We start from the raw sequence: 137,104 nt of genomic DNA, 5'->3' as shown, positions 1-137,104 counted from the left end.
GAAGGAGGAGGCCACTTAGTTGCTGAGGGCAAAGAGAAGAGCACATGAATGGTTTTTTCACACAGTCCTCATCCCAGCTCCCCGTTTCCATCTGACTTCCCATCTGCAGAGTCTAGTGAATTTTTATATAATCCTTTGATTTTCTGCACGTACACGTGTGTCAATATGTGTGTATGTATGTGAGTGTGTGGGGCAACACTGAGAAAAATGAATTCTCTAATTATTCTTCTAAAACTTTTTTTTTTTTTGAGACTTTGGCTTTTAAACCCCAAAGTCAAAAACTGAATAAATGATAATCTGCATTCTACTCTATTTCCTTTCCTGAGATACTAAAGGCAGGACCTTTGTTTTTGTGATGGGAGTAGGGATACACATAACAGAAAATATGACAATAGGGTCATGTATTTAAAATCTTCCATCTCCGGGATCTAAGTCAATGGCAAGAGGCTTGGAAAAGAGAACAGTGGTGGTGACCCAACCCAGCTCCCACAAGCTGTGCATCCTGCTGTTTTCTCCTTCATCTTCTTTGAGCCATCACCTGGGCTTCAGTGACCTCTGAATGCAGCAAAATGCAGCCAAGACATTTTTGAGTCTCAGCCATATGCCTGGAAATGTTTTTTGTACTTTCATGTACCTTACCTCATTTTTTCCTTGAATCAATCCTTCAAGGTACAGTTACCAAACCAAACTTAGGTCCATTTGCCCAAAGCACAGCAAAGTCAATCTACCGACTCGGGGTTGTGATGAAGGAAAGGACAGCATTTGTTGCAAGACTCCAAGCAAGAAGTATGGACAGCTCATGCTCAAAAAATCAGACTTTCCCTTGGCTTTCAAGGAAGGGCTTTTAAAGGCAAGGGGAGGAAGAGGGTTGTGGGGTGCATGATCAGCTTGTGTACAGTCCTCTGACTGGTCAGTGGTAAGGTAACAGGGTCAACTTTCAAGAATCTCAAACATCAACCTTCTGGTTCCAACTGTTCTGGGATCTATGCGCTGGTGGTCAGTGAACAGTTAACTTCTGCCTGGTGGGGCTTTAGTATCTGCAAAACAACTCAAGAGTATGGCTCAGGATAGGATTTATAGCTCCTGAAGAGGAACTAAATGTCCTTGCTGTTGTATTACGGATAAAGTTTTTATTACCTTGTCTTACTCTACTGCTTTCCTTTGTTTCTGCTTTTTTTTTTTTTTTTTTTTTAAATTTCTCTGATGAAATCTGCTGTCTGAGATTTGGGGAAGGTCTAGGACACGACTGAGCGACTTCACTTTCACTTTTCATTTTCATGCATTGGAGAAGGAAATGGCAACCCACTCCAGTGTTCTTGCCTGGAGAATCCCAGGGATGGGGGAGCCTGGTGGGTTGCCGTCTATGGGTCGCACAGAGTTGGACACAACTGAAGCGACTTAGCAGCAGCAGCAGCAGGATGAACAATGAGGCCTGGTGTGCTGTGGTTCATGGGGTCGCCAAGAGTCAAACACAACTGAGCGACTGAACTGAACTGAACTGAACTAGGAGGTTAAGCCTTTTTTTTTTCCCCCATTTATTTATTTTTTAATATTTTATTATATTTTATTTTAAATTTACAATATTGTATTGGTTTTGCCATATATCAAAATGAATCCGCCACAGGTATACATATGTTCCCCATCCTGAACCCTCCTCCCTCCTCCCTCCTCCCTCCCCATACCATCCCTCTGGGTCGTCCCAGTGCATCAGCCCCAAGAGGCAAGGGACACAGGGAGAGGTAGGGGGTGGTATATCCCCAGGAAGGCCCTCCAGGGTCCTGCTTGGTTTCAGTAGATATTACTAGTCTTACTGTGCTCAGCCTGAAAGATGTTGAATAACTTCTCCAGAGCATCACAGCTTTGAGGTGGGGAAGGAAGTGGGGATTCAAACCCCATCCTCTGTGACGACAGACCTCACCATTCTTTCCCTACATTAGGGTGCCTCTTCAGAGAATGGGCTGACACCACATGGGGAGAACTCCATAGAGAGGAGTAATTTCTTCCTTGCAGAACTTCTTTTAAATTTTACTTTCATTTATTTTTTATGGCCGTGCTGGGTCCTCGTTGCTGCGTGTGGGCTACTCTTTTGTTGTGGGGCTCGGGCTTCTCGTTGCAGAGCGTGAGCTCCAGGGTGCACGGGCTTCGGCAGCTGAGGCACGTGGGTTCTAGAGCTCGGGCTCAGTAGTTTTGACCCACGGGCTTCGTTGCCTTGTGGCATGTGGAATCCTCCTGGACCAGGGATGGAACCTGTGTCCCCTGCATTGGCAGGCACATTCTCAACCACTGGACCACCAGAGAAGTCCAAAACTTTATTTTTCAAACAAGCATAAAAGTGAGTTTATTTAATCTGATTGTAAACTAAAGGGATCAGATTTCAGCTCCTGGAAAAAAAAAATGAGGCCCCAGCTCCCTTGCCATTTGTTAGAAGGAGCTCATACTAGGATGGGTCCAGAAGTCACCCAGCCTGGAGGTACTTTGGGGAGCATTTCCTATTCTTCTCTTCAAACTTAGGTTTTCGAAGTATATCAGTAAAGAAAACAGTCCTTATTACAGATTTTTAAAAACTCTAACATGTATGTTTCCTCCAGACCAGCACATGATTTTAACTGCCTTGTAGGTTTCGCTCTTTTCAAGTGCAGTCTCAATGCTGTCAGACCTTACTGGTCTGGAGAGGAAGTCTCTCAAACATCAAGAACTCAAAGTTCCTCTTTTGGTTCAGTTTTGGTTTTCTGTTGATATATACCAAACTGTCCCAAAACATGATGCCTTAAAACAGTGACCATTTGATTGCTTCTCACAATTCAGTGGGTCAGGAGTTCTGGCGGGTCACAGGTCCCCTGCCATCCCTGTGGTGTCCATGGGGCTGGAAGGTCCATCAGGGCATCTCCCTCCTGCGCTCAGAGTCTCAGCTCGAAGGCTTCAGTGGCCGGGGGTGACTGGAACCGCCCGCCTGTGGTCACACCTCTGAGGCCTCAGTCCTCAGTGCCTTGTTGTGACCTCATCATGCAGTCGCTCCAACAGGGTAGACAGGCTTTTTACCTGGAGACCCAAAGCTCCCAGAACAGGGACTTCCCTGATGGTTCAATGGCTAAGACTCTGTGCTCCCAATGCAGGGGGCCCAGGTTTGAAGCTTGCTCAGGAAACTAGATCCCATGTGCTGCAACTGACTCCTGACGCAGCCAAATAAATAAATAGCAACGTTCCCAGAAGAGGAAAAATAGTAACTGCTGGGTTTCTTAAGGCTTAGGCTCAGAACTGGCACACAGCCAAGGCCACGGTGCTCTATTAAATCAGGTGGCAGGACCAGCACAGGCCAGCACTGTGCTCTGTGAAATCGAGGAGAGGGGCCATCGTGAGGTCGTGAATGCTGGGAGGCGTCCACTGGGGGTCACTGATGTCGCAGGCCTCCACCCGCATCAGCCAGTCCTGCAGACCAGTCTTCCCCTGACATCTCCGGATGAGCCCACAAGAGGCCTCATTCGTGTCCATAAACATCAGCTGTGGCCACCATGAAGTACCTACTGTGTTCTTCCTCTTCCATTCTGCGTCTCTGCCCACAGTTCTCAGAGCCACTCAAGGAAGTTTTGTTTTCTGGTCCTCATATCATACTAACATCCATTCCCACTGGAAGTAAAGTCTCTACTATAATTGATTTATGCAATGCATTCTTTAGAATTCTGGTTGATGAGCTAGCCAATGCCTTTCTCCCTTCACTTGGGAAGAAAAATAATTCACTTGAACAGTAGTGCCTCGGGGTTTTACTGAGAGTCCTTCTATTTATCATAAATCTTGAAGGCTGATCTGGGTGACATAAAGTTCCCTAAAGCTTCTACTTTGTTGCATACATGGATGATTTGTTTCTTTGCGCTCTTTCTCAAGGCTCCTCACAGGAAGACAGCATCCAGTTTGCTAAAGCACTCAGCCCTAAAAGACTAGAAAGTTACCAAAGAAAAAGTGCAGTTTGCCCAAATCTGGATTCAGTATCTGGGCGTCTGCTCTTAGAACCAGGACTACACCTAGATCCAAATAGACTTCATGGTCTCCTAAGTTTCCCCAAACCCAAAACTAAGTGCCTACTGTTTTTCTCTGGATAGCTGGTTATTGTCAAAATTGGATTTCAATTTCTCTTATGGCCAAACCTCTGTAAGTTTTACTCAACAATAATGACCCCAACCCAATTTTATGGAAACAACTGGAGGACATAGATTTAAGACTTTAAAAGGGAGTCTGATGAACCCACAGGCCATTAGGTATCCCAATTATCGGATTCCCTTTCTCCTTTTTGTATATGAAAACTAAAGAATGCCCTTGGAGTATTCACCCCAAAACAGGGGGACCACTGTTGACCCAGAGGGTATTACAGCCAGCAACTGACCACCTTGCCCTAGAGCCATTATGGTCAATGCCCTTTTAGTCAAAGCCACTGAGAAAATGATTATGAATCTCCTTTAACCTCATGCAATAGAAACCCTCCTGAATTCTCATTACACTGAACTTTTCTCGGCCAGACACCTCACCTCCTATGAAGTCCTTCTGTTACCTGATCTCATGTAACCCATTTATGTTATAGTCATCTTAACCCTGTCACCGACAGAATCCCTCGTGATTGCTTAATGCTGATGGATCACCTCCTGATTCCTCTTGGTGATCTTGAAATTCCTCTGGGTAACACTAATTTCTTATGGTTTACTGATGGTTTTTGTTCAAAAGGTGACAACCATAAATATAATGCTGGGCTGCTCTCACAGTTCCTTTTGATGTTGAGGCAGCATGTTTACCTATGGCCAACAGGCTGAATTATATAGTTTTACATGGGCTTGTTCTTCACACAAGGACAATATTTATATGGATAGTTGATATGTTTTCAGAGTAGTTCATGATTTTAGAATGCTGTGGAAGCAATGTGGCTTCCTTACTTCAGAGGAAATAAATTTTTAAATGGCTTCTATGTTCAGAAATTATTAGGTCCAGTACTTTTACCTGCTGCTTTAGCTATTGGTAAGATTCTAGGGTATTCTGAACTTGACCCTTTGGAAGTTAAGGGAAATCACCTTACTGATATTTCCACAAGAAATACTGCCCTTAAAGGGACTACCAGCTACTAAACTTCTGTCATAATCCAAAGGAATATTTCTCCCAAATGATAACTTAGAAACACTGGCTAGAGAAGTCCAACCAACTGGCCTCAGATAAGGAAAAACAAGATTTGGAATTCAAAAATTGTTGATTTGATTCTGAAATTCCCACTCCTCACTACAATACATGGATTAACCCATTGATTTACTGACAAAATGATAGCATTCATGACTCAATATTGGTGATGAAGCGTTAACAACACCACAGAAAGTGCCCACCTCACTTACCCCATTTGTCAGAAGTATAACCCAGAGAAGTCTATTCAACTATTCCTACATTTGAACTGCCTAATGGACCGTTCAAATTCTGGCAAATGGATTTCATACAACTTCCTCCATCTTCTGGATACACGTTTCGGTCGTGGTCTGTATGTTTTCATGTTGGACCAGGGCCTTGCCTTGCAGATGGGCTACTGCCTCTTTTGTGGCTGAAGTCTTTTTGGAAAAGATTATCCCTACTTAGGGCCTCCTCTCAAACTTCATTAGTGATCAAGGAACCCACTTTATTGGCCAGATACTTCAACAACTCGCCTGCACTTTGGCCAGTTCTACAGCAATTTCACTGTGGTTACCACCCTCAATTCTCTGGTTTAGTCAGATGCGCTAATGGCATCATTAAGATTCAACTGGCAAAATTTGTAGAGTCCCTCCAAATACCTTGGAAAGACCCTCCAAAGCATCGTCATTGGTCCTTCCAAGCCTCAGATCCGCCACTTTCGGAACTCATAAGTGCTCACCCTTTGAGACAGTTTCAGGATGCCCAATGCACTTGGCTTCTGCTTCTTTTGACCCACAACTGATCAAAGGAGAGGCATTCCAGGATTGCAAAGGCCTAACTGCTTCTATTAAAAATAACTGTGCTTTGGTAGAGCAATCTTTCCACAGTTTGTTTTCAAAAGAGGAAAACCTTATGCATCACACCTTGCAATCTGGAGATTTTCTCTCTTGAAAAAGACAGCCTTCAGAGGAAGGCTCTTCAACGTTGCTGGAAAGGCTTTTATCAGGTTTTTCTAACCAAACTTTGTCCTGCAAGACTCTGAGGAATTGGCCTTTGGATTTACCTGGAATACGTAAAGAAAGTACTGAGCCCTGACCGGGCCTGCCCGTCACTTGGCGACCCGAACTGACGCAGATGAGATCCAACAAAACGGTTTTCCCAAAATATCTGGACGAGGACTGTTGAAAACTTTTCACCAAACCTTTTTGATGACATAATACCTCAGAAGATTTCCAGTGTCTACGATCTTGATAACATATGGACTTGTGATAAAAGGTACATTTCTCTCTCCTGACCCTCCTCATTGCTTGAATGAGATCTTGATAGGCTTTCAATCTGTGCATTTTCCCTCTCACATAAGACACTACACCCAGGAAAGGTACTTTCTGATATTGAGAGACAAAAAGCTGTTGAAGTTAGAAAATCTGTTCCTTGATCACAGTGCTTTCAGAGAATGACCTTGATCAAAAGGGAGAAATGGTAAAAAAAAAAAAATTAATAAATAGAAAGTGAAAGTGAAGTCGCTCTTTGTGCCCCATGGACTGTAGCCTACCAGGCTCCCCCATCCATGGGATTTTCCAGGCAAGAGTACTGGAGTAGAAACCTCAATTAAATAGTCAGGAGACCAGCAGGGGGAGCTCTCACATGCTGCAACAATGCTGCTGCTGCTGCTAAGTCGCTTCAGTCGTGTCCGACTCTGTGCGACCTCATAGACGTCGGCCCACCAGGCTCCCCCTTCCCTGGGATTCTCCAGGCAAGAACACTGGAGTGGGTTGCCATTTCCTTCTCCAATATGCATGAGAGTGAAAAGTGAAAGTGAAGTCGCTCAGTTGTGTCCAACTCCTAGCGACCCCATGGACTGCAGCCCGCCAGGCTCCTCTGTCCATGGGATTTTCCAGGCAAGAGTACTGGAGTGGGGTGCCATCGCCTTCTCTGACAATAGCAGTCTACCAGGAAGAAGAAAGACTCCTCTTCCTTCCTGGCAAGGCGTCGGTCAATGAAAACTCATAGATTCTCTGTTTTTTATAGCTGTCCCAACTTCCTTTTCTGCTCTATAGGAGAGTTCCAAGATGTGTGTTTTTCATTTTCCCAAAGGTTTCCATAGCATTAAGCCTCAGTTACAGTTAGCCTTACAGCTGTTTTCTCTTCCCTGTCTCACTTTCCTACTCCTCTATGCTTCCAGTGAGTACTTCCACTTGAATACTTGGTTTTAGGGTCTCTTTTGGGAGAACTGAAACCAAGACATTCATGTTAAATTTGAAAAGCCCCACTCAAAGAGAAGAGATTGCCTAATCAGCTTTTTAGTGTCCCATTCTTAAATATAGGCAGATAGCCAAGGATCATCAGAAGTTTTAAGAAAAATCTCTAACTTGAAATACAGAGATTAGTCAAAACAAGAATAAGAGACTGCCTCAGAGGCGCGCGTTCATGCTCACTTGCTCTGGCATGTCCACCTCTTTGTGGCCCTATGGACTGTAGACTGCCAGGTTCCTCTGTCCATGGGATTTTCCAGGCAAGAATTCTGGAGTGGGTTGCCATTTCCTCCTCCAAGGCATCTTCCTGACCCAGGGGTGGAACCATGTCTCCTGTGTCACCTGCATTGGTGGGCAGATTCTTTACCACTGAGCCACCTGGGAAGCCCCTACCTCAGAGGAAACAGAGACTAAAAATAGATACTTGCCAAAGTATCTATTATGAATTTCTTCAAGAGAGTCAAGAAATTATAAATTTATGAAACAATCACAGAATACTATAAAAAATAATACTCAAAGAACACAGCAGAGCTCTTGAAAATAAAATATATGATAGTAGAAATGAAAAACACAGAGACTTGGAGTTGCTGAAGTCTCTCAGAAAGTAGAGAAAAGAAAAACAGTATGAAAAATGAGGAGTGGGAGAAAGGACTTAAAATATTTAGGAAATCAGTCCAAGAAATCCAGTATCTGCTTCTGGGAGTTATATAAAGAGAAAATAAAGAAAACAGCTGTGGCTTCCCAGGTGATCCAGTGGTTGAGAATCTGCCTGCCAATGGAGGGGACATGGATTTGGTCCCCGGTCCAGGAAGATCTCACATGTCACCAGGCAACAAGGCCCGTGTGTCCCCAACTACTAAAACCCGCACACTCTAGAGCCCATGCTCCTCAACAAGAGACGAGACCACAATGAGAAGCCTGCACATCTCGACTAGAGAGCAGCCCTTGCTCACCGCAGCTAAAGAAAGCTCTCGTGCAGCAATGAAGACCTTCAGTTCAGTCCAGTCACTCAGTCGTGTCCAGCTCTTTGCGAGCCCCATGGACTGCTGCACACCGAGCTTCCCTGTCCATCACCAACTCCCAGAGCTTGCTCAAACTCATGTCCATCGAGTTGGTGATGCCATCCGACCATCTCATCCTCTGTCGTCCCCTTCTCCTTCTGCCTTCAATCTTTCCCAGCATCAGGGTCTTTTCCAGTGACTCAGTTCTAGAGCTGATAAAAGTAAATAATTTTTTAAAAAGAAAAGAAAACATTTGGAAGGATATAACCAAAGAAATAATTTAAGAAAATTTCCAGAACTGGTGGATGAGTTTCTAGAAAGACGAGGCCCAGTACATTAAACAAAATTAGTTCTAGAGTTATATTGGGCTTCCCAGGTGGTGCTAGTGGTGAAGTACCTGTTGCCAATGCAGAAGACATAAGAAAAGTGGGTGCGATCCCTGGGTTGGGAAGATCCCTTGAAGGAGGGGATAGCGACCCACTCCAGTATTCTTGCCTGGAGAATTCCAGGGACAGGGGAGCCTGGTGGGCTACAGTCCATGTGGTTGCAAACAGCTGGACATGACTGAAGCTACTTAGCATGCATGCAGAGCTAGATCATTTTGAATTCACCACTGTGAAAAAAGAGACCTTATCAACTTCTAGAGAGGCTAAAACAGTTTTATTTTTTGTTTTTTTTTGGCTGCGCCACTCAGCATGCGGGATTCTAGTTTCCCTGCTGCTGCTGCTAAGTTGCTTCAGTCATGTCCAACTCTGTGCGACCCCGTAGACGGCAGCCTACCAGGCTCCCCTGTCCATGGGATTTTCCAGGCAAGAGTACTGGAGTGGGGTGCCATTGCCTTCTCTAGTTTCCCTGCTGCTGCTAAGTCGCTTCAGTCGTGTCCGACTCTGTGCGACCCCATAGACGGCAGCCCACCAGGCTCCCCTGTCCCTGGGAGTCTCAGGCAAGAACACTGGAGTGGGTTGCCATTTCCTTCTCCAATGCATGAAAGTGAAAAGTGAAAGTGAAGTCGCTCAGCCGTGTCTGACTCTTAGGGACCCCATGGACTGCAGCCCACCAGGCTCCTCTGTCCAAGGGATTTTCCAGGCAAGAGTACTGGAGTGGGGTGCCATCCCTACCAGGGATCAAACCTGCATCTGCAGTGGGAACACAAGGTCTCAACCACTGGACCGCCAGGCAAGTTCCCTAAAACAGGTTTTACACAAAGTATCAAGAGCAAGAATTCCATCCATTGAAATAAAAAACATAGCGGAACAACGCCTCCAAATTTTCTAGGAAATTTTTTCCAATCTAAGATTCAATACCAAACCAAACTATTAATTGGTTCATGAGGAGGATAGGTACACTTCCAGATGTACAAAGTCTCAAAGCATTTGCTTCTCACGTATCTCTGCTCTGGAAACTTACAGGATGTGCTCTACCACAACTAGGAGACAAACAAAAAAGAATTCTTGATATGCGTGAAGCAGGAGATGGAACACAAGAGAAGACGAAGAGGATTCCCAGAAAGACAGTGAATGGAGACTCCAAAGACCACAGCTGTTCAGCAGGCCTGGAGGGCAGCCAGTTCCCATAGGAGACGGTCAGAGGCTTCAAGAGGAAATTTCACTCAGAAAATGTGATAGATGACTTGATGTGTTTGAACAAATGGAAGAGAAATACATACTAGGAGATATGTGGAAGTTGAATTAATGGTAAGAATATAGAAACAATACACACAAAGGCAATTCTTAGGTCGAGGGGAAGGAGAGTTTATTTAGTGAGTAACCGGATGCCATGATCTTCGTTTTCTGAATGTTGAGCTTTAAGCCAACTTTTTCACTCTCCACTTTCACTTTCATCAAGAGGCTTCTGAGTTCCTCTTTACTTTCTGCCATAAGGGTGGTGTCATCTACATATCTGAGGTTATTGATATTTCTCCCGGCAATCTTGATTCCAGCTTGTGTTTCTTCCAGTCCAGCGTTTCTCATGATGTACACTGCATAGAAGTTAAATAAGCAGGGTGACAATATACAGCCTTGACGTACTCCTTTTCCTATTTGGAACCAGTCTGTTGTTCCATGTCCAGTTCTAACTGTTGCTTCCTGACCTGCACACAGATTTCTCAAGAGGCAGGTCAGGTGGTCTGGTATTCCCATCTCTTTCACTTCATGGGAAATAAATGGGGAAACAGTGTCAGACTTTATTTTGGGGGGCTCCAAAATCACTGCAGATGGTGACTGCAGCCATGAAATTAAAAGACGTTTACTCCTTGGAAGGAAAGTTATGTCCAACCTAGATAGCATGTTCAAAAGCTGAGACATTACTTTGCCAACAAAGGTCCGTCTAGTCAAAGCTATGGTTTTTCCTGTGGTCATGTATGGATGTGAGAGTTGGACTGTGAAGAAGGCTGAGCGCTAAAGAATTGATGCTTTTGAACTGTGGTGTTGGAGAAGACTCTTGAGAGTCCCTTGGACTGCAAGGAGATCCAACCAGTCCATTCTGAAGGAGATCAGCCCTGGGATTTCTTTGGAAGGAATGATGCTAAAGCTGAAACTCCAGTACTGTGGCCACCTCATGCGAAGAGTTGACTCATTGGAAAAGAGTCTGATGCTGGGAGGGATTGGGGGCAGGAGGAGAAGGGGACGACAGAGGATGAGATGGCTGGATGGCATCACTGACTGGATGGACGTGAGTCTGAGTGAACTCCGGGAGTTGGTGGTGGACAGGGAGGCCTGGCGTGCTGCAATTCATGGGGTCGCAAAGAGTTGGACACGACTGAGCGACTGAACTGAACTGAACTGAACACTTGTGCACTCATAATGTGTTAATGATGAATATCCATTTAAGCAAAATGAACTATATAGTACTAACTCTGTGTGATGACAAGTGGTAATTAGACTTATGGTAATCATTTCGTAATATAAAAAATATCAAATCACTATGTTCTATGCCTGAAACCAATATAATATATTGTATGTCAATTATAATTCAATAAATAGTTTTTTAAAATGAGCTATGTTGCACTGGAGAAGTGGATAGATGGGTGGGAGTAAGCGTTTGAATCCTAACCATTTGAATCTTTAGACTAAGTACATGAATAATTGATTAAAAATGACAATGTTGATTAAAAATATAAAAGTATGAAATTAATACCAAAATAAACAGCTAAGCGAAATAAGATTGGGACTTCTAAACCGAAAATGAGGTACCAGTAGGGATCAGCAGTCTACTGATTTTTTTAAAAAGTCTCATAAAATTATATGACATTGTTTTTCAGTTTCTTCACTGAAATTTTTTAAAAATTATTTATTTTTGGCTGTGCCACCCAGCATGTTGGATTCTGGTTCCCTGACCAGGGGTCAAACCTGCACCCTTTGCAGTGGAACCATGGAGTCTTAACCACTGGACCGCCAGGGATGTCCCTGAAATTTTTTATTGAAGTATAACATGCCTACCCAAAGTGTACAAGTCATAAATATACAACTTGTTTTTTATTTTTACACCTATTTTTATATTGGTCTATTGTTGTCAAGATGTATTGTGAATATTTTCTGTTACTTTATGAGTTACCTAATTTACTTTTAACTATGTTACACAAATAAAAACAAGACCAAAATTATATGTTTTGTACAAGAAACACATCAAATACAAAGCTATATTTAGGTTAAGGATGCAAAAAGATACACTATGAAACTCTAATCAAAAGAAAGCAGAGGGGCTACATTAATATGTGACAAATAGAGTTCACAGTAAGGAATGTTACCTGGGATAAAGAGGAATCAACTCATGAAGAACATAACAGTCCTAAATATTCATGCATTGAACACAGCTCCAGAATATGAATAGTAAAACTTACAGAACTGAAAATCAAAATAGACAAACCCACAATTATAGCTGGAGGTTTCAACACTCCTGTCTCAGGAATCAATGAAACAAGTAGACCAAAACTCAGCAAAGATAAAAAGACCTGAACACCCTAAACAAACTTGACCTAATTGACATTTATAGAACTTTCCACCAAACAGAAAAACAACATTCTTTCCAAGAGCACATGAAGGGTTCAGCAAGATCAATCATAGTCTGGGCCATAAAACAGCCTCAACAAATTTTAAACAACTAAAATCATAAAAAGTATGTTCTCTGACCACAACTGAATTAAATTAGAACAATATCTGGAAAATCTTTCAAATATTTGTAAGTTAAACAACACACTTCTAAATATTAACCCATGTGTCAAAGAGGAAGTCACAAGGGAAAGTAGAAAATATTTTGAATTGAATAAAAATAGAAACACAATATATCAAAATGTGTGGGGTATAGCCAAAGTGGTGCCTAAATGGAAATTTAAATATTAAACTAGAAAATAAGAAAAGTTTCAAATTATTAATCTATGTCCCTTAAGAGGCCAAAAAAAAAAAAAAGAGAGCAAATTAAATTCAAAGTGAACTGAAGAAGTAGGAAATAAGGAAGATTGGAGAGGAAATCAGTAAAACTGAGAACAGAAACAACAAATGAGAAAAATCAGTGATACCAAAAGCAATTTATTTGAAAAGACCATTAAAATCATATAAACCTATAAATAGACACATCAAGAAAAACTATGTTTAAAAATCTGTAGGAGCAGAAATCAAATCAGTGCTGGCCCCTGGCTTCACGTTAGGGGAGGGGACTGAGTGCAAAGGAGCGGGAGGCAGTTCTGAGGGGTCTGGAGATGTGCCACGTGTTGGTCGTGGTGGTTCTGTGATTGTACTCATTTATCAAGATACATGGAACTGTACACATAACAAGGGTGATTTTACTGTATGTAAATCATATCTCAGTGAACCTGAAGTAAAAGAAAATACAAGAGTGCGTTTTAGTATTTTATGTAGAAGGAGAATTTCATGAAATTTTTGCTTTGGATGCATGTGTGTTCTGGATTGCAGTAAGAAAATGCTTTTTATCCGATAAAATTGGAGTTAGAAAAAGCAAGTCATTGTCTGAGAATGTGCCAAGGTCCTCCCTATCCTGGGACTTGACACGAGTCGGTCCCTCTGCCTGAATCACTGAGATAGTTCGTTCTCCAACTTCAAGTCACCTCAGGGAGCCTTTTCCAGGCCACGCTGTCACGAAACCCAATGCCTCCCCACCCTCTGAAGCAATAATTCTCTCATGCTCTTTATTTCCTTTATATCATTTACTAAAATCTATGCTTATTATTTCTATAGCAGTACACTGAGTCTGTGGGCTTAGAGGTTGTAATCAGATAACAGCTTTATCCTTTGCCGCCACTTTCCCGAGAACCTGCCCTGTGGAGCTACTCCTTTCTCTGCCTCTGAACAACTCAGGAAGGCCACAGAACATATCTACCCACTATCTCTATAAAAAGCCCTTTACACTTCATCTTAAATTACATTTCATCTCTAGGCCAGCTATCACTGGCTTTGAGACAGGCGATACGTGGACCCCTGGGCTGGACAGCTGGTGTTTGTCAAGTAGAGTAAAATTCAAGCTTTGTTCTCACCCAGACACTCCGAGGACAAAGCTAGTGGCAGAAGCTGAGCTCTGCAGAAGTAACGAGATTAGGTGCCCTCCCTTGAGGTCAAGGAAAACCCTGTCTGCACACGGACAGGAAGGCTTCTTGCGAGTCAAAAAGGGGGGGCCCAACTCCATAATAGGTGTGGACATGCACCCACATGCCACTGTGGTAGAATCCATCTTAGCGGAAAATTGCACGCCCCTCTTGCGGAGGGTCCAAGGACCAGTCAGTTGTGAAAACAGAAACATGTAAAATTGGCCACATGTGAACAAAGACCACAGCTTCCCAGGGGCTCAGTGGTAAAGAATTTGCCTGCCGATGCAGGAGACAAAAGAGACGGGGGTTCAATCCCGGGGTGGGGAAGATCCCCTGGAGGAGGGCATGGCAACCCTCTCCAGTACTCTTGCCTCGAAAATGCCATGGACAGAGGAGCCTGGTGGGCTACAGTCCATAGAGTCGCCAAGAGTCAGACGTGACTGAGCAGCCGTGCAACGCATGCTCGCAAAGACCTGGAAAGACTACCCTGCATAAGAGATTTAAATTACCTCTTTGCTGTGCTCCTCATTCAGGACACCTCCACTCCTCTCTGGGTGTGTATTTCTGCCTTGCTTCTGTCTTAAATAAACAAACAGTTTCTCTCTGTGCTTTCCCACATGTTATTATGCTGTCTCTCTAATAATAAACTTAGTTTCTAATAATAAACTTTTCCCTGTTTTCACAGTTTTTGCCTCCTTGAAACATTCTTACTTTCAAAAGGAGGCAGGGGTAGGGGTGGGGTGGGGGAGCCTAAGGAGGAAGCCAGGATGACTTTGCTCCTATCCTCAAGCCCTGGTGGTCCAGTGGCTAGGATTCTTGGTTTTCATCCAGGCTACCCAGGTTTAAGGGGCTTCCCAGCTGGCTCAGAGGTAAAGAATTCGCCTGCCAATGCAGGAGACACAAGAGACACCGGTTTGATCCCTGGGTCAGGAAGATCCTCTGGAGGAGGAAATGGCAACCCACTGAAGAATTGATGCTTTTGAACTGTGGTGCTGGAGAAGACTCTTGAGAGTCCCTTGGACTGTAAGGAGAGCCAACCAGTCCATCCTAAAGGAAATCAACACTGAATATTCATTGGAAGGACGGATGCCGAAGCTGAAGCTCCAGTACTTTGGCCACCTGATGTAAAGAGCTGTCTCATTGACCCTGATGCTGGGAAAGATTGAAGGCAAAAGGAGAAGGGGGCAGCAGAGGATGAGATGGTTGGATAGCATCACTGATTCAATGGACATGAATTTGAGCAAACTCCGAGAGAGTGGAGGACAGAGAAGCGTAGTGTGCTGTAGTCCATGAGGTTGCAAGGAGTCAGACATGACTTAGCAACTGAACAACAGCAAGAACAACCCAATTCCTGGGCAGGGAACTGAGATGTCTCTTCAGAACTGCTCACTGCTCTCTCTCCCAGATAAGCTTGACTTGGAAAATTGTGCTGAGGAACAAAGACAGCGCAGCTGGCGTCTTTGTGTGTTTCTTTCCAGCCTCACTCAGCATCCCACCGTACCCATCAAAGCCAGAGGCAGGGAAGCAAGGGGAGGAAACGCTTCACTTAATAACCAGCTCAGACCAGCAGTGGTTTTGGTTTCCTCTGGCTGTGGCAGATGTTCGGATTGACTTTTGCTCTGTGGGATGTTTGTGGGTTTGTATAGCCCCGTGATTGCTAGCTACCTCCTACCTACACTCTATATCCCAAGCTTTGAATTTACATAGGTGTTGAATTGGCTGCAGTTCTCCTCACTTCCTATTTTCTGGGCCCTTTGCAACATGCTCTTGGCAGCTACTCCATCAAAAGGTGGAGCTTTCTTGCCACACTCCTGCAATCTGGATTGGCCTTATAACTGGCTTTGGTCAATAAAACGAGGTGGAAGCAACCTTATGCCAGCTCTGAGCCAAGGCCTCAGAAAGCTCTGTACACTTCTGCTGTCAATCCTAAAACACACTCAGGCTAGTCTTCTGGATCACTGGCCCTGTGGCCCCGGCACCTCTTATCAGTGCATCCACGCCCAGGCAACCTTCAGAAGCAGAGCTGTCCAGGAGTGAGCTTTGCTGAGATTACAAGAATTTCATGCAGGAGCCCAGCTCATACTGCTGACTCACAGAAGGGTGACCTAACTGTATGGTTGTTTCAAGACACTAAATTTTGGGGTAGTTAGATACACAGTGTTAAATAAAACAAAGTGGACTGAGAAAATTTGAAGATCTAATTGGCGTTATTCAATGATTCATGAAATGGACAGCACCCTATCTAACAAAGAGGAGTGTGCTCAGGGAATTCCCTGGTGGTCCAGGGGTTAAGGGGGCTTCCCTGGTGGTGCTAGTGGTAAAGAATCTGCCTGCCAAAAAAATGCAGGAAACACGAGAGTCGTGAGTTTGATCCCTGGGTCAGGAAGATTCCCTGGAGTAAGACCCTGCACTTTCACCGCCATGGGCCCCGGTTTGACCCCTGGTCGGGAAACTAAGATCCCACAAGTCCCACAGCATGCCCACCCCAAACAGACAAACAAAGAGAAGTGTGCTCTGAGGAGATGCACAAGATGCAAAGATTTTACAGGCAGAAGGAGGCCGAAGGAGGGTGAGACAAGGAGGTTAAAAGTGAATTTTCCAGGGATGATCCCCTTGCCTTATGGGAAGGCAGTGGGTCTTATCAAGCTGATTGCTTCACAAGGGTTGCTCAGGTAATTTCAGAGTAATTGGTTTAAAAGTCCACTCTAGGGAGAAGCTGAAACTGCTATATCATCTCACGGAAAAATCTGAACAAAGTTTTTAGCCATCCCAATACTAAGTCTTGGTGGGACTTAGCATTCACTGTGCTAAGTCGTGTCCGACTTAGTCAGTCGTGTCCGACTCTTTGCAACCCCATGGACTGTAGCCCGCCAGGATCCTCTGTCCATGGGAATTCTCCAGGCAAGAATACTGGAGTGGGTCACCATGCCCTCCTCCAGGGGATCTTCCCCACCCAGGGATCAAACCCAGGTCTCCTGCATTGCAGGCGAATTCTTTACTGTCTGAGCCACCAGGGAAGCCTATGAATACTGGAGTGGGTAGCCTATCCCTTCTCCAGGGGATCTTCCCAACCCAGGAAATGAACCAGGGTCTCCTGCCTTGCAGGCGGATTCTTCACCAGCTGAGCAACCAGGGAGGTCCAGGACTTAGCATAAGTGACTCCATTTGAGGCTTGGGGTTTTTTGGTTTTTTTTTTTTGAAAACAGCAATTAGCTAACTGATACAGTCTGTTAAGAAGTTATCTGTGCCAGGTGGATTCTAGTTAAAAATTTGCATGGCATACTCTTATCTTGCTTTAATTTGTGTGTGTGTGTCCTTTTGAGTCTTTCTTTTTAAACTTTATTTATTTATGGCTGTGCTGAGTCTTCGTTGCTGTACTTGGGCTTTCTCTAATTGTGGCAAGTGGGGGCTGCTCTTTAGTTGCGGTGCGTGGGCAATGCATGCAGTGCAGTGCATTGCAACGGCCTCTCTTGTTGGGGTGCACGGGCTTCATTAGCTGTGACATGTGGGCTCAGCAGTTACAGCATGCAGGCTCCAGAGGGTGGGCCCAGTACTTCGGCACACGGGCTCAGTTCCTCCACAGCAAGTGGAATCTTCCAGGACCAGGGATCAAAGCAGAGTCCCCTGCATTGCAAGGCGGATTCTTAACCACTGGACCACTAGGAAAGCTCCTTATGATTCTTTTCTTAAAAAAATCCAAATAACAGGATGAGAATTATTGTTTATTTTGGTTTTCCAAGCCAACTTTTCTTGGCATAGGCTCTTTGACTCCCATCTTGTGAAGCAGAGATTATTATCTACTTTATGAATAGCTAATTGAGTCCATGAAACTTAAAAGATGAGTCCAAAGTTACTTAGCAAGATGTAGAGCTAGAATATGAACCTAGGCAGTCTGGCTCCAGAGCTGATGCTATTAAACATCATCTACTCTGTTCCCTGTCACACTGAGAAGCATTTCCTGGTGTGTGTGTAAACCAGTTTGAGAAGCACGGGCTTAAAATAATCTTTATCTGTACACTGTGACCTCTAGCCTTCACTTTCCCAAAGTTATTTCTAAATTACAGGCAGCACTCCCCAAAACATAAACATCTCTTTCAAATCAATAAGAAAAATATTGACAACCAATAGAAAAACGGGCAAAGGATATAGATTATTTATGGAAAAGGAAATTCAAATGGTTTTTAATTTGATTGAAATCAAAATAGTTAATTTCACTCTTAACTTTAAAAATAACCGTTGATCTATTTAATTTATTTCGGCTGCACTAGATCTTGTTGCTGCGCCCGGGCTGTCTCTGGCTGCAGCGAGCAGGGCTACTCTTTGTTGTGGTATGCAGGCTTCCCGTCGCAGCGGCTTCTCTTGCTGCAGACGATGGGTTCTGGGTGTGCACAAGCTTTAGCGGTTGTGACACACGGGCTTAGTTGCCCCGGGGCACATGGGATCTTCCCGGACTAGGGATAGAACCCACATCCCCTGCACTGGCAGGTGGACTCTTAACCACCCTTGTAGGGACCACAAGGGAAGTCTCTACTCCCAACTTTTAAAATGTAAATTAAAATAACAGTGACACACTTTTTTGCCATCAGATAGACACAGGTAAAGAAGCTTGATAACAAGCTCAGTTGGCAGGAGCCAGGGAAGGAAATTAGTACCGTTCATACTGTCCACACATTGTTGGTTTTTTTTCCTTGTCCATTCCAGCCGGCAATGAAAGCAAAGAGTCTTAACTACTGGCCCTCTTAACTACTGGAATTTCCTGTCCACCTATTGTTGATGGAAGGGTACAATGCAACCTCTATAGATGGCAATCTTAAAATATCCGTTATTTAATATGAAATTAAATATCCTGGTAGCTCAGATGGTAAAGCGTCTGCCTACAATGCAGGAGACCTGGGTTCAATCCCTGGGTCGAGAAGATCCCCTAGAGAAGGAAATGGCAACCCACTTCAGTATTCTTGCCTGGAGAATTCCATGGACCAAGGAGCCTGATAGGCTACAGTCCATGGGGTCGCAAAGAGTCGGACATGGCTGAATGACTTCACTCACATATTCTTTGACCAAGCAATTCTGCTTCAAAGAATATACATCTACGCTGGACTTTTTGACACTCAAAGGGAGTGCTATTACAAGCAAGAACTACCCCAGATATCTGCAGGTACAGTCACCCTGACCATGAATTACACACAAGGACCTTCATTGCAGCACCGTGTGTGTTGGTAAAATACTAGAAATAACTCAATTATGTCTCAATAGATGAACTGTTAAATAAAAGGACCCTTATCCCTACAATAGAATGTAACACAATGGTTAAAAATGAGACAACTCTGTAAATATTGATTTCAAGATATGAAATGTAAAAAACAAAGGCAAAGAACACTGAGCATGATATACTAGTATTTATGTAATTTATACAGAATATATGTAAATCCACAGTTGTATGAGAAGGCAGACAGACCCAGGAAGCTGACAGACCCAGGTCTGGGGGCTCTGAAATTGTACAATTCTGGTGGCCCTTTCTAAGAAAAAGAATGCCAAAAGCACAAATATAAAATTAGGTACAATGGCTGGGAAGGGCCCAAGCAAGCAAGAGACCCTGGTGTGTTAGTCGCTCAGATGTGTGCAACTCTCTGCAGCTCCGTGGACTGAAGCCCGCCAGGCTCCTCTGTCCTTGGAATTCTCCAGGCAAGAATACTGGAGTGGGTTGCCATTCCCTTCTCCAGTCTCCTGGAGACTGAAGAACCCCGGTCTCCTGCATTGCAGGTGGATTCTTTACCACTGAACCACCAGGGAAGCCCAGGAAGGGACTCTGATGCCGAAACATAATTAGCTTCACAGTCAGTTCAGTTCAGTTCAGTTGCTCAGTCGTGTCCAACTCTTTGCGATCCCATGGACTGCACATCTGCAGCACACCAGGCTTCCCTGTCCATCACCAACTTCCAGAGCTTGCTCAAACTCATGTCCATCAAGTTGGTGATGCCATCCAACCATCTCGTCCTCTGTCGTCCCCTTCTCCTCCCACCTTCAATCATTCCCAGCACCAGGGTCTTTTCCAATGAATCAGCTCGTCACATCAGGTGGCCAAAGTATTGGAGCTTCAGCTTCAGCATCAGTTCTTTCAATGAATATCCAGGACTGATTTCCTTTAGGATGGACTGGCTTGATCTTCTTGCAGTCCAAGGGACTCTCAGGCGTCTTCTCCAACACCACAGTTTGAAAGCATCAAGTCTTCAGTGCTCAGCCTTCTTTATGGTTTAAGTGTCACATCCATGCATGACTACTGGAAAAACCATAGGTTTTACTAGACAAACCATTCTTGGCAAAGTAATGTCTCTGCTTTTTAATATGCTGTCTGGGTTGGTCATAGCTTTTCTTCCAAGGAGCAAGTGTCTCTTAATTTTATGGCTGCAGTTACCATCTCCAGTAATTTTGGAGCCCAGAAAAATAAAGTTTGTTACTGTTTCCAATAAATTGCCTGTATTCAGAAAGAGGGCTTCCCTGACAGCTCAGTTGGTAAAGAATCTGCCTGCAATGGAGGAGACCCCAGTTCGATTCCTGGGTAGGAAAGATCCCTTGGAGAAGGGAAAGGCTACCCACTCCAGTATTCTGGCCTGGAGAATCCCATGGGGTTGTAAAGAGTCAGACAGGACTGAGCAACTTTCACTTTCACTTTCACTTTCATCTGGGAAGATGCAAAAGAAACCAGTAAAAGATTTTGGCTCCTGAGAGGTGAACTGGTACAGAACAGAAAAAAACAAAACAAAACAAAACAAAACAGGGGATGTGCCTTTCCTCCTTTGGGATTTTGCACATATGCTCTGTATTCAATAGGAAGAGTTCTTTTGTAAATATTTGCAGTGTCAAATCAATACAATTCCTAAATAATTAAAACATAATAATTTCTCAGTGTAGTTGCTCAGTCGTGTCCAACTCTTTGCTATACTCCATGGACTGTAGCCCACCAGGCTCCTCTGTCCATGGGATTCTCCAGGCAAGAATACTGGAGTTGGTTGCCATTCCCTTCTCCAGGGGATCTTCCCGACCCAGGGATTTAATCCAGGTCTCCTGTATTGCAGGCAGATTCTTTACCATCTGAGCCACCAAGGAAACCCTGGTGTTTTATAGGTACCAACACAACAGTTGTTTACAATGAGAAAGCTCTATATTTAATAATTTATTAGTTTCTCTAATTTTAAAAGGATCCATCATTTGGCCACCGAGTAAGAACAGGATAAGACCTCTTCTAGGCCTAATATAAACAAACACACACACAATAGAGCAACCTAGTAAGACCGTGTGGGACATTTATATCTCAGAGACACAGAGAAGTCACCTTCCCCCTAGAAGGCCGTACTTAAGGTTTAACAAGACAGCTTTTAATTTTTAACTGCATATGCCTTAAAGAGCCTCCTCAATACTTAGGGCGAAATTCAATTTCTCCAGTTAACTAGGTACTCACAAGAATTTCTCAGAGAAAGAATTTCTTGGAGAAAGGTACATTTCTTTCTTTAGAGATTTCAGTCATTTTCAAGACAAAAAAGAAGGTACATACTTTTGTTGGATGGTTGAGCTAAGGATAATGACTATTGTTTTTTTAACAAAAAAGAAGGTACATACTTTTGTTGGTTGCTTGAGCTAAGGATAATGACAATTGTTTTTTAAATGCCAGTAGCTTCTTTCCATCATAAGAAGTAATCAAATCTAGATCTTAAAATTGGACTTAAGGTTTTATTTCTCATATACTATTGATCATCTTACTGTACCTTCTTGCTAATTTTTTTTTTTTACAGCATCCTGTTTTTCTTTCATAGATACTCTAGCTTATCTATGAGGAAGTTTATTATAATTTATGAGGCGTTTCCCTCTTCTCTGTTTCCTCCGTGTTGTTTTTTTTCCCAGCCACAGACAGAGCCCAGACTTTCATAGATCTCTGCCTGTCTCGTGTGTCCATCCACACACGTATCTGTATATCTCTGGTGCCTCAGGTGGTAAAGAATCTGTCCACAGTGTGGGAGACCCAAGTTTGATCCCTGGGTTGGGAAGATCCCCTGGAGAAGGATATGGCAACCCACTCCAGTATTCTTGCCTGGGAAATCCCAAGGACAGAGGAGCCTGGTGGGCTACAGTCTATGAGGTCACAAAGAGTTGGACACGACTGAGTGAGTAAAGACAACATCTCAATGGAAGGAGAAAGGCAAAAGGTGTGTGTGTGGCGGGGGGGTATCTCTCATGCAAAAAGTCCAAAATACAGTTCTACCTGAAGTGGTCAGTCCGAGTGTGGCTGTGAAGTGCCAAGCAAGAGATGGCACACAGGAGTGGCCCTTGATGCTGACTGGGGGCCATGGCAGACCAGTTACCAGGCTCCTGAGACCAGCCCTGCATTGGGAGGGGTGGGGAAGGGCACAGGCCGGCCCTCCTCCCAGTTAGCAGGGACATGGTGGGATCCCCTCCGTGGTCTTCCCCCTGGGAGAAGCAGGAGCCCTCCTTTATTTCGAAGTGCACTGGAAGGTTGCTGGCCGTCACAGAGCCTGGGGCCTGCAGGAGCTGCTTCCCGGAGTCAGGGCTACTGTTCTCTGGCTCCAGAGGCCTGGGGGCTTGCGGGCCAGGCTGCTGCCCGGGTCAGGCAGGCTCCTGTCGGGCACTGTCACCGAGGGGCAGAACAGATCCAGGAGGGTGCTGGTGTCCACGTGGAAGCCGTGCCTAGTCTGCCTGGTCTTCAGGTCATCCAGGTTGGAGTCTGTGGATCCAAGTGGTCCTTGAGCTCGGTCCCTGACTGGACTCGGTAATGCAGACAGCAGGAGGGGCTGGGGAAGAGACGGGCGCCCCCAGGCCTCTTCGGGGAGTGAGCCAAACTGTCCAGGTGGTTTAGGCTGAGGCACCTGATGGGGGACGGGGGCGGGGCTGGGAGGGGCAGGGACTGTGGGGAGGGCGCTCCCCCCAACCCCCCATCTGTAAAGGGTGTGGTTGATGTGGCCTGGGCGGCAGGCTCAGATTCTCCCACAGAATGGTGTCCAAAATCACTGCAGCTGGTGACTCAGCCGTGAAATTGAAAGACGCTTGCTCCTTGGAAGAATGTGACCAATTTCAGCCGTGAAATTAAAAGACGCTTGCTCCTTGGAAGAATGTGACCAACCTGGACAGCACATTAAAAAGCAGAGACATTACCAACAAAGGTCTGTCTAGTCAAACCTATGGCTTTTCCAGTAGTCGTGTATGGATGTGAGAGTTGGACTATAAAGAAAGCTGAGCACCGAAGATTTGATGCTTTCAAACTGTGGTGTTGGAGAAGACTCTTGAGAGTTCCTTGGACCGCAGGGAGATTCAACCAATCCATCCTAAAGGAAATCATCCTGAATATTCATTGGAAGGCCTGGTGCTGAAGCTGAAACTCCAATACTTTGGCCACCTGATGCGAAGAACAGACTCATTGGAAAAGACCCTGATGCAGGGAATGATTGAAGGTGGGAAGAGAAGGGGACGACAGAGGATGAGATGGTTGGATAGCATCAGGGAGGCGATGGACATGAGTTTGAGTAGGCTCTGGGAGGTGGTGATGGACAGGGAGGCCTGGCATGCTGCAGTTGGACACGAATGAGTGACTGAACTGAACTGGAGACAAGGGAGTCCCCATCACAGAGGACTGGAATCCTTGGCCCAGGGACTCTGAGGTGACCTGGGGGGTGGGGAGGGCTCCTTCTTGATTTCAACCAAGGGCCTGCTGGACAGGGGACTCTCTTTGCCAAGGGGCTGCTGGGGGCAGCTCAGTGATGTCACAGATGATGGGTCGAGAGCTGGCAACAGCATCTGGGGAGGCCAGGCGGGAGCCTCATAGGGGCTGTAGTGGACCTGCTCCAGGGAGTGTTGCCAGCCATTCTGGGGCTTGGGATGTGCCGAGCCGCCGTCTTCAGCATCACCGGGATCGTTCTCATCACCTGCAGGATCCGGCTGGACGCGCCAACTGGATGAGAACGTGGACGAGCCTGTCGACCGCCTTCTGCGGCCTGGCTTGCTTCTGCTGCAGGCCGGCCACGTCCCGCCACGGGGCCTCGTCCTCTGCCTCATGCGGGGCGGGTTGGGGTCCGTGCTCTCCTGCTTCCCCTTCATCCACGGAAAGGCGGTCAGCAGCCTGGTGATACTGTCCTGGCGAAGCTTTATGTCCTCACTCCTCGGTGGACGCACGGTCACTTCCCTCCTGATTGTTCTCCAGGAGCTACTCCTGGCCGCGCAGGAAGCGCGGTGCTGGCACTCGGGGTCATCGACTCTGGCCTGACCCGGCTGCCGGTCTCGATGAGGACCACCTTCCGGAAGCCACAGGGGTCGAGCAGCCGCACGAGGCTGGCCGCGCCTTGCTCGGGGACTCAGGCAGCCAGCCAGCCTGGTCGAGCACGTGGACACAGCTCCACGTGTCTGTCAGGGGTCGCTCAGGAGGGTCCACGGCTTGACCAGAAAGGCCGGATCGTTGCTGGGCCCGCTTGAGCCAGGGACCGTCGGTGAGATGGAGATCCGTCTGACCGGAGGCAGCGCAGCCGCTGCCGGTAGCGGCCCCGCGACCGGCGGGGACCGCGTGGCCGCCACCATCTTGCAACAGGCGCGCTCCCACCAGCTCCGCCGGCTCTCCTCCTTGTTGCTTTTTATTTTAATTTTTTTGTTCCTGTCCAAAATCTCCCTTAAATGTCTAGTGATCTTGACCTGAAAACTCCTGCTTAAAAGCAAGCCACCGGCAAGCTGGTGGGCCACTGTGGTATCCAGGTGGGAACTAGTAGCCTTACTGTGAGTTATTGAGAGACAATCCAGACTTTAAAAGTTTTGAATCAGGGGCTTCCCTGGCTGTCCAGTAAAGACTACCTTCTGATGCAGGGTGGAGGAGGGATCCGAGGTGCTAAGATTCTACCTGCGTTGTGGCCAAAAAACCAAAACGTAAAACAGAAACAATATAATAACACATTCAGTAAAAACTTTTAAAAGATTTTTATTTGAATCACATTCAAACGTCTGTATCTGTGGGTATTTTCCCTTGAGGGAGGCAGTTGCCTCCAAGCGTCAGACTCCTGGGTGATTGAAAGTGGATTGCCGGTCTTCTGGGACCCAGCTGGGGAAAGGAGGCTGCGGGTTCACTGCTTGGGATATAGGCCTCCCATCAATAAAAGTCTCTGTATTCAGTATGGAGCCTCCTCTGCTCTCCATTGGGTTTGAGGTCCCCAAGGCCAGATTTGTGTGGTTTGGCCCTGTTTTGCAGAAAGTTTGCACCTTCATCTCAGGCTCAAAGGATTTGTTAACAAAATAAGCCACTCATTTTATACAGATAAATAATACAGATATTTATTAGAGAATTATCTAACTTACTTTCAACATACTAATATTAAAAGAAAAGAGAACTAGAAAGAGCAGAGACTATATAACCAAATTGAGTTCTGACCAACATCCAGATTTAAACAGTCCTGTGTCACAGCACATCTGGAGTCCCAATTGGGAAAGGGTCCCAGGCAGCGTGTCCCGCTCCATGGGTGAGCCTTCAAAGATTGCCATTTAGGGTTCCCACTTATAATCCCAGGATGGATGCAAACTGATATCATCATCAATCTGTGACCAAGTTGCAAGCTTGGTTTCAAGTTAATGATGTTGGTTTTGCCATGTAAAACTTTGAACGTTGCTAAGCCCTGACCTGCCTCTTGAGAAACCTATATGCAGGTCAGGAAGCAACAGTTAGAACTGGACATGGAACAACAGACTGGTTCCAAATAGGAAAAGGAGTACGTCAAGGCCGTATATTATCACCTTGCTTATTTAACTTATATGCGGAGTACATCATGAGAAACACTGGGCTGGAAGAAGCACAAGCTGGAATCAAGATTGCTGGGAGAAATATCAATAACTTCAGATATGCAGATGACACCACCCTTATGGCAGAAAGTGAAGAGGAACTCAAAAGCCTCTTGATGAAAGTGAAAGAGGAGAGTGAAAAAGTTGGCTTAAAGCTCAACATTCAGAAAACGAAGATCATGGCATCTGGTCCCATCACTTCATGGGAAATAGATGGGGAAACAGTGGAAACAGTGTCAGACTTTAATTTTGGGGCTCCAAAATTACTGCAGATGGTGATTGCAGCCGTGAAATTAAAAGATGCTTACTCTTTGGAAGCAAAGTTATGACCAACCTAGATAGCATATTGAAAAGCAGAGACATTACTTTGCCAACAAAGATCCGTCTAGTCAAGGCTATGGTTTTTCCAGTGGTCATTTATGGATGTGAAAGTTGGACTGTGAAGAAAGCTGAGCACCGAAGAATTGATGCTTTTGAACTGTGGTGTTGGAGAAGTCTGTTGAGAGTCCCTTGGACTGCAAGGAGATCCAACCAGTCCATTCTAAAGGAGATCAGTCCTGCATGTTCTTTGGAAGGACTGATGCTAAAGCTGAAAGTCCAATACTTTGACCACTGCATGTAAAGAGTTGACTCATTGGAAAAGAGTCTGATGCTGGGAGGGATTGGGGGCAGGAGGAGAAGGGGACGACAGAGGATGAGATGGCTGGATGGCATCATCAACTTGATGGACGTGAGTTTGGGTGAACTCCGGAAGATGGACAGGGAAGCTGGTGTGCTGCAATTCATGGGATCACAGAGTCAGACACTACTGAGCACCTGAATTGAACTGAACTGAACTGAAATACAGTGGACTTTCCAGACCTCCTGTTACTAATTTCCCCAGCAGCCGGTGACTGGTACACTTCCACTTTCTTGGGACACTTTCCTTGGCCTCCAAGACCCAACACTTACTGATATCCACCTCTGTAACCACTCGATCTCCACTGCCTTTCTCATCCTGACATTAAATGCTGCAGCTGTCCAAAGCTTGGGCTTGAGCCCTCTTCTCTTCTCACTTTGCTACCTTTGGAAAGCTCCTCCTTAAGAACTGGAAATTTTAGCACTCGCCTTCCTGTCTGGATTGCACCAATAATCCTGAAGTTATTTTTGCATACAACCTTGACTCCTTTATCCCTTCATCCTTTCCCAGCACTCCTGGCAAAAGGTCCTAACTCTGCCTCTCTGCCATTGCTTTCACGTGGCTGAGCATATCTCAAGGGAAAGAAAACTACACAACCATGCTGGCTTTGAATTTCTCACTTTGAATTTATGTTAAGTCTTAAGTAGACTTCATACTGGCTGACAACCATGCTACATGTCCCTAATCCAGTGGTCTTCACCTTGAAGTGTGCAGACTCCAAGGAATACCCAAAGTCCTTACAAGGGACATGAGGACATGACCGGTTATGAAGGTATTCATGTTCACGTTCTCTATTTTTGTATATCCTTCTCCTAAAACTAATTTACCTCAGAACTTTTGTGCATATTTTCTCTCCTCCTTTTTTACCATTTCCCATTTGCCATTCTCCCAAGGTGGAGAAATGTAAAAACATCTGGGTTGCTAAACAAAAGTATAATTTGAAATATTGTTTTGGAAAGTAAACGACTCTAATGATTGAGTAATGAATCCTTTAGCAAGTGAGGTTGTTTTCAATTCTTTGTTTTCAACAAAATTAAAAGAGAATCTAATTGAGTTTTTAGTTTGATATATTAAATTTTAATGTATTTTGCAATACATTTATGATGGCTTATGATGTGATTTTTCACATATAGTTCAGAAGGAGTTCAAAGAAGTGAGTGTTGGGTCTTCCCTGGTTGTCCCTGTTGCTAAGCCTCCAAGTTCTCAAGGCAGAGTGCCCAAGTTCAATCCCTGGTCAGGAATCTAGATTCCCACATGCCACAAATAAGAGTTTGAATGCCCAAGCTGCAACTAAAGATCCTGCATGTCGCAACAGTGATTGATGATCCCACATGCTGCAAATAAGAGCTGGCACAGCCAAATAAATAAATGAGAAGTGAGTGTCATTGCTATGATAAATTTACATTGCAATTCCCATTTTCTTATTTATGTGAACAAGAACTCTCAGCTTTTATTTTTATGGAAAAAAAAATAGAGAATGTTACTGAAAGCTGACTCATTCCATCAATGTGATTTATGATTCAGGGATACATGAACTGTTACCTAAAGCCACTCTGTGTGCCTGAGGCACAGTGCAGTCAAACAATACTGAAAAGTTAAGAGTCTGGAGCAGAGAGAAGTTTACCGCCTGTATGTGCGTGCTTAGTAGTGTCCCGTCTCTTTGCAACTTCATGGACTGTAGCCAGGCGGGCTCCTCTGTCCATGGAATCTTCCAGGCAAGAATACTGGAGTGGGTTGCCATTTCCTACTTCAAGGGACCTTCCCAACCCAAGGATCAAATCTGGGTTTCCTGTGTCTCCTGCATTAGCAGGCAGATTCTTTACCACGGTGCCACCTGGGAAGCCTTAAGGTTTATTGCAGGGCCTGGCAAACCAGAACTCCCCAGGCTTTCAAGCAGAGCTTTGTTTTTTTCTTTTTGGCTGCCCCTCTTGGCAAGGCTATGGTTTTTTTAGTAGTCATGTATGAATGTGAGAGTTGGACTATAAAGAACGCTGAGTGCAGAAGAATTGATGCTTTTGAACTGTGGTGTTGGAGAATACTCTTGAGAGTCCCCTGGACTTCAAGGAGATCCAACCAGTCCATCCTAAAGGAGATCAGTCCTGGGTGTTCATTGGAAGGACTGATGTTGAAGCTGAAACTCCAATACTTTGGCCACCTGATGCAAGAGGTGACTCTTTTGAAAAGACCCTGATGCTGGGAAAGACTAAGGGCAGGAAGAGAAGGGGATGACAGAGAACGAAGATGGTTGGATGGTATCACCGACTCAATGGACATGAGTTTGGGTAAACCCCGAGAGTTGGTGATGGACAGGGGGGCCTTGGCGTGCTGCGGTTCATGGGGTTGCAAAGAGTCGGACACGACTGAGCGACTGAACTGAACTGAACTTGGCATGTAGGATCTTAGTTCACTGGCGAGGGATCCAATCCGTGCCCCGTGCAGTGGGGAATTTCAATCACTGGACTGCCAGGGAAGGCCCAGCAAAGCCCTTTGAAAGGGAAGATGAGGAAGGGGTGTGGTTAGTTGTTGCCAACTTCTTGGCGTGGAATGCCTTGTTCTTACAGCTGTCCACGTAGATCAGGTCACAGTCAGGTCATGATGTTCCTCCAAACCTCAAACAAAACTGATACTAGAATAGTTACCCTGGTCAGGTCAGGGTCAGGGTATCCTGTATACTGGAAGCTATAGGCAACATTCTTTTACAAAAGGTGCAGAGCCAGCATGACTGAGCCTAGGCAACAGAGCACTAAAGTTAAAAGGAACAGATCTAGTATGGAGTCACATCTGTTCTTCCCTATTACAGAACTAGCTAAAAACCCTTTAAAAGATGCATTGTGAATAACATTTTATATTTATATTTAATAAATCTATCAAGCTGTATAATACATCTGTGTAATACATGTGATTTCAATCAATTTGCTTTGTTGCTAACAGTTCAATCCAAAAGTTTAAACATTTAGAGTATTATGATTAAAAGAAATTAAAAAGAACTAACTTTTTGAAAGTATATTTTGTTACAGAGAAATAAAGATCAATACAAGGCTTTCAGATATACATTAAGATAAAATTATGTAGTGGAAATGAATGAAATATGAGTTCAAGGAAGAAGTAAATAATGTACAATGTCCAATTGTTGAAAAAGAGTCTATTCATGATTTTTAAAGGATGATGTTGAATATCAAAAAGCTATGGCATTGGGACACCCTTGGCAGTCCAGTGGTTAAGACTCAGAGCTTCCCCTGCAGGGCACACAGGTTTGGTTCCTGGCTAAAAAACTAAGATCCAGCATGGAGCACTGCACAGCCAAAAGAAAAAAGTTATGGCATTTAGGTTCTATTGGTCACATTTAAAAGAGTATTATAAAGTTTTATTTTTAAATGTCAATATTTGTGATATTAAATATTTTACATTGTTTGTAGTTATTTAAATTTACAAGGAAAGAAATTAGATATGAAGTAAAAAGTGTGCAACAAGTCATAGAGTTTTCCAAAAGGCTTTTAGGGAACATGCAAACAAAAAAATTGAAGACTGAGCCCTATATTTAAGAGGACACGACATGTCAACACACACAAAAACTTTTGAAGGGACATAAGGTATCTGTGTTACTAAGGACTGACACAATTCTGGCTCAGTGTATTAGCTATATAAAAAAGTACCCCCAAAACTAGCGGCTCAAAACAGCACACATTATTTCATGATGTCTGTGGGTCAGAAACCTGCGAGAAGCTTAGCTGGATCCTCTGCTTCAGGGTCTCACAAAGTTGCAATCAAAGTGTTGCCAGTGATCTCATCTGAAGGCTCAGTTGGGAAAAGACCTGCTTCTAAGCCTTTCCCCAAGTTGTTGGCAGGATTCAGTTCCTTAAAGGTTGCTGGACTGAAGTTATCAGTTTCTTGTTGACTACTGCCCAGAGGCCACCCTCAGCGTCTTGCCATGTGGGCCTCTCCAAAATAACAATTTGCTTCATCAAAACCAGCTGTGGAAAGAGTGCCTACAAGACAAAAATCTTGACGTTTAATCTCAGAATTGACACCCCATCACTCTGCCATATTCTATTCATTACGAGCAAGTCACTAGATTCAGCCCACACTCAAGGGAAAGGCGTTACATATGGGCATGGCTGTCAGAAGGTAGAGACCACTCGGGGCCACTTAAGAAGGTTGCCTACTACACACAGCATGACCAAGGCTAAACATCTGCCTTTATAATTAACACTATTCAAGTCACAAGGAATGTGTTTCCAGACCTCTTGTCCTCTGTCATTGAAGCAAAAGGTGATAGTGACCAAATGCTGTGAAGATTCATGGATTGTGACCCTACAGATGGATACTTGTTTGGGATGCAAGAAAAATTTAGCAATGATAGGGATTAAGTAAGAGGAAAGACAAATTAACTAACTTGTCAAACCTTCTCTCTCAGTCAGGAGGAATGCAATCCTTTCTTACATAATGATGTATCCTTTCTCAGAGGGCTACAGTTGTATATGGTGGCTGAGGGATATTTTCCTTGTACTAAATAATTGATATTACTATTCAGGTTGTATATATATATACACATAACAAACATGGCACATGAAGCTACACTGGCAACTAAACAGACATCTAACACTTGAATTACATGTTGTTTTAATTTTATAAAAAATATTTCATAACATTTAATTAAAATTTCAGAAAGTTAAAGTTTCATGTCAGCGTTCTATAAACAATTTTTGTTTATTCAGTATAATTTGCAATTAACCCTCTAATTTTTTAAATTAATCATCACAGATGTCTTATTTATCTATCTATCTATCTGTTTTTGGCGGTGCCGGGTCTTCGTTGCTGTGAGTAGGCTTTCTCTAGCTGTGGCGCACAAAGGCTCCTCTTCACTTCGGCGCTTGGGCTTCTCATCACAATGGCTTCTCTTGTTGCGGGGCACAGGTTGTAGGCACGTGAGCTTCAGTAGATGTGGTGTGAGGGCTCAGTAGTTGAACCGGATTAGTTGTTCCACAGCATGTGGGATCTTCCCAGATCACGGATCAAACCCGTGTCCCCAGCATTGGCCGGTGGATTCTTAACCACAGGACTAGCAGGGAAGCCCCTACGCTTTAATTTTAGTAGACAATTCAAATATTAGAAAAATAACATTTGAAAGCATGAAAATAATTTAAATTTTACATTAACTTCATTTTATGTGTTTATGAAAATATATTCAATATATTTCACAAAGTTTGAAATTAGTTGCATTTACCTTTTAAATTCTTTAGCCCATTACCATTACTAGAACATAGGCTATGTGAAAATCTCAGTGAACACTATAAATAGTGACTTTGCAAAAATGAAGAAAATATAAACAGCTTGAAATATGTATTTACTAGTTTGTAAATAATAAGTCTTTTTAAAATTGAAGCAATATTGGCTACGTTTCATGCGTACAACATTACGTTCCTACTTCTGTATACACTACAGTGGGCTCATCACCAGAAGTTTCGTTTCCATCTATCACCTTGGAGTCGCTACCCTTCCCCCACCTCACCTTCCTCCCATCCATTCCTCTCTGCCCCTGCTTTGTTCTCTGTATTTATGTGTTTCTTTTTATTTAGTCTGGCTTGTTCATTTATTTCGGTTTTTTGTTTGTTCTTTATATTCCCCATATGAGCAAAAATCACACAGTTTATTTGTCCTTCTCCATCTGAGTTATTTCACTTAGTGTAACATCCTTAAGATCCGTATTGTCTCCGATTGCAAGATTTCATCTTTGTACGGCTGGTGGTATTCCACTGAACATGCATGTGCCACATCTTAGTTATCCTTTCATCCACCAATGGGCACTGAGGCTATTTCCACAGCTTGGCTATTGTAAATGATACTGTGATAAACATGTGAGATGCATATATCTCTTAAGTTGGTGTTTTCATATTTGCGGGATAAATACCCAAAAGCAGAATAGCTGGATTATATGGTAATTCTAGTCTTAATTTTTTGAGGAATCTCCATACTGTTCTCAATAATGGCTGTACCAATTTACATTCCTCCAAAAGTATACACAGATTCCATTTCTCCACATCCTCATCAACATTTGTTATTTCTTGCCTTTCTGATAATAGCCATTCTGACAGGCACGGTGATATCTTGTGATTCTGATTTGTATTTTCCTAATAATTAGTGATGTTGAACATCTTTTTCATGTGCCTGTTGGCCATCTGAGTGTCTTCTTTGGAAAAACGTCTATTCAGCACCTCTGCCCATTAAAAAAAAAAAAATTGAGTTGTGTTTTTTCAATGTTGAGTTGTATGAGTTCTTTATATACTTTGAATATCAAGCCCTTATCAGATATACAATTTTAAAATGTCTTCTCCCATTTTGTAGGTTGTCTTTTCATTTCTGTTGATGGTTTCCTTTGCTATGCAAAAGCTTTTTAGTTTGATACAGTTTGATTTATTTTTGCTTTTGTTTCCCTTGCCTGCGGTGACATATCCAGAAAGATAATGCTCCAATCCACGTGAAAGAGAATACCGTATAGTTTTTGTCTAAGAGTTTTATGATTTCAGGTCTTACATTCAAGTCTTTAATCCATTTTGACATTTTGAGTTGACTCTTTGTGAATGGTATGACGTAGTAGTCTAGTCTCTCTCTCTCTCTTTTTTTTTTTTGCATGTGGTTGTCCAGTTTCCCCAACACCACTGATTGATAAGACTATCCTTTCTCTAATAAAGCACATCTTTATTTGGTTACTTGTCCAGCCTTATCTGGTCCACCAAAAGAATACCTAGGTACATGTGATAATAGTTAAATGAGGTCATTTTGATATTGTCTCAGTTGTATTGTCTTATTTTGTTGTTATGAAGGTAGACTTATCAAAGGTAAGAGTAAAGAACATATCTAACAGTTTATTAGTTTGCTGATTAACTTTAAAAATTTAGACTTATTATATATAAGCCTCCATTTTTACTCTAGCTCTGGGGCACCTTCTTTTCTCTCTTCACATCAACTCACTTGTGCCCAACTGATGACATTACTTCCTAGTTCGTGGAACAAAAGGGGCAACAGAAAAGAACTTCTTTCTCCACTTCCCACCTTCTCCTGCATTTCTGGTCTTAGACTCTGTCTCTGTCCAGGCACCACAAGTTTAAGTGTCTATCTAAGGCCACCCTCTCCACTTGCGCACTGAATCTCAGTCCTTCTCAGCCAAGGGCATCACTCCTACCACTGCACTCTCTGGTCCCTGTCCCTCTGTACTTTCTCATTCCTATCAGTATGTGAAAATACTGAGATATTCTTATTTTAAAAATCCTTCCCCTTGAGCCTGCATCTCTTTCTACACTATGCAACATTTCTTTCCTTCCCTTTATGGTAAAATTATTTGAAAGGATTGGTTGTACTCTTGTTCTCTTCCTCATCTACTATTTTGTCTTTAATTCTCTCCATTTCTTTCATTAAGAGATGGGTTTATAGACTCACAGACATACAGAACAGACTTGTGGTTGCTAAAGATTGGGGGACTGGAGGAGGGAAGAATGGGAGTTTGGAATTAGCACATGCAAACTATTATATATAAGATGGATAAACAACACGGTCTTACTGTATAGCACTGGGAGCTATATTCAATATTCTGTGACAAACTATAATGGAAAAGAATATGAAAGAGAATATATGTATGTATAACTGAATCACTCTGTTCTACAGCAGAAATTAACACAATGTAGTAAATCAGATCTATTTCAATAAATTTTTCTAAAAAAGAAGTGGATTGGGAATTCCCTTGGTGGTCCAGTGGCTGACTTCACGCTCCCAACGGAGGGAGCCTGGGTTGGATCCCTGGTCAGGGGACTAGATCCTACATGCTGTGACTAATGATCTTGCATGCTGCAAGTAAGACCCCATGCAGCCTAATTAATTAATTAATTAAAAAAGAGGTGGGTTTGTGAGGTCCATACCTCCCCTCCATGAATCTAAACAGGTTTGTAAGTGTCTTGTAACCAATAGAATGAAACAGAAGTCATGCTGTATCATTTCTGAGGCTAGCTTATAAAAGATGATATAACTTCTGCCTTATTCACTGCAACATGCCTTTGGAGCCATGAGTGCCATGTAAGAATTTTATCTCAAGGTTTCCATGCCATGAAGAAACACAGGCTGCTTGGAGAGGACACATGTAGGTGTTCTAGCCAACAGCCGTAGCAGAGAACCAGCTGACAGCCAGCATCAACTGCCAGATGTGTAAAAGAAAGTTGTTTCAGATGATCCCAGCTCTTATCATTTAAGTCACCCTCAGCCTGTAAGTGTCCTCAGATAAGGACTAAGACATCACTGAGCAAAGACAAGCCACCCTCACCATGTCCTTTCTCATACAGTATTCTGTATCAATTTTGGTGGTGGTATGTTAGGTGGCAAAAGTAATTGGAGTAGTGTATGCGTGCATGTGTGCGTGTGTGTGTACATACATAGTAAATTCATGTATTTCTTAGTTTTATCTGCTGAAAAGGCCTAGAAACAATGGCATCATAGTAGCAACGAGAACATCTGGCACCTAGATCCTGGTTTCCAAATACTGCGCTGTGCTGTGCTTAGTCACTCAGTCATGTCCAATTCTTTGTGACTTCATCAACTATAGCCCACAGGCTCCTCTGTCCATGGGAATTCTCCAGGCAAGAATATTGGAGTGAGTCGCCATGCCCTCCTCCAGGGGATCTTCCCAACCCAAGAATCAAACCCAGGTCTCTCATGTTGCAGGCAGATTTTTTTTACTGACTGAACCACCAGGGAAACCCAAGAATACTGGAGTGGGTAGCCTATCCCTTCTCCAGGGGAATCTTTCCAAACCAGTAATCAAACTGGGGTCTCCTGCATTGCAGATGGATTCTTTACCATCTGAGCTACCTGGGAAGCCCCTTTCAAATACTATCTTTTGTTAAAAGAAGCCAGAGCCACTTGAAGAAATGGTTGATTATTGGGCTAAGTCAGGAAAAGAACAAATTGAGCCTAGATTGCCTTTTGTTCCAGAAAGTAAGGAAAGAGACTGGTCCAAGATGACAGAGTAGAAGGATGTGCACTCGTCTTTTTCTGCCAGAGCACCAAAATCACAACTAGCTTTTGAACAACCATCAACAGGAAGACACTGGAAGCTACCCAAAAAAGATACTCCATATCCAAGGACAAAGAAGAAGCCACAACGAAATGGTAGGAGTGGCACAATCACAATAAAATAAAATCCTACTGAAGAAGGAATTCACAGGGCCTGGACCCCATCTGAGGCCTGTTCGTGCTGATCAGGCTCAGCCACCTCTCCAACAGACTCTGAACTCTGTGCTTAGTGCCTATGGAAACTACAACAGAAGGGTAAGACACTCTCCAGACAGGGGAATCTTGAAGATCACATCCAGGTTACTCATCGACTAAGAGAAAACATACTCTAATCACCCCTGCCTCCGGACAGGTCATAAATTTTTTCTGCATCTATTGGAATGTAGAAAGTGAAAGTGGAGAGTGAAGAAGTTGGCTTAAAGCTCAACATTCAGAAAACGAAGATCATGGCGTCTTGTCCCATCTCTTCATGGGAAATAGATGGGGAAACAGTGGAAACAGTGTCAGACTTTATTTTTTGGGGCTCCAAAATCACTGCAGATGATGACTGCAGCCATGAAATTAAAAGACGCTTACTCCTTGGAAGGAAAGTTATGACCAACCTAGATAGCATATTCAAAAGCAGAGACATTACTTTGCCAACAAAGGTCCGTCTAGTCAAGGCTATGGTTTTTCCTGTGGTCATGTATGGATGTGAGAGTTGGACTGTGAAGAAAGCTGAGCACCAAAGAATTGATGCTTTTGAACTGTGGTGTTGGAGAAGACTCTTGAGAGTCCCTTGGACTGCAAGGAGATCCAACCAGTCCATTCTGAAGGAGATCAGCCCTGGGATTTCTTTGGAAGGAATGATGCTAAAGCTGAAACTCCAGTACTTTGGCCACCTCATGCGACGAGTTGACTCACTGGAAAAGACTCTGATGCTGGGAGGGACTGGGGGCAGGAGGAGAAGGGGACGACAGAGGATGAGATGGCTGGATGGCATCACTGACTCAATGGACGTGAGTGAGTGAACTCCGGGAGTTTGTGATGGACAGGGAGGCCTGGCGTGCTGCAATTCATGGGATCACAGAGTCAGATATGATTGAGCAACTGAACTGACCTGATTGGAATGTAACCACAGGCTTATCAATTATTAACTGGTTGGAATGTAACCGAGGGCTTATTGATCATTAACTGTTTGGAATGTAACCGTGGGCTTATTGATGATTACCTGTTTGAACACATAACACACAAATGATGGGGTTATTGTGATTGTATTTACCCTTTCTTTGTTTATGTAAGTCTCAAGGAATTCGGGGTGGTGGGTTTGGACACGTACACATGGGGTATAAAAGATTTTCACAAATGCTGGTCGGGGTCCTTGGCTAAGAGGAGACTCTGCTTTGGGTGCGCCGGTGTAGTAAACTGCACTCCACCATCTGCATTGTCCTTCTGAGTGAGTTTGTTTCCCGGAACGCGTGGCTATAACACTATACCCACTGAGTGGGTGACCCACAAACCGGAGAACAATAAAACCAAAGAAATCCTCACACTGTCGTGAAGGTTCTAGACCCCACATCAGGCTCCCCAGGTGGGGGATCCAGCCAAGGTATTGGGAATCCCAAGGGAATCTGACTTTGAAGGCCAGTGGGACTTGATTATAGGAGCTCCACAGGACTAGGAGAAACAGACTCCACTCTTGGAGGGCACAAGCAAAACCTGTGTGCACCAGGACCGAGGGGAAAGGAACAGTGACCCCGCAGAAGACTGAGCCAGACTTACCTGTGAGCGTGTGAGGATCTCCTGCAGAGGACTGGGTCAGCACTGGCCTGCCACAGTGGGAGGGGCACTGGCAGCAGCAGTCTTGGTGTTGCCAAAATCTTGGTTCTTTGTGGACCAAGGCCAAACAAATGCAGACAGAGTTATGGAGGAGAAAGAAAGAGCAGGTCTATTACTTTGCCAGGCAAAGGGTGAACACAGTAAGCTAGTGTCTCAAGAACGGGTTTCCCTTCCCTGGTGAGTAAAGTGAAAGTGAAGTCGCTCAGTCGTGTCCAACTCTTTGCGACCCCATGGCCTATAGCCTACCAGGCTCCTCCGTCCACGGGATTTTCCAGGCAATAGTACTGGAGTGGATTGACATTTCCTTCTCCAGGGGATCTTCCCAACCCAGGGCTCCCATATTTTAGACAGACGAAGGTTATATAGTCAGGCAGGAGTATGTGATAAGGATCAAGGCAGTAACAGTCTTGTATTCTTCTTTCTTCTGCAGTTTCCAAAGGTGGGGTTGCTGACAAGATTAGGGTGTGTGCAGGGTCTAAAGAAGAGAAGCGAAAAGCAAAGGAGAAAAGGAAAGATATAAACATCTGAATGCAGACTTCCAAAGAATAGCAAGAAGAGATAAGAAGGCCTTCCTCAGCGATCAATGCAAAAAAACAGAGGAAAAAGGGAACATTTCATGCAAAGATGGGCTCAATAAAGGACAGAAATGGTATGGACCTAACAGAAGCAGAAGATATTAAGAAGAGGTGGCAAGAATACACAGAAGAACTGTACAAAAAAGATCTTCATGACCCAGATAATCACGATGGTGTGATCACTGACCTAGAGCCAGACATCCTGGAATGTGAAGTCAAGTGGGCCTTAGAAAGCATCACTACGAACAAAGCTAGTGGAGGTGATGGAATTCCAGTTGAGCTATTTCAAATCCTGAAAGATGCTGCTGTGAAAGTGCTGCACTCAATATGCCAGCAAATTTGGAAAACTCAGCAGTGGCCACAGGACTGGAAAAGGTCAGTTTTCATTCTAATCCCAAAGAAAGGCAATGCCAAAGAATGCTCAAACTACCACACAATTGCACTCATCTCACACGCTAGTAAAGTAATGTTCAAAATTCTCCAAGCCAGGCTTCAGCAATACGTGAACCGTGAACTTCCAGATGTTCAAGCTGGTTTTAGAAAAGGCAGAGGAACCAGAGATCAAACTGCCAACATCCACTGGATCATGCAAAAAGCGAGAGAGTTCCAGAAAAACATCTATTTCTGCTTTATTGACTGTGCCAAAGCCTTTGACTGTGTGGATCACAATAAACTGTGAACAATTCTGAAAGAGATGGGAATACCAGAGCACCTGACCTGCCTCTTGAGAAACCTATATGCAGGTCAGGAAGCAACAGTTAGAACTGGACATGGAACAAATAGGAAATAGACTGGTTCCAAATAGGAAAAGGCTATATCACTACATAAGGCTGTATATTGTCACCCTGCTTATTTAACTTTTATGCAGAGTACATCATGAAAAACGCTGGGCTGGAAGAAGCACAAGCTGGAATCAAGACTGCTGGGAGAAATATCAATAACCTCAGATATGCAGGTGACACCATCCTTATGGCAGAAAGTGAAGAGGAATTAAAAAGCCTCTTGATGAAAGTGAAAGAGGAGAGTGAAAATGTTGGCTTAAAGCTCAACATTCAGAAAACGAAGATCATGGCATCTGGTCCCATCACTTCATGGCAAATAGATGGGGAAACAGTGAAAACAGCGTCAGACTTTATTTTGGGGGGCTCCAAAATCACTGCAGATGGTGACTGCAGCCATGAAATTAAAAGACGTTTACTCCATGGAAGCAAAGTTATGACCAACCTAGATAGCATATTCAAAAGCAGAGACATTACTTTGCCAACAAAGGTCCATTTAGTCAAAGCTATGGTTTTTCCAGTGGTCATGTATGGATGTGAGAGTTGGACTGTGAAGAAAGCTGAGCACTGGAGAATTGATGCTTTTGAACTGTGGTGTTGGAGAAGACTCTTGAGAGTCCCTTGGACTGCAAGGAGATCCAACCAGTCCATTCTGAAGGAGATCAGACCTGGGTGTTCTTTGGAAGGAATGATGCTAAAGCTGAAACTCCAGTACTTTGGCCACCTCATATGAAGAGTTGACTCATTGGAAAAGAGTCTGATGCTGGGAGGGATTGGGGGCAGGAGGAGAAGGGGACGACAGAGGATGAGATGGCTGGATGGCATCACTGACTCTATGGACGTGAGTCTGAGTGAACTCCGAGTGTTGGTGATGGACAGGGAGGCCTAGCGTGCTGCGATTCATGGGGTCGCAAAGAGTCGGACACAACTGAGCAACCGAACTGAACTGAACTGAACTGAGGGTCCTAGGTGGTCCATCTCTTAATCCTGATGAACCTTTGCCTCAAGTGGTTTTGTTTCTTCTTCCTCTTTGATTAGCAACTGTTCTGCCCTTTGGAACTCAGAGGTCATGAGTTCCAGGCCAGAGTTCTGGCCAGAGTTCCAGTTCAGGCAGGCCAGAGTCCTGCCTACAAGGAATGGGGAACAAAAAGGCCTCTGTGCCCTGGAGTCCCACAGGGCTCTGCTTGGCATCACTGGGAGATGCATCTCAGTGTAAGTCCCCTTGGAGGTCTTTTCCAATAGCCCTACCATAGAGCCTGTAGACTCCAAGACTGGGCCACCTCAGGCCAAACAACCAACAGGGAGGGTGTGCAGCCCCAGCCATCAGCAGACAATTGGATAAAGTTTTACTGAGCAAGGCCCTGTCCACCAGAGCAAGATCCATTTTTTCCCACAACCAGTCCTTCCCATCAAGAAGCTTGATGCAAGCCTCTTATCCTTATCCACTAGAGGGCAAACAGAAAAAATAAGAACTACAAACCAGCAGCCTCCAGAACTAAGACCACAATCACAGAAAACTAACCAAAATGAAAAGAAATAGGAATATGTTCCAGATGAAAGAACAAGATAAATCCCCAGAAAAACAACTAAATGTAGTGGAGATAGGCAACCTCCTATAGAAGAATTCAGAAGAATGATAATGAAGATAACCCAGATCTTGGGAAAAGAATGGAGAAGATGCAAGAAATGTTTACCAAAGACCCAGAAGAACTAAAGAACAAACAAAAAGAGATGAACAATACATTAGAAGGAATCAATAGCAGAATAACTGAGGCAGAAGAACTGATTAGTGACCTGCAAGACAGAATGGTGGAAATCATTGCTGCAAAACAGAATATAGAAAAAAGAATGAAAAGAAGTGAAGACAGCCTAAGAGCCCTCTGGGACAACATTAAATGGCCTAATATTCACATTATAGGGGTCCCAGAAGGAGGAGAGAGAAAGGACCTGAGAAAATATTTAAAGAGATAATTAGCTGAAAACTTCCCCAACATGGGAAAGAAAATAGTCAATGAAGTCCAGGAAGCACTGTGAGTCCCAGGCAGAATAAACCCAAGGAGGAACACACCGAGACACACAAAAATCAAACTGACAAAAATTAAAGACAAAGATACATTATTAAAAGAAACAAGGGGAAAAAAACAAATAACATACAAGGGAAATCCTATAAGGTTATCAGCCAATTTCTCAACAGAAACTCTACAAGCCAGAAGAGAATGGCATGACATATTCCAAGTGACGAAAGGGAAGAACCTACAACCAAGAATACCCAGCAAGACTCTCATTCAGATTTGATAGAGAAATCAAAAGCTTTCTTCACAAATAGTTAAGAGAATTCAGCACCACTAAATCAGTTTTGGAGAAGGAAATGGCAACCCACTCCAGTGTTCTTGCCTGGAGAATCCCAGGGACGGCAGAGCCTGGTGGGCTGCCGTCTATGGGGTCGCACAGAGTTGGATACGACTGAAGTGACTTAGCAGCAGCAAACCAGTTTTACAATAAATGCTAAAGGAACTTTTCAAGGCAAGAAACACAACAGAAGGAAAAGACATAAAAAAAACCCAAAACAATGAACAAAATGGTAATAGAATCATACATATTGATAATTAAGTATAAATGGATTAAATGCACCAACCAAAAGACATAGACTGGCTGGGTGGATACAAAAACAAGTCCTATATATATGTTGTCTACAAGATACCCACCTCAGACACTTACAGGCTGAAAGTAAGGGGATGGGAGATGGTATTTCATGCAAAAGGAAATCATAAGAAAGCTGGGGTAGCAATACTCATATCAGAAAAATAGACTTTAAAACAAAGACTGCTATAAGAGACAAAGAAGTAGACTATATAATGATCAAGTGTTCAATCCAAGAAGAAGTTATAACAATTATAATATATATGCATCCAACATAGGAGCACCTCAATATGTAAGGCAAATATTAACAAACATAAAGGGAAAAATTGACAGTAACACAAAGTGGGGGACTTTAATACTTTAAAATATTTTAAAGTATTTGTTTTAAATACTTTAAAATATTTTAAAGTATTTGTTTTAAATACTTTAAAATATTTTAAAGTATTTGTTTTAAATACTTTAAAATATTTTAAATACTTTAAAAATACTTTAAATATTTAGTACTTTAATACCCCACATTCATCAATGGAGAGATCATCCAGACAGAAAATCAGGCCGTAAATGACACTTTGGACGAGTTGGACTTAATTGATATTTATAGAGCATTCCATCCCAAAGCAGCAGAGTACCTCTTTTTCTCAAGTGCACACAGAACATTCTCCAGGATTGACCATATACTTGGCCACAAGGTGAGCCTTGGTAAATTTAAGAAACTGAAATCATACCAAGCATCTTTTCTGATCACAACACTGTGAGATTAGAAATAAACTATGAGAAAAAAAACTCTAAGAAACACAAATGCGTGATGGCTAAACAATATGCTACTACACAACCACTGGATCACTGAAGAAATCAAAGAATAAATTAAAAAAATACCTAGAGACACATGAAACTGAAAGCATAACGGTCCAAAACTTAGGCAAGCAGCAGAAACTGCTCTAAGATGGAATTTTATAGCAGTATAATCTTACCTCAAGAAACTAGAAAAATTTCAAATAAACAACCTAACCTTATACCTAAAACAACTAGAAAAAGAAGAACAAGCCCAATCTAAAGTTGGTATGAGGAAGAAAATCATAACGATCAGAGCAGAAATGAATGAAATAGAGACAAAGAAGACAATCACAAAGATCAATGAAACTGAAAGCTGGTTATTTGAGATGATAAGCAAAATTGATAAACCTTTAGCCAGACTCATCAAGAAAAAAAGAGAGAGGACTCAAATCAGTAAAATTAGAAATGAAAAAGGAGAAGCTACAACTGACTCCAAAGAAATACCAAGGATCATAAGAGACAACTGTGAACAGCTGTATGCCAGGAAAATGGACAACCTAGAAGAAATGGACAAATTCTTAGAAAGGTACAGTCTCCCTAGACTGAACCAGAAAGACATGGTAAATATGAACAGACCAATCACAAGCACTGAAATTGAAACAATGATTAAAAACCTCCCAACAAACAAAAGTCCAGGACCCAACGGCTTCACAGCTGAATTTTGTCAAATATTTAGAAAAGAGTTAACACCTATCCTTCTGAATCTACTCCAAAAAGTTACAGAGGAAGGAAAACTTCCCAACTCATTTTACAAGGCTACCATCACCCTAATACCAAAATCAGACAAAGATACCACACAAAAAAAGAAACTTACAGGCCAATATCACTGACGAACATAGATACAATAATCCTCAACAAAATACTAGCAATCCATATCCAGCAATACATTAAAAAGACCATATACCATGATCAAGTGGGATTCATCCCAGGAATGCAAGGATTTTTTAACATCTGCAAATAAATCAATGTGATACACCATATCAACAAATTGAAGAATAAAAACCATATGATCCTCTCAAAAGATGCAGAAAACCTTTTGACAAAATTCAGCACCCATTTATGATAAAAACTCTCCAGAAAGTGAGCATAGAGGCTACATACCTCAACATAATAAAGACCATATATGACAAACCTACAGATAGCATCATACTCAGTGGTGAAAAGCTGAAAGCATTCCAGGAACCCTAACATCAGGAACAAGACAAGGATGTCCACTCTCACCACTTTTAGTCAACATAGTTTTGGAAGTCCTAAATGCAGCAATCAGAGAAGAAAAAGAAGTAAAAAGAGTCCAAATTGGAAAAGAAGTTAAATTGTCACTGTTTATGTACATGATACTGTACATAAAAGATCCTGAAGATGCTACCAGAAAACTACTAGAACTCATCAATGAATCTGGTAAGGTTGCAGTTTACAAAATTAATACACAGAAGTCTGCTGCATTTCTATACACTAACAATGAAAGATCAAAAAAGAGAAATTCAAGAAGCAATTCTATTTACTACAGCATCTAAAGAATAAAATACCTAGGTATAAACCTACCTAAGGAGACAAAAGACCTGTACTACAAAAACCATAAGATGCTGATGAAAGAAATCCAAGAAGACATAAACAGATGGGAAAATATACCATGTTCATGGAGTGGAAGAATCAATTTTGTCAAAACGACTATACTACCCAAGGCAACCTACAGATTCAATACAATCCCTATCAAATTACCAATGGCATTTTCCACAGAACTAGAACAAAAAAATCTCAAAAATTTTATAGAGAAACAAAGACCCTGAATAGCAAAGCAATCTTGAAAAAGAAAAACGGACCTGGAGCAATCAGGCACCCTGATTTCAGACTATACTACAAAGCTAAAGTCATCAAAACAGTATGGTATTGGCACAAAAAGAAATATAGACCAATGGAACAGGATAGAAAACTGAGAAATAAGCCCATGCCCTTATAGTCAATTAATCTGTGACAAAGGAGGCAAGACAACACAATGTTGGAAAGACAGCCTCTTCAACAAATGGTGCTGGGAAAACTAGACAACCATGTGTGAAAAAATGAAATGGACTTCCTGGTGGTCCAGTGGCTAAGACTCCTCACTCCCACTGCAGGGGGCCTGGGTCCAATTCCTGGTCAGAGAACTAGGTTCCACGTGCCCCAACTAAGAAATCATATGCTGCTACTAAAATCTGGTGCAGTCAAATAGATAAATAAATTTTAAAAAATGAAATTAGATCATCCCTTAACTCTATATGCAAAAATAACCTCAAAATGGATTAAAGACCTAAATGTGAGACCAGACACTATAAAACTCCTAGAGGAAAACATAGGCAGAACACTCTCTGACATAAATCACAGCAACATCTTTTTTGATCCATCTCTCAGAATAATGGAAATAAAAGCAAAACTAAACAAATGGGGCCTACTGAAATGTAAAAGCTTTTGTAGAGCAAAGTGGAAACAATAAAGACAATCCACAGATTGGGAGAAAATATTTGTAAATGTGACCAATAAGGAATTAGTCTCCAAAATTTACAAACAGCTTATAACACTTACTAACATCAAAACAAACAACCCACTAAAAATATGGGCAGAAGGCCTGAATAGACATTTCTCCAAAGAGGATATACAGATGGTAATTAGGTACATGAAAAGATGTTCAGCATCACTAGTTATGAGAGAAATGCAAGTCAAAACTACAGTGACGTATCACCACACGCTGGTCAGAACGGCTATCATTAAAAAATCCAAAACCAACAAATGCTAGAGAGGGTGTGGAGAGAAGGGAACTCTCCTGCACTGCTGATGGGAATGTAAATTGGTATAACCACTATGGAGAACTTAAAAAACTAAAAATGGAGTATGGAGTTTCCTTAAAAAACTAGAAATAGAGCTACCTACAACCTCACTCCTGGGCATATATCCAGAGAAAAACATGGCCCCAAAAGATCCATGCACCCTAACATTCATTGCAGCACTGTTTACAACAGCCAAGACATGGAAGCAACCCCAGTGTCCACTGACAGAGGAATGGACAAAGAAGATGTGGTATATATATATATACAGTGGAATATTACTCAGCCATTAAAAAGAGTGAGATAAGACCATTTACAGCAACATGGATGGACCTAGAGAGCGTCATACCGAGTGAAGTAAATCAGAGAGAGAAGGAGAAATATATGACATCCCTTATATGTGGAATCGAAAAGGAAATAACAGAAATGCACTTATTTACAAAGCAGAAAGAGAATCACAGACTTAGAAAACAAACACGGTTGCCGGGGGAAAAGGGATAGTTGGGACTTTGGGAAAGTCAGGTATACACTGCTACCTTTAAAATGGGTAACCAACAAAGACCTATTGTATAGCACATGGAACTCTGCTCAATGTTATGCGCCAGCCTGGATGGGAGAGGGGTTTGGGGGAGAATGGATATATGGATGTGTATGGCTGAGTCCCTTCACTGTTCACCTGAAACTATCACAACGTTGTTGATTGGCTGTATCTCAATACAAAATGTTTTTGGGGTTAAAAAAATAATAAAATTTAAGAAAAAAGAAAGTAAGGAAACGATCAAATAATATTGAGGATATTGCAGAAGGACACAGAAGCTAGCTTGGAGGACTTTCCCATTTGCCAAATTAGGATAATTTTTTTTTTAACCTTACTTTCTGTTTAATTCATTTTGCCAAACACACACAGTGAGAACTTTAATCTAACTAACTGTACAGAAAATAGAATCTGTAGCAAACATAACAGGATACACCTAAGTCCCTGGCAAGCTGGATCCTCATCAACAAATCACCAAGATCCCCCTATAAATGGCCTTCTGAGAGGGACGTCCTAGGAGGAAGAAGCAGAGATCTGCCAGTTTCCCAAGAAACTGCTTCGGGGTGGGGGCGAGGTGGTGGGGGAGGCACAAAAAGTAGGAGAACTTACGTTACTTGGATCTCTGATCACCACACTCAGAAGAGCTGTCTCTGATTGCTGGCCAAACTCAAAGTGTTGTCTTCCCAGATCTCTAGTCGTGGGCATCCTGTCTGCATCCGTAGGGGATAAGTTTCAAGTTAAGTAGTTCTGAAGCTTCTGCTTTTCCAGAATGTGCAATATAAACTTGGGGTGTGGGGTGAAAGTGGGGAAAGGTAGATAAAGTCATAATTGCTGGTGTTACCAGTGCAGAGTCTGAGGTCCCAGACTTCAGGACCTGGCTTCAGGAGGCAACAAGAGAGGGTGCCAAGTCACCAGCAAAAGAGTTCAACTGCCTAAGCCTCAGTACTGTCAAACAGTGCCCCAGAGGTATAAGGGAGTTCAATAGCAGTGGCCCGAGGTCTCTTCCAAGCCGACAGGGGTCTGGGAGTCGCAAAGGCCAAAAGGGAACTTGTTCACATTCTGTCACGTTTTGCAAATGACAGCCGTGGGCAGCAAGACTTCCACGATGGCTCAGTAGTAAAGAATCCACTTGCAATGCAAGAGACGCAGGAGATGTGGGTTCAGTCTCTGGGTCAGGAAGATCCCCTAGAGTAGGAAAAGGCAATCTGCTCCAATATTCTTGCCTGAAAAATCCCATAGACAGAGGAGCCTGGCAAGTTACAGTCCAAAGGGTCACAAAGAGTCGGACATGACTGAGCGCACACACACAGCCAATGGCCAGCAGGTGATCCTTCTCGCCGAGCTCTTGAGACAAGGTGAGGATGCTGCCCTTCACATTCTTCATCTTCACCCCTATCAGCACCAGGATGTCTCACTACTTGCCCAGCTTGCACTGGGCTCCTCAGTGGTGCCTGATGACAAGTAGAGGGGTCCAAGCCACTATCAGGGAAATGCTTCCCGCTTCTCTCTCCCTGCACCAGCTAGGAACCCATGGGGCACTGCTGCTGGAGCAGCTCAGATGCCTGTGAACTTCACTTGCACCAGCAGGCCCATGGGCTTCCCATTCTCTCCTGTGGGAGTGATAGGGGCTGGTGAGCATGAATCTTGGAACCTGGAGATGCCCAAATTTGGGATAACTTGTGCATGAAATTAATGATGAGAATAGTAACTGATTACAATTAATGAAACAAAATAGAAATGTATGGGCCCAGATAATATAAATACATATAATAATAATGGATTACAATTCATTGAATAAAATAGGAATCCATGAGTTCATATGATATAAATAAAGAAAGGAGAAAGAAATTTCTCTTCATAGTAGACTGCTTACTGAAAACTGAAGAAAAAATGATGGAATAAAAAAATTACCATTTAATAAACATCATCATGCTTATTCTGATGAGAGTCATTAGTGAATGATGATAAAGCAGAAAGATGGAGACTAGATGAAGTGCCAGATACTTAGGAATCACAAAGGGACAGTCATGGCTTTATGGTAGAGAAACCTGCCAGACTGGTTTGGCAGCATCAAGAGTGAGATGGTTTCATCTCCTGTAACTTCTGATGTGATGCAAGGAGAGGAGCACATTATTTCTCTCTTCCCCTTATATGCACTGAGGTTTGTCTCTGTAAGAGACATCTTACAGAAATGAAAAGCTTGTACTCTTTAAAAGTGATTCATGGAAGACCAGAGAAATACAGAAGTACTGCTCACAAGTACTGTGGAAAATTCTGAAAGAGATGGGAATACCAGAGCACCTGACCTGCCTCTTGAGAAATCTGTATGCAGGTCAGGAAGCAACAGTTAGAACTGGACATGGAACAACAGACTGGTTCCAAATAGGGAAAGGAGTACGTCAAGGCCGTATATTATCACCCTGCTTATTTAACATATGCGGAGTACATCATGAGAAACACTGGGCTGGAAGAAGCACAAGCTGGAATCAAGATTGCTGCAAGAAATATCAATAACCTCAGATATGCAAATGACACCACCCTTATGGCAGAAAGTGAAGAGGAACTAAAAAGCCTCTTCATGAAAGTGAAAGAGGAGAGTGTAAAAGTTGGCTTAAAGCTCAACATTCAGAAAACGAAGATCATGGCATCTGGTCCCATCACTTCATGGCAAACAGCAGCTGCCTTTATTTTTGGGGGTTCCAAAATCACTGCAGATGGTGACTACACCCATGAAATTAAAAGACGCTTACTCCTTGGAAGGAAAATTGTGACCAGCCTAGACAGCATATTCAAAAGCAGAGATATTACTTTGCCAACAAAGGTCCATCTAGTCAAGGCTATGGTTTTTCCAGTGGTCATGTATGGATGTGAGTTGGACTGTGAAGAAAGCTGAGCACCGAAGAATTGATGCTTTTGAACTGTGGTGTTGGAGAAGACTCCTGAGAGTCCCTTGGACTGCAAGGAGATCCAACCAGTCCATCCTAAAGGATGTTCATTGGAAGGACTGATGTTGAAGCTGAAACTCCAATACTTTGGCCACCTGATGCGAAGAGCTGACTCTTTTGAAAAGACCCTGATGCTGAGAAAGATTGAGGGCAGGAGGAGAAGGGGACGACAGAGGATGAGATGGTTGGATGACATCACCAACTCAATGGACATGGGTTTGGGTGGACTCCAGGAGTTGGTGATGGACAGGGAGGCCTGGTGTGCTGTGGTTCATCGGGTCGCAGAGTCGGACACGACTGAGCGACTGAACTGAACAGAACTGAATGCTCATGCTGAAGGAGACTGCAGGTATGTGACAACCAAATGCGATATGTGATCCTAGACCAGAAAAGACAGAGCCATTAATGGGACAGCTGATAAAACCTGAATTGTACCTATGAATTGGATACTCGTATTGATTTCCTGAATAGGATGGTATATAACTTTCCTAGGGCTGCCACAACAAAGTACTGCAAACAGGGTGCTTAAACAGCAGAAATTGATCATCTTACAATTCTGAAGGCTAGAAGTCAGAAAACTAAGTGTCAACAGGATTGGTTCTCTCAGGGCTATGACAGAAAAGTCTATACCATGCCTCTCCCATAACTTTTCACGGTTTGTTGGCAATCTTTGGCATTCCTTGACTCGCAGTAACAGAAACACTATCTCTGCCTTCATGTTCATATGATATTCTCATGATATGCAGGTCTGTGTCTAAATTTCCCTTTATAAGAACATCAGTCATATTGAATTAAGGGTCCACTTACTGTAGTATGATTTCAATTTAATTTAACCAATTACATCTGCAACAACCCTATTTCCAAATAAGATCATATTTGGAGGTACTGGGAGTTAAAGTTTCAATATTTGAATTTTGGAGAAACACAATTCAGCTCATAACAGACAGTTACATTGGGGTTGAGAGAAATAAGCAAACAGAGCCAAATGTTGACAAATGGGGAATTGGGGGGAAAGGACACCAGAGTCCCTGGTACTGTTATTAAATGTTTTCTGTAAGTTCTAAATTGCTTCCAAAAATTTTTTAATTCAATAAAGTGCTGGGTTTATGTATTACACAAGATCCTAGTTTTGAACTTACCATGGGGAAGGAACTATAAGGAGATGATGAAGGTGTTTGGGTGGCATTATTGCAAACTTATCTGAGACATAGTGAGGGTATCAGAAATTAATACATTATATTTACACAGCATTTCATGATTTACCCAAAAGAAAATCTTATTTCATTTGTCCTTCATGACATCAGGTGACTTGTCCAAGATCCTGCTCACATAACTGTTAATGTTAAACTGAAGCATGTTAAAATTTTTAAGTTTATTTGAGCCAAAATGCATGGAATGGTACTGCATCAAACCAGAAGTGGTTATGAACACTCTTCAGACCTGTTGGTATTGTTGTTCAGTCACTAAGTTGTGTCCAGCTCTTTTCGACCTCATGGACTGCAGCACACCAGGCTTCCTCTATACTTCCCTATCTCCCAGAGTTTGCTCAAACTCATGTCCATTGAGTTGGTGATACCATCCAATCATTTCATCTTCTGTTGCCCCCTTCTCCTGCCCTCAATCTTTCCAGCATCAGGGTCTTTCCCAATAAGTCGGCTCTTTGCATCAGGTGGCTAAAATACTGGAGCTTCAGCTTCAGCATCAGTTCTTTCAATGAATATTCAGGGACTGGTTAGATCTCCTTGCTGTTCAAGGGACTCTCAAAAGTCTTCTCCAGCACCACAGTTCGAAAGCATCTATTCTTCAGCGCTCAGCTTTCTTTATGGTCCAACTCTCAAATCCATACAGAACTATTGAAAAAAACGTACCTTTGACTAGACGAACCTTTTTCAGCCAAGTGTTGTCTCTGCTTTTTAATATGCTGTCTAGGTTTGTCATAGCTCTTTTTCCAAGGAGCAAGTGTCTTTTAATTTCATGACTGCGGCCACTGTCTGCAGTGATTTTGGAGCCCAAGAAAATAAAATCTGCCACTGTTTCCATTTTTTCCCCATCTATTTGCCATCAAGTGATGGGATCAGATGCCATGATCTTAGTTTTTTTCATGTTGAGTTTTAAACTAGCTTTTTCACTCTCCTCTTTCACCTTGATCAAGAAGCTCTTTAGTTCCTCTTTGCTTTCTGCCATCAGCGTGGTATCATCTGCATATTTGAGTTTGTTGATATTTATCCCGGCAATCTTGATTCTAGCTTGTGATTCCGCCCAGCATTACACATGATGTACTCTGCACAGAAGTTAAATAAGCAGCATGACAATATACAGCCTTGTCTGACTCCTTTCTCAATTTTCAATCAGTCTGTGAACACTATGAAAAGGCAAAAAGATATAACACTGAAATATGAACTACCCAGGTTGGTAGGTGCCCAATATGCTACTGGAGAAGAGTGGAGAAATAACTCCAGAAAAATGAAGAGACAGAGCCAAAGTGAAACAACACCCAGTTGTGGATGTGACTGGTAATGGAAGTAAAGTCCGATGCTGTAAAGAACAACCTGGGGTGTTAGGTCCATGAAGCAAGGTAAATTGGAAGTGGTGAAACAGGAGATGGCAAGAGTCAACATTTACATTTTAGGAATCAGTGAACTAAAATGGACCGGAATGGGAGAATTTAATTCAGATGACCATTATATTTACTACTGTGGGCAAGAATCCCTTCAAAAATATGGAGTAGCCGTTATAGTCAACAAAAGAGTCTGAAATGCAGTACTTGGGTGCAATCTCAAAAATGACAGAATGATCTCTGTTCATTACCAAAGCAAACCATTCAATATCACAGTAAGCTAAATCTATTCCCTGACCAGTAATGGCGAAGAAGCTAAAGTTGAATGGTTCTATGATGACCCACCTGACTGTCTAGAACTAACGCACAAAAGAGATGTCCTTTTCATCATAGGGGACTGGAATGCAACAGCAGGAAGTCAAGAGATACCTGGAGTAACAAGCAAGTTTGGCCTTGGAGTACAAAATGAAGCAGGGCAAAGGATAACAGAGCTTTGCCAAGAGAACACACTGATTATAGCAAACACCCTCTTCCAACAACACAAGAGAAGACTCTACATATGGAGGTCACCAGATGGTCAATACCGAAATCAGATTGATTATGTTCTCTGCGGCCAAAGATGGAGAAGCTCTATACAGTCAGCAAAAACAAGTCTGGGAGCTGACTGTGGCTCAGATCATGGACTCCTGATTGCAAAATTCAGACTTAAATTGAAGAAAGTTGGAAAACCACTAGGAGAAGGCAATGGCAAGCCACTCCAGTACTATTGCCTGGAAAATCCCATGGACGGAGGATCCTGGTAGGCTGCAGTCCATGGGGTTGCTAGGAGTCAGAAACAGCTGAGCGACTTCACTTTCACTTTTCACTTTCATGCTTTGGAGAAGGAAATGGCAACCCACTCCAGTGTTCTTGCCTGGAGAATCCCAGGGACAGGGGAGCCTGGTGGACTTCCAACTATGGAGTTACACAGAGTTGGACACAACTGAAGCGACTTAGCAGCAGCAACAGCAGCAGGGAAAACCACTAGACCATTCAGGTATGACCTAAATCAAATCCCTTATGATTGCACAGTGAATGTGACAAATAGATTCAAGGGATTAGATCTGATAAAGTGCCTGAAGAACTATGGACAGAGGTTTGTAACACTGTACAGGAGGCAGTGACCAAGACCATCCCCAAGAAAAAGAAATGTGAAAAAGCAAAATCCAAAAAGTCCAAAAAAGGCTTACAAATAGCTGAAAAGAAAAGAGAAACAAAAGGCAATGGAGAAAAGGAAAGATACATCCATCTGAATGCAGAGTTCCAAAGAATAGCAAGGAGAGATAAGAAAGACTTCCTCAGTGGTCAATGCAAAGAAATAGAGGAAAACAATAGAATGGAAAACACTAGAGATCTCTTCAAGAAAATTAGAGATACCAAGGGAACATTTCATACAAAGATGGGCACAACAAAGGACAGAAATGATATGGACCTAACAGAAGCAGAAGATATTAAGAAAAGGTGACAAGAACACACAGAACTATACAAAAAGTCTTAATGACCCAGATAACCACAACAGTGTGATCACTCACCTAGAACCAGACATCCTGGAATGCGAAGTCAGGTGGGGCTTAGGAAGCATCACTAGGAACAAAGCTAGTGGAGGTGATGGCATTCCAGTTGAGCTATTTCAAATCTTAAAAGATGATGCTGTGAAAATGCTGCACTCCATATGCCGATAAAACTCAGCAGTGGCCCCTGGACTGGGAAAGGTCAGTTTTCATCCCAATCCCAAAGAAAGGCAAGGCCAAAGAATGTTCAAACTACGGCACAATTGCACTCATCTCACATGCTAGCAAAGCAATGCTCAAAATTCTCCAAGCGAGGCTTCAACAGTATGTGAACCAAGAAATTCCAGATGATCAAGCTGGATTTAGAAAAGAAAGAAGAACCAGAGATCAAATTGCCAACATTCATTGGATCACAGGAAAAGCAAGAGGATTCCAGAAAAACATCTACTTCTACTTTATTGAATACATTAAAGCTTTTGACTGTGTGGCTCACAACAAACTGTGGAAAGTTCTTCAAGAGATGGGAATACCATACTACCTTACCTGCCTCCGGAGACATCTGTATGCAGGTCAAGACGCAACAGTTAGAACCGAACATGGAACAACAAACTGGTTCCAAATTGAGAAAGGATTCAGATAAGGCTGTATATCGTCACCATGTTTATTTAACTTATATGTAGAGTACATCATGCCAAATGCCGAGCTGTATGAAGCACAAGTTGGAATCAAGATTGCAAGGAGAAATATCAATAACCTCAAATATGCAGATGACACCACCCTTATGGCAGAAATCAAAGAGGAATTAAAGAGCTTCTTGATGAAAGTGAAAGAGGAGAGTGAAAAGGCTGGCTTAAAACTCAGTATTCAGAAAACAAAGATCATGGCATCTGGTCCCATCACTTGATGGCAAATAGATGGGGAAACAATGGAAACAATGAAGAACTTTATTTTTCTGGGCTCCAAAATCACTGCAGATGGTGACTGAAGCCATGAAAGTAAAAGACACTTGCTTGCTCCTTGGAAGAAAAGCTATGACAAGCCTAGTGAAATGAAGTGAAAATTGCTCAGTTGTGTCCGACTCTTTGCGATCCCATGGACTATACAGTCCATGGAATTCTCCAGGCCAGAATACTGGAGTGGGTAGCCTTTCCCTTCTCCAGGGGATCTTCCCAACCCAGGGATCGAACCCAGGTCTCGCACACTGCAGGCAGATTTTTTATCAGCTGAGCTATCAGGGAAGCCCGTGACAAACCTAGACAGCATATTAAAAAGAGAGACATTAATTTGCCAACAAAGGTCTGTCTAGTCAAAGATATGGTTTTTCCAGTGGTCATGTATGGATGTGAGAGTTGGACCATAAAGAAAGCTAAGCACAGAAGAACTCATGCTTTCAAACTGTGGTGTTGGAGAAGACTCTTGAGAATTCCTTGGACTGCAACGAGATCCAACCAGTCAATCCTAAAAGAAAACAGTCCTAAATATTCATTGGAAGGACTGATGCTGAAGCTGAAGCTCCCAATACTTTGGCCACCTGATTCAAAGAACTGACTGATTGGAAAAGACCCTGATGCTGGGAAAGATTGAAGGCAGGAGGAGAAAGGGATGATAGAGGATGAGATGGCTGGATGGCATCACTGACTTCAATACTGATGGCTGGATGGCTGGATGGACATGAATTTGAGGAAGCTCCAGGAGTTGGTGATGGACAGGGAAGCATGGCATGCTGCTGTCCATGGGGTCGCAGAGTCAGACACAACTGAGCAACTGAACTGAATTGTTTTTCCATGTCTGGTTCTATCTGTTGCTTCTTGACCTGCATACAGGTTTCTCAGGAAGCAGGTAAGGTGGTCTGGTATTCCCGTCTCTTGAAGACTTTCCACAGTTTGTTGTAACCCACAGCCGAAAGCTTTAGTGTAATCAATGAAGCAGAAGTAGATGTTTTTCTAGAATCCTCCTGCTTTTCCTGTGATCCAATGGATGTTGGCAATTTGATGTCTGGTTCCTCCACCTTTTCTAAATCCAGCGTGTATATCTGGAAGTACATGGTTCTTGTACCGGCTTGAAGTAGGTTCAGCCTAGCTTGAAGGATTTTCAGCATTACCTTGCTAGCATGTGAAAGGAGCACAACTGCACCGGTAGTTTGAACGTCCTCAGACCTGACCCAGAGGAAAGACTTTAATGTGGAAGCATTAAACGTGGAAGCAAAGAAAGGAAATTATTTGATTGGCTATAGCTTAGTCGATTTGGCTGTGTGTGACTATCTTCCAGTGTTTTTTTTTTTTTGGCGAGTGGGGGGAGCGGGTTTGGGCCTGCGCATGCAGCGTTGGGGACCTTAGTTCACCCACCTCGGTGGGACCTGCAGTGGAAAGTGCAGATTCTTAACCACTCCGGGTAAGTCCCTCCTCTAGCTTCTCTTGAGGCATTTATAGGTTTAGATTTTGGCTTAAGTAGACCACCAGGGCATCAGAGTCACCTCAGTCTAAAGTTCTCCTTGTTTAATTAACACAACTCATAAACGATTAGTATGGGGTTTCCCTGGTGGCTCAGTGGTAAAGAATCCGACCGCCAACGCAGGGGACAGGTTCTGGGGTCAATCCCCAATGGGGAAAACATCCCACATGTTGAGGAGCAATTAAGCCCACTTCCACAACTACTGAGCCTGTGCTCTAGAGCTGAGGGAGCAGCAACTACTGAGCTCAAGTGCTACAACTACTGAAGCCTGTGCGCACCTACAGTACTCGATCGGCAAGACGAGAAGCCACTGCGATAACAAGTCCATGCATAGGCGACTAGAGAGTCGCCCCCGCTTGCCCCAACTAGGAAAAAATGCCCACAGAGCCACAAAGAGCCCGAACAGCCATAAATAAAATTTTTTAAAAAATAAAGCTGTGACTGATTTAAAAATATAAATAATTAGTTCAGACTCCCATCTAGTTTCTTTCTTTCTTTCGACTGGTAATGTGGTTTCCTGTGGTGGCAGCAAACGATAATATGAGTTGATTCTAAGCAAAACTGTGACATCCGTTGTACTATTTTGGGGTAAACAAGGTCTTCCCAAGAAAACAATGTTTTTTTTATCAAGGTCAAAGTGGAGTTTAGCTAAGGGGCCCTGCTGCTGCTGCTGCTAAGTTGTTTCAGTCGTGTCCGACTCTGTGCGACCCCATAGACGGCAGCCCACCAGGCTCCGCTGTCCCTGGGATTCTCCAGGCAAGAACCCACTGGAGGTCTATTACCTCTTGGGCTGTTTCCTCCCTCTGCACTCCACCCACCAACCACAATTTATGGGCAGGTCTCCATATAGACTTTGATTTCCCTCACGAAGCTTCAGGCCAGTGCCTGGGGAAGAGAGTTAAGAAAAGGCCTTCAATCCTAGTCCCAATGTCCTCGTTGACATTTCCCACCAGCAATTCTCAGACCAGGGCCCCTCAAGCACAGCTCACCCTTCCTTATTATTGCCTCAATAGTTAAGTCCCTATCGTTAACCGTCGCTCCGCTGGCCATCCACGGTCTTTCTCTTTTTATAAACCTCCGATTGGGCACCCGCAGTCCAGTTATAATCCTACTGGAAGTCACAAAGACAGCATGCCGGGTTTCGGCGCAGCAAGCTCAGCGACCCCAGACCTGGAGAAAAACTACGCCTGCGCAGACTGGAGCCGCCTCAGCTTCTGCTGCCCCCTGTCCGGCCCCTGCGGCCCGCACATACGACCCCCGCCTCCCCACAGCACCACCCCCCCGCGCCCCGCACTGCCGCCCAACCGCGCCTAGGTTAGATCGTTCCTCCCCATCCCCCCAACCCCACGCAGTGTTGAAGTGCTTGAGTGACCCCGGCTCACAGTAGGTACTAGGTCCTGGGCTGTAGAGGCCCAATGCCTTGAACCTTAATCTTAGAGACCTAGAATGACTTGGGCAGCTGCAGCTGGCATGTCTCTGTTGGGACTTCAGTTTCCGAAACACAAGTTAAAAAGCTGGACGTGGGTGTGTGCGTCCTCAGTGGCTCAGTGGTGTCTGACTCTTTGCAACTCTGGATTATAGGCAGCCTCCTCTGTTCTGGCTCCGGGCAAGAATACTGGAGTGGGTTGCCATTTCCTCCTCCAGGGGATCTTCCGGACCCATGGATCCAACCGGTGTCTCCTGCATTGGCAGGCGGATTCTTTTATCACTGAACCATCTGGGAAGCCCAAAAACTGGACAGAGTTTAGGAATTATTTATTCCAGATTATTCACATTATATTGATCGTTCAAAGACTCAGAGGCCTTCCTCTCCTTTTTTCTTCTTGGTTGGGGGAATTAGGGTCAAGCTGGGCAGGTGCAGGACTTGCCGACATCGTTCCCCTTAATCCTGGCAAGGCTGACTAAGGGCTTTCATCCCAGCCTCCTCGCTCAAGCCAGCGGTCAGACTGTGGGTTAGAATGGCCGAGGAGGAGGGCGATGTGGATGAGGAGGATGTGTTCCTGGCATTTGCCCGACATCCCACTCCTCCCAGGGGTCCCCTGCGGCGGGCCATGGACAAAGCCTTCTTTATCTTCCTGGTCCTCATCGTGACACTGCTGATGCTGGAGGCTGTTTGGAAGCTGCTATGGCTGCTACCTTGGGCAAAGTTTGAGGACTGGCTCCTGAGAACGCCTGAGAAGGAGGAGGAGCTGGAATTGTGACCATCTTTCCTAAACCTCTGCTTGCCCTGCCACAGAGGTGAGAGGGGAGACAGGGTGGAGGGGAATGGCACTGTTGGGGGCTTTGGAGGGACAGTTGGATAGCTGAGAGCAACTGTCTTAAAATTTCTGCACCTATACTTCAGGAAATAATTTTGAAAAAGTTTGTTCTTCTCAAGCACTTCTATGTAAGCATCTAAACTTTATCATCATAAGTTAACATTGTTTCAACGATGTAATTCCTGGGATATACAAAATATTTTAAAATAAATCAATCTTTTGTGTGTCCAGGGGAATTGAAATATCAGAGTGACGGTATCCACTAGCCCTCATTAAAAAATATAATTGGGACTCTTTCCTTTTCTTAACCCATCATTCTCTATTCTCCTAAAACTCCTATTACCATTCGACTTCCCCACAATTTTATGCTTTTATACTTGAAAGTCTTTTATTGACCAGTTTATCACATTTTAAAATATTTTTTTTCTTTGGTTGCACCTATGGGGGAATGTTAATTCCTCTACCAGGGATCTAAGGCCAGCCCCCTGCAATGGAAGCACAGAGTCTTAACCACTGGATGACCAGGGAAGTCCCCTATCACACTTTCTTACATATATATATATTATAATTGAGATGAAAAATATTTTTCTTTCTTGTGACCATAAAACTCTAGGTTTTTAGAAATATTTCTTCTGGGTTATCATTACAATTATTATGAGAGCAGAAGTGATAAAATAGCATAAAGATTGTACACATTTTCATAACTTAATATTCAGTTCAGTTCAGTCGCTCAGTCGTGTCTGACTCTTTGCAACCCCATGAATCACAGCACGCCAGGCCTCCCTGTCCATCACCAACTCCCGGAGTTCACTCAGACTCAGGTCCGTCGAGTCAGTGATGCCATCCAGCCATCTCATCCTCTGTCGTCCCCTTCTCCTGCCCCCAATCCCTCCCAGCATCAGAGTCTTTTCCAATGAGTCAACTCTTCGCATGAGGTGGCCAAAGTACTGGAGTTTCAGCTTTAGCATCATTCCTTCCAAAGAAATCCCAGGGCTGATCTCCTTCAGAATGGATTGGTTGGATCTCCTTGCAGTTCAAGGGACTCTCAAGAGTCTTCTCCAACACCACAGTTCAAAAGCATCAATTCTTTAGCGCTCAGCCTTCTTCACAGTCCAACTCTCACATCCATACATGACCACAGGAAAAACCATAGCCTTGACTAGACGGACCTTAGTTGGCAAAGTAATGTCTCTGCTTTTGAATATGCTATCTAGGTTGATCATAACTTTCCTTCCAAGGAGTGTCTTTTAATTTCATGGCTGCAGTCACCATCTGCAGTGATTTTGGAGCCCCAAAAAATAAAGTCTGATACTGTTTCCACTGTTTCCCCATCTATTTCCCATGAAGTGATGAACTTAATATTAAAAGTACATTTAAAATGAGATAGACAGGATGGTGTTTATGGTGCCTTGAAAGAAATAGGCTACATGTCTTTTTTTTTTAATTAGAGGATAATTATATTACAATATTGTTACATGTCTCTTTATTTAAGACAAGGTAATGAAATCCCTGGTGGTCCATCAGTTAGGACTTGGTGCTTTCATTGCTGTCGCTGGGGGCCAGTTCCATCCCTGGTTGGGGAACTAAGATCCCTGCAAGATTCAGGGCATGTGTCCCAAAACAAACAAACAAAAAACAACCAAGGTAAAACAAGGTAAAGTTATCCTTAGATTTCATGGTTAAGAACTATACCTTTTTTTTTTTTTTTTCCTTTTTAAATAGAGGGGGAGAAAGTCTATTGTAAAAGAGAAAAAGAAGGAGAAGCTCTAGTGCAAACATTTATTCAGGAAAACAAATTTTGGGAAAACTGAGAATCTGGAAATTAATCCTTTATATGTCCCAAATCCGAGTACCCTTAGGCGAGTCTTCATGTCCCCCAATTTGAAGACTACAGGCTTAGACGACTGGAGAAAAGTGGTGTGGGATTCTTTAATGGGAGTGAGGGTTTGAGGTTCTGTAACTCCGAGGGATTGGGGATGTAAGAGACTGTGGTCCTAGAAAGTGGCAAGATGCTCCCCCTCTGTGGAATTCTCAAGGATGTGGGAAACTCTGCGATTGGAACCATATTAACCTTTCCGGTTTCCTCAGAAGTTCACCTTTGGGCCCAGCTTTGCCTCTTCGAGCCCCTCCAGTTTCCCTAAAGTTGGTTTAGGGTGAGGGTGTGGGCGAGGCGGGCGCCAATGTTGGTTTCTTCTCTCTTCCTTCATCAGCTATCCCAGAGGAAGAGGAGGAGACGAGACTCAAGGTATTTTACGAGCCTCGAGCCTCGTTTCTTCTCACAGCTCTTACAGATTCTGCTCAGAGCTCCCTCCCCACATCGCCTGTCCTCAGGCCCTAGAGCTCCTGGACAAAGCACAGCCTCCTTGTCTTCAGCGCCTGCGCCTCGGGAACCCCCTCCAGAAAACGACGGAGAACCAACTAGGTCCCACCTACTTGGTTGGTCATTAGTTCTGTGGTGGAGCTTGGAAAGCACGCCAACAATCGCAATAATAATAACAACACATTTGTATAGCGTGTTGTGCTCGTTTGTATGCATGTGTTATGACTTGATGATTGGGAGATGTAGGCACCTGGATGTAGAAGTAGCTTCTGGGCAGCTGCAAGGGAGCGCGCAGACCATAGAAAGGAAAGACAGGTACAGTCGATTGAGCCGCGGAAACTGGGACCTGGCAGGTAGGAAAGCAGCGCCACAAGGCTTGTCAAAGCCCAGCGGATAGAAAAGGTTTTATTTCCCTTTTAAGAGACTCCTCCTTTCCATGCATCCCTGTTCAGCCTTGGAGGGCCCAATTCCTCACCCCGCGCTGTTCCGTTATTTCCTCCCCCCCTCCCCAACGTAGAAAGGTGGATCAGTCCTCCTCGCACGCGACTAGCGGTGGTTGGGCCGGGATGCGGGAAGTTTCTGATTGGCGGAGTCGCGGAAGCACCGGGTGAAAAGAGCTCCACAGACGGCGCCCCCCGGTCCCGGCGCAGCCAGAGCCGTACGGCAAAATGGCGGCCCTCGGGTATTTAGGACGCCCGGAGGCGACGAATCCGCCCCCTGCAGGCCAGGGTGAAAGGAGCCGCAGACTCTGTGGGCGGCACTGGAGGCTCTAGGAGGGGCGGCCCTACCTTCCTTCCTGCCTGACGGGGGCACTGGATTCCGTGCGACAATATGGCCGCGCCCGGCGCGTGTGGGCGGAAACTCCGCGGCTTCCGGTATGGAGTAGGGCCTGCGGTGGGAGGGGGAAGGAAGACGGAGGGAACCATGCGAGGTTCTGAGATCAGCGGAGAGGGTCGCCTCGAGAGACCGTTTCTGAGGTGGGGGCCGGACGGTGTGGGGAGCGAAGGCGGGGGCAGGAATGTCGAGGGAGAGGTACTGGGGAGTCCCGGGCGCTGAGTCTGACGGGCAGGCTGTGGGATCTTCCTTCCTATCCCTGAAGGGGAGTGGGGCGGCCAGGGGCTGAACTGGGGGAGGGGGACTTGGCGGGAAGCTCATTTAGGGGAAGGACTGGATTCAGGGCTGGAATCTGAGAGGAATCGGGAGAGCCCAGCGTGGAGCTCACGATCGGTTACAGGTCACTAAAAGAGAATGGGGAAAATTAGGGTGGGGTGAGAAGGAGGGGACTTGAGGTGAAATATCTTCAACCTAGCGCTTCGGTTTGAGGAGACCCACCAGAGGGTGGAATATAGAGATAATTTAAGTATAAAAGGGAATGGATTTTTGGGAGGGAACCTCCTTCTCAGAGGGTCTCCGAGTTGGGGTTATCTTTCAGAATGGGGTGAGGGTTTAGATTTGATATGTGTGAGAGAGAGCGAACAGGGAAGACGGTGGTGCCAGCGGGGTTGTGGTGTCTGTTCGAGAGGATGTCAAGGGAACCTGGAGTGCAGCGTGAGAGGTCGTCCAGGGGTTGAGAGGAAGACTCAACTTGCCAACTCTGAGAAATAGTGGGAAAACGATACTGAAAGACCGGATATAGGCGTGGGGGGTAGAGCTGGGGGTGGGACTTCAGGTTTTCAGAAGGTTTGGAACTCCCACAGTAAAGGGCCAGAAAAACATATGGTACTACTGCTTGCTGAAGCTAGGCAATAAGGACACTGTTGGGCATGGCTGGGTGCTTTTGAAACCCAAGAAGACTGGAAAACGTGTGAGCTGAAGGGATGGGGCGATGCTGGAGGGGCTCTGTCTGAGGCCCCATCCCCTTCCAGCAGGAATTACGAAATCCTCAACACTTCCTCCCTCCGGGGGATTTGATCCCCTATGGCCACCGCTAACAGCATCATCGTGCTGGATGATGATGAAGAAGATGAAGCAGCTGCTCAACCAGGGCCCTCCCACCCACCCCCTAATCCGGCCTCACCCAAGGCAGAAGCCCCTGGCTCCTCTCAGCCCCATGGGGCTGGAGGAAGCAGTAGTTCTGGCGGCAAGAAATGCTACAAGTTGGAGAATGAGAAGCTGTTTGAAGAGGTGAGCTTTAGGGGAGAAGACTGTCGTGCCCCAGGGAGGGGGATGGCTGATTGGCTCTCCTGTCCTTTCTCCCCCACTAACCCCACCTCACCTTTCTCTCAACCCTATCCTTTATCTTTTTCCCCTCCCTTTTCCCCCGTGAACCTTCCAGTTCCTTGCACTGTGTAAGACGCAGACGGCGGATCACCCTGAGGTGGTCCCGTTCCTCTATAACCGGCAGCAGCGGGCCCACCCTCTGTTTTTGGCCTCGGCGGAGTTCTGCAACATCCTCTCTCGGGTCCTCTCTCGGGCCCAGAACCGGCCAGCTAAGCTCTATGTCTACATTAATGAGCTCTGCACGGTTCTCAAGGCCCACTCAGCCAAGAAGAAGCTGAACCTGGCCCCTGCTGCCACCACCTCTAGTGAGCCCTCTGGGAATAACCCTCCCACAGACCCCTCCTCGGACCCAAATGCTGAGACCACTGCCTCTGAGGCCCCAAGGACCCATGGTTCCCGGCGGCAGATCCAGCGCTTGGAGCAGCTGCTGGCACTGTATGTGGCAGAGATCCGGCGGCTGCAAGAAAAGGAGTTGGATCTCTCAGAAATGGATGACCCAGACTCCACTTACCTGCAGGAAGCAAGGTTGAAGCGTAAGCTGATCCGTCTCTTTGGACGGCTGTGTGAGCTGAAAGACTGCTCTTCACTGACAGGCCGGGTCATAGAGCAGCGCATCCCCTACCGTGGTACCCGCTACCCAGAGGTCAATAGGCGCATTGAGCGGCTCATCAACAAGCCAGGGCCTGATACCTTCCCTGACTATGGAGATGTACTGCGCGCCGTAGAGAAGGCAGCTGCTCGGCACAGCCTTGGCCTCCCCCGACAGCAGCTCCAGCTCATGGCTCAGGATGCCTTCCGAGATGTGGGCATCAGGTTACAGGAGCGTCGCCACCTGGATCTCATCTACAACTTTGGCTGTCACCTCACAGATGACTATAGGCCAGGTAGGCATTAGTGAGATACTCCTTGGTAACCCTCATTCGTCAGGTGTGTGTGGTGGAGGGGGCATCTCTTTAGTCCCTACTTCTAGAGTTCTGGGTGACTACACTGACTTTATATCTTCCCACACAGGCATTGATCCCGCACTGTCAGATCCTGTCCTGGCCCGGCGCCTGCGGGAGAACCGAAGCTTGGCTATGAGCCGGCTGGATGAGGTCATCTCCAAGTATGCGATGATGCAAGACAGGAATGAGGAGAGTGAGAGACAGAAGAGAAGAGCCCGGCTCCCCCAGGCCACCTCTTCCCACTCTGAAGATACCCCCAAATCCTCGTTGGATTCTGGTGAGGTATGAAAGGAGAGACCTTGTCCTTCCCCTGCACTGGCCAGGAGGGAGTCTGGGGTGACTGATCGTGGCATGTGCAGAAGGAATTCAAGAAGCATTCCTTTGAGAATGGGGCAACAGATTCCTTCAGGAAACTCCTTTGTTCTCTGCAGGGCCCTAGTGGGATGGCATCCCAGGAGTGTCCTACCACTTCCAAGGCTGAGATCGATGATGAAGAAGATGAGGAAAGTGAAGAGGAGGAGGAAGATGAGGAGGAAGACGAGGAGGAAGACGAGGAAGATGAGGAGGAAGAAGATGAGGCCACAGATTCCGAAGAAGAGGAGGATCTGGAACAGATGAAGGAAGGTCAGGGGGACGATGAAGAGGAGGAGGAGGAAGCAGGTATGTCAAGGAAACAGTCTTCTCCTGTGTCAATTCTCTCTACTCTGTTGGGCACGAGCCCCTTTGAGATCCTTTCCTTCTTTCTCTTACTCTTTCCCCCAGTTCTTTTGCTACCAATCTGCTCTTTTTTCTTTTTTTTTTTCCAGAGAAGGATGGAGATAAGAGCCCCGTATCCCCACTACCGATCTCCACTGAAAAGAACCTGGAACCTCATAAAGGGAAAAATGGGTCTTCAGAGGAGCAGCAAAACAAAAGACTCACAGAGTCACCATCTTCACTGGCAGAAGAGCCCCCGGCCCCCTCCAGTGTAGTTGCTGAAAGCAGGGAAGAGCACCTCGAGGAGCTGCCCCTGGAGGAAGAGAGCCCTATGTCTCAGCTCTTTGAGCTAGAGATTGAAGCCTTGCCCCTGGATACGACCCCTTCCCCTGAGGAGAGGGACGTTTCCTCTTCCAAGAAATCAGAGGACCTCCTCAACACTGTGTTGGAGAATGGGGCCGCCATGGTCACCTCCACTTCCTTCAATGGAGGCGTCTCTCCTCACACTTGGGGGGATTCCAGTCCCCCCCGCAAGAAATCTCGGAAAGAGAAGCAAACAGAAGCTGGGCCATTAGGAAAGAGGTAACAGCAACAAGGAGAAAGAGGGAAGCCATGGAGGGACTGAAGGGGCTTTCTGAGAGAAATATTGTAGAAAGGAGTCTGGGGAAAAACTGCACGCTCCCCCTCCAGCCTCAGGCTCCACACACAACCCTCCTCCCATGTATGTTTCTGTCTCTAGCCATGTGGAAATGCAAAGGGCAGTACAGAAGAACGGGCAGAAGACACATACCCTGCCCAGCCCACCTTCCCCCTTGGCTTCTATGGCTCCAGTTGCTGATTCCTCAACAAGGGTGGACTCTCCTAGCCATGGCTTGGTGACCAGCTCCCTCTGTAGCCCACTTCCAACCCGGTTGTCCCACACTCCCCAGTCACAACCCTCCAGGCCTGGTACTTATAAGGTAAGAGGGGGTGGCTGTGTTTCCTAACTTCATTCTCTTTCATCATTCATTTGGGGTTCTCTGAATGTTATACCCATTACCTCCTCCCTCTCTCTTTTTTCCCACCCTAAGTTTTGATCTCTGATAAAGTCCTTCCCTGGCTTCACTGTGTTCCAGACCTTTCTGACTCTTTGTCTCTCATTCCCCTGCAGATGAGTGTGGCGACACAGTGTGATCCCGAGGAGATCATCGTGCTCTCAGACTCTGATTAACTGCCTCCCCCTCCTCCCTGACCCCAAAATGTTTGGGATCGTATTTGGAGGATGGTAGGAAGCACATGACTGAGGAAGGGATGGACTGAGCTAATTGCCTGTTGGTGGTTTCTTTTTAAAAACAACAACAACAACAAAGCTTAAGTTTTACATAGAAACATTAATAAACAATAAAGTTCTTTTCTTATTGTATCCCTGTCTTTTCCTTGTCCCGCCCTCACCAGCTGGTGATTGGCACCAGCTGTGCTCTGGCTCAGGGTTAGCCGTTCCCCCGGGACAGCCCTGGATCTGCCCTGTCCAGCTGCCTTCACGCCTCTGTTGGAGTTTTTCTCATCCTCAGGGCTCCTTGCCCTCTGCAAGGCACTAAAATGTGCTTCAGCCTCCTGAATGTGCTTTTCTTTCCCACTTCTAGCGGTAGCAGTAAAAAAGCCAATCAGCGGCCGACTCAAGGTTATCTAGCCAATCCAAGACCAGAGGTGGGGGGCGGAGCTTCAGGAGGACTGTCAGAATCTGGGCGACCGGGGCGGTTAGACATCGTAAACGCGCTAATGGCCACAGCTCAGGGGCGGAGCCCAAGCAGCGAAGGCCTAGGCCCATCGCCAATAGGAAGAGGCAGGCTTACTAAATTAAAGGGAAATGAGAGCTTCGGCGGACCCGAGTCCGGAGTCCTTAGCGGCGTACGAGACGTGGTACCTTTAAGGTGGAATGAAGCAGCCGTTTTTTAAAGGAGAAGTGGCCGAGTCGGCCGAGTATTGCCCAGCGGCTCGGGCGGGGGTGCCTGCCTGTGCCTTTAAAGCCTGAGGGGCGGGAGGCGGAGCGGAGGCGGAGGGCGGAGGGAGTCGGCGCAAGATGGCGGCGGGAGGGGCCCAGGCTGTGGCTCTGGCCGCCGAGTGAGGGGTGGGGGGGGCCCGGGGGCGCGCGGCCCGGTAAGCGGGGACGCGCGGGGTTGGGGGGCGCCTTCCGGGTGGGAGAGGAGGTCGAAGTACCGCTTGGGGCGGAGCAGAGGGGGGCGGGGTCCTATGTGGGCGGGGGTACTCAGGGGCGGAGCCAAAAGGCCACGGGGCGGGTCTTGAGCTGGGCGATTAGGGATAACTGGGGGCAAGGGGCGTGGCTAGCCAGGGGCATGGCCTAAAGGGAAATGGTTTTCGATGCCAGAACCGACCTGTCCCCCCCCACCCAAGAAAAGTGTACAAAACCCCAGTAAGGTAAATTTTATTAAGTTGGGCTCTCAGGCAAATGGGAATTTCTGAGGGGAGGCACCCCAGTCCCCAGGAGTACCTTATTTGTCTAACCTCCAAAGAAAGCACTGGATTTGGAGTTAGGACTCCTGCGTTTGTGGGTGCTGCCACTTAATGGTGTGACCTTGGATAATCTCTTAATCTTTCTGAGCCTCAGTTTCCTTATCTGTCAAATGGGGTTGAGAGGAGTGCCTACCTTATAGTGTCCTTGTAGGGGGTTACCCAGATAATAAATGTCAATGTGTTTTTAAACTGTAAAGGGCTGTGTCATTATGAGATGTTATCATTCGTCTCTCTTTTTCTTTCCAGAGACCCCCCCGGCCGCCCTCCTCCTTCCCTTGTTCCTGTGGCTGGGGGGGTACCCCTTCCCTCCACACCATGGAGCCATCTCCTCTGTCTCCCAGCGGGGCAGCACTCCCCCTGCCTCTATCACTGGCCCCGCCACCACTGCCCCTGCCTGCAGCGGCGGTGGTACATGTGTCCTTCCCAGAGGTGACCAGTGCCCTCCTGGAGTCTCTCAATCAGCAGCGGCTGCAGGGCCAGCTCTGTGATGTGTCCATCCGGGTGCAGGGACGGGAGTTCCGGGCTCATCGTGCTGTCCTGGCTGCTTCTTCCCCTTACTTCCACGACCAGGTCCTACTCAAGGGCATGACTTCCATCTCGCTGCCCAGCGTCATGGACCCAGGAGCCTTTGAGACTGTCTTGGCTTCAGCTTACACTGGCCGCCTCAGCATGGCTGCTGCTGACATTGTTAACTTCCTCACAGTGGGGTCTGTGCTCCAAATGTGGCACATCGTGGATAAGTGCACTGAACTCCTCCGAGAGGGCCGGGCCTCAGCCAGCGCCACCACCGTCACCACTGCTGCAGCCACGTCGGTCACTGTCCCTGGTGCTGGGGTCCCTTCAGGGAGTGGGGGCACGGTGGCCCCTGCCACTGTGAGCTCCGTGCGCTCCCATGCCTCCAGCCGGGCCAGTGAGAATCAATCCCCCAGCAGCAGCAACTACTTCAGCCCCCGGGAGTCCACTGATTTCTCATCTTCCTCCCAGGAGGCCTTTGCAGCTTCTGCAGTGGGCAGTGGGGAGCGCCGCACGGGCGGCCCTGTATTCCCTGCCCCTGTGGTTGGCAGTGGGGGTGCTACCTCTGGCAAGCTGCTGCTGGAGGCAGATGAGCTGTGTGATGACGGTGGGGATGGGAGGGGTGCGGTGGTCCCTGGGGCTGGGCTCCGCCGGCCCACCTATACACCCCCTAGCATTGTGCCACAGAAACACTGGGTATATGTGAAGCGGGGTGGAAACTGCCCAGCATCGGCACCCCTGGCTCCTCAAGACCCAGACCTGGAAGAGGAGGAGGAGGAGGAAGACTTGGTGTTGACCTGTGAGGATGACGAAGATGAAGAGCTGGGGGGTGGCTCCGGGGTTCCAGCACGGGGAGGACCCGAGGCTACCCTTAGCATAAGTGATGTCCGGACCCTGTCTGAGCCTCCGGACAAGGGAGAGGAGCAGGTTAATTTCTGTGAGTCCTCCAATGACTTTGGTCCCTATGAAGGTGGGGGTCCTGGGGCAGGGCTTGATGATTCAGGGGGACCAACCCCTTCATCCTATGCTCCAGCCCACCCTCCAAGGCCCCTGCTCCCACTGGACATGCAGGGCAACCAGATCCTAATCTTCCCATCCTCTTCATCCTCCTCCTCCTCCTCACAGCCACCAGGGAACCAAGCTGAACACGGGGCGGTGACCCTGGGGGGCACACCGGCAGGGGCCCTGGGCGGGCCAGGTGGTACTGGCGGGACCCCTGGAGGGACAGGCAGTGGGGATGGAAATAAGATCTTTCTGTGCCACTGCGGGAAAGCCTTCTCCCACAAGAGCATGCGAGATCGTCATGTGAACATGCACCTCAACCTGCGGCCCTTTGACTGCCCCGTGTGCAACAAAAAGTTCAAGATGAAGCATCACCTGACGGAGCACATGAAGACGCACACGGGTCTCAAGCCCTACGAGTGCAGTGTCTGCGCCAAGAAGTTCATGTGGCGAGACAGCTTCATGCGCCACCGGGGACACTGTGAGCGCAGGCACCACTTAGGCGGCGGGGGCGGGGGTGGACCGGGCCCCGGGGGCGGGCCCAGCGGACCGGCCTTGCAGCCCAAGAGAGAGTCCCCCTGCGGCGGCGGGGGCAGCGGCGATGAGGCCAGTGGGGCCACGCCCCCGTCCAGCCGATGCGTCTGGTCCCCGCTCAGTGTCCACAAGGTGGAAATGGGCTTCAGTGGGGGCGGCGGAGCAAACTGAAGGGGCGGCCCACCGGGGTAGCTTTCCGGGAAGAGAGATTAGGGGTCACGAATCTGGGGCACTGTGGACCCTACGTGATCTCCCAACACACTGTCTTCCTGTCTCTATGGACTTGTGTATATATATCCTGGAAGGGGAACCGCGTCGCATCATGGGCTACCCTATTCCACTCCTCAGCCCCTCCTCCCCAAAGTATCCCTGTAACTCAGCCCTTCCTTCCCTGCAGATGGGTGCACAGAAGCCCCAGCTCCCGAGTAGGGCGCATGTGGGGTGGGGGTGGGGGTGGGGTGAGGGGGCTTGTTGAGCATCCAGGAGTCACTGGGTCAAGGGTCAGGTGGTTGTAGTCTGTACCTGAAGTCTGTGTTTGTGTAGTTGTAGGGACCAGGCCTTAGAGCCCCACCCTTGTCCTAGAATATAGCCTGCCCCCCAAAAGGATGTGCCCTTTACTTCTACCCTAATCTCTCCTCCCCCACTTTGGGGGTCCCCAACTCAATTCTCACTGGGGAGAGCGGGGGATGGAGACAAGGAGGGACTAAGTCGTAGGAGTACAGGTTTTTATTTTAAATCTTATTTTTTCTAAACAGTGATTAAAATATTTATTGGTCATTTCATTTGGCTTCCCGACAACCCCGATGTGTCTGCTTGGGACCGGGCACAGGTGGGGAAAGGTGGAGTAATGGTTCTCAGGGAAGTGGATTCGGGGTTGGGGGGGACAAGCGGGAGCGCCTCGGGTGTGGGAAGACTCCCGGACTCTGCAGCGCTGGGTGATCCAGGAGGCCTGGGCGGGGCTGAGGTCCCCAGACCGGAACTCCCCAACTGAAGAGGATGTTCCGGAACCCCTGCCCGGCGCAAGGGAAGGGGGAAGGCGGGGAGAGAACCTGCCTCCCACGAACTTTCCCTTAGCCTGAGAGGGGATTTCCTCCGCCCCACCTGCTGGCCTTTGGAGGAAAGTGAAAGTGAAAGGAGGAAGAGGCTGCTTCGGAGCTGAGAAATCCGAACGCCATGAAGCGCCTGTCCCTGCTCCTCGCTGTGGCTTTGGGTGAGCGACCCCCGTGACTCCTGGCACAGGGAACGGTGGGAGGTGAGCCCCGCCACGTCCGGGGATGGGGGAGGTCGGGTCACCTGAAGTTGGGGCCGTGCCTTCACCCGCGCGCCTCTCCCCAGGCTTGGCGACCGCTGTCTCGGCCAGACCCGCGGTGATTGAGTGCTGGTTCGTGGAGGATGCGGGCGGGGCAAGTTGGCCAAGAAACCCGCTGCCCTGCTGCTGCGCCAGGGCGCGGAGAGCCCACCTCTTCGACCGGACCTCGCGCCAGAGCGCTACCTCAAAATTCACGGTGAGTCATCCCGGACTCGCTTCCAACTCTGTTGCCTCCTCCGAACACCCCCCCCCCCCCCCAGCCCTTTGGGTCTCAGTGACCTCGGGCCTCAGCTTCCCCCAGCTGTAAAGTGAAACGATCCGCCCTGTCAGTCTCTCACGACCGGCTAGTCTGCACCTTTGTAAGTCCCTGGACTCTGCCCTCCCCTCTTCTTTCCTGGCGGAGACTTTACGCCTGCAGCTCTTCTCTCTGCGTTCACAGACCCCGCGGGCGCCCTTCAGGCCGCCTTCAGGCAGTATCCCCGGGACGCCCCCGCGCCACGCTGCGAGATGAGCCTCTACGTCCCGCTCCCAGCCTCGGCCAAATGGCTCAGCGGCTTGACCCCGGAGCAGAGTTGCCCGCGGGCCCTGGACGGGACTTGGCTCATGGTCAGCATGTCTAGCCCGTTCCTCAGCCTCTCCAGCCTCCTTCGACCACAGTCGGAGCCTCAGCCGGAGCCTGCTCTCATCACCATGGCAACAGGTAGCTACAGAAGGGAATGGGAGATTACTGGGTAGATTGTAAGAGTCCAGATCAGCCGTTAATTCGCTCTGCGGACTTGAGCGAGTCACTTCCCCAGTCGGGTCTCCGTTTCTTTATTTGTAAATCAAGGCAGTTCAGTTAAAGTTAAAATGTCTTTACCGCTTCATCTAGTCTCAACCTAATCTAAAATAAAATGCGGTTTGGGGCGGGGTTTTGGAGAGAGGGGGGGGGTTCCGGACACCTGACCTCAAGAATGGAGAAAGAAATGGCAACCCACTCCAGTATTCTTGCCTAGAGAATCCTGTGAACAGAGGAGCCTGGTGGGCTGCCGTCTATGGGGTCGCAGAGAGTCGGACACGACTGAAACGACTTAGCAGCAGCAGCAGACCTTAAGCAACTGGCTAGGCGAGGGGCTTGGGAGGGTCTCAGAAGCAGGAACTTTTGCTCCTTTCCTCTGAGATCTTGCTAGGCGCTCCCACCTTTGCTGTTCACCCTGTTTAAAAAAAAAAAAACTGCCTTCACGCCCCACCCGTTCCCACATCCGGCGCTGCAACAATCAGCAAAGCACAGGCTCTTGCGCTTAAGCGCGTTAATCTCCCTTGACAGCCTCCTCTTATGGCTCGTGATGATGCGTTGACTCTGTGGTCACTGAATGGTGGGCTTGAGTGCATGGAAGGGACGCGGCGGGGGATCTGGTGGTTCCGGCTGCAAGGACGGACCACTTGCCGCATTGTGTAACCCGGTTCGAGGCCCAGGGGTTGGGCAGTTTTCGGGTCTTGGTCTTGGGAGTGGGTGGATAAAGCAAAAGTGGGGAAGATGCAACCTGGATTTGGGTTTCTTGGAGCTCTTCTCTGGAGGGTGATGGGAACAGAGTCCTTGGCAATTCTTAAACATTGTGTGATTTTATGGAAAGCATACAGCCTGACCTTCCAGTCAACCCCTACTGAGCCCTACACCCTGCCTTCCCCAGTACCTTCTCCCTGACGTTCGAGAATCACCCGTGGGACTCAGCACCCACTACACAATCCTCACCTCTGCTTCCACCTCCATTCTTTGTCCCCAGACATTGCCCAGGGCAGGGACAGAGGCAAACTGTTCCTTGTGGGGACGGCAGTTGTCTCTAGTGGACAGAAATATTTCCAAGGCTGTTGGTTTCACGAGGTAGGGTAAGAATGTCCCTTTTTCTCTGAATCTGCTTTTCTAGCTGTAAAATGTGGATGGTATTTCCCATCTGCCTTCCTGTTGTTGTGACAATCAAGGGAGACACTTTGTTAATTTATTCACTGACTTAATAAATGTTTATTATCACCAAGAATAAATTAGGGCCCTGTAGTTCTCAGTTCGGTCTACAAATAAGAATCCTTAAAAATTTCACTCCAGGTAAATTAAATCAGAATCTCTGGGGTGGCCTTGAACACTTTTAAGGGTCACAGAGGTGATTAGATGTAGAGTCTACTCTCAGAAACGTTCTCATCAGATTTGCCATGGGATAGTTTTAGAGTAGAAAGTGACTTGAGCCCTAAAAGAAGTGTGGATAGGGAGCCAAGGGCATGGCCAGGTGAGAACGTTATTGCAGCTCACCCACCACCGGGGGTGAAAACTAGTTGCTGTGCTCAGTCTTCCTTTTCAAACATTCTTGCTTGATTAGGGATTTAAGAAAATGAAAGGTTTTTTTTTTTTTAATGTAAAATTAAAAATAGACTCTTTCCAGGGTCACAGATCAATAGTTTTGCTAGTATGGATTTATTTATACTTTATTTCTTACCAAGTAAGTTGTTAAATACTCTAAAATGTTTGTTGACAAATATACTTTCTTAATATACTTTGTGTGTATAGTATTTCTCATCATTCTTTTAAAATTATTATAGAAAGTTTCAGTGATACACTAGGAGAGGAAAATAAACCCGCCATACACTGTATACCTACTTGTACAGTTATTACATTTACCGAATTTTTTAATGGGAATAACATCTTATCTATTAGTTTTGGCTGTGCTGGGTCTTCGTTGCTGGGCGTGGGCTTTCTTCAGCTGCAGTGTGAGGGCTTCTCATTGTGGCCATTTCTCTTGTCGCGGAGCACAGGCTCTGCAGTGCAGACTCAATAGTAGTTATGGCGCATGGCTTTAGTTACTCCAGGGCATGTGGGATTTTCCTGGACCAGGGATTGAACCTGTGCATTGTAAAGAGGATTCTTAACCACTGGATCCCCAGAGAAGCCCTACCAAATTGTTATACCTATCTTCCTCCAATTTTCTATTCTTTTTTGGAAGTGTTTTTAAGTATGTCTCATCATATTATTTTACTCATAAGTACTTCAGTAAACATCTCTATTACCTAAGGACTTTAACATCCCCCCTACACACAATAGCATTATACCTAACAAAACAAATAATAATTCCTTAATATGATTTAATTTCTGGCCCATACTAAATTTTTCCCAATTGTCTCAGTGATGCTATTTTACAATTGATTTGTTTGAATCAGGATCAAAAAGATGTCTATATTTTCTCTTTGGTTGTTGAATCTGCTTGGGCTACCATCACAAAATATCGTCGACTGGGGGGCTTAAACAATAGGAATTTATTTTCTCACAGTTCTGGAGGCTAGAAGTTCAAGATCAGTGTGCTAACATGGCTGATGTCTGCTGAGAACTCTCCCCTTGTGCTCACAGACAGCTGCCTTCTGGCTGTGTCCTCACAGGGAGGGAAGAGGGAGAGAGCTTTGCTATTTCTTCCTCTTCTTATAAGGGCACCAGCTCCATCAGATTAGGGCTTACCTATGACCTCATTGACTTGTATCACCTCGTCCAACTCCCTGTCTCCAGTCACATTGCAGGTTAGGGCTTCAACGTATGAATTGGGGGTTGGGGAAGGCAGAGCCGCAAACATCCAGTCCATAGCAGTTTTATCTCTTGAGTCTGTCTTATTGTAATTGCCCTATCCCTTTAAATGCTATTGGCTTGTCATTTGTTCTGTAGATGTTCCCTTATTCTATATTTGACCAATTGTTTGCTCATCCTGTCATTTTCTGTGTTCCTTTTCCCTCCATGTTTCCTATACATTGATAGAGCTAGAGGTTTGATTAGATTTGGGTTTAATTTTTTTCAGTAATACCCTATAATAGTTGTTATCATTCACTTTTAACAGAAAAGCATAGACCTATATAATACAAACTGTGAAACAGTAGAAATTTCCTTACCAACAGGTTCTGGCCCTGTTATGTTTACATGTGTATTTTTACAGAGTCCAGGTTGTGGAATGTAGGTCTAAAATTGCTTCAATTACCCATATTAAAGAGCACTCTTAGCTTAAGATTTGCTTATTAATTCTACAGATTGATTCATACAATTCAAAAGTGTGTTTCTGGATTTAAATAAACTAAATGAAATTGCTTACTTTTTTTACTCTCTTGAACAAAAATAGTCCTGTGAGGTTCAGAGAAGTTTAACTTTGTGGGCCTTAGAAGCTAGGATTAAAAGTTACATAAAAGTAGGGAATTCCCTGGTGGTCTAGTGGTTAGAACTCTGCTACGCTTTCACTGCCAAGGGCTCTGGTTCCATCTCTGGTTGTAGAACTAAGATTCTGCAAGCCAAATGGCACAACCAAAAAACAAAAATAATCACAAGAGGAAAAAAAAATTACTTCCACTTGGAAGACCCAGACATTTCTGGCAGTTGAACAAAGCTAAGAAAAGCCCAATGACAACAGATTTTCTACTGGTCATAGAAAGGGCTTCTCCGTGGCTGGTTCTTCGGGTGCAAGAGAAGTCCGGAAAGGCTAGATTACCCAGTTCCTTGAAAGCTGGGGTTTATAAGTGATAGTGAATCATCAGAAGTTTTGTGTGTATGTGTAGGTATGTGGGTGCCATTTTTCCAAAAGCCTGTTATTTTACATGATTCCTACAAAAGGTAGGCAAGGATCAGTCATTGGACTAATGGGAAAATAGAGATAAAGTCATTTTTCCAAGATACCCTGCAAATCCTTCACCATGATGATGACAGTAATGAAAGTAGTAACAGCTAAGCATTTTCTATACACCAGCTCCTGTTCTAAGCACTTTATAGGCATAATCTTATTTATTCCTCTGAACAACCGTAAGAACTAAGTACTGATGTTATACCCATGTCACAGATGAAGAAATATGAGACAGAGCAGTTAGGTAACTTGTCCAGGGACACACAACTTGTAAGAAGCAAGGCTAGGGATTGAACCTGGGCCCTCTAGCGCCAGCCTCTGCTTTTAGTTGCTAGGTTCCTAGGAAACTGGGATTTTTAAACAGGCAAGTGCCTGGGTCAGACTTGCAGCCATGTTATTTGGTTATAGTGTGAGGATGAAATGAAGGAGAGCGAGATCTGAGAGGAGGCTGCTGTAACTGCCCAAATGTAGCAGAAGCAGCACTTGCTGCTGCTGCTAAGTCGCTTCAGTCGTGTCTGACTCTGTGTGACCCCACAGACGGCAGCCCACCAGGCTCCCCCGTCCCTGGGATTCTCTAGGCAAAAACACTGGAGTGGGTTGCCATTGCCTTCTCCGGATGAGCACTTGAGTCGGAAACAAATGTAACATCTATCTGGGAGACAGAATTAGGGCCTGGTGGGGATGGCACATAGCGTGTTATGTTTGGCAATCTGTCTTTCTTATCAGACTGCACAGTTGGAGGGCAGGGGGCTGCCTGTCCTGTTCACCACTCTCATCAACTTTGAACATCCTAGGTGCTCAATCAATATTAGTCAAATGAATGAATTAGAAGGAATCTTAGGGATTGCAAATGCTTTCCTTTAGTGCCTAGGGGCTGGTGGTGATCATTTAAGGCAGGGAAGACCGGCACTGGAGCTGGGCCAGGGGATGTTCTAGAGATGCTGTTCAGCTGGGACATGTTATGTTTGTCTGGCAGATGACTGGCTGTAATCACAGCAAACACTTTTGTAGATGTACTGTGTTCCAGGCACTATTCTAAGCAGCTTTAATATATAGGTGTCTTTGTTGTCCAGATCAGTAGCAGATATGAATTGACTGAACCTTCACTGCTCCAACTCCTTGGGATGAGTGCTAGCATCATCATCATCCTTATTTAGGAGAACGGGACACTGAAGAGTAAACTAACGGCCCAAGGCTATATAACAGCTGCTGAGTTGGGACTGATCAGGGCAATCAGGCTCCAGGCATTTAACCAGCCTATACTTGCCTAAGCAGAGCCCAGAGGTCTGTGTTCAGCTTTAGTCTAGAGCCAGAACCTTCCAGGGTCAGTAAATACTCTGTGTAGCATCAGGGGATTGACAGTCATGAGTCATCACTGTCTTCACCAGCAAACCAAGAAAGGCCTGGCTCTTCAAGTGTGGGTGTGGAGACTGGTGGGCTGGTTCAGGCTGTGTCAAAAGGACCCTCAGATCCCTCTGTCCCCAGGGCTGGTGCAGAATGGGCTGTGTGTTCCGAGCAGCCTTTAAAGGCCGCCCTTATTCACCTCAAGACCCCTCTGCTCACTCTGAGTTACAGTGGGTCCCACAGTCCCAGGACAAAGGGGGTTTGCAGGGAGGGCTGGGAGATGGTGAGTGTCCAAGGAAGTGTCCTTGGAGGGGTGGGTAAGAGTTAACTCCTCCCCATAACCCAATTCTCTATTTTTTCTCTTTCTCTTCCCCTCCCGACCCTTCTCTCCCCACCGTCCCCAGCTGTCCTAACTGTCTTCACTCACACCCCTACCCCTCGCATCCCAATGGGACAAGATGCCTTGCTGGACTTGAGCTTTGCCTACGTGCCCCTCACCCCCAAGGCTCCTTCTCTGGCCCCAGGTCCCCCTCCCTTTGGGCTGGAGTGGCGACGCCAGCACCTGGGTAAGGGGCACCTGCTGCTAGCTGTGACTCCTGGACTGAATGGGCAGGTGCCAGCTGCCCGAGAGGGGGCAGTGGCATTTGCTGCTTGGGATGACGATGAGCCCTGGGGGCCATGGACCGGAAATGGGACCTTCTGGCTGCCTGCAGTTCGGCCCTCCCAGGAGGGTACCTATCTGGCTACTGTTCACCTGCCATACCTGCAAGGGCAGATCACCCTGGAGCTTGCTGTACTGAGTGAGTGAGGATATGGCGATTCTTATGGGTATACGATGGTCACTAGGATTGTAGGGACTCCATGATGGGAGGACAGTGGAGAAAAGGGTGCTGGGTGAATACGGGGAGATATACTGGGGTCCCTGGGAGTCAGAGGGGCAATGGGTAAAGGATTCCTAGGGATCTAAAGGGCTTTGGGATGGAGGTTCCCAAATCTGAAGAAGGGGTCCTTGAGGCTGGGGACACGGCATGAAGATTCCTGCGAAACACCAATGGGGAGATGGTGGGCTCCCCAACCTGGGAGGAAACCCCTAAACCCTCTCAGTATGGGGAGCCAGAGGGCACACAGAGGGCCTCTGAGGCAGGGCTGTGTAGATCAATTCCCCATGCTCCTTTCTTCCTCTCTCCCCAGAACCCCCCAAGGTGGCCCTGACACCAGCGCCTCTTGTATGGGCTGCTCCTGGGGAGGCACCCCCAGAGCTGCTCTGCCTCGTGTCCCACTTCTACCCCTCCCATGGGCTGGAGGTGGAATGGGAGCTTCGGGGTGGCCCAGAGGGTCGCCTTCAGAAGGCTGAGGGCCAGAGGTGGCTCTCGGCCCTGAGACATCACTCAGATGGCTCTTTGAGCCTCTCCGCACACCTGCAGCTGCCCCCGGTCACCAGTGAGCAGCATGGGGCCCGCTATGCCTGCCGAGTCCACCACCCCAGCCTGTCCGCCCTGGGGCGCAGCGCTGAGGTCACCCTGCAGGTGGCTGGTAAGAGTCTGGAGGACGGAGAAATGGGGTGGCGCTGGGGGGTGTGCCTGGGAATTTCAGACTCACTCTCTTGCCCCTTCTGCCTGCCAGGTCTCTCTGGGCCCTCTCTGGAGGACGGCATTGGTCTCTTCCTGTCTGCCTTTCTCCTCCTTGGGCTCCTCAAGGCACTGGGCTGGGCCGGTGAGTGTGAGCCCCACCCAAACTGGGACCCTTGAGAGGCAAGACATTATCTGCCTCCTCCCAAAGAAGTCTGACACTCATCCCTTTGCCCTACTGCTCCCCCATCCCATCTCTTCTCAATCTCTCTCCACAGCTGCCTACCTGACCACACAGAATTCAATGGAAAAGGTAACAACACTCCACTTTCCTTTATTTTTCCCTTCTCATTTTATCCCCTTTCCCCAACTCCTCACCCAAGAGGGCGGCTGCTGGCCTGGTGGGCAGAATCCAGCCTTGGAATTCACACAGACCTGCATTAAATCCCGCCACCTCAAACAGGCTACACCTGTTTCCTTGGGTGTAAGGGGGGGAAAATGACTTAGGCAGTGATATCCTATAGAAATATAACACAAGGCACATATGTAAATTTAAATGCATAGTCTAGGGACTGCATTAAAAAGGTAAAATATATCTAATATATCCAAAATGTTGGCATGGCAACATGTCATCAGTATAAGAAATTATAGTGTTTTCTCCATTCTGAGTCTTCAAAAGCAGTGGTTTATTTTAAACCTCAGTATGGACTAGCCACATTTCAAATGCTCAACAGACACGAGTGAATGGTGGCTACTGTACCGGTCAGCAGAGCCTCAGAGGGCTGTTGGAAGGATTTAAGGAGATATGGCATCTCCTTTGAAAGATGCAGGAGCAGAAGCACTTGGTGCTGCATCTGCCAGGCTTAAAATACACAGAAAGCGTTAGCCTCTTTCTGCTGCCACCTCTGTGCCCTTGACGTTCACTGTCTCTGGACTGACCATGAGCATTTAACCCTGCTTTCTAATACCCTGAATCCCTCACCTTTTTATTTCTCTTCCAGAAAACAGAGTGAAACCAACTCAGCACCATCCTGGGGAAGCCACCATCCTCTCCGGTCTAAGCTACTGTAATAACTCCCCAAATTGTATGCCCTCTGTTCCTGCTCCCTCCAGTCTCTCTCCACTGAGCCACTGGAATGCTTCCTGAAAAGACACAAGGCATTCACCTCCTTAGGACTCTAGAGCAGCGGTTCTCAAAATTTTTGGTCTCAGGATCTCTTAAAAATTATTAAGGACTCTATAAAGCTTTCACTTATGTAGATTATAAGCCACAGATATTTACTGTACTGTTCTCAAAACTGAGAACAATTTAATACACAGGAAGACACAAGCACACGTTCCATTAGCTGTGGGGACGATGTCAGTACATGTCATGTAGCTTCAGGAAAACGCCAGTGTAGGTTCTTTAGTGACCGAGAGTGAAAAGGCAAGTAACAGTTTAGGATTGCTACGAAAATAGTCTAAACCTCACGTAGCCCTTGAAATAGTCTCAGGGACATCTGGGACAGGAACCGGTGCTCTAGAGGCCAAATCCATTCTTTCCGGCCCTGACTCTCTGCATCCCTGCCCTCCAGCCACTGCTCCGCTTAGCGCTCTCCCGCCCTCCTCCCGATGCTCATTACACCTAAAGCTGATCCTTTTCTCCATGGCCTCCCACTCCCTCTGGGTCCCAGAGCGTTGTTGTCTCTGCCTGGGCTACGGACCAGGTCAGCCTCGCCCCCTCAGACCGCCGCGTGTCCCTCTGGTGCGGTTCACCACGGTTGTATTTAAGTGATTGTGCGAGTCGTTGTTAAAAGCCTGCCTCCCTGCCCGGACTGTTGGCTCCTCGAAGGCTGGGACGACCCTGTCCTTTCCCTGCGGTGTCTCCCGCGCCTGCACAGGGCCCGCTGGAGGGCGCTCAATTTAAGAAGTTGGCCTTTTTTTCGTCCGAAAGATTAAAAAAAATGTGTTGAATCAAATAAACTACTGGAAGAAGGAAGCAGCGGCTCGGCTGAGGGGGGTCCCCTTCGAGGGCCAGGTCGGTCGGCCCGACGGACGCAGGGTGCGGGTCTAATCGTGTGGCAATAAACTCGTTGCAGTGTTTTTCAAAAGGAACCTCTCAGTTCTACCTCAGGGACCCTCTTTCCAGGCGCTGTGATACTTCCACTCCCCCATGGTTCCTTCCCACGGCCCGCCTCTAACGCCTTGGCGGCACCCGACGCCCCTTTGGAAGGGACTGAAGCCGGGCGCCACCCACGGCCGACAGCGTGCCCTCATGCCGCGGGCACTCGCGGGGCACCAGGGCAGCGGAGGGGCCGGCCTCGGCGCCGGAAACAACCCCCGGCGCCCTCTCTGGGACCGGAAGTAGCGGCTTCCTGCCCCGCCCACTCCCGAGCAAGAGAGGAGCCCCGGGCTCCCCCGAAAACCCGGAGCGGATTTTGGCCCGCCAAACGCGTGGGTTGGGGCGAAGTGGAGCCCCGGTGGCCCGGAGAAACTGGGCCCGTTCCCCCTGACACGCTCCCCGCGGGACTTTTAGCCTCGCGGTGTGCGAGGAGCGGGATGTTAGATTCGGCTCTCGCCCTTCCCCGGGGGCTGGAAACGGGAATCCCTGTCCCCACTCAGCGCAGAGCAACGTGGGCTCCAGGCTCCCCGAGCACAGTCGGGCTGGAGACCCGGGCTCCTGGGTCCCAGCCCCCAAGCGTCCGGCGCTCCTCTAAGTCCGCGGCCGTGGCTCCTGTCCTCACTTCCTTCCCTTTTGGCTCCTGCTCTCGGGGCGGGCGGACGTCGGGGGGGAGCGGAAAGGGCGGGAGGGCCCGGGAGTCTGGCGGGGCGGGGGGTTGGGGGGGGCGTACAAGGGGGTGCGGAAAAGCCGGGGACGGGCTCGGTCCGGGGACGTGATCCGGGGCCGGAGACCGACGGGAACGGCAACTCGGGAGCCGCGCTGCCCCCACCCGTCCTGAGCAGGTCAGAGCCGGAGCCCCCCGTAACCCCGCCCGAGCCCGTGCTCCTGACCCCCGGTCCACACAACGCCAGGCCCTGTGTGCCCCTGCAGCGTTGCCCCCCGCCCCACCTCCCCGCGGGGCTTCCCGGCGACTACCTGGAGCCCACCTTCTGGGGCCCTGCTCACCCCTGACCCCCGCCTCCCCGCTCCTGTCTCTCCTCAGGCGCCCCCATGGCCCGACCCCGCTGACTCCTTCAGCCGGCCATGCTCCCGCGGCCCCTGCGGCTGCTGTGGGACACGAGCCCCCCTGGGGGAGTCGTGCTGAGCAGCTTCCGGAGTCGAGACCCCGAAGAGGGTGGGGGCCCCAGTGGCCGGGGCGGGGGCGGGGGGCAGGAGGAGGAAGACGACGACGACGACGACGAGGTGAGGCGCGGGCGGCATGTGTCCCGGAGACTCTCCCCGCTGCGAGTCTGTGTCCCTGCGTCTCTTCCTGCCTCAGCCCTTGCTGCGCCTCTCGCCGGAGTCGGCCCGTGTCCCCCAGCGGGGAGCCCCGGCGTTTCCGAGGTTCTGTGCGGCACAGACACTCAGGAGCCTGCCCCGTTCGCGCACGGCGCGTGTGGCTGGCTGGCCTGCGGGTCCCTAGCCCTCTCCGCCCTTGCCCGAGTGGCCCGTCCCTCCGGGCGTGGAGTCTAGGTCCCTGTCTCCCTCCGGGTGTCTGTTTGGCGGGGAGGGGTTTGTTTCCACAGTAACCCGCTCCTCCGACTTCGGGATTGGGGAGGGAACCCTTCTATTTCGTGACCCCTCCCCGCTCCGCTCCGCCGCCTGGGGCTGGGCGGAGGTGGGGAGCCGAGGCTCTCGGACCGTTGAGGGCGGTCCCGGGCCGAGTGGCTGGTGGTCACCTGCTTCTCTCCGGGGCTAGTGGCAGGAGTAGGATTCGGGCCTTAAGAAGGGCCGAAAGTTGGATTTGGGGCCCCGAGGTTTTGGACACTCTTATCCAGAGTCTGGGTGAGGACTGACTGGGTGACTAGCAGGGCTGGTTTTTCGGGATCGGTTGGGGGAGCGGCCGGGGTCACATGACTCTGTGAGTCTAAACCACCGCCCCCCCCCCCCAACACACACACACACACACACCATCCCCACTTCCCCTTCTCCTTCCTGTATTGGGATCGGCGCCGCCGCCCTGAGGGGGGTCTCCAGAGCTGAGGAGGGACCCGGAGAAAGGGGGCTAAGGGGACTTACTCTTTGGGCTTGGCTAGTTCCTGCGGGGGAGGGCGGAGCATGCGGTTGTGCCTGTGACTGAGGTTTCAGCTTCTCTAGATCGCTGCCTCAGGCTTTCTGCCTCTCTTGCTTCCCCCTCCTCCTACCTTTGCACCTGGATTCTTGGCTGTTCAAGGGTTCAGCTCTGGGGGGAAGGGGCTGCAGCGGTCACCAGGCTCAGGGTTCCTGCATTCCATCCAACTCCCCACTGCAACCCCTTAGACTCCACCGGGCCCTGAGGCGGCTTGGGGGGGGCTGTCTGGGCCCCAGTGGGGAAGACCTGGGGTCACCAGCCCCCCCAACCCCTCGTACTCGCTGGTACTGTCCCCCTCCGCAACAGGTGAGGGGCACAGAGGGAGGAGCAGGGCTTGGGGGTGAGGCTTGGGCAGTGGGGTGGGGTGTGGAACCATCTGACCTCCCCTTCTTGCTCCTCCAGGCCCCTGTGTCTGTCTGGGAGGAGGAGGAGGATGGTGCTACCTTTACAGTCACAAGTCGCCAGTATCAGCCTCTTGATTCCTTGGTGAGATTATAACTTTGATGTCTCACCTCTGACCTACCACCTCCCAGTTCCCCTGCCTCCCACTGACTTTCTGGCCAGAATACTAGGTTGGAGGTTTGGAGACTGGACTCAGCTGTGTGACTTAGTTCGAATCATTTGCTCTCTCTCAATCCTAATACAATGAGGCTGAATCATCTCCTAGGTCTGGGATTTCTCCCAGAGATCTAGCGAGGGAGAGTTGAAAAAAGGGTCAGTGGCTGGTGCTCTGTCTCCCCCAGGCCCCAAGGCCTCCTCTGCGTTCCTCCCGGAAACTCCGAGCTGGCACCCTGGAGGCCCTGGTCAGACACCTGCTGGACGCCCGTACATCAGGGGCTGACATGACCTTCACAGCAGCCTTCTTGGCCACTCACCGGGCCTTCACCTCCACGCCTGCCCTGCTAGGGCTTATGGTTGACAGGTCAGGCTACTAAAGGACCAAGGGTCATTGACATGTCTTGACTTTGTAAAGCCAGACATCCCACCCAAATAGTCAAAACCGCTAGGGTTTTGGAAAACATGGACACATAGAATCTCTTCCCTTCCCCAGGCTGGAAGCTCTTGAATCTCATCCTGCTGATGAGCTAGAGAGGACAAAAGGGTAAGTGACCCCTGAGTCTGACTTCACAGTTTTCTCCGGCCAAGCAGCAGCCTGACACCTAATCCCCGGTGAATTCCCCTTCTCCCAGGGTAGCCATCTCTGTACTGTCAACCTGGCTGGCCTCTCACCCTGAGGATTTTGGCTCTGAGGTCAAGGGTCAGCTTGACCGGCTTGAGAGCTTCTTTCTTCGGACAGGGTATGCAGCAGGGGAGGGTATTGTGGGGGGCGGCGCTGACCTCATCCGCAACCTCCGGTCCCGGGTGGACCCCCAGACCCCCGAACTTCCTAAGCCCTTGGCCCTCCCCGGCGATCCCCCTGCTGACCCCACGGATGTCCTGGTGTACCTCGCTGACCACTTGGCCGAACAGCTGACCCTGCTAGATGCGGTGAGACCCTGACCTCTGACCCCATGACCCCTGCCCCCTTACTAACCTGTCCCTAACTCCACATCCTTACCTGGCTTCCAGTCCTTCCTGGTCCAGCTCCCAGCCTCCTCTGTCCACCCAGTTTTGACCTTTCCCCATTTCCCCTTGATTGTTGCCCTTCAAACCCTATGCCCCTCTGGTTCCTTGGCCACATGAGATCCTCACACCCCTGACATTGGAAGGCTGACCTCACTTGACTATGAACTTTAACCTCTTACCTCTGCCCTGCAGGAGCTGTTTCTCAATCTGGTCCCCTCTCAGTGCCTGGGGGGCCTGTGGGGTCACAGAGACCGGCCAGGACATTCTCACCTCTGCCCATCTGTCCGGGCGACTGTCACACAGTTCAACAAGGTGGCAGGGGCAGTGGTCAGCTCTGTCCTGGGGGCTACCTCAACTGGAGAAGGGCTTGGAGATGTGACCGTACGGCCACTTCGTCCTCCCCAGAGGGCCCGGCTCTTGGAGAAGTGGATCCGCGTGGCAGAGGTACGAGAGAGACTTGGCCCTGTTGGGGATCAAGGTGTGGAAAGAGGTCCGTCCGAAAGCTGTGATCTCTGTCTGTGACCCTACAGGAGTGCCGTCTGCTCCGAAATTTCTCTTCAGTGTATGCTGTGGTATCAGCCCTGCAATCCAGCCCCATCCACAGGCTTCGGGCAGCCTGGGGGGAAGCAACCAGGTGGGGAGGACAGGGCCCTGGAGGGGAGTCAGGGCTCGGAGTCGGGAGCTGAGCTAGGCCCCTCCTCAAGGCCGCTGCCCCCCACCCCCCAGGGACAGCCTCAGAGTCTTCTCCAGCCTCTGCCAGATTTTCTCTGAGGAGGATAACTATTCCCAGAGCCGGGAGCTCCTCCTGCAGGTGAGGCCCCATTCCCTGGCATTCCTGCCATCTCCCCCCACCCCCATCCCCCATGTCACCTTGTTCTGTCACCGTCAGGAGGTGAAGCTGCAGCCCTCTCTGGAGCCAAATTCCAAGAAGTCCCCGAGGTCTGCCTCCCGGGGTGGGGTGAGTGACCACTGGGGGTGGAAGCGCTAGGGTTGGGAAGGGGGCACAGCAGGGGGAGGAGAATTAAACTTGTTCTGGGGCAGTGGGTTAGGAAAGTGCAGAGGGAGGGGGATCCCTGGGATTAGTGGCAGGGGTGACTGACCCTCTGACTTCTGACCTCAGGGTGTGGTCCCATACCTTGGCACCTTCTTAAAAGACCTCGTAATGTTGGACGCAGCCTCTAAGGATGAGCTGGAGGTCAGTAGTGTGTGTGTGTGTGTGTGTGTGTGTGTGTATTATGGTGATGGAATGAAGAGACCTCAGGGTCTGACAGGCCACCTCTTTCCAGTGCAAGGCAGAAGCAGCAGTAAGGGCCAGGACTCTGTTATTTTGGCAAATGTGCTTAACCTTCTTGTGCCTCAGTGAGCTGTAAGTGGGAGACTAGTGACAGCATCTACATCAAGCCTTTCTTATGAGGGTTGGATGAATTAATGTTGGCGAGTGCTCAGAGCACGCCTGAGGTGCAAGCATACGTACACAACGTTTGATAAATAAACCAAAGCTGGGATCTTGGGCAAGTTCCTTTTCTGATCTCTAGTTTTCTTCTCTGTAAATTGGCCACAGTTTCTACCTGTGATGTTCAATGTAAAGGGCAAGGTAGTGGGCTGAGGGTGTGATGGGTAAGAGGGGGAGGAGCGGGGGGCCAGAGAAGTCACAGAGGCCAGTGTGGGGAGAGGGGATATGCTCTCTGTGGCAGGGTTGGGACCCTCACCCCACCCCCTTCCCCTTGCAGAATGGATACATCAATTTTGACAAGCGGAGGAAGGTGAGGAGAGTGCTTGGCCATATGCCAGCCATCTGTAGCCCCATCCCAGGAAAGGGAGAGGAGGGCGAAGTCAGAGCTCCCTGGATTGGGCCTCCTGCAGTCTGTGGGCTCCTTCCTAGGAGTTTGCTGTCCTTTCTGAGCTGCGGCGGCTCCAGAACGAATGTCGTGGCTATGACCTCCGACCTGACCCCGATATCCAGCGGTGGCTACAGGGGCTCCGGCCACTGACAGAGGCGCAGAGGTGACTGGCTGGGTGCGGTTGGGACTCCAGGGCACAGGCTGAATGTGGGGGTCAGTGTGTCATGTCCTGACTTCTGCCCATTGCCCCCTCCCCAGCCATCGCGTGTCGTGTGAGGTGGAGACGCCTGGGAGCGGTGACCCACCTGCCCCGCGGGTGCTTCGGCCAACACTGGTCATCTCACAGTGGACAGAGTGAGGGAGTCAGTGGTTGGAGGGCAGTCTCTTGGGGACTTGTCCTTCTTCTTCTGATCCTCCCAATCTCCTGCCATTCCAGGGTGCTGGGTTCTGTTGGGGGTCCCACCCCCCTCGTCTCCTGGGATCGGCCCAGTGTGGGAGCAGAGGAGGTGCCTGGAACCCCCGCCCCACTGCTGACCCGGCTGGCCCAGGTGAGCTCCACTCCTGAGCCTCTGGTCTCTACACAGACCCTGACTTTGTGAATCTTTCTCCCTTGGCTTTCCTGCCTTCATGCCAGTTCTGTCTTGTTGGTCCCCAGCACATGAAGTGGCCGTCTGTCTCATCTCTGGACTCCGCCCTGGAAAGCACCCCAGCCCTGCAGAGTCCAGCTGACCCCAGCCACCTCTCTCCCCCAGCTTCCTCCCCTCGGCCTTCTCGAGGTCACCGCCGCTCAGCCTCCTGTGGTTCCCCGCTCAGTGGGGGTGCAGAAGGGGCCTCCAAGGGGCCTGGATGTGGGGGAGGGGCGCCTGGGCCAGGGACCTCTGATTGCCGAATCATCCGAGTCCAGATGGAGCTGGGGGAAGACGGCAGTGTCTATAAGAGCATCTTGGTGAGAGCTGTGGGTCAGGAGGTTGGGGGTGGAGATGATGTCTTAGGTGTCAACAGCCAAAGGGGAGGATGATTTTAGTTTTAATTGACCTTTGGTTTTAGCAGCCATGTTTTATTTTCAAAGTTACTTTGTATTAGCTGCTGCACTTTGAACTTTGGGTGTCCTCTGAGATTCTCAGAACCAACAGTGGTTTCCCCGGAGGGAACAGCCCGGCAACCATGTGGGCTGGCCCGCGGGGTACAGGGGGCCACCATGTTGGGTTTCCCTGGTAACTCAAAAGTTTGGACAAGGGCAGCCTTCTCTGTGAAGGCCATGGCAACCCACTCCAGTATTCTTGCCTGGAGAATCCCATGGACAGAGGAGCCTAACAGGGTACAGTCCACGGGGTCGCAAAGAGTTGGACACGACTTGGCAACTGAGCAGCAGCAGCAGCTTTCTCTGGGTGGGCTCACTGGCTAGGGTTGGAATGATGCAAGGCCAAGGTCATCATTGCAATTAACTGCTCTTTTGGTCTGCTGTCCTGCCAGGTGACAAGTCAGGACAAGGCTCCAAGTGTCATCAGTCGTGTCCTTAAGAAAAATAATCGTGATTCTGCGGTAGCTTCGGAGTACGAGCTAGTGCAGCTGCTCCCAGGGGAGCGAGGTCAGGGGCTGGGAGGGAAGGCAGACTCGGGAGGAGAGTGGCGCCCGCTGGTGGGAATGCTGCCACACCCAGGGGTTGTGTGGGAATGACTGTGCTTGACACCTTTTCCTGAACCTTCAGAGCTGACCATCCCCGCCTCAGCTAACGTCTTCTACGCTATGGACGGAGCCTCACACGATTTCCTCCTGCGGCAGCGGCGGCGGCGGCCCTCCAGTGCTACAGTGGGCCTCACCAGTGGCCCTTCTGCCTCGGGAACTCCCCCAAGCGAGGGAGGAGGGGGTTCCTTTCCCAGGATCAAGGCCACAGGGAGAAAGATTGCCCGGGCACTCTTCTGAGGAGGAAGCCTTGTTGGTTCATAGAATTCATGGTGGCCATTCCAAACGTGGGGAGCCATCCTGAGTGGTGGCAGTTGCCACATAGGGAAAACATCCAGAAGGGTGGCCAGCCACCCTGGGGCAGTGAAGCACCACTGGTTTACCAGACAGCCAAGACTCAGCCCTGTGAAACTGGTAATCTTGGTGCCTAAGCTGGATACCTGCGTATAGCTTCTCACGTGCCATGAATGCAGCACACAGCTAGTGCTGGGGAAAAGATCTGTTTTTGATTCCTGGCCACATCCTAGCATGCCAAGGGCCAAGGAAAGGCCTGGAAGGAGGAGGAGAGGAAAAGCCTAGAGGCTCTGAGTCCCAGGGGAAGGGAATGGCAAGAGAAAGTTTCTCGCAGGAGCCTCCTCTTCCTACTCTGGAGGTTCCTGTCGCTGTGACAACACTAATAAACCAGACACTACCTGATTGACTCCTGTCCTCAGTCTGTGCACTAGCTGCTGGGGGTGCAGAGCTGGCTGAAGGCAGACCCCATGGGAAAGGGGCCCAACCGAATCTATCCGTGAAAGCTGGATGCAGGGGCTTGGTGGGAACAGTTTCCTCAGAATGGTTTATTCCTCTCCAGCAACCTCTCCACCCCGGTCCCTTTATTGGCTCTTACATTTTTCTTCTCAGTTGTTACACACCCAAGTCAAGTATCCAATTAAAGCGATCAGTGTGAAAAACACCCTTGGCTCTGAATTCCTAAGACAATTTTAGGACAAAAAAATGGAAGAACCCCTTCATGGACAATGTACAAACTTGGAGGTCTTAGAATATCACAATGCATTATGTGCTGGGATCTGAAATCAATTTAAGCTACATTTAAACAAAGTCTAGGAAGAAAAGAGACTAAAAAGAACTAAGATGCCAGGGCTATTTTGAAGATGACAAGAAATCATCAAAAGAGGATTACCATGTTCCATTCTGGGGTTGCAGGTTAGAGAATTGTGAGTTTTTCAATTTAACTTTTCCCCAAATTGTCTCACTGTCAATGCCCTTTTCTTGGTTGCTTCCAATCAAGAGAAGAGAGTTAAGGCTTGCATATACAGGCAAGAATTAGGTTTGAGACATTTCGGATTTTAGTCTCAAGAAAGAAGGGTTACTCTGCCACACAGAAATTCCAGTGCAAGAATCTGGATCTGAGAGAGTAATGCAGGCAATGTAGGGGTGAGGGGGAAGGGACCAGAGGAAAGGATGGAGACAATACAACAGAAGTGGCTGGTCAGAACACGCCAGGTATTTTCACATTTTATTAGCTACAGTATAGACCCTAGAGCTGCCTCATTCCTTCCCCTCCCCCACCCCCCAGGACAGGGTCAGGCTTTCCCAGGAGCTCCTGCCTTTGCCGCCTGCGCCCGCTGAAACTCCTGCTGCAGCTGAGCAAGGGTCTCCCTCTGTTGTTCTGACTGCTGCTCTAGGTCTCGGAGCTGGGATTCATATCGCTTACTGAGGAAAGGCAAAAAAGCAAATAAGGAGAAGTTAGTGAGACTTGCTCTTGAGGGTGCTGAAGACAAGGAGATTGGTGAGAAACTTGAGCTCTAAGGGGAGTATGAAGAAAAGGGATGGAGTTGAAAGACCTGCTCAAATGGGGGCTACTCTAGAGAATGACTCTACAAAGGTTTCTCAACACCTTTATCCCAACGGATCAGGTACATCACAGTGGGGTGGAAGGAAGACTCACATCTCAGCTGTGATGTAGTCCAGCCTTTTCCCCACTGTGGCCCGAGCTTCCCCAAGCTCCTGTTTGACCAACACGGGCCCCAGAAGTTTAAACACCACGTTGGATCCATCCAGCAAGGCCAGTTCCTGATGGAGGAGTGGGAAAAACATGATCAGAATCACTTCCAGGACAGGTCCCTCCTCGCCCCACAAATCTCAGTCTCTCACCTCCTTCACGATATTATTTTCTGTTAGTTGTGCCTCTAGTTTCTGCCTCCCTGACATGGATTTACTCAAGTCTGGCGGATGAAAAGGTTTGTTTAGAGACATCTCATGTGCCACCCGATCACCACAATCCTGGTGAGAACGTACAGCTGAGGAAGCAGCCAAGGATGGGCAGGCGGGACAGGGAATGGGAAGAATACAGAGAAGGGGAAGGAGCCGCAGGCTGGGGCCGGGGGTGGGACAGAATGCATTATTCGGGTGTAGACTTGGGTTGTGAGGGAATTGCCGCGAGGTCACCCCTACCCTGCTCCCTTACCCTTCTGCAGCTGTTGATATTTCTCCACTTCTCCCTGCAGCTTCTTCTGGATTAGCTCAGCCATGGCGGGGACGAAAGCCTGCGGGTAGCAGCAGAGGGGCGCTGGGTCTCGCTCTGGAAGGTACCCGGGCTCCCCTTTCTGGCCTGCGGAGGTGACAGCCCTCTTGAGAGGCAGCCCCTCGGGGCACCCACTGCAGTCTCTCCTCGTCCGGGATATCGACTCACCCCCGGCCTCAGGGAGTGGCAGAACCCCGAACTCTTCAACCGAACCGCTCCCCGACTCACGCTCTCACTTCAGTATTGATGAACCCGGAAGTAAATAGAGAATGCTGGGGAAAGACGGCACCGGAAGCTGTCATCTGACGCACGCCGGGAAATGTAGTTCTAACATGGTCGATGTGTGGTGTTCTGCTAAAAAGACCAGACGCGGAAGGATTTAAGGCAAGATGGAGAAACCGAGATGGGAAAAGAAACTGCACGGTTGCTTGGGTCTTGACCTCGGAGTGCCCGTCTTTCATCACTTGGGCATAAGTTGCCTCACTGGGGTCCTTGGTCCCGCCCCTCATTGGGGAGCGCGCCCTCATTAAAGATGGCGCCTGGGAGGCTTCGACCTGGAACGGCGCTGATTGGATGAGTCTCGGAGGACTTCCGGGAGTTTTCCATCCGACTGTGGAACTGTGGAGAGGAGTTTGCACGTGGATCGTGGTTCTAGTGGGCTAGATGGAGACAGTCCCCGAGCCGGGCAGTAATGTCCCACCCAAGAAGGACAGACTGCAGACCAAGAAGAAGGTAGGGATCTCCTTGGGGTGGAAGGGAAGTTTTTAGTTGCGGGGTTCGAGGGGCGGGGCGAAGGGCCGCGGAATACGAGGGATCCTGCTCTGCTGGTAGAAACTACGGCGATACTGGGAGCAAGAGACCACTGGGACAGCTGCCGGAGCTTCTCCAGGTCCCCCTCGTAAGCGGAAGAGGAATCGAGAGCTCCGCCCCCAGAAGCCAAAGAAAAATGACACCTCAAAGAAGTTTCGGATCTCGAAGAAGCCCCGAGAACTGAAGAGTCCGAGGCCTCAGCGGAGCTTATCTGGGGTGAGCCTGGGACCTCCCGGGGTGCCGAGGCAAGTCGTCCTGTGCTTTCAGGGTCGGGGGGTTGGGGTCAGCTCGAGCCTGTTTCTCAATTGCCTCCTCCCTGCCGCAGGCCCAGGACCCATTTGCAGGTCCCGCCCCCGTCAGTGTGGAGGTGGTTCAGAAGTACTGTCGCATTGACAAATCCAAGGAGGTGAGGACTAGTCGGAGAGTGGGGAGCGGTTGCAGGAGGGAGTGTCTGGGTGAGTTGAATGGAGGCGGGGCTCTCCTGTGACCCCCACATCCCTTTGTCCTTCTCTCACTCCATCCGCACCACCGATGTTGTAGCTACCACATCCGAAGACCAAGACGCGAAGCCGACTTGTGGTGGCTGAAGCCCAAGAAGAGGAAACAAGTGTCAGAGCTGCTCGATCTGAGCTTCTGCTTACTGAAGAACCTGGGTGAGTGGACCCTGATGTGGGCCTCCCCAACCCCTGCTTTCTGGGGCTCTCATTTCTGATTGTGATGCTGGGACACCCACTTCTTATTAGGAAGCTTTAATGCAACTCTCACACTCACTTACAGGTTTCTGGAAGGAGAGGATGGGGAGGACACGGCGAAGATTCGCCAGGCTGACATCGTGGAGGCTGTGGACATTGCAAGTGCAGCCAAAGTGAGCCTGAGAATGGCAAAGGGGCCAGCGGGTCGACTGATCGTGCAGAATAAGATGGGAGTGGGGACTAGAAAATTCCTGAAAGGAACCAACTCTCTTTTTTCTTTTTTTCACTGTTCCCTTCTCCAGCATTTTGACTTGAACTTGAGGCAGTTTGGACCCTACAGGCTAAATTATTCTAGAACTGGGAGGTAAGGTTGAATTCCATTGACTTTAGCCTAGTCCATCTCAGCCATAGCAGTGTACATCTGGGTTGTTGACGTGGGGAGGGTCTTGTTATTTGCTTGCATGTGTGATAAGCTTGTGTGGTAACATCTCTCCTCCCACCTGGAGAGGAGGAGCTGGCGTGGGACAGACCCTTGAGTCCGGGCGCCTGCCCTACACACACGCCTTGAACTGACACCCTGCCTGTCCTCCACCTTCAACAGACACCTGGCTTTTGGAGGACGCCGGGGTCATGTGGCTGCCCTCGACTGGGTAACAAAGAAGCTTATGTGTGAGATCAACGTCATGGAGGCAGTGCGGGACATCCGGTCAGTGGCCTTGGTCAGCGGCCGGTGGGGATGAGACAGCCCGTCACTGATCAGTCGACAGCTGGTGACTCCCTTTCACATTGCTCCGCTCCTCCGCCCCTCTCAGGTTTCTGCATTCTGAGGCACTGCTCGCTGTTGCCCAGAACCGCTGGCTTCACATTTACGACAACCAGGGCATAGAGCTCCATTGCGTCCGCCGCTGTGACCGGGTCACCCGACTTGAGTTCCTGCCTTTCCACTTCCTCCTGGCCACAGCTGTGAGTGACTGGAGTGCAGGGACCAGATGGCAGCCCTGAGAAGACCGTCCCTCCCCTGGGGCCCCAGTAGGGGGAGGACAGAGGGCAATCCGGTCTCCTTCCCTCTCTCTCTCACAGTCAGAGACAGGGTTTCTGACCTACCTGGACGTGTCAGTGGGAAAGATCGTGGCAGCTCTGAATGCTCGGGCTGGACGGCTCAGCGTCATGACTCAGAACCCTTACAATGCCGTCATCCATCTCGGACACAGTAATGGTTGGTGCCTGGCAGAACTTTAACCCTCACCATCCTGTCTTGCTTTTCTTTTTGGCCATGTCATGTGGCTTGTATGATCTTGGTTCCCTGACCGGGGATTGAACCTTGGCCCACAGCAGTGAAAGCTGAGTCCCACCCGCTGGATCATCAGGGAATGCCCCAGCTTTTCGTCTATATTTGTACTTAACGAGTCCCTTCAGGTTGCCCCTCTGTTCCCCTCTTTTCTTACCTCTTGGCCCCGAATCCCCCTCTTTTGCAGGTTTAATCGCCTCAGCACCCTATTAGTAACTTCTGCTCTTCTCTGGTGCACAGGGACTGTGTCTTTATGGAGCCCAGCCATGAAGGAGCCACTGGTAAAGATTCTCTGTCACCGAGGTGGAGTCCGGGCTGTGGCAGTAGATTCTACAGGCATGTAAGTCAGTTGTTTGGGCCTGAGGTGCTGGGGCTGGGGGCGGGGGGCGTGGGGTGGTGTCTCAGCTTGAGAGAAAGTCCTCAAAGGTAGTGCGCCTTTGGGAGCACAGACTCTGCACCCAAGCTGGCCTTAAATCCTGGTGTTACCCCTTACCAACCATGTTGGCAGGCATGTTAGGTGACCTCGGTGTACATGGTCTTCACCCTGAGACTGGGGATATGAGTATCTTGCTCAAGGGCCAGAAGACTTTAAGGGGCCCGATAGTAAATATTTTAGGCTTTGTTGGTAACGGAGCACAACTGAGTGCTTTATGTAGGTTCTTAAATAACAAGAGAAGAAACAATGGATGCCAAATTATTAATGAAATGAGAAAAAGAATTGAATGCAATATTTGTGTAATATAGGTCTACTCTTGGAAATAATTGGATTCCTGTTTTTGTTTGTTTTTCTGCCATGCCATGTGGCATGCAGGATCTTCAGTTTTCCAACCAGGGATGGAACCTGCCCCCCCTTGCATTGGAATTGTAGAGTCCTCACCCCTGTACTGCCAGGGAAATCCATGAATTCCTGTTTTTGAGCATAGCACTTAGTTTAGTTGAGGTTCAAAGTTAGTGTTCCAAATCATCCAACTCAACTGCAAATGTTGATCTACAGCTGCCAATTTGTGAAGAGGTTTTGGGTATTTTGGGCTTCCCTGGTGGCTCTGACGGTAAAGAATCTGCCTGCAATGCAGGAGACCCGGGTTTGATCCCTTGGTCAGGAAGATCGCTTGGAGAACAGAATAGTTACCCACTCTAGTATTCTCGCCTGGCGAATTCCATGGACAGAGGAGCCCAATAGGCTGCAGTCCATGAGGTCACAAAGAGTCAGATACAACTGAGTGACTAACACTTTGACTTTTGAGTATTTTATCTTTGCAAACATCTTTTCACACAGATAGATGATAAGACGGATGGTGCTTGAAATGCTCTGAAGTGATGTGTGTCACTGAGATTATAGTGTTCTGGGCAGCAGTGCAAAGAGATAAGATGTGGTGTCTGCTTGACCACAATACTGTGCTACCTTAGCACAAAAAGCAGCCACAGAATAAGTAACCAAATGAGTGTAGCTGTGTCCCAGTTCAGTTCATTTGCTCACTCGTGTCTGACTCTTTGCGACCCCATGGATTGCAGCAGGCCAGGCCTCCCTGTCCATCACCAACTCCCGGAGTTTACTCAAAACTCATGTCCATTGAGTCGATGATGTCATCCAACCATCTCATCCTCTGTCGTCCCCTTCTCCTCCTGCCTTCAATCTTTCTCAGCATCAGGGTCTTTTCCAATGAGTCACTTCTTCGCAGCAGGTGGCCAAAGTATTGGCATTTCAGCTTCAGCATCAGTCCTTCTAGTGAATACTCAGGACTGATTTCCTTTAGGATGGACTGGTGTGATCTCCTTGCAGTCCAAGGGACTCTCAAGGGTCTTCTCCAACACCAGATTTCAAAAGCATCAATTCTTCAGCACTCAGCTTTCTTTATAGTCCAACTCTCACATCCATACATGACCACTGGAAAAACCATAGCCTTGACTAGATGGACCTTTGTTGGCAAAGTCATGTCTCTGCTTTTCAATATGCTGTCTAGGTTAGTCATAACTTTTCTTCCAAGGAGCAAGTGTCTTTTAATTTCATGGCTGCAATCACCATCTGCAGTGATTTTGGAGCCCAGAAAAATAGTCTCTCACTGTTTCCCCATCTATTTGCCATGAAATGATGGGACCAGATGCCATGATCTTCGTTTTCTGAATGTTGAGCTTTAAGCCAACTTTTTCACTCTCATCAAGAGGCTCTTTAGTTCTTCTTTGCTTTCTGCCATAAGGGTGGTGATAGCTGCATATCTGAGGTTATTGATATTTCTCCTGGCAATCTTGATTCCGGCTTGTGCTTCATCCAGCCTAGCATTTCTTATGATGTACTCTGCACGTAAGTTAAATAAGCAGGGTGACAATATACAGCCTTGACGAACTCCTTTTCCTCTTTGGAACCAGTCTGTTGTTCCATGTCCAGTTCTAACTGTTGCTTCCTGACCTGCATACAGATTTCTCAAGAGGCAGGTCAAGTGGTCTGGTATTCCCATCTCTTTAAGAATTTTCCAGAGTTTGTTGTGGTCCACACATTCAAAGGCTTTGGCATAGTCAATAAAGCAGAAGGAGATGTTTTTCTGGAACTCTCTATTGCTGTGTCCCAGCATGACTTTATTTATGAACACTGACACTGGAGTTTTCAAATAATTTTCACGTCTTGAAATATATTTCTTCTGATGTTTTTCCCAACCACTTAAAAATGTGAAAACCATTCTGTAGAGCTTGTAGGCTCTACAGAAAGTGGTGGGCTGGTTTTGTTGACTCATGGGCCGTAGTTTGCCAAGCTTGGCCTTCAGTTAGGAAACTGTTGTAGATGTGAACACCAGTCAAGGTATTCAGAGGTGCACACGGTGCCTGGTAGGTGGGGAGCGCTGTTTCATCATCGTCGTAAAGACGACTGTTCTCTTTAGGTCTGGCTGGTGCTGTGGGGGCTTTGGGGTGGCCAGTCCGCTTTGAATTTCCACCCTTCCTGAGAGACTATTTGCGTTTCCACAGCTGTTTTGTCTGGTTTGTATTGTATGTATGTCTGGATCTGGCAGACTTTCCCACAAGTTCCCACGTGTTTTTCTTAAATTCTTTGATCCATCAGGCATTCATTGGGTGCCAGCTGTAGGCTGGGTTCTGGGGGTAGAAGGATGAATCTGCCCTGGTGGGGTGTTCCAGTTACACTTTATTTACAACCACAGCTGAGGAGTTGGCGGGCCGGGCGAAACCCTCAGGTTCTGCTCAGTCGTCTCCCATCTCCCCACCGTTACCGTGTCCGTCGCTGGATGCTGCACCCCCGCCCACAGCTTCTCCCGGCCTGCTCCCTTTCTGCCACATTGCCCTCACCCAGAACACGACTTCTTGCTAGCTGTCCCCATAGCTTCGTGTTCTTCAGCCATCAGTCATGGCAGACGCAGAATCACTGTTGGCTGAGCGCTCCTCGGGAGCCCAGGCCCTGCTGGTGGCTTTGGCTGCATCGCCCCATTACTGCTCACGACCTGTGAAGCCCTTGCTGCTTTTCCCCTCCAGGGTCTGCTGCTTCCAGTCCTTGCCACCTCACAGTTCCAGCCTCTGGTTCTTCCTTCTTTTAGGGTGTCCTATCGGAATACTTCTTCCCACATGGCTTTCTTCCGCATATACCACCACTCAGGAAATCAGAATGCAGAAGCCCAGTGGCTGTGGAAAGCCTGCTGACTGCTCAGGCCCCCGGGGCCCTCTGGTTGTGTCTTTGTGGATTAGTGGTTTGGTTCTTCCCCTTTACTCCAGGTCTGTGCCAGTCTGGATCTAGGAGAGTGGGGGCCTCTTCCAGGGCCTTCTGCCTTCTATGGGCCCCTGGACCCAAGCTGGACTTGGCCTTCCCTGGGCTGCCTAGGTCAGCTGCTTCTGCTCAAGGCTCCGTCAGTTGTTCACAGAGGTTTGGCCAACAGCCCAATGCCAAACAGCTCTGGTTCTTGACTTTGGGCCCACTCGTGTAGCTCTGGTCCTCCTCAGGGCTGCCTCAGACCGGCCACAGGGGCTCCAGAGATGCCGCGGGCTGTCATCCTCAGCAGGCTTCCTGGAAGCTTGCATTAGGATTGGACTGGACCCTCAGAGTTGATCTGTTTCTTGCAAGTTCAGTAGGATGGTGGCATGGTCTGGATGCCCATCTGGCTACCAGGTGGGTGTCTGCACAGAGGCTTCCAGAGGTGGGTGTGGGGGGCAGGAGCCAGCGGGTGCCCTTGAGTTGTTGGCCCAGTGAAGGCTGTGACCTGTGTCCCAGGAGCCCTCAGCAAGTCCTGGTTTGTGCTCATGACCTCTCCCTCGGGTGGAGCTGGGCCCTGTCTGTCTTGTCAGGACAGGTATCCAGCTAGGTCTTGCATCAGTCCCATCACAGGCCAAGTCTCTGCTCAGAGGAGCGCCTTAGTGTTTTCTTCCTGGGCTCACAGTCAAGGTTAAAATGTGAGTCTTCAGCGTCTGCCAAACAGACATGCCCTGACCTGGCTGGCCACCCTTCAGCATCTCTGAGCAACTTGAATATCCATAGAAACTCCAGTCTCTGAAAGTAAATGTCTTATGCGGTACACACATCCTTAAGAGGACTTTTGACAATTCTTTTTTAATTTAACTATATAGGGTCTTAGCTGTATCACATAGGACCTTTCTAGTTGTACTGAGCAGGCTTGGTTGCTCCATGGCATGTGGGATCTTAGTTCCCAGACCAAGGATCGAATCTGTGTCCTCTGCATTACAAAGCTGATTCTTAACCACTGGGCCACCAGGCAAGTCCCTTTCTCCAGAGGATCTGGTCACCAACCTTGCCCTTCCTCCTTCTAGCGAAAGGGGTCTTCTAGCGCATCACTTCCTTGCTTTCTAAGGTTTTCTCGGGTCCATGCAGCCTCCACCTCTTGGCCTGTCACTGCCAGAGAGCCACTTTGGGGACTGTCGGTCTCCCATCTGACCTTCAGGAGCCTCTGCAGTTTGTCCCCGCCTGGCCATATTCCACCAGCCGGGAAAACAAACTCATTTCCATCTTCCTGTGTCCACAGTCTGATGTTCATTTATTTAAACCTGCTGTGTGTCTCTGTTTCTTACGCTTTTTTAAAGTGAGTTTCATTTAAACCTTTTCAGTTTTCAGCTACAATCTTTAAATTGCTCCTTGTGCTTTCTATTTTTATCCTTGCCCGTGCTGGGTCTTCACTGCTGCGTGGGCTTTTCTCTAGTTGCGGTGAGCAGGCTTCTCATTCGGTGGTTTCTCTTGCGGACCATGGGCTTCAGGGCACGAGGGTCTCAGTAATTGGGGCATGTGGGCTCAACTCTCAGGTTCTAGAGCACAGGCCCAGCTGCTCCGCGGCATGTGGGATCTTCTCAAATCAGGGACTGAACCCTTGTCTCCTGTATCGGCAGGGAGATTCTCCAGCACTGAGCCACCAGGGAAGCCCTCTTGTGCTTTCTTCACTTGATCTTAGCCAAAAGGCTGAGAAGCAATCCTCTTGTGCTTTCTTGATTATTACCTAGAATGGCTCAAGTCCCACAAAGCCCTCCCTGACCATTGCCATCAGCCTTTCCTTCTGCTGACTGCTGGGCTGCCTGTCTGTGTGATGTGACCTCACACCTGAGTGTAGATTGTCACATGCATCCTCCCTTTCATTCACATGTGGTGAGAAAAGACAGTAAAGACACAGCTCTGACTTGAATTCTAGCTCCACCACTCACCCCAATACTTCAGTTTCCTCTCTGTAAAAGGGAAATGAAAAGAGGTGGTGGTGGTAGTGGTTCCGTCCTTATCAGTCATCTTCTCCCCCAGCAGACCTGATGCTTCATGCTGTGATTAACTTCCCTCTCTCACTCCCAGGCACATGGCCACCTCTGGCCTGGACCACCAGCTGAAGGTCTTCGACCTGCGAGGGACGTTCCAGCCTCTGAGCGCTCGGACCCTGCCCCAAGGTGCAGGGCACCTGGCGTTCTCCCAGCGGGGACTGCTGGCAGCGGGAATGGGCGATGTGGTCAACATTTGGGCAGGACAGGGCAAGGCCAGCCCTCCTTCCCTGGAGCAGCCCTACCTCACGCACCGGCTCTCGGGCCACGTGCACGGCCTTCAGTTCTGCCCCTATGAGGATGTGCTGGGAGTGGGGCACAGCGGGGGCATCACCAGCATGCTGGTCCCTGGTGAGCAGGCAGGGCTGGGGCTCCAAGCGGTGACCTCGAAATGGAGGCTTTTGTGGGCTGGACCCTGAGACAGCAGGGGGCTCCTGTCACGCTGGAGCAGGTTCCTGTTATAGTTCCACGTGCCCCCTCTCCCTCCAGGGGCTGCCGAACCCAACTTCGACGGCCTGGAGAGTAACCCATACAGGAGCCGGAAGCAGCGGCAGGAGTGGGAGGTGAAGGCGCTGCTAGAGAAGGTGAGGATGCGCCTGCGCCCCCGCGGGCTGGGGCGGGGGGTCTTAGGAAGAAAGGATTTCAGCAGTGCCTCTGCTTTCTGTCCCTCTTTGGTGTCACCTTCCTGTGGATCCTTACCCGTCCGTCCCTCTGTGTTGCATCCAGGTGCCCGCCGAGCTCATCTGTCTGGATCCACGAGCCCTGGCAGAGGTCGATGTCATCTCTTTGGAGCAGGCAAAGAAGGAACGGGCAGAGAGGCTGGTACGGAGCGGGGCTCCGAGGGCCCGGGCGCCCCTTCCCACCACGTCCCATCCCCACTGCATCCTCAGAAGCACAGCTCCCTGCCCCAGAGGCTGCTGCAGCTTTCACCTCCTTCCCCTTCCTCAGGGCTACGATCCCGATGCCAGGGCTCCCTTCCAGCCAAAGCCAAAGCAGAAAGGTCGCAGCTCGACCGCGAGTCTGGTAAAGAGGAAGAGGAAGGTCATGGACCAGGAGCACAGGGTGAGCGGGCACCGGGGGCGGGCTGGGCATCCCAAGGGGAACGCCCTCCTGCTGGCCCCGCTGGCCTCATCCACCTGCCACTTCTCACCTGTCTCTCCCTACCCAGGACAAAATCCGCCAGAGCCTGGAGCAGCAGCTGCAGAAGCAAGAGAAGGCCAAGCCCACGGGGGCCCGGCCGTCGGCCCTGGACAGATTCCTGCGCTGAGTCAGGCTCCCGGACCCGGGAGAAACATTCTCTCCCCACGCCCACCTGTGGGGAATTACCCGTCCCTGGAATGAGGAGGGAGCAGGGAGCCCCCTTCCTCCTGGGGAGGACAGCTGGTTCCTGGGGTGGGGGGTGGTCGGTATTAAAAAGGAACGTGGACTTTTGGATACCGTGTCTCAATCATCCCGTGAACCTGTCCCCTGCCTGCGTGCACCCTGGGGCTACTCTTGGACGTGAGGGGCTGTGTCTCCCCTCTGGCCCCACCCGTCTTGTGGGCGCTGTGGCCTCGTCCAGCTCCCTAAGGCCTTCCTCCAGGGAGAGGTATGCTCCAAGTCCCTGGAGATGGCCTTCCCCACCAGCAGGCTCTGGTAGCCTCTGGGTTTCCCAGGATTGTGTTCTGAGAGTCCTGGACCACACACTCAAAGAAGAAAAAAGACAAGTTTATTGAGGGGCCTATGCCCCTCCCCTGCCATGGCTGGAGAGAACAAGCCAGCGTGTGTGGTTCTTCCTGAAGACCATCTCTGGGGCTGGCAGGCCAGGCAGCCCCCTAGGTCCCTCCTGTGACCCTCAGTCTTCAGTGACAGCCCGAGCACCTGTGTGGAGCAGCTTGCTCAGCTGCAGCCAACTAGCGCTCCTGCTTTGGGCCTGGGAGAAAGAAAGGTGGGGGGGGGTGCTGGCTGGACCCTCCATTCCACACCCCTCTCCTGGGTGCCCAGGCCCTCTCAGCTGTGAAGCCAAGCTATTAACCGGCATCGCAGGATGCCCAGGAGCCCCTGGAGCCAGGAGCAGAAAGGTACAGTTCTTTCCGCATCAGAGCCACCCACTAGCTTCCAGGCTTCCTGCATCTCCCAGGGGTCCAACTTGTGCGATGTCAGAAGGAATTTCCCATAGCAGCACCGATCCAGGGGGTAGTGGGTGGCACCAGCCAGCTTGACACAGTGGGTTGGGGCAAGGCCTCCTCGGCGGGCACTTAACCCCACAAAAACATCCTCCAGGGGCAGAAGGGGTGCCCGGCTGGCCACCTTCAGGATAAGCTGCACAGCAGAAGCTGATAGCACATAGCCCGTGCCTGAGGCGTAGGGGGGAAAGGGGCCCCAGGAGGGAGGCCACTGCTCCTCCGATACCTGGTGCTTGCCTCCCGGTGACCGAGAGGGCTGCACCCGCCAATGCACGCGACCCAAGTACAAGAGAGGCACTGGCTGGCTCCCCAAGGTGGGGCTTCCGTCCCACTTCTCATCTCCAGCCTTCGCCTTTCTCGGGGGCCCCACGCCCGTCTCCCATTGCTCCCAGCGGCCTCCCCGCCTGACCAGCTCCGACACCAGTTCGGGGACGTTGACGAACACATCATCGTCGGTCTTGAGGATGTAGCGGGCCGTGGGGCAGTGTCTGTCGGCCCAGCTCAGCCCGCTGAGGGTCTTGAGGGTGAGGTTGCGGTAGGAGTCCTGGAAGGCTGCCTGCATGATGTCCCCGTGGGCCGCCGACTCCCACACCAGGTCGCTCCCGCGCGACCCCCAGCCGGGCTCTCCCAGCAGGAAAACAGTCTGCACCCTGAGCCCGCGGACCTCGCGCAGGCGGCCCCAGGAGGCCCGGATGGCGTTTCTCTGGTTCAGGTTGTCCGGGGCGGTGCAGACCAGGATCAGGAGGAAGGGAGGGGGGCCGGGCGCGCCGCACGCCGCCTCGTTGGGGATCAGGAGGCGGGGCAGGGCCAGGGGCGGCCCGGGCGAGGCCGGGCCGGGGAGCAAGGAGGCCAGGGAGAGGCTCAACAGCTCCTCCCCGAGGCCGGAGGGCCCAAAGAGGGTCCAGACGAGCAGGAGCAGCAGGGCGGCCAGGAGCAGGCGCCGGGACAAGCCGGGGCGCATGGTGCGGCGCGGCCAGAGGGCACCTGGGGGGAGAGACCGGGCGTGGTTAGAGGCCGCGGAGCGCGGTTCTCAGACAGCGGCCTGCAGCGAGCCACCCCCGGGACGGGGCGGCGGCCGGTGCCGACGCCCTAAGCTGCCCTCGCGGCGGGGCCCGCGGGGACGTTACCTGGTCGGCGCGGCCGACAAGGCCCGGCTCCATGGCCGGCCGTCTCCGCTCGCCGCCCCTCCCCGCCGGAAGGCGTGGCGTGCGCAGCCCCCGCCGGAAGCTCCGCGGCTGCGCGCTTGGCGGAACACAGACTGGAGGGAGCGGGGGGTGCGCAAGGGGGGTCTTTGCCCAAAACGGGAAGCGGGTTTGGATCCGCGGGCCTCGGCCACATCGGCCGGACGCCGTGCGGCCGGCGCCTCCCCACACCCACCCCCGCGCGGCGGGGCTCAACGTTTCCAGGTCACCAACACCAGCATCTCCAGCCTTCGGAGACGTACGGCGGTCAATACGCAGATACTCACCTAACCGGCCGCTGGCTAGGCTCAGCTACCTGCGCAAGCCCCAACACCCCGCCAGCCAGCAAGGGGAAGCCGGGCCTTGGAATGTCCGAGAGCGCCCCCTCGAGGGTGAATGTGCAGCTCCTCCCTCTACCCACCTGGAGAGTGGCACCAATAGGTAAAAGGTTGCTTCTGGTAAGGGGGTGTGGCAACAGCATAGCTTTAATCAAGACCAAGAGTGTTAGGAGCTCTCTAGAATATACCTGTCAACGCAGGGGACACAGACCCCACCCCAGGTCCCGGAATGCCGCATGCCCTAGGGCAACTGAGCCCAGGGACCACCACTTCGGTGCCTACACGGTGCCTACACACTACCGTGCCGCGGAGCCTGTGCTCTGCAATGAGCAGCCATGCTCACAACTAAAGAGAAGCCGAGCGCAGCGAGGACACAAAGACCAAGACAAGGTCTGGGCAGCTGAGTGGGGACATCAATCGAGTGTGAAAAATGACCAACAGGGCCCGGTGTGAAAGCATATTCCCTATCAGAGTTTCCAGAAAAACGCAAAGAACCACAAGACGGAAGCCGTTAACTGTATAAACTATTTATTAACACAAAGCCCACACATTATTTCTTCTTGGACACACCCACAGTGCGACCACGGCGGCCTGTGGTCTTGGTGTGCTGGCCTCGGACACGGAGTCTGCAGGGAGAAAAGACAAAGGTTACTCACCATATCAAGCAAATCTGGGAAAAGACGGGGCATGAGAGTCCCCTGGGAGTCTAAGGACAGACAAATGGGCCCCCACTCACCCCCAGAAGTGGCGCAGCCCCCTGTGGGCCCGAATCTTCTTCAGGCGCTCCAGGTCTTCACGGAGTTTGTTGTCTAGACCGTTGGCCAGGACCTGCACAGACGGGGGACAGTGAGGGATGGCTGTTCTCCGCCCTGGTCTCCTAGGTCCAGTCCCAACTGGACAGCCTGCTTTTCTTTCTGCTCTCCCCTCTCCACACACACCTGGCTGTATTTCCCGTCCTTCACGTCCTTCTGTCTGTTTAAGAACCAGTCTGGGATCTTGTATTGGCGTGGATTCTGCATAATGGTGATCACACGTTCCACCTGGCAGGCAGGACAAGGGTCAGGTCCAGACAGCCCCCATCTCCAGGCAGGCCCAGGCCCAGCCCCAGCCCCGATCCCTGTCCTCACCTCATCCTCGGTGAGCTCCCCGGCCCTCTTGGTGAGGTCGATGTCTGCTTTCCTCAACACCACATGAGCATATCTTCGCCCCACACCCTGAGGAGAGGTTTTAGAGTTGTGTGAGTCTGACCTTTTGGGTTGCTCATGATTCAAAAAGCACACAAAAGTAGGGTCCAAAATAACATACTCTTCCAGATACAAAGCCTAATCATTAAAGGGAAAAAAAGGTTTTGATATCCCCTGAAAGCTGTAGCACCCGAGTGGCACCTTCTGATTTCTACACAGTGGAGACGAAATTGATGCTTCTCAGTCAATGGAGCACCAAAGCAACAAGATCAAGGTTCTCTGAATTAACGGTTGAGGGACAGCATGGTCAGTTGCTCGTGATGTCAAAGGGCCATAGGCCATGATCCTTTGGGCAGGTCACTAAATCCCTGTGATCAAAATAAACACTGAGACCAGTGGCATCCTGTCACCACCAACACTGGTGCTCCTTGCCACCTGAGCTCACGAGCCAAACAGATTTGCAAAGTGAACGACTGTGTGCTGGGTTGAGTAGTGTTCCACCAACTTTCTGTTCATCGGGAGCCTCAAAACATGGCTTTGGTTAGAAATAGTTAAATCCAATGACTGGTATTCTTATAAAAGGAGAGGACACAGACAAGCAAGAAGGCCATGTGATAAGGTGAGACACTAGAGTGATGCAGCTGCCAAGACAAGGAAACCAAGGATGTTTGGCACGGAACTGAGAGATTAAGTTTCGGTTGTTTTAAGTCAACAAATCTGTGTCACAAAGGTCCCAGGAAACTGGATTTCCTCTCTGTAAGAAAGTGACCTGGAGGTCAAATTACCAAATTGATTGAGAGGAGACTAAGATCTAAGTGTCTCTCAAATTTAAATATTTACAGGTGGTATGTCTGAGACTTGCTTTAAAATACAAGTGGGTAGAGAAAGGTAAAGATAAAACAAGATTCTAATTTTTAACTAGATGATACATCGACCGTTGTTCAGTCACCCAGTAGTGTCCAACTCTTTGCTACCCTGTGGGCGGTAGCACACCAGGCCTCCCTGCCCCCCACCACCTCCCAGAATTTGCCCAACTTCATGTTCACTGCATCGGTGATGCTGTCCAGCCATCTCACCTCTGATGCCCTCTTCTCCTGTCCTCAATCTTTCCCAGCATCAGATGACCAAAATACTAGAGCGTCAACATCAGTCCTTCCAGTGAATATTCAGGGTTGACCTCCCTTAAGATTGACTGGTTTGATCTCCCTGCTGTCCAAGGGATTTTCAGGAGTCCCTTGGATGCCTCAATAGGGGGCCAATAATTCTCTCTCTCCTACTTTTTAGCGTTTATGATTTTTGATAAACAGCTTTTCTTTTTTTTAAGTTGCTGTCAAGCTTTTTGAAAGCCCTGTTCAGATACTGGCTTGCCAATTATGAGAACCAGTGGGTATCATCCAGTCATTGTGACTAGTTCCAACCATGTTTCCAAACAATCCAGATGACCAGGTATCATCCTGATTTAGAGGAAGGGCAGGCCAACCTTAAGGACTATTCATAGCAGAAGTGCACAAATGGAAAGAAAAGAAGGGATTGTGGCATAAAAAAACCTTGCAGGTGTGTTACCACTTAGTAAATACCCTTTTCTGCTTATGTCACCTTTGATACCTCACCTTTCCCAATTAACTTTGCTCCTTTAATTTTCTGAGGAATCCCTCCTCCTACTCAGCCTCCAGCCCCAGCAACTCCCTTCCAATTTATAAGTATTACTCAACCCCACATTCCAAATCATTAACAAAAGACCAGGTACCTCTAAGCTTTGGCTGTCTCACCAGAGAAGAGCCAGCAAAAGCTGAAACACAGTTAGCAAAACCCCAAGTACCTGTGTATCTCTAGAATAATCTTTCCCAGTGGTAAGCAGGGCATGAGATTCCCTAAGAGAGTCTTATCAACATTCTCATTAAGTACTGGAAACTGCTTACAAAATCTGTTTTAAGGTCATCACATATACTTAAGGTAACAAATACCAAACTAGTTAATTTCAAAGAAGCAGGGAGAAAGGGTTTAATAGAAGCATCCTATCAACCACGCTCATCTTTTATTTTCACTATCTGACCTAAGCATTCTAGCAATCTTTAAAAACAGAAGCAACCTCAGAGATACAGCAGGTTCAGTTCCAGACAACACCCAACAACACTGAAATAAAGAGAGCTACATGGTATTTTGGTTTCTCAGCACATGTAGTTACATAATCTATTAAGTGAGCAACTGCCTATACATACCTTAATCAAGACACTTTATTACTATGAAGTACTAACCATCATGTGAACTTTAAGCAAGTCTAAATCTTTTTGCAATAGTAACAAAGGTCACTGATCACAGATAAGCATAACAAATACACCACTGAAAACTTTTAAAGTATTTCATCAAAATGTGACAGACACACCATGTGTGCAAATGTTGAAGAACTGTCTTAAGAGCTACCACAAAAAAACACAGTATCTGCAAAGCTCCACAAAATGAGGTGAGCCTGCACTGAACACTGTATTTTTCACTGACTTACTAGTTTCACAGAAGATGAAACGTACTATTTAAGAATGAAAGCCGTGCTCCTTGAATTAGAGTGAAAAAGTAAACGTGACAAATCTCACCAAGAAAAGCTGATGCTGATTTGCCGTTTTAAACAATCTATAAAATACTTATCATAGTGTCTTCTGGGGATTCTAAGCAACCTTGGCTCCAAGAAGTGTAAACATACTGGCAGAAAACATTCAGTCATTTCCACAATTAAAAAATCTTTTTAAGGATAACATCCCCATCTGGAAGGCTGGGAGTTCATTAGGTTAAGGAAGATATCCAAGCTTGCATTCACTGACATAATAACTATAGGTTTCTTCATACTTGGAATCTCTTGGCATTTCTATTTACCCTTCAAATGGTACAATTATCCAACTTCCCCATTCCCTAGGTGAAATCTCTTGGTTTGACCTGAGAGGACTCTCTGGCTTTTCTCACTTACCTTTTGGGACAATGAGGGCGAGCGGTTAAGAGAACTAATTGCTCTCTTAATCGTCCTTTTTTTTTACCTAGCAGACAAGACCATCTGGTTGGGACTCCCCTCACTTTGCCTCACTTTCAGCTCAGGTGTTAACAACTCAAGTTTCATCTATAGTCTCTAGTCCTTACCCTGCGTGTGTGTGAGTCGCTCAGTCGTGTCTGATTCTTTAAGACTCCATGGACTGTTGCCCCACCAGGCTCCTCTGTCCGTGGAACTGGCAAGAATACTGGAGGAGATTCTCCAGGGGATCTTCCCAACCCCAAGGATCAAACCCTGGTCTCCCGTATTGCAGGCAGATTCTTTACCGTCTGAGCCACCAAGGAAGCCATCAGTCCTTACCCTACTTTACCTTAATTGCAGTGATGGCAAAGGCAATTTTCCGCCGCCCATCGATGTTGGTGTTGAGTACTCGCAAGATGTGCTGGAACTTCTCAGGGATTACTAGAGACTGATAGAGATTGAGGGAGAAATTAGAGTGAACTACTATCAAACCGTAACCTCAAACACGAACGCTAAGCTTGTCACACAGGGAGCAGGAAACCCCCGTCAGGTCTTCACGACACAACAAACTCCTGAATCCTGCAGACAGCAGGAACATGAAGTGTTCAGGCCTGGGAAAACGCAACCTCGGGGAAGAAGTGTGTCTCCTACCCGTGCCCCAAGTACACTCTGAGTGGCGGAGACTGAGGTCCCCACTCACGCCCAAACCGTTCTACTGCCCGGGGTGGGAGTTCCTCCGGCCCCAGCCCCCAGACTGGATGTCTTTAGTTGTCCTTTTCCAGAAGCGGTATCCGAGGCTCCACCCAGAAAGTTGGAGGCTCCCAAGACAGGACATTTTCAACCCTCTGACAGCAAGACCTTCCCTGCCCCGGTCCCGATGTCGCTAGATCCCCGCAAGGATTGTACTCTTACCATGGCGGCGGCCCCAGCGGCGGCGTGTAGGCCTCCAGTGGAAGAGAAAACGGAAGTGACGTAACAGCCTTATATTGCTACCAGGCGGAACGGGCGGAGCTATCTGAGCAAGGAGCTTCCGGAAACTATGCAAGACCCTGAATCGGGCGGCATGACTTCCGGTCCGGGTTTTCTTTACTGTTCGTACAGGTCTTGTGTGTGCGAGCAACAAAGGTTCCGGATTGAGATTGTGCTTAAGAATTCCACTTGTTTTCACTTGGGTGAAGCGGTTACAGCTGAAAGAGGAAGACTGGAGGCAAACAAATATCTGGGAGCGATTTCGCGCCGTGCAAGACACTCCAGGATCTGTAGTTCCATTCCGGGGAACAGATTCGCCTGACTGACAGCTGCCGGAAGTGAGGCTGCGCGGAATGGCCGCCGCTGCGACCATGGCGGCAGCTGCCCGTGAGCTGGTGTTGCGGTCCGGGGCCTCAGATATGGAGGAGGAGGAGGGCCCGCTGGTGAGAGGCAGGGCTGTTTCTCCTTCAGAGTCTTGTCCAGTCTCCTCATGTCAGGAAAGCCTGGGCTGGGTGTAGGCACAAGGGTGGAACTCGCAGCTGCCAATGATGCTACCCGGCTTGGTTCTCCATACGCCTCCGTGGGATCCGACCTGAACCTGAGCTGGGGTCAGCATGGCCGAGACTTTGGCTCTGGGGCCACAATTTCAGTTAACTTACAGATGTTTGGGCAGAATAGAGAAGCAAGTCTAGGAACATGGCTTCTGGAACCAGATTGCTTGGGCTTTAATTCAGGCTCTGCCACGTATACTCTGTGTGTCTTCGGGCAAGTTTAACTTGCCTCTCTATGCCCTTATTTCCACACCTATAAGGTGAAAAAACTAAGACCTACTATCTATGTTGTGGGTTAGGACTGGGTGAATGAATATATGTAAGATGGCACCTGGCACGTAGGTAAACACTATGTATTAGCTGGTAGTTTTAAAGAGGTTGGCGCGCCCCCGAGGGATGGTGATAGAACATTTAAGGTAGCAGCAGTCTGCGGCTGCTGCTGCTGCTGCTGCTGCTAAGTCGCTTCAGTCGTGTCCGACTCTGTGTGACCCCACAGACGGCAGCCCACCAGGCTCCCCCGTCCCTGGGATTCTCCAGGCAAGAACACTGGAGTGGGTTGCCATTTCCTTCTCCAATGCATGAAAGTGAAAAGTGAAAGTGAAATGGCTCAGTCATGTCTGACTCTTAGCAGCAGTCTAGAGATCCTAAATTCACCTGCAAGTTCTGTTCTGCCTTCTGCATCTTCTAATTTTTCTGATTTGGTTACCTTCACGCTTCGTGGTTTGCCTGTCTCCTTGTCCCATTCCTATCCATCAGCCCCGATTAGTAGACTGAGACAATATGGAACTTTTGACATTTTGTGAACTCAGTATTTACCTGTGATTCCCCAGTGAAAGTCCCTCTTCTCCGCTTGAAGGATTGGTGACTACTCCATTATATTTTGTTCTACTTCTCTCTTTCCCATTAACCTGTTCCTCTCCAGGGGAGTGGTCCAGGTCTTCGGGAGCCATTGCAGATTGGAGAGTTGGACATCACCTCTGATGAATTCATCCTGGATGAAGTGGATGGTAAGTGATGGCAGAGGGTGGGGGGTATGCGGTCCTGTAACCTGAGAGGCTGGGCTCTGCAAGTACTAAGGCTGGGACTGGTGTGTGGATGTTCAGTGTGGAGACAGAGCTGTAGAATTAGCTGAACCCTTATGATGAACTTCTATTTGCAGTTCACATTCAGGCAAATCTGGAGGATGAGTTAGTAAAGGAAGCTCTTAAAACGGTGAGGCTTTCCACTATACTAATCTGCCCCTTCCTGAACCCTCCCCTTAAAGGAAAGAAAAAAGTCTTTTGCGCTCCTACTATCACCCTGGTCTTTTTCTCTAGTCCTTTGCTGACTCTGTTCCAGTGTCCCTTCACTGACTTCCTCCTGACCCTCTCACATTTCTGTTCTCCCAGGGTGTGGATCTTCGTCACTATTCAAAGCAGGTTGAGCTGGAGCTACAGCAGATTGAGCAGAAGTCCATTCGGGATTGTATCCTCCAGCAGAGGAGAGGGGTGCTGTTATTAAAACGGGCATTTTGTAGGGGTATGGTGCTGACAGCCCACCCGGGGCCACCGTCTTCTCTCTGAGGTTTCTGTCACCTCAGGGAGAAATTGGAGAGGTCCTGCGGAGGTCTGAGAATCTCCATGTCCACAGTGAGGCCCCTTGACTTGTTGTGAGTCAGATATCCAAGAGAGTGAGAACATAGCATCTTTGCACAATCAGATCACAGCCTGCGATGCTGTCCTTGAGGTTAGTAACCATGCCCTGGGACCCCTCATATCCCAGAGCGCAGATCATGGTCATGGTCTTCAGGATGATTCTTTAGGCCATCTGCCTCAGGCAGGGACGGATGATCTCAGCAGCCGTTTTTGTTGTTGCTGCCGTGACTAACGTTGTTATTTGCCTTTGCTGTGCCTTTTTCCTCATCACCCACTACTCTCATAGTTGGATAGGTACTAGAGACTTTACCTAGAGACTTGTCCCCTACCAATCCTATGGCTAATCAGCAGCGCTTCTGCCTTCTCCCAGCGCATGGAGCAGATGTTGGGAGCTTTTCAGAGTGATCTCAGCTCCATCAGCTCTGAGATCCGGACACTGCAGGAACAGTCTGGAGCCATGAACATTCGACTGCGGAACCGGCAGGCTGTCCGGGGGAAACTCGGGGAGCTTGTTGATGGTCTCGTGGTGCCCTCTGCTCTGGTCACGTGAGTCACTAGTTTGAACGGTCCTAACGTCATAGCTAACTCATTGGAAAAGATCCTGCTGCTGGGAAAGGTTGAAGGCAGAAGACAGAGGATGAGATGGTTGGATGGTGTCACAGATTCAATGGATATGAGCTTGGGCAAACTCCAGGAGATAGTGAGGGACAGGGAGGCCTGGCATGGTGCAGTCCATGGGGTTGCAAAGAGTTGGACACGACTGAGTGACTGAATAACAAAGGACAACAATGTCATAGAAAGTAGATGGGCAGGCGTGACCTACCCTACTTAACCACGTGGGTCTCCTGGCTTCAGGTTATCACACACTTTCCAGAAAATGATGAGCAGTTGACAGCTCTTTTTTACCCTGACTCAGGCTTTAAGGAATAGGAATCATCTGGGGTTGGGCATCGAGAAAGGGTTTAAGGTTGATGTGGGTGATGGAGGTATGTGTGTCCAGGAACAGAATACTTTGTGCACGTGTTCTAACCCTATGATGCAGTGTACAAAGGGAGAGGAGACACACGCTGGATGCCAGGGGTATGGTTTAGAGTCTCGAGGTGTCTGAGTCTCCCTCCTCACCCATCCCACCCCTCCCTGCTCCCCAGGGCAATTTTGGAGGCACCAGTCACAGAGCCCCGGTTCTTGGAGCAGCTGCAGGAGCTGGATGCTAAGGCAGCTGCAGTCCGAGAACAGGAGGCTAGGGGCACAGCGGCCTGTGCAGATGTCCGGGGCGTGCTCGACCGCCTCCGAGTCAAGGTGGGAAGTGGGGGTGGACATACGACTCGAACCAGCCTCCCTTAGACCTCTACCCTGGATTGCCCTGGCAAAGCTCGCTGTAGCCCACCCCCAAGAACTTCTTGCCTTTATGTGGCAGGGCTCATCCTCACATCTCTGGGTTCCTCTGAAAGTCTTAACAGATATCAAAGAGGTGTTCTCTACTCTTGCTCGTCCAACAGTCAACGTTCATTCCTTCCCTCGGTGCTTCCCAGGCAGTGAGAAGGCTACAGCTTCATGCCTTGTGTTTGGTCCCCCACATCTAGGCTGTGACGAAGATCCGAGAGTTCATCCTTCAGAAGATTTATTCCTTCAGAAAGCCAATGACCAACTATCAGATCCCACAGACAGCCTTGCTGAAATACAGGTCGCCACCCAGAGAGTGGGCGGGTGTCCCTGGGGGGCTGGCTGGGAGACTGACTGGTTCCTGGCTCCTCCAGGTTCTTCTATCAGTTCCTGCTGGGCAACGAACGCGCCACTGCGAAGGAAATCAGGGACGAGTACGTGGAGACGCTGAGCAAGATATACCTGTCTTACTACCGCTCCTACCTGGGGCGGCTCATGAAGGTGCAGGTAAGCCCGTGGAAGGAGAGGTGCTCTGGGCGCCTGAGTTGAGAGGAGTGACTGTGTAAAGAGACGTCTTTTTTTCTTGTACATTGGGAAGCAATGTTCCAGTTCTCTATCCTCTCTTCTCTAGTATGAGGAAGTCGCTGAGAAGGATGACCTAATGGGCGTGGAAGATACAGCCAAGAAAGATATCTTGGAGCTGAGGGGCACTCAGCTGGGCCTGGAGAGGGAAGGGCCTCTGGCTCCAGCCTCCAAGGCCCTGCTGCTTACCTTTTTCTGTGGGACCAAAACTTTGCAAATGAGATCAAGGCGGGGACCTCCCTCCCCAGAAAAATGCACAGATCACCCTTACACTGAGTTTTGTGTATGATGTCAGGGAGCGTAGAGGCTCCCTGGAGCCCATTCACAGATGTCAGGTGAAGTGGGGCCCCAAGACTGGGGAGGAGGGACCCCGAGGCCATGTCTGACTGCTGGGGGCCCCTGGAGGTCCTGGGTCTTTGATCTTCCGTCACAGTTGTGATCTGTTTCCCTTGACTCTGGCCTTTCACGATTCTTCTCAAAGCCATCCCTCCGCAGCAGGAACACCATCTTCACCCTGGGGACCCGGGGCTCTGTCATCTCCCCCGCTGAACTGGAAGCCCCCATCCTCGTGCCCCACACTGCCCAGCGCGGGGAACAGAGGGTAGGAGGGAGAGCCAGCCTCAGCCTCAGGGTGGGGCTCTGAGCACAGAGCTCAGGCCAGAGCTTCCCGGCTGCAGGGCCCGGGGGAGTCCCCATCTTCAGTTGCCCCTGCACTCTGCGATGAGAGGAGGGTTGGACCATTGACTCAGGGTGTTACAGAGGGTGATAGGTCATTAGGCAGGTGTGGCGGTAAATGCGGGAGCAGCAACAGCAGGTGGGGGTGGGCTCTTTTCGTGTAGCCCTCCCCCCACCCCGCCCCTGCCCTTCAGTACCTGTTCAGGAAGCCCTTTTGCAACCTGAATGAGGGTTAGATGGGGAGGGTCTTCTGAGCTACTGGTACCCAGTTGAGCTGATGTTCCAGCCATGTCCACAGAGAGCCAGGACTGGGGTCCACCCGTCTGTGTCTCTTCCTGCCTCTCCCACCCATCCTAGTATCCTTTCGAGGCCCTCTTCCGCAGCCAGCACTACGCCCTCCTCGACAACTCCTGCCGTGAATACCTCTTCATCTGTGAGTTCTTCATGGTGTCTGGCCCGGCTGCCCACGATCTGTTCCATGCTGTCATGGGCCGCACCCTCAGCATGACCCAGGTGAGCTCGCTGGCTCCTGGGCTCCTCAACCCTGTCCCCAGTCCTCATCAGCACTGCAGTGAGGCCACGGCCCTGGAGCACTGAAGGCAGGATCCTCTCATTTTAGAATGCATGCGCCTCATTCTCACTGTGTGTGACTCCCCACAAAACCATCAAAGCTTGGGGGTCCCTGAGGCGCCCCTCCTTCTGATTCACACCTAGGCGATAGCACCCAACACTTAGAGGCTCCTAGACCTTGGTTCCCGGCCCTGAATTCTGCTGTGATGGGCTTGTGATCATAGATTAGGTGAGCAAGGCCACAGGACCACGTGAGTGGCTGGTGGACAGGAAAGGAGGTGCGTTTTCCATTTAGATCTCTCCCTGTACCCGCAAGTGTCATGTCCCCCAAGGAGCACTGCATCTGTCCATGGTCACTGGGAATGACAAAGGAAGAGACACTTCCAGTCCTCTGCCTGTTTCTAAATCCTCAACCACAGAAACACCTGGAGTCTTACCTCGTTGACTGTTACGATGCCATCGCTGTTTTCCTCTGCATCCACATCGTCCTCCGGTTCCGCAACATCACAGCCAAGAGGGACGTTCCTGCCCTGGACAGGTCACTGGTCCCATTTGTCTGCCTGGAGGCAGTATTGATGCCTCCACACTCACCTCTCACACCCACTCCTGCCTCCACTGATGGTCACCCCTCGATCAGGTTTCAGCCTCCCCCACCCCACCCGTGACATTCCTTGCCAGATCTCTGATTCTGATCAAGCCCACAGGTACTGGGAACAGGTGCTTGCCTTGTTGTGGCCACGGTTTGAACTGATCCTGGAGATGAACGTCCAAAGTGTCCGCAGCACTGACCCTCAGCGCCTCGGAGGGCTGGACACTCGGCCTCACTATGTGAGCATGGGCACGGGTGGCGGGGTCTGCTGAAAGGCAGGGCTGGCAGCCCCACTGTGTGGTCACTCGGCCTCGGGGCTGTGTCTCTGGGCCTGACTGGACATGTAGCCACGCTGTGTGGGGGCACCCTGGGAGTGTGGGCTGGGCACTGTGTGGGAGGGCCTGGAGGTGGGGATCGCCCAGAGGCTGGTTGGCCAGCTTCGAGAGAGTCAGGGGTTTTGTCGGTTGAGCCGGGGGGATTGGCGTGAGTTTTCGTCCCTCCTTCTTACTCCAGATCACGCGCCGATACGCAGAATTCTCCTCGGCTCTCGTCAGCATCAATCAGACGATTCCCAACGAACGGACCATGCAGCTGCTGGGCCAGCTCCAGGTGCGGGGTGCGGGAGGGGTCCCCTGCCCCTGGGGCTGAAGTGGAGGGGAGCCTTGCCTGCTCCTGTCACCCCCTCCTTTCGGTCTTTTTTTCAGGTGGAGGTGGAGAATTTTGTCCTCCGGGTGGCAGCTGAGTTCTCCTCGAGGAAGGAGCAGCTTGTGTTTCTGATCAACAACTATGACATGATGCTGGGCGTGCTGATGGTACCGAGGCCCCTGCCTGTCACCCTCCCCGAGGCCCCGGGCGCCCGCTCTGCCCCCTTTCCTGGGCATGCTGATGGTACCGAGGCCCTGCCCGTCACCCCCCCAAGGCCCCGGGCGCCCGCTCTGCCCCCTTTCCCCTCCCCGAGACCCCGGGCGCCCGCTCTGCCCCCTTTCCTGGGTGTGCTGATGGTACCGGAGGCCCTGCCCTGTCACCCCCCCCCCCGAGACCCCGGGCGCCCGCTCTGCCCCCTTTCCTGGGTGTGCTGATGGTACCGGAGGCCCTGCCCTGTCACCCTCCCCCGAGACCCCGGGCGCCCGCTCTGCCCCCTTTCCTGGGTGTGCTGATGGTACCGGAGGCCCCTGCCTGTCACCCTCCCCCGAGACCCCGGGCGCCCGCTCTGCCCCCTTTCCTGGGTGTGCTGATGGTACCGAGGCCCCTGCCTGTCACCCTCCCCGAGACCCCGGGCGCCCGCTCTGCCCCCTTTCCTGGGTGTGCTGATGGTACTGAGGCCCCTGCCTGTCACCCTCCCCGAGACCCCGGGCGCCCGCTCTGCCCCCTTTCCTGGGTGTGCTGATGGTACCGGAGGCCCTGCCCTGTCACCCTCCCCCGAGACCCCGGGTTCCCGCTCTGCCCCCTTTCCTGGGCGTGCTGATGGTACCGGAGGCCCCTGCCTGTCACCCTCCCCCGAGACCCCGGGTTCCCGCTCTGCTCCCTTTCCTGGGTGTGCTGATGGTACCAGAGGCCCTGCCCTGTCACCCCCCCCCCCCCCGAGACCCCGGGCGCCCGCTCTGCCCCCTTTCCTGGGTGTGCTGATGGTACCGGAGGCCCCTGCCCCGTCACCCCCCCCGAGACCCCGGGCGCCCGCTCTGCCCCCTTTCCTGGGTGTGCTGATGGTACCGGAGGCCCCTGCCCCGTCACCCCCCCCGAGACCCCGGGCGCCCGCTCTGCCCCCTTTCCTCCACGAGTGCAGAGATCACGTTGGCCTTGTCAAGCGTTTTCTTCTTGGAGTCTGACGTGGTGTCCGGCTCCATACGGTGAATGTGGAAGGACGGGGATATGCCAGCATGAAGGGCAGCTTCTCCCCAAACTTGAGACTCCCCTCTGTCTTTCCTCAGGAGCGGGCGGCGGATGACAGCAAAGAGGTTGAAAGTTTCCAGCAGCTGCTCAACGCGCGGACACAGGTAGGGGTGTGGGGTGAGGGCAGGGACAGTCCTGTGCTGTGTTTTGCTGGTGACTTTGGCTGCACTGGCTCTCTGTCGCGGCGCTCCGGCTTCTCTTGCTGCCACACACGGGCCCTAGAGCACAGGGCTCGGTACTTGCGGCTCGAGGGCTTAGTTGCCCCATTGCATGTATAGCCTTAGTACCCCAGCCAGGGGTTGAACCCACGTCCCCTGCATTGGAGGGCGGATTCTTAACCACTAGACCACCAGGGAAGTCACGTGTGTGCTGTTTAGGTCAGTGTGTGTGTGTGCGCGCACGCTTACAGTGGCAGCGGGCTCCAGGTACGCAGAATTGAAATTGTGATACAACTCTTGATTCACAACATGCTGTTGTTATCGGTCTGTTTTTTCTTTTTTTTTTTTTAATGATACAGACATCCACAAAGCTACCACACACCTTGGCAATAACTAACATCAAAGTCTGAGTTCTTCCTCGGCCCCTCTCTCTGTCTCTCACATAGAGGCGCTTATTGACCTAAATGTTGCGTTTATCATGCCCTGGCTATGGGCAATAATAGAGCTATAGGGAATTCCCTGGCAGTCCTGTAGTTGGGACTCTTGGCTTCTACTGCAGGGGGTATGGGAAGCTAAGATCCTGCATGCTGTGCAGCACACAACCAAAAAGGAAAGAAAAAAAATTGTATGCCGAAACAGTGACTATTCAGTTTTTGTTCTGAGTGCCGTAGTAACAGGATTGCAGGATTATTTGACGCATAATTTTTCTAGTATTGTCCTGTTATGACATGAGGCTGTAGCTCATTCTTTTTAAAGTCAATTAGTTTAGTTACTTCTATTAATTGTTGGCTGTGTTGGTCTTTGTTGCTGTGTGCGGGCTTTTTCTAGTTGTGGCAAACGGGGCTTCTCTCTCGTTTCGGAGCACGGGCTCCAGGGCGGGGTGCGCTCAGTAGTTACGGCTCTCCAGCTTAGTCGTCCTGCGATACGTGGGATCTTCCGGAACTAGGGATCTACCGTTTATTTAGGAGTAATTACCAAGAATAATACTTGAAATTACTAGAAATAATGACCTCATTTTTTTTTTCCTAATTGTTTGGACTTTATTCTTTTAGAATTTGTCCTTTAAATAGACTGTTAAATACTACCTTTTCAAAAGGAAATTTACTTGTTTGAACTGGTATATGAAGTGCTATTGATTTTTGTATATGGATTATATAGCCAGCCACTTCCTAAGTTATTTCTAATAATACTTCTGGAGATGTGTGTTCCTATGTAGGCATTCGTCATCTCTGCATTGTGATAGTTTCAGTCTTCCTATTTTATTCCTATGTCTTTATTCTCTTACTACACGGGCTAGTACCTTGTTTAAAGTTGAATGGTTGAATAGAGGGGTGATAGTGAGAACCCTTACCTTTTCTTAACTTTATTTTATTTTTTTTTTTTTTTGAAGTTTCATTTTTATTTATTTATTTTTTTTTTAATTTGCATTATTCTTTTTTTTTTTTTTCTTCCAATTTTATTTTATTTTTAAACTTTACATAATTGTATTAGTTTTGCCAAATATCAAAATGAATCCGCCACAGGTATACATGCGCTCCCCATCCCGAACCCTCCTCCCTCCTCCCTCCCCATACCATCCCTCTGGGCCGTCCCAGTGCACCAGCCCCAAGCATCCAGCATCATGCATCGAACCTGGACTGGCAACTCGTTTCCTACATGATATTTTATATGTTTCATTGCCATTCTCCCAAATCTTCCCACCCTCTCCCTCTCCCACAGAGTCCATAAGACTGTTCTATACATCAGTGTCTCTTTAGCTGTCTCGTACACCAGGTTATTGTTACCATCTTTCTAAATTCCATATATATGCGTTAGTATACTTTTTCTTAACTTTAAAAGAATATTTATTTATTTATTTGGCTGTGCCGTGTCTTAGTTGTGGCATGCGGGATTATTTTTTTCTTCTTGGTTGTGGCATGTGGGGTCTAGTTCTTTGACCAAGGATGGAACCCAGGCCCCCCTTAGCCACTGGACCACCATGGAAGTCCCTTCCTAACTTTAAAACAAATGCTTTCATCATTTCCCCTTTAAGAGTACTGTTATTGTAGGGTGTTTTTTTTTTTTTTGAAATAGATATCCTTTATCAGGTAAAGAAAATTCCTTTCAATCCCTAGTATTCCAGGAGTTATTATTGTTTTTAAATCATGAATGGGTATTGAATTTTTAATCAGGGATGTGTGCTTTTTCTGCAATTGTTGAGGTAATCATATATTTAATTTTAAAAAATTAGGACTTTGGGATTAACGGATACACAGAACTATATATAAAATAGATAAACAACAAGGATCTACTGTATACTGCAGGGAAATATATTTAATACCTCATAATAACCTATAAAAGATAAGAATCTGTAAAATACATATATATGTATACATGTATATTCATTTAATACACATGTACTCACAACATTGTAAATCAACTATACTTCATTTTTTAAAAAAGTCTATCATGTGGTATCCTACATTTGTAGATTTTGGAATGTTAAGCCATTCTGGATTTGGTCTGATGCATATAGAGTTTTTGCTTCTCTGTGCAGAAATGAGATAGCCTGTGCTATTCCTTTCTTGTCCTGCCCTTATGTGGTTTTGGCACCAAAGTCGTACTGGATTTGTAGAGGCAGGTGGGAAGGAAGGATTTCCTCATTCTTTTTATTCTTAAAGATTTTGGGTTTGAAATGATCTCTTCCTATAAAATATCTTAGAACTTGCCAGCGCAAACATCTAGGAAGATTTAAAACTATGAAATTCCCTCTAAATACTGCTTGTATTGACTTCTGTGGGTTTGAAAGTGTAGCATTTTTCTTATTCAGTTCCAAGAACTTTTATATTTCAATTCTTCTTTAATCCATGAGGTTTTTTAGAAGTGCTTTAACATTTCCAAAAGTCTTTTTGTTATTAATGTTTAACAGTTGCGTTGTGAATGGAGAATGTGGCCTTTTGGTATTAAAAATCTGAAATTTGAAATCTTTTTAGATTTGCTTCGGCCTAGGACATGATCACGGAGAAGGCAATGACACCCCACTCCAGTACTCTTGCTTGGAAAATCCCATGGATGGAGGAGCCTGGTAGGCTGCAGTCCATGGGGTCGCTAAGAGTCGGACCCGACTGAGCGACTTCACTTTCACTTTTCACTTTCATGCATTGGAGAAGGAAATGGCAACCCACTCCAGTGTTCTTGCCTGGAGAATCCCAGGGACGGGGGAGCCTGGTGGGCTGCTGTCTATGGGGTCACACAGAGTCGGACACAACTGAAGTGACTTAGCATAGCATAGCACAACATAGGACATGATCAACTTTTGAAAACGATCCATATATGTTTGAGAAGGTTGTGTGTTCTTTGATTGTCAGGGGTGGAAATCAAGCTCTTTAATTGTTATTTACATCACCTATATCTTTACTGATTTTTTTTTTGGTCAGTAGTTGAGAGAGATGTTTTGAAATTCATAAGTTTATCACTTTTTCACTGCAGTTTTATCAGATCTTGTTTTATATAGTTTCAACTTATTTTATCTAAATTCTCACAAGTTTAGAATCATATGATCTTCCTTGTGACTTGAAGCATTTGTCACTGTATCATGACCCATGTTAGCCCTAACAGTTTTCTCTTAAAGCCTATTCTATTTTATGTTAACATAGCTCTTCCAGCTTTATTTTAGTTAATATTTGCTTTTTAATTTATTTCCACTTTTTAAAAAATTTCCACTTTTTTCCTTTACTTTCTTTTTACTTTCCTTTTCATATTTTCACATTTTAAGTCTTTTAAAAATAGAAATAGCTGGAATTTTAAAAATCCAATTGAATTATCTCTGCCCTTTAATTTGTCTTTTTTTTCATTTATGTTTATTGTGATTAATGTGACATTTCTACTGTTTTCATCCATCTTTAGTTTTCTCTGTGTCTTGTGTCTTTTTTTCTTCTTGCCTTTGTTTTTCTTACAACTTTTTGTCCATCTCTGATTGTTTGGATTTTGTACTCCATTCTTTTGGAATTTGTCCTTTAAATTTTAAATTAACAAGCTAATGTTAATTTATCTTAACATCTAAACTTAATATTTAACACCGATCTCAAGTAATACATGGACTTTTAAACATTTTAGATGTTTTAATGCTTCAGTCGTCCCTCCCCTTCTGTTTTCCCTGCTAATTATTGACCAGTGTTTTTTTCTGTCCTACTTTTGTTTTTTAAATGCCTTTATGTTATTTACTTTACTTTTCTCTTGGCTGAACCACACGGCTTGTGGGATCTTAGTTTCCCCACCAGGGATTGAACGCACATCCTCTGCAGTGAAAGCACAGAATCCTCACCACTGGATAGCCAGGGAAGTCCCTGTATTCCTTTAAATGTGAAATATTCTCTGTATTCCCTGTGCTGTATCATATCTCCTTGTAGCTTATTTATTTTGTACGTAATAGTTTGTACCTGTTCGTCCCCTTTCCCTGTCTTGCCCCTTCTCCCGCAGCCAGTATTTTTTTAAATGTTGCTTTCCTCCTATCTTTCTTTCCTGGGATCTGGTCAGTTATAGGTTAAACTTTCCCAGTCTGTTTTCTCTGTTTCATAAAATAAACGTTTAGTTTGATGAGAAAAGAACCTGCTGTCCTCACCTGCACAGTTAGGTGACCAGAGGGAATATTGGCTCTGCCTTCAGAATTGCAGTTCTCTAGACCCTCTGACCCCAGAGATGTGCTCAGTGAGGACTCTGCTGAGAGCCCTGAGGCCCTGTGGGATCTGCCAGGGTGGGGACGGTCCCTGTGCCTTCGGGTGGGCTGCTGCTCAGTACTGTGTGGGAGAGATTACGAGCTGAAGCCCAGCGTGCTCTTTCCTCTGGTCACTCCTCTGCGGTCAGAACACTCTCTCCTGGAGGTCCTATCCTGGAGGTCCAGAAGTTAGGACTCTGTGCCTCCACTGCAGAGGCCACAGGTTCGATCCCTGGTGGGAAAACAGATCCCACAAGCTGGGCTGCAAGGTCAAAACAAACAAACAAACAAAAACCCACTGTCTTTGGCTGGATAGAGAGCTTAAAGAAAGTCCATCCAAGTCTAGACCACTGCTGCCCCATGGAAATATAGTACGTGCCTCAAGTTTTCTAGTGTCTAAGTTTTATAGACAAAAAAGAAATAGGTGAAACAAATTTAATATGTTTTACTGAAAACACTGTGTCCAAGATACTATCATTTCAACATTATTTATCCACAAATAGATGAGTAATGATTCATCTGAAAAGTTTTCCTATGTGAAGTCTCTTAGCCTAGTGTGTATGTTCACAGCACATTTCAGTTTCAATAGCCTTGTTTCACGGAGAAGGCAATGGTACCCCACTCTAGTACTCTTGCCTGGAAAATCCCATGGATGGAGGAGCCTGGTGGGCTGCAGTCCGAGGGGTCGAGCGACTTCACTTTCACTTCTCACTTTCATGCATTGGAGAAGGAAATGGCAACCCACTCCAGTGTTCTTGCCTGGAGAATCCCAGGGACGGGGGAGCCTGGTGGGCTACTGTCTATGGGGTCGCACAGAGTCAGTCGGACACGACTGAAGCGACTTAGCAGCAGCAGCAGCAGCCTTGTTTCAAGTGACCAGTTGTTACATGTGATTCATGGTGACTGTGTTAGGACAGGTCATCTCTGTTAGTTGAGCTTAGCTCTGCATCCACCCACTTTGCCCCCTACTGTTTAAGAGTGTTGTGGGTTTATTGCATTTAGGCAACTATAATAGGTTGAATTTGTTATGATCTCTGTCCCAAATCACATCACAAATAAAGATTCCTTAATTATGGAAAGATGTGTTCTTGGGAATGTCTTCTTCATCTCGTGTTAGTTATTTCACAGCCTCCAGTGGATATAGGTGGATGTTTTGTGGGAAGAATGGAAAAGATTTTATTTTTATTTATTACTGATATATCTGGAGAAGGAAATGGCAACCCACTCCAGTATTCTTGCCTGGAAAATTCCATGGCGGGCTGCAGTCCACAGAGTCTCAAAGAATCAGCCACGACTAAGCAACTGAGCACATTATTGATATATAGTTGATTTCCAATGTTGTGTTAATTTCTGATGTACAGAAAAGTGACTCAGTTATACATATGTGTACATTCTTTTTAATATTCCTCTCCATTATGGTTTGTCCCCGGGTATTGGCTGGAACCCCCTGTGCTCTGCGGTAGGACCTTGTTGCGTGTCCATCCTATATAATAGTTTGTGACTCCTAATCCATCCCTCCTCCAGCTCCCTCCCCATCGGCAACCACAAGTCTGTACTCTATGTCTGTGAGTCTGTTCCTGTTTTGTAGATAGATTCATTTGTGCCATATTTTAGATTCCACAAAGGATTTTATTTTTAAATATAAGTAGTTTATTTTTAAGTGAAATAAAAGTTCTGCTTTCACCTTACCAGATCTTACTATTTGGGTTGGGTTTTTCTTTTCTTTCTTCTTCTTTTTTTTTTCCTACTTAAATTCCACCCTTCCATTAAAAAAATTTTTTTTTATTTATTTGGCTGCATCAGGTCTAGTTGCTTCGCACAGAATCTTCTGTTGCTGCGCACAGACTCTCATTGTGTGGCGCATGGGCTTTGGAGTGAGAGGGCTCAGTTGTTGCTTCCTTTGCAGCATGTGGGATCTTAGTTCCCTATCCAGGGTTCGAACCTGTGTCCCCTGCATTGCAAGGTGGATTCTTAACCACTGCACCACCAGGGAAGTCCCTCCCTTGCACTGTTTTTTACTTGTTTGTTTGCCTTTTCATTTTAACTTTGTGTTTTGGAAAATTTCAAATGTACGTGCTATGTAGAGGATAGCATGGTGAGCCCCCAGGGGCCATCACAGATCTTCAGCCAATAACAGGACAGTTGTTTCATCTGTAATCAAAACCCGTTGTTCATCCTCCCATCCGTCCCCCAACCCTCAGTGACTTTGAATTAAATTCTGTACATCACTGTCATCACGCCATCTGTGTCAGGATATGTTTTTTTAAACCACAATACTTTATCACACTTTTAAAAAAAGATAGGACTTGGGGCTTTCACTTGAGGTGGCCTGGAAAAAAAAAGAATCACTCTCAAAGTAGCTAGTATTCAGGTGTCCCCACTTATAAACAGTGGTTCAAGTCAGCATCCATATACAGTCCATACATGCCTCTCTCTCTTTTTTAGTTTATCTGGCTGTGCCAGGTCTTAGTTGCGGCATGTGGGATCTAGTTCCCTAACCAGGGATCGAACCTGGGCCCCCTGCTTTGGGAGTGTGGAGTCTTAACCACTGGACCACCAGGGCAGTCCCTGTATGTCTCTTTTTAATCTGTAGATTTCCCTTCCATCTCTTCCCTATCTCCTCCATGCAATTTATTTGTGGAAGAAATGGAGTCATTTGTCACGTAGAATGACGTACAGTCTGGATTTTGCTGACTGCCTTGCATAGCATGCCTAAGCTGTTCCTCTTTGTGATTCAGTGGAAAGGCTTGAGCGGATTCCAATTAGACTTTTTTACAAGGCTGTTTGAGAGGTGGTGGTGTGTACTTCTCTCAGGGCATTAGTGTCTTCTTGGCTTTCTTTTGGCCAGTGGCCATCGGTGATCACCGCTTAGACCATTAGATTTCTATGTCTCTCAATGTCTCAAAAATTTCCATCTCCTTATCTGTCTGCATTTTGAGTCATTTCTTCAATTATAAATTCCAGTTTGCTCAGTCATTTTTCCAGGTATATCCAATCTGCTGTTTAGCCAGCTGACATTTTTTAAATTTAAAAAAAAAAAAGTTTTTTTCTAAATCATTTCTTTAAAATCCCATTTGTTTCAAGTCAGTCTGTTTCTGATCTTGGTAATAGGTCATGTTTGTGTCTGTGTCTTTAACTTCTTTGAACATCTCATACAGAATGTACAACTGCTCTGTATGTGACAGTTTTAACACTGGCGGTCTTCGGAGGTCTGAGTCCACTGCTTGTTGCCTCTTCTGACTCGTGGTAGCTGGCTTGCTTCTGTGACTGGGTATCTTTGGGCTCTTTTCTCGGTCTCAATCAGGGGCAGTCATCGGGGCCTAAATGGGGATCAGGGAGATTTCAGAGAAGACTTGCCTCTGCTTTTGCAATAGCTGAAAGATGCCATCCAGCTGGGTCTGCACTGGCACCTCTGAGAGGCTCTCCTGAGACCACGCTCAGCATCTCCGCGCAAGGCCGCATCAGCTCAGCTTCCTGATAGCAGAGCTGCCGTGACCGTTTACTTTTCTGAAGCCCCGCCTCTCCCAGGCGCTCAGGGCCCACTTCTCTGGTTCTGGCCCTCTGCTCCCAGCTCAATTTTTTAAAATTTAACTAAACAAAGGTTTTGTGGTTTATTTATTTATTTGTTTTGAGAAGGGAGGAGATTTCCCCTACCTCTTGTGAGACCAACCGTGTCTTAAAGTATATGACTTTTCTAGAGGTTCGCTGTTGTTATGGGAGTATTCTAAGGACCGAGTTGGTCATGATGCCGGAACTGGGAAAAATCTGCCCACCCCAGGAAACTCAACTCTGTATGTGTGTGCGTTCCTACAGGAATTCATTGAAGAGTTGCTGTCGCCCCCCTTTGGGGGGCTGGTGGCATTTGTAAAGGAAGCTGAAGCTTTGATTGAGCGAGGACAAGCGGAACGACTTCGAGGGGAAGAAGGTCTGAGGATGGGGTGGATGTGGTGGGGTGAGGGGAGAGGTGAATGGAAAAGAAAAATTCAGGGATGCAGATTACATGGGGAGGGTGTCAGGCACGAAAGAGGGGGTCGGGAGAACACCAGAAAAGAGGGGTTTCAGGGTGAGGACGGCTGTACCTTGGGGAGGACCTAGCGGGATCAGACATCACTTAGCCGTGATCTTTTTCCTCCTTCTCTCAGCCCGGGTTACTCAGCTGATTCGTGGCTTCGGCAGTTCCTGGAAATCGTCGGTGGAGTCTCTGAGTCAGGATGTGATGCGGAGCTTCACCAACTTCAGAAATGGAACCAGCATCATCCAGGTAACCTGCGACTCCCGGTCCCCACTCCCACCCCGCCCCATCACTGGTTTGCCCTCCTCTTTTCTCGGGGCTCGGAATCTTGACCTAAGATCTCGGCAGCTTGAACACTAATCAGTCCCCTTCTGGCTTGATCTTCAACTACCAGCCGTGCCCAAAGTTCTGGCTGAGCCCTAAGCTGACGGCTATCGTCATCCTTAGCATCACCCTGCATCTCATCCCTCCGTGACTTTCTCTGAGCAGGGAGCTCTGACCCAGCTGATCCAGCTCTATCATCGCTTCCACCGAGTGCTGTCTCAGCCGCAGCTGCGAGCCCTCCCTGCCCGGGCCGAGCTCATCAACATCCACCACCTCATGGTGGAACTCAAGAAGCACAAGCCCAACTTCTGATGCGCCGAGCCCTGGGGGCCGCCAGCCCTATCCATGGACTTCTGTGCCCCATCCCATCCCCCTTTTCACCTGGGACTCCCTGCCAGTTCCCCCTTGCCTCCTAGGCTCTCACATGCCTCACTCTGCCTTCATTCCCGGGACCTTGCTTCGTCAGGATAAGCCGGATCCCCTTGGCTTTGGGAATCTCTCGTGTCTTCAAGTTTCCCAGGACCTCCTGGGCTTCCAAAATAACCTCAGTTATCTTTCCAGTGTTGTCATTCCCCTCTTTACTCCCACTGCCCACCCCCAAGGCTTTTTTCTTCTCCCAGTAAAACCTTCTGGTTCACTCAGCTCTTGTCAGCATGTCATGAGGTGTGAAGCCTCAACTCTTGGAGTTGGTGTGTTAAGGGAAGACTGTCTCATAATGGTTGGCTTTTTTTTTTTTTTCTTCCACTCAGTGATTTATTTTCTGTAGCTTTTTGACCTAAGATCTCAGCAGCTTGAACACTAATCAATCCCCTCCTGGCTTGAGAGTTACATCAAGGTCAGTCTGCAGAAAACAATAAATACTTAATATGATATAACACTCTTTTCCCATTTCTTTTCTCCTTCCTCCTGGGGCCTTCAAGTAACCCCGTCTTTGCTCCAGGATCACCTTTGCGCTCTGACTGCCTCCTGGGCCTGCATCCCTTTCTGGTGGGTGTCCAGAAACTCGGGGCTCGCGGTTACCTCTAACCTTCAGCTCCTTCAGGCCAAAGTGGCTGCGTTGGTTTTAGGGCGAGAACTGTTTCTGGAGTAACCAACCTGGCGGAGGAAGTGACCCTGGTGAAAATGGCAGATGCTGGCCGCATGGGGCACTAGAGCAGCCTCGGCTCCCCTAAGGCAGACACCAGCTCTCCTTGCCTCTGGCCACCCCAGGTTGACGCTGGGATTGCCTTCTCTCCTTGAGGGTCAGCTCCCTAGCTCCTCCGGTGTGACCATCGCAGCCCTTGCTAGGGGGCTGCAGTTCCCATTGCACTGTGCCCTGAGCAGGCCAGGCCTGCAGTGTGGCCATCTCATCCCTCTCTGTGTCTCGGCCCCTTTCTGCTGCTGCCGCCTTAGGATCCCATTTGAACTCAGACTGTAGACAGAGGAGACATGAAAGTGAAAGTGAAGTCGCTCAGTCCTGTCCGACTCTTTGCGACCCCATGGACTGTAGCCTACCAGGCTCCTCTGTCCATGGGATTTTCCAGGCAATAGTACTGGAGTGGGTTGCCATTTCCTTCTCCAGGGGATCTTCCCGACCCAGGGATCAAACCCAGGTCTCCCGCATTGTAGACAGACGCTTTACCTTCTGAGCCACGAGGAGACATGGGGGCGCCTGGAAATGCGAAGGGGGAGGGGCCAGTGCCGTCAGGGGGAAATGGTAACTCGGGGACGTCCCCGCACCCCTCGACCTACTCATTCCCCCGAGTGGCTGCTTGGGCCCTCTGGATGCTGGCCCAGCCCGCACGCGGAGGCGGGGAGAATCGGTGCAAAGTGGCGCCCCGTCTGCTCCGAGCACCGGGGCTGGGGTCAAGCCCGCGCTTCGTGCTTCCTGGGATTAAGGTCAGAGAGCGCGGCGAATGGGCAGCCGTGCCAGCCGCCTCTCCCACTCGCCTCTTTTCGGGGTGCCGCCCCAGCTCTCAGAGCGGCACGCTGACCAACCTCGGGACCTGCACCTCGGAGCTTCGGCCTCGGATGGTCTGAGGAGCCCGGGGAGATGGCGAGGGTTCAGGGAAGAGGCCTTAATGACCGCACCCCACGTCCCCGCCACCCTCGCCTCCTCTCGGCATCCTCGAGGCTTTGCCCGCTCTGACTCCCCCGCAGACCTTCCCTGAGGCCCACCCGGTGCTGGGCGGTGGCGCTCCAGACGGGGGCACCGCGAGCTGGCTCCTGGGCACCCGCGCCCCGGGAACCTTCCGTCCCCCACCTTCCTTTCCTGTTCCTCGGCCCCCAGCACTCCACAGGGACCCAGATGTCCTCACGCTGACCTGACCCCTGCCCCAGCTCGAGGAGGACGAGAAGGGCCCAGGCTTTGGGACTAGGGAGACGTAGGTTGCTTTGACAGAGCAGTTTCCCAGAGAAGGGGGTCGGGGTGCGGGGGCATCTCTGGATAGCCCGCGAGGGAGATTGCCGACACAGGTGTCTTCGTCGAAGGCCAGCTAAGGTGCCAGCGGGAGAAGGGCCATGCATGCTGGTACCTTGGTTTTCGAAATTCTGAATTTCCCTTGTCCTGTCCCTCCCCAAACCCAAATACACACGCTGGACAGAGAAGCATGTTTTTCTGCAGGCCTCCCCGAGGGGCACCGCTGGAATCTGAGAGGGCTTACATACTGGGGCCGGGAAGCATTATGGTTATATTGAAGCACACAGTTTCCGGGGACGTCGAACAGACCCTGGAATCTATAGCAGCCCTCTGAGCCATGCCTTCTCAGGACGGTATGAAGACCGAGAGCGGGAGACCTCTTGGAGTCCCCACGTTGACCTCCAGGGGGCAGCATCGACCAGGGACTGGAGCTCGGCCACTCCGCCCGTCGGCGGTCTGGGAGGCCGCGCCTGCTCTGGAAGGCAGTCAGGCCTCCCCCGCTCGCCGTCCACGCTGAAGCAGCTGAGGGGCTTTTCTTTCAGTCCAAAGACACGCAGTCCCTGTGGCGTAGGTGGGTCCTTGTGATCCCCAAGCTGAAACGCATAACTTCTGGCTAGAGCCACCGCTCCTTAAACTCCCTCACTTTTCTCTTTTGCTAATAACGGACCCACTGGACTCACAGACCCAGAAGCATCAGGGATCACCACCTCGGACAGGACTGTGTCAATATCCTCCTTCCCTTTGCTCATCTGTGAGACTCACACCTGGATCTGGCACACTGGTCCCTGTCCTTACCTAGTGTCTATAGGAAGGACTTGGAGATGTCCCTATGGCTTGTAACAGCCCCCCAGTGCTATTAAAGGATCTCTGTCCTTTAAAGAAATATCATTTCCTTCTATTTTTACACCTCTGTGTCCTCACCTCTGTGTCCTCAGCTTGTCCTGAGTTGTTTACTGATTTACTTTTGGCTGCACTGGGTCTCTTGCTTCGAGTGGGCTTCTTGATGCAGTGACTTCCCTTGTTGCTGAGCGAGGGCTGGAGGGCTCGGGCTCAGTGGTTGTGGCTCATGGACTTAGTTGCCCCTTGGCATGTGGACTCTTCCCAGACCAGAGATCGAACCCATGTCCCCTGCATTGGGAGGTGGATTCATAACCATTGAACCACTGGGGAAGTCCCTGAGTTTTTTTTCAACTGGACTCTCTGGGAAACATTATTCTGTGTTCAACAACTCTGTCTCTGCACAAAACGAAAGTGCCATCTCAGCATCAATTCCAGAGCTATTGAATGGACGTGTACCCTGAGGACAAAAGGAACGAAGTTATGGACCCACCCACCTTGCATTTAAGAAAGGTGGTTTTTCTGACATTAGGAAATCAGGCATGAGGGGAGCAGGCAAATTCCCTGGGTTCCAACACAGATTTAGGGTAAAGATCCAAGGAAAGAAGGAGAAAGCAAGATTGAGACAACTTTGAAATCAGCTCTCTCCACCCTGGAGAAAATGGATACAGCAATTCATGCTGCATTTCAGTTTGCAGGGAGTTTTGGAAACAGTATTCATTAAACCAAGGCATCAGTTCAGTTCAGTTCAGTTGCTCAGTCGTGTCCGACTCTTTGCTACCCCATGAATCGCAGCACGCCAGGCCTCCTTGTCCATCACCAACTCCCGGAGTTCACCCAAATTCACGTCCATTGAGTCGGTGATGCCATCCAGCCATCTCATCCTCTGTCGTCCCCTTCTCCTCCTGCCCCCAATCCCTCCCAGCATCAGAGTCTTTTCCAATGAGTCAACTCATGAGGCGGCCAAAGTACTGGAGTTTCAGCTTTAGCATCATTCCTTCCAAAGAAATCCCAGGGCTGATCTCCTTCAGAATGAACTGGTTGGATCTCCTTGCAGTCCAAGGGACTCTCAAGAGTCTTCTCCAACACCACAGTTCAAAAGCATCAATTCTTCAGCGCTCAGCCTTCTTCACAGTCCAACTCTCACATCCATACATGACCACAGGAAAAACCATAGCCTTGACTAGATGAACCTTTGTTGGCAAAGTAATGTCTCTGCTTTTGAATATGCTGTCTAGATTGGTCATAACTTTCCTTTCAAGGAGTAAGCGTCTTTTAATTTCATGGCTGCAATCACAATCTGCAGTGATTTTGGAGCCCAGAAAAATAAAGTCTGACACTGTTTCCACTGTTTCCCCATCGATTTCCCATGAAGTGATGGGACTGGATGCCTTGATCTTAGTTTTGCATTAATACACACAATTTGTTTTTCTCTTTCTGACTTACTTCATTCTGTATGACAGTCTCTAGGTCCATCCACATCTTTACGAATTATCCAATTTTGTTGCTTTTAATGGCTGAGAAGGCAATGGCACCCCACTCCAGTACTCCTGCCTGGAAAATCCCATGGACGGAGGAGCCTGGAAGGCTGCAGTCCATGGGGTCGCTGAGGGTCAGACACGACTGAGCGACTTCACTTTCACTTTTCCCTTTCATGCATTGGAGAAGGAAATGGCAACCCACTCCAGTGTTCTTGCCTGGAGAGTCCCAGGGATGGGGGAGCCTGGTGGGCTGCCGTCTATGGGGTCACACAGAGTCGGACGTGACAGAAGTGACTTAGCAGCAGCAGCAGCATAGGTACCGTATCTTCTTTATCCATTCATCTTGCTCCCTGTGTTCTCTGATAGCTACCGTGGATTCAGCCAACAGTAAGTCAAGGTCCCTGAAATCACAGAGCAGATGTGTCATCTCACTGAATTCACACCCCTGCCCCCGGAAGTGTTCTTCCTGTGTTCTGTGCTAGACTAAGTAATGAACCCAACACACACAGCCACTCAGTGGTTTGAACCTTCTGTGCCCAAAATTCCTTCTTGTGCCATGACTCCAGGCTGACAGTCCTGGAGTTGAAGAAGCAGCTGTCAGGAGAGAAATATCACATTAACTCTAAGTGTGAGTGAAAGGCACTCAGTTGTGTCTGACTCTTTGCGACCCCATGGACTATAGAGTCCATGGAATTCTCCAGGCCAGAATACTGGAATGGGTGACTGTTCCCTTCTCCAGGGGATCTTCCCAACACAGGGATCAAACCCAGGTCTCCTGCATTGCAGGCAGATTCTTTACCAGCTGAGCTATCAGGGAAGCCCAAGAGTACTGGAGTGGGTAGCCGTTCCCTTCTCCAGGAGATCTTCCTAACCCAAGGATCCTAACCCAGGTCTCCCACAGGCAGATTCTTTACCAACTGAGCTATCAGGGAAGCCCGAACTCTAAGAAGTAAGAAGAAATGATTGAAGGACCTTTCAGAGGAAAGCTGAACAGGCAGGATTTGGGAAGGACCGAAGCCATGACAGTTCCAGGATTTAGGGACCAAGGGGTAAGAAGGCTGGTGGGCAGGAGGCAATATGCTCTCCTGACCTGACTTCCTTTCCACTCTATTACTGGCTCTAAGATAAGGCTCTTAGCCAGCATCCCGAAGAATCTGTGAATGAGGATGGGGAAGAGTATATTTTATTTCCACCGACATCACGGTGAAATTCAGTATTTCTTCCAAGGCAGTTGTCTGTAAAAAATTTTTAAATAATACTAAAATCAACTTTTATGGTTACCACACACCAGCAATAATACACAATAGTAACAAAACATTCCTCCCCGTGGTGCAGCCCCCTCCCACTCCGCCTGGCTTGGTATATCACCACACACAGGGGAATGAACCACTTTCAGTTACATAAACACACACAGTCTGTGGAGAGTTCCCTTTACCCTCAACTCCCCCTCTCTCCTGAGGTCTCCTCAACCTGATAGTCTGTAATCCCACCTGCTGCAGTGCTTTGATGGCCATCCGACCCCCTTCCATCAAGGGTTTGACTACAACAGCAAGCTTTCTCTGCATTCCTCAAGGACAGGAAGTCCATCCCAGCTGCATGCCTATTAAAGAAAAGGAACTTCCTACCTTGTCTGACCTTTGAACACTCTATTCAAAGGTGTTCTCTGATCTCCTTCAGCACCAGTGTGGAACACCCTCCAGATCCATTGGATGACATATATTTTTGATGATGACAATTCACTCCTGGTACATTCCGGCTGGCCCATCTCCTTTCAGGTCTCCAGTCCAATTGCTTCTGTTGCAGAGACAGTTTCTACTTGTAGATTTTGTACTTCTTTTTTGAAGCACCAGCTGGAACTTTGCCACTTTGTAACTTATAGCTTCAGCTGAAACTTTGCCACTTTGTGATTTTTATTGAGATAGTATAGTTGGTTTACCATGGTGTGTGCAGCAAAGTATTCAGTTACACGCATACATACACATTCTTTTTCATATTCTTTTCCATCGTGGTTTATCACAGGATATTGAATGTTGTTCCCTGTGCTACACAGTAGGACCTTGTTGTTTATACATTCTATATATACCAGTTTGCATCTACTAACCCCAAGCTCCCAGTCTGTCCCTGCCTGTAGCTTCTAATTTTATCTTCATCAAAGAGCTTTAATGCAAGATCCAAAGATCCCTTCTTCAAATAACAGCATAGCCTGTCTCCTTTAAGATTTCTTTGGTTATCTTTGTAAAAAACAAAACAAAACAAAAAAACAAACACAAAACTTGACTTTAAATTCTTCTGAGGATCTCTCAAAATAATGCAAAATTTGGATGTCAGCTGTGTAACTTCACACACTATAATGTCTGGAGGCAAGTCAGATATATCATACATTTGTATTTCTATCTTTATCAACATGAAACCATCTCGATTCTTTCTTTTATCTCCCCTCTTTTGGGGATCAGTGGGTTTGAGGGTTTTTTTTGCGGAAGTTCCTCTGCATCTCCAGCGTTGAGGTCTTGTATTTTTGCAGTAGAGCTAGCCACGATATCATTAGAAAAGCCATAATTGGCCTGATATGTAGCAGTGAAACCTTCTGTGGTCTTGAGGAACCAAGCCTTCCATCCAGACCCTGTGTGGGCAGTGTCCCCAGGCTGCTGGCCCCAAAGAGTCCATTTTTTCTACCGGAATCCTCTTGGATGTCTTTGATCTTCAAGTCATTTTTGCATTTGCAGCTGCTCATCAAACTCCTTGTTTCCATCCAAGGGTCGCTATCCTACCTAGCACAGGGCAGGGGCCAGGAGAGCCAAGAGCCTGCTCTACCAGGCTTGGGAGCACGACCAAGTTATCTGAGGCAACTGTTCAGACACTGTTCTCAGTGTTTAACACACTAAGTCATTGAATCACAGGTTGGCTCACAGCAACTCTGTGAGGATGGAACTATTGTTATCCCCATTTTACAGATGTGAAAATGAGGGTCCAGAGCCCTTGACCAAAGTCTTGCACGGCAAGGCTGGGATTTGAATTAGGAGGTCTGCTCCGCATCCTGAACCACCACTTCTCACAGTTTCCCAGAGACTGATGAGATGATATCCAGCCTGCCTGTACATTCCCTGGCCCACCTACTCTACGGCATTACTGTTTCCACAAGACTGTGCTTTTTGGCTCCGACCCACCCCCTGCCCCCCTGACACGCGCTCTAATAAGCTGGGAGCCTCCTCCTACCCCTCACTTCTCCTTGGAGTGCTCCCTTACTTCCTGACTTCCACTGAAATTGAACTCTCCCTGGAGGGTACCACCTCCTCTGCAGGCTTCTAAAATGAGAGATGTTTGTTTTCTCATACATGAGGGTCCTTTCTTCCCCCTCAGACGGCTGCCTCCAGACCCTCATCCTCCACCCCCAGTTTCTAGTATAAAATAACTCACGGCCTCTGAGGCCCAACTGTTGGGCTAAATTGCCGTTTTCCTTCCTTTTGGCTACTGTCTGCCTCACTGCCTCACTCAGGGGGCCACTGGCACTCAGCAGACTGCCTCTTTCCATCTCATCATCCGAGGAGAGGACCCATTCCCCACCTAGCTCCTCAGCACGTTGGTGACTTCATGACCTGGACCGTCTCCACTTCAGCTCAGCCACTGCTTCACACTGTCACGCCCTGGCCCTTGTCATCTGAAGCAGCTCTTCCAGAATCACTCAGCTCCCATCTATCCTTCCTCCCATCCGTCTCTGCTCCTCTCATGACCAGTTTTCAGTCTCCTAGGACCTCCAGGTCAACGGAGCATTCCTTCTTGCATCAGCCCTGCCTTATGCAGCTTCACGTCTGTGCTTCTTCATTTCATCAACTCTCTTGCCATCAACTCTCCTGAACTCCCTCGCACTAGTGTATTTTCATCCTTCATATGTCTCAGGCAAAAATCTCAACCCTGGGTGAGCCTAATGATCTCTTTTCTCCAAGATTTTACTCTGCAAGTCAAGAAACGGAGGAAGTCTCCAGCCAGGAAACGGTCACCACTCCTCATTCGTGGTCCCTACGAGGCATTGCCTAGTGACCCAGCCACACCAGGCTGGTCATTGACCACTTTAAACTCCCTGAACCTGGAGCCGATGAGGTGCCTCTCTGTCTCTCACCTCATATTCATGTGGTGATCTTGCTTTTACACCACAGAGAAAGCTGAAGCCGTTAGAGGTGGACTCCTTCGACCACCTGTCACCAAATTCACAAGGACCTGTGCTCATCTTTCCCTCTTCCTTCAGAAAACAGTGACGGTGTTCCAACCTGGTGCATCAAAATTGCCTGGAGGGCATGTTGAAACATATTTCCTGGATTCGGAATCCAGAGTGCTAACCATTACATGAGGGAATTTCAGGATCCCTGAGGAGGAACATGGCCACCCAATCAAGGACGTGGTTCAAGAGACACCACTTCAAATGCTGGAAAATATGAGAGAATGAATGAAAATGAAAAAATGAGAGAACACATGGAATTCCTGGTCCGATGAACAGAACAAAATGATTAGCAAGCAGATAATAAATAATAATAATTTTAAATTTTATTATTTATAATAATTATAATTCTATAATAATTATTATAATTATAATACTTATAATAATATTATTATTTCTTGAGTTGTGGTGGGAAACTCGGTGTTCCTCTCGAGTGGAGACGGGTATGTCGGGGAACTTCTTGAGTTGCCTAAAGGGTGTCAAGTACCCTTCCGAGGCTCAAGACGAAAGGTGGGATTTCTCTTGACACACGGCAGCAGAAAGGGGCCTCATCTCGCGTTGAGGGGAGAATCTCCTGGGGTTTCTCCAGTCGTGGCAGGGAACTTGGGGTTCCTCTTGAGTTGCGACGGGGACCTCAAACCCACTCATATTGCCTCAGGATAGTCAAGTCTCCATTTGAGTTGCGAGGGGCCTCTCGGGATTCCTCTGCAGTCGGTGCAGGGGCATAGGGCCTCATCTCGAGTTGAGGCCGGAACCTCAGGGTTCCTCTTCAGTCCTGACATGGATCTCGGGGTTCCTATGGAGTTTCAACAGGGGAGTCAGGCTTCGTCTTGTGTGGAGACATGGAATTCAGCTTCCCTCTCGAGGTGTAAAAGAGGTGTCAGGCTTCCTGTCCAGTGGACACAGGGTGCTGGGGCTTTTTCTCGAGGTTCCATGGGGCTGTCACCCCTCCCTTCGTGTTTTGAGTCTATCTTCTGGGTTCCAGTCAAGTCCATGCAGGGGAATCAGGCTTATCTGGAGTGGATGGGGAAATCGGGGTCTTTTCGAACTGAGGCACGACTCCTGGGAATGCGCTCGAGTTTCAAGGGGAGATTGGCCTCCCCCTGAGGGCCGACGGCAACGTCGGGATTCCTTTCCCGACGAAGCAGGGGAATCGACCCTCATCTCGATTAGAGGAGGGGGAAAACGGGGCTCTTTTTGAGTTGTGGTGTGAAACTCAGGGTTCCTCTCTAGTGGGGACGGGTATCTCGGGGACCTTCCTGAGTTGCATCAAGGGTGTCAAGTACCCTTTTGCATTTCAAGAGGGAACGTGGGGTTTCTCTCGAGACACTGCTCTGGAAAACGGCCTCATCTCGCGTTGAGGGGAGAATCTTGTGGTTGTTCACGAGTTGCGGCTGGAAGCAACCCAGGAGATTCAAACCCAGGAGAAGCAAACCCAGGATATTCTCCCCATTCTGCAGCTTCTGTGGTTTCTTTTCCTGGACATTTTTCTGGCCACCTAGCACACATTTGTGTACACACGCTCATGCACACATGCGCGCGCGCGCGCGCGTGCCCACACACACACACAGGCTTTGTTCTTTTTCCGAGCCCAGGAAACTCTCACTTCAAGTCAACATGTGAAGCCCTGCAGTGGTAAAATCCGGAAAATCTGATTCCCGACAATTTGCCCCATTTTCTAAATCAGATCCACATCGTAGCTAGTCTAGGCCGTGGGGTATGAAGAACAGAAGTCACACCTCCTGAGCTCCGGCCTAGATGGGCAACTCATACAGGCATTGGCCTGTCTGCATTTGGCAGATCAAGTCTGGGGAAACGGTTCTCACTGAATTTTGCAGAAGATGCTGCGGTTAGGGAAATGGGAGGACATGCCCACAGTCACAGGTCTGAAGCTGAGGCTCTTTCTGTGTTTGGGGTCAGAGAGCCTGCAGACTCCAGGAGCAAGAGTGTGAGTGGCTGCCGATCATTTTTCTCTTGTCTTGTGACAGAGTGTCAAGGAGGAGGAAAAGGCACCCCCTAAGAAGTACGCCATCAAACCGCCCAGGGACCTGACCAGCAGGTTTGAGCAGGGCCAGGATATGAAGAGACAGGAGGTGATCAAGGCTGAGGAGGAGAATCAGCGGAAGCAGGAGGAGGCACGCCTCTTGGTGTGTCCACCATCCTCAGCCCTCAAGCCATGAACTCGGCTCCAGAGAAGGGGCTGCTAGGAATGGGGAAACAGATACAGGCCACGAAGGGATGTGTTTATGGGCCCCCAGGTTCAAATCCCCTCCTCCCTCTTCCAAAAACACCACCTCCACCGGGCCAGGCGGGAATCCCAGTGGTGGTCGGCCAGATGCTAATACTACAGAGCTGTGCTGCCCTCCCACCATCCTCCCACCACCCGCCCACAACCCGCCCATGATCCTCCCACCACCCGCCCACGACCTGCCCACCACCCTCCCACCATCCTCCCATGACCCGCCCATGACCCACCCACGATCCTCCCACCACGCGCCCACGACCCCACCACCCTCCCATGACCCACCCATGACCCGTCCATGACCCGCCCACGACCCGCCCACGATCCTCCCACCACCCGCCCACCACCCGCCCACGACCTGCCCACCACCCTCCCACCACCACCAAGATAATAATAAAATTATGGCAACAGAAAATGATAACAATCCCTTTAGAAAATATCATTAAAACGCAGATTCTGGGATTCTGACCTTTAAAAGTCAGAGGATTTTTAATAGATATGGACTGTTTGCAGATTTAAAGATGCATTCATATAGATATTTAAAAAATTAATAAGTATTAAAAAAAAACATGTTTTGAGATTGGTTCAAGGTGGTGGAGTAGAGGGACGTGTACTCATTACCTCTTGTGAGGGCACCAGAATTGCAACTAGCTGTTGGACAACTATCAACAGGAGGACCCTGGAACCCACTTAAAAAGATACCCCCACACCCGAAGACAAAGGCAAAACCACAAGGAGATGGTAGGAGGGGCACAATCACCATGAGATCAAATCCCATACCTGCTGGGTCGGTGACCCACAAACTGGAGAACGATAATACCACAGAAGTTCTCCCACTGCTGTGAAGGTTCTGAGCCCCATGTCAGGCTTCCCAGCCTAGGGATCCAGCAAAGGGATTAGGAATCCCCAGGAAATCTAACTTTGAAGGCCAGGGGGGTTTAACTGCAGGACTTCCACAGGAGGAAACAGAGACTCTGCTCTTGAAGGGCACAGACACAGTCTCCTGTGCACCAGGACCCAGGGGAAAAGAGCAGTGACCCCACAGGAGACGGGAGCTGGCCTACCTGCCTGTGTTGAAGGGCTCCTGTGGCAGCGTAGGCCAGAAGTGGCCTGCTGCAGGGACGCGGGCACTGGCAGTAGCAGTCCTAGGGGGTGTCCTTTGGCCTGAGCCCTCTTGGAGGCCACCATTAGCCCTACTGTAGAGCCTGTAGGCTCCAGGGCTGGGTTACCTCAGGCCCAGCAAATAACGAGGGAGTGAGTACAGCCCCACCCATTAGCAGAAAATCAGATTTTATTTTACTGAGTAAAATTTTTAAGTTTTACTGAGCACAGCGCTGCCTGCCAGAGCAAGATCCAGTTTTTCCCACTGCAGTTCCTCCCCTCAGGAAGCTTACACAAGCCTCTTAGCCTCCTCCACCAGAGGGCAGACAGAAGAAGCAAGAACTACAATCCTGCAGCAGCCAAAATGAAAACCACAACCACAGAAAGTTAATCAAAATGAAAAGGTAGAGGATTATGAAGGGGTAAGATAAAATCCAAGAAAAATAACTAAATGAAGTGGAGATAAGCAACCTTCCAGGAAAAGAATTCAGAATAATGATAGTGAAGCTGATTCAGGATCTTGGAAAAAGAATGGAGAAAATGCAATGAACGTTTACCAAAGACCCAGAAATGGGCTTCCCTGATGGCTCAGTTGGTAAAGAATCTGCCTGCAATGCAGGAGACCCTGGTTCGATTCCTGGGTGGGGAAGATCTGCTAGAGAAGGGATAGGCTACCACTCCAGTATTCTTGGGCTTCCCTTGTGGCTCAGCTGGTAAAGAATCTTCCTGCAATGAGGAAGACCTGGATTCGATCCCTGGATTGGGAAGATCCCCTGGAGAAGGGAAAGGCTACCCACTCCAGTATTCTGGCCTGGAGAATTCCAGGGACTTTATAGTCCATGTGGTCACAAAGAGTCAGATACTCACTGAGCAACTTTCACTTTCACTTTTCAAGGCCCCAGAAGAACTAAAGAGCAAAGAAACAGAGATGAACAATACACTAGAAGGAATCAATCACAGAATAACTAAAGCAGAAGAATGGATAAGTGACCTGGAAGACAGAATGGTAGAAATCACTGCTGCAAAACAGAATATAGAAAAGAGAATGAAAAAAAAATGAAAACAGCTTAAGAGACCACTGAGACAACATGAAATGCACCAACATTCCCACTGTAGGGGTCCCAGAAGGAGAAGAGAGAGAGAAAGGACTTGAGAAAATATTTAAAGAGATAATAGCTGAAAACTTCCCTAACATGGGAAAGGGAATAGTTAACCAAGTCCAGAAAGCACAGAGTCCCAGGCAGGATAAACCCAAGGAGGAATACACTGGGACAGACAGGAATCAAACTGACAAAAATTAAAGACTCAGGTAAAATATTAAAAGCAACAAAGGAAAATCACAAATAACATACACAGGAACTCCTTTAAGGTTATCAGCTGATTTCTCAACAGAAACTCTACCAGCCAGAAGTCAATGACATGATATATTTAAAGTGATGAAAAAGAAGAATCTACAACCAAGAATACTCTACCCAGCAAGACTCTTGTTCAGATTTGGCAGAGAAATCAAAAGCTTCACAGACAAGAAAAAGTTCAGAGAATTCAACATCACCAAACCAGCTTTCCAACAAATGCTAAAGGAATTTCTCTAGGCAGGAAGTACAAGAGAAGAAAAAGACCAAAAAAAAATAAACCCAAAACAATTAGGAAAATGATAATAGAATCATACACATCAATAACTACCTTAAATGTAAATGGATTAAATGCACCAACCAAAGACACAGACTGGATGAAAACATGTGCATTTATGCACTTCTACTTAACACGTTACTTAATCTCCCAAACTGTACATAATTATT

General features: G+C 48.4%; 10 protein-coding genes and 1 pseudogene across 22 annotated transcripts; 7 read left to right on the top strand and 4 right to left on the bottom strand.

Annotated features, from left to right (window-relative positions):
- Positions 1 to 17,106: 17,106 nt before the first annotated feature.
- LOC109576551 (heat shock factor protein 1 pseudogene) lies at positions 17,107 to 24,797 on the bottom strand (annotated as a pseudogene).
- Positions 24,798 to 56,455: 31,658 nt separating this feature from the next.
- Positions 56,456 to 59,879, top strand: SMIM40 (small integral membrane protein 40). Its single transcript, XM_070777829.1, has 2 exons — positions 56,456 to 57,192; positions 59,423 to 59,879. The coding sequence occupies exon 1, from the start codon at positions 56,913 to 56,915 to the stop codon at positions 57,153 to 57,155; it is 243 nt and encodes an 80-aa protein (XP_070633930.1). The 5' UTR covers positions 56,456 to 56,912; the 3' UTR covers positions 57,156 to 57,192; positions 59,423 to 59,879.
- A 303-nt stretch (positions 59,880 to 60,182) lies between these two features.
- On the top strand, positions 60,183 to 64,794 carry DAXX (death domain associated protein). 4 transcript variants are annotated; one of them, XM_019985222.2, is made up of 8 exons: positions 60,183 to 60,407; positions 61,398 to 61,656; positions 61,808 to 62,636; positions 62,764 to 62,978; positions 63,128 to 63,356; positions 63,503 to 63,974; positions 64,132 to 64,351; positions 64,543 to 64,794. In XM_019985222.2, exons 2-8 carry the CDS (start codon positions 61,450 to 61,452, stop codon positions 64,600 to 64,602), a joined length of 2,232 nt encoding a protein of 743 aa, XP_019840781.2. In that variant the 5' UTR covers positions 60,183 to 60,407; positions 61,398 to 61,449; the 3' UTR covers positions 64,603 to 64,794. The 4 variants fall into 4 exon arrangements, with proteins under 4 accessions (XP_019840781.2, XP_019840780.2, XP_019840779.2 ...); XM_019985221.2 differs by having other exon boundaries at positions 60,375 to 60,509; positions 61,401 to 61,656; XM_019985220.2 differs by lacking the exon at positions 60,183 to 60,407 and adding an exon at positions 60,418 to 60,509.
- A 651-nt stretch (positions 64,795 to 65,445) lies between these two features.
- ZBTB22 (zinc finger and BTB domain containing 22) lies at positions 65,446 to 68,734 on the top strand. Of its 2 annotated transcripts, none has more exons than XM_019985229.2 (2): positions 65,446 to 65,528; positions 66,150 to 68,734. In XM_019985229.2, the coding sequence occupies exon 2, from the start codon at positions 66,219 to 66,221 to the stop codon at positions 68,121 to 68,123; it is 1,905 nt and encodes a 634-aa protein (XP_019840788.2). In that variant the 5' UTR covers positions 65,446 to 65,528; positions 66,150 to 66,218; the 3' UTR covers positions 68,124 to 68,734. The 2 variants fall into 2 exon arrangements, with proteins under 2 accessions (XP_019840788.2, XP_070633925.1); XM_070777824.1 differs by lacking the exon at positions 65,446 to 65,528 and adding an exon at positions 65,696 to 65,807.
- A 181-nt stretch (positions 68,735 to 68,915) lies between these two features.
- On the top strand, positions 68,916 to 78,876 carry TAPBP (TAP binding protein). The gene is given in 9 exon segments (XM_019985237.2): positions 68,916 to 69,162; positions 69,288 to 69,356; positions 69,359 to 69,457; positions 69,701 to 69,961; positions 75,623 to 76,018; positions 76,410 to 76,751; positions 76,842 to 76,931; positions 77,065 to 77,099; positions 77,788 to 78,876. Coding segments are annotated over 9 exon segments (1,341 nt in total). The 5' UTR covers positions 68,916 to 69,125; the 3' UTR covers positions 77,800 to 78,876.
- Positions 78,877 to 79,589: 713 nt separating this feature from the next.
- Positions 79,590 to 86,787, top strand: RGL2 (ral guanine nucleotide dissociation stimulator like 2). 5 transcript variants are annotated; one of them, XM_019985216.2, is made up of 18 exons: positions 79,590 to 79,729; positions 79,930 to 80,129; positions 81,400 to 81,483; positions 81,741 to 81,919; positions 82,049 to 82,099; positions 82,188 to 82,485; positions 82,756 to 83,007; positions 83,094 to 83,197; positions 83,290 to 83,374; positions 83,453 to 83,521; positions 83,684 to 83,758; positions 84,294 to 84,326; positions 84,446 to 84,567; positions 84,663 to 84,758; positions 84,841 to 84,952; positions 85,060 to 85,350; positions 85,878 to 85,992; positions 86,113 to 86,787. In XM_019985216.2, the coding sequence occupies exons 2-18, from the start codon at positions 79,971 to 79,973 to the stop codon at positions 86,325 to 86,327; spliced, it is 2,340 nt and encodes a 779-aa protein (XP_019840775.2). In that variant the 5' UTR covers positions 79,590 to 79,729; positions 79,930 to 79,970; the 3' UTR covers positions 86,328 to 86,787. The 5 variants fall into 5 exon arrangements, with proteins under 5 accessions (XP_019840775.2, XP_070633921.1, XP_070633922.1 ...); XM_070777820.1 differs by lacking the exon at positions 85,878 to 85,992 and having other exon boundaries at positions 86,113 to 86,282; XM_070777821.1 differs by lacking the exons at positions 79,590 to 79,729; positions 81,741 to 81,919 and having other exon boundaries at positions 79,992 to 80,129.
- A 785-nt stretch (positions 86,788 to 87,572) lies between these two features.
- On the bottom strand, positions 87,573 to 88,901 carry PFDN6 (prefoldin subunit 6). Of its 2 annotated transcripts, none has more exons than XM_019985247.2 (5): positions 88,783 to 88,901; positions 88,558 to 88,636; positions 88,245 to 88,315; positions 88,039 to 88,163; positions 87,573 to 87,803 (listed from the first exon to the last, which is right to left on the bottom strand). In XM_019985247.2, the coding sequence occupies exons 2-5, from the start codon at positions 88,619 to 88,621 to the stop codon at positions 87,674 to 87,676; spliced, it is 390 nt and encodes a 129-aa protein (XP_019840806.1). In that variant the 5' UTR covers positions 88,622 to 88,636; positions 88,783 to 88,901; the 3' UTR covers positions 87,573 to 87,673. The 2 variants fall into 2 exon arrangements, with proteins under 2 accessions (XP_019840806.1, XP_019840807.1); XM_019985248.2 differs by having other exon boundaries at positions 88,558 to 88,701; positions 88,783 to 88,886.
- Positions 88,902 to 89,181: 280 nt separating this feature from the next.
- Positions 89,182 to 98,577, top strand: WDR46 (WD repeat domain 46). The gene is made up of 15 exons (XM_019985230.2): positions 89,182 to 89,346; positions 89,446 to 89,640; positions 89,750 to 89,830; positions 89,965 to 90,077; positions 90,202 to 90,289; positions 90,419 to 90,480; positions 90,718 to 90,822; positions 90,929 to 91,079; positions 91,197 to 91,332; positions 91,645 to 91,744; positions 97,181 to 97,494; positions 97,633 to 97,727; positions 97,870 to 97,965; positions 98,092 to 98,205; positions 98,312 to 98,577. The coding sequence occupies exons 1-15, from the start codon at positions 89,278 to 89,280 to the stop codon at positions 98,408 to 98,410; spliced, it is 1,818 nt and encodes a 605-aa protein (XP_019840789.2). The 5' UTR covers positions 89,182 to 89,277; the 3' UTR covers positions 98,411 to 98,577.
- Positions 98,578 to 98,829: 252 nt separating this feature from the next.
- Positions 98,830 to 100,896, bottom strand: B3GALT4 (beta-1,3-galactosyltransferase 4). 2 transcript variants are annotated; one of them, XM_070777826.1, is made up of 2 exons: positions 100,777 to 100,896; positions 98,830 to 100,292 (listed from the first exon to the last, which is right to left on the bottom strand). In XM_070777826.1, the coding sequence occupies exon 2, from the start codon at positions 100,267 to 100,269 to the stop codon at positions 99,133 to 99,135; it is 1,137 nt and encodes a 378-aa protein (XP_070633927.1). In that variant the 5' UTR covers positions 100,270 to 100,292; positions 100,777 to 100,896; the 3' UTR covers positions 98,830 to 99,132. The 2 variants fall into 2 exon arrangements, with proteins under 2 accessions (XP_070633927.1, XP_070633926.1); XM_070777825.1 differs by lacking the exon at positions 100,777 to 100,896 and adding an exon at positions 100,436 to 100,543.
- Positions 100,897 to 101,338: 442 nt separating this feature from the next.
- Positions 101,339 to 106,013, bottom strand: RPS18 (ribosomal protein S18). Its single transcript, XM_019985246.2, has 6 exons — positions 105,919 to 106,013; positions 105,356 to 105,454; positions 101,955 to 102,041; positions 101,766 to 101,867; positions 101,564 to 101,655; positions 101,339 to 101,453 (listed from the first exon to the last, which is right to left on the bottom strand). Exons 1-6 carry the CDS (start codon positions 105,919 to 105,921, stop codon positions 101,378 to 101,380), a joined length of 459 nt encoding a protein of 152 aa, XP_019840805.1. The 5' UTR covers positions 105,922 to 106,013; the 3' UTR covers positions 101,339 to 101,377.
- Positions 106,014 to 106,115: 102 nt separating this feature from the next.
- On the top strand, positions 106,116 to 123,911 carry VPS52 (VPS52 subunit of GARP complex). Of its 3 annotated transcripts, XR_011563338.1 has the most exons (21): positions 106,116 to 106,418; positions 107,449 to 107,533; positions 107,686 to 107,738; positions 107,915 to 107,990; positions 108,184 to 108,251; positions 108,531 to 108,706; positions 109,309 to 109,459; positions 109,744 to 109,844; positions 109,918 to 110,050; positions 110,175 to 110,232; positions 110,593 to 110,726; positions 111,158 to 111,313; positions 111,790 to 111,908; positions 112,075 to 112,198; positions 112,473 to 112,568; positions 112,664 to 112,771; positions 113,888 to 113,953; positions 116,980 to 117,071; positions 122,514 to 122,625; positions 122,843 to 122,961; positions 123,202 to 123,309. XR_011563338.1 is itself a non-coding variant. In XM_019985223.2 (20 exons), exons 1-20 carry the CDS (start codon positions 106,329 to 106,331, stop codon positions 123,346 to 123,348), a joined length of 2,172 nt encoding a protein of 723 aa, XP_019840782.2. In that variant the 5' UTR covers positions 106,121 to 106,328; the 3' UTR covers positions 123,349 to 123,911. The 3 variants fall into 3 exon arrangements, 2 of the variants coding, with proteins under 2 accessions (XP_019840782.2, XP_019840784.1); XM_019985223.2 differs by lacking the exon at positions 116,980 to 117,071 and having other exon boundaries at positions 106,121 to 106,418; positions 123,202 to 123,911; XM_019985225.2 differs by lacking the exons at positions 106,116 to 106,418; positions 107,449 to 107,533; positions 116,980 to 117,071 and having other exon boundaries at positions 108,180 to 108,251; positions 123,202 to 123,911.
- The last annotated feature ends 13,193 nt before the right edge of the window (positions 123,912 to 137,104 follow it).

The sequence above is a fragment of the Bos indicus genome, chromosome 23 (assembly GCF_029378745.1).
Source record: "Bos indicus isolate NIAB-ARS_2022 breed Sahiwal x Tharparkar chromosome 23, NIAB-ARS_B.indTharparkar_mat_pri_1.0, whole genome shotgun sequence".
Classification (NCBI taxonomy): Eukaryota; Metazoa; Chordata; class Mammalia; order Artiodactyla; family Bovidae; genus Bos; species Bos indicus.
The sequence above is the reverse complement of the archived record's forward strand: the minus strand, read 5'-3'. Positions and strand labels throughout refer to the sequence as shown.

What these genes read in the sequence shown, in the direction of transcription:
- SMIM40 (XM_070777829.1), top strand. Translation starts at nt 56,913, where the DNA reads ATGGCCGAGGAGGAGGGCGATGTGGATGAGGAGGATGTGTTCCTGGCA.
- DAXX (XM_019985222.2), top strand. Translation starts at nt 61,450, where the DNA reads ATGGCCACCGCTAACAGCATCATCGTGCTGGATGATGATGAAGAAGAT. An exon ending in ATGAGAAGCTGTTTGAAGAG is followed by an intron (nt 61,657 to 61,807) that starts GTGAGCTTTAGG and finishes TGAACCTTCCAG; the next exon opens with TTCCTTGCACTGTGTAAGAC. An exon ending in CCAGGCCTGGTACTTATAAG is followed by an intron (nt 64,352 to 64,542) that starts GTAAGAGGGGGT and finishes ATTCCCCTGCAG; the next exon opens with ATGAGTGTGGCGACACAGTG.
- ZBTB22 (XM_070777824.1), top strand. Translation starts at nt 65,751, where the DNA reads ATGCCAGAACCGACCTGTCCCCCCCCACCCAAGAAAAGTGTACAAAAC. An exon ending in GTGTACAAAACCCCAGTAAG is followed by an intron (nt 65,808 to 66,149) that starts GTAAATTTTATT and finishes TTTTCTTTCCAG; the next exon opens with AGACCCCCCCGGCCGCCCTC.
- RGL2 (XM_019985216.2), top strand. Translation starts at nt 79,971, where the DNA reads ATGCTCCCGCGGCCCCTGCGGCTGCTGTGGGACACGAGCCCCCCTGGG. An exon ending in GCCGGGAGCTCCTCCTGCAG is followed by an intron (nt 83,375 to 83,452) that starts GTGAGGCCCCAT and finishes TGTCACCGTCAG; the next exon opens with GAGGTGAAGCTGCAGCCCTC. An exon ending in ATTTTGACAAGCGGAGGAAG is followed by an intron (nt 84,327 to 84,445) that starts GTGAGGAGAGTG and finishes GCTCCTTCCTAG; the next exon opens with GAGTTTGCTGTCCTTTCTGA.
- PFDN6 (XM_019985247.2), bottom strand. Translation starts at nt 88,621, where the DNA reads ATGGCTGAGCTAATCCAGAAGAAGCTGCAGGGAGAAGTGGAGAAATAT. An exon ending in ATATCAACAGCTGCAGAAGG is followed by an intron (nt 88,316 to 88,557) that starts GTAAGGGAGCAG and finishes TTCATCCGCCAG; the next exon opens with ACTTGAGTAAATCCATGTCA. An exon ending in GACTACATCACAGCTGAGAT is followed by an intron (nt 87,804 to 88,038) that starts GTGAGTCTTCCT and finishes GCCTTTCCTCAG; the next exon opens with TAAGCGATATGAATCCCAGC.
- WDR46 (XM_019985230.2), top strand. Translation starts at nt 89,278, where the DNA reads ATGGAGACAGTCCCCGAGCCGGGCAGTAATGTCCCACCCAAGAAGGAC. An exon ending in ACTTCCTCCTGGCCACAGCT is followed by an intron (nt 91,080 to 91,196) that starts GTGAGTGACTGG and finishes TCTCTCTCACAG; the next exon opens with TCAGAGACAGGGTTTCTGAC. An exon ending in TCATGGACCAGGAGCACAGG is followed by an intron (nt 98,206 to 98,311) that starts GTGAGCGGGCAC and finishes CTCCCTACCCAG; the next exon opens with GACAAAATCCGCCAGAGCCT.
- B3GALT4 (XM_070777826.1), bottom strand. Translation starts at nt 100,269, where the DNA reads ATGCGCCCCGGCTTGTCCCGGCGCCTGCTCCTGGCCGCCCTGCTGCTC.
- RPS18 (XM_019985246.2), bottom strand. An exon ending in TTGCCATCACTGCAATTAAG is followed by an intron (nt 102,042 to 105,355) that starts GTAAAGTAGGGT and finishes ACCTCTCCTCAG; the next exon opens with GGTGTGGGGCGAAGATATGC. An exon ending in GGGCTGCGCCACTTCTGGGG is followed by an intron (nt 101,454 to 101,563) that starts GTGAGTGGGGGC and finishes TTCTCCCTGCAG; the next exon opens with ACTCCGTGTCCGAGGCCAGC.
- VPS52 (XM_019985223.2), top strand. Translation starts at nt 106,329, where the DNA reads ATGGCCGCCGCTGCGACCATGGCGGCAGCTGCCCGTGAGCTGGTGTTG. An exon ending in GGCGGCTCATGAAGGTGCAG is followed by an intron (nt 110,051 to 110,174) that starts GTAAGCCCGTGG and finishes TCTCTTCTCTAG; the next exon opens with TATGAGGAAGTCGCTGAGAA. An exon ending in TGCTCAACGCGCGGACACAG is followed by an intron (nt 113,954 to 122,513) that starts GTAGGGGTGTGG and finishes GCGTTCCTACAG; the next exon opens with GAATTCATTGAAGAGTTGCT.